Source organism: Lissotriton vulgaris, chromosome 3_1 (genome assembly GCF_964263255.1).
Source record: "Lissotriton vulgaris chromosome 3_1, aLisVul1.2, whole genome shotgun sequence".
NCBI lineage: Eukaryota > Metazoa > Chordata > Amphibia > Caudata > Salamandridae > Lissotriton > Lissotriton vulgaris.
Window position 1 is genome coordinate 1,588,052,350 of NC_141689.1, and position 144,179 is coordinate 1,588,196,528.

The following is a 144,179-nucleotide window of genomic DNA, read 5'->3' on the forward strand; positions in this document are numbered from 1 at the left end:
GGATTCACATCTGGCTCTAGAGGGGTCGGCATAATGATCAAATCCTCCCTGCCCCTTGAAATAAATGAAGTCACACTCGATGATAGGGGTCGGTACACCGCTGTCTCCGGGCGGTGGGAGGGGAAGGTGCTCACAATTGTTAGTGTTTACATTCCCCCGGGTCTTCAAGCTACCACCTACGCCGATCTGGGACAGACTCTCCTAGGGCTTCCAGATGGTCTCCTTGTTTTGGGTGGGGATTTTAACTCGGTGGTCTCTGGTGATTGTGACCGATTTCCCCCCAGAGTCCTGCCGGCGTCTCAGTAATGGCTTTCTGAGCTGCTGGAGACCTTTGGATTGGTAGACGTTTGACGGATGCTACACCCTACGCATATGCAATATACGTTCCACTCGGGAGCACACGGTAGTCTATCTAGGATTGACTATTTTCTAATGCTGTCCGCCAACACTCCTTCGGTGCGTGCGGTCCGCCATCTTCCCAGGGGCATTTCTGATCATTCACCCTTGTTGCTCGGGGTCTCGGTGGGTTGGTGTATCGAGAGCAGGGTTGCCCCTATTCATCCTTGGCACTTAAGGAATCCCAAGATGCGTTCTGAGCTTATCAAGGCTATTGATTGTTATTTCAATGAAAATCAGGGATCTGTTTCTTCGTCTGTATCCTTATGGGAGGCCTTTAAAACTGTAATACGGGGTTCTGCATTGTCATTGATTGCTGCCAACAAGAAGACCAAGCAGGAGGACTTAGTGCGCCTCGAAGATGAAATTACTTCGCTTGAAAGCGAATTGGGTGGTAATGATACTCCTGCTGTCCTACACTCCTTGGCACTAAAGCAGGCTGACTATAGAGCCTTGGTGACCGACGCTGCTAAAGTTATGCATAGGAACCAGTTGGGCAGACTCTATGATGTGGGTGATAAGGCGAGTAAGCTTCTGGCGTGGTTAGATAAATCTGAAAGTGAGCCGTGTGGTGCCGGTGATTGAACGGTTGACTGGTGAGTGTGTGTCTGACCCAGATGGGATTGTGGATTGCTTTGTGGATCACTTCCAGACGGTTTACCGATCGGTAAGTGATAGAGATGTATGTGATTCCCGTTTGCTCTTGCGTGATATCGCGCTACCCTGTATTTCGGATGAGGACAGGTCCATTATGGATGCGCCTATAACTGTGGATGAGGTCGCTACTGCTATACGATCCCTTCGATCGGGGAAGGCTATGGTGCCAAACGGTCTGCCCATCGAGCTCTACAAGTTGCGACCTGACAAGATGGCGGCATACTTGCGAAATATGTTCATGGAGGCCTTTGAGACTGGCCTCCTCCCCTTTGATCAGTGTTTGGCCACTATCGTGGTCATCCACAAGGACGGTAAACCTCGTGACCGATGTACCTCCTATTGCCCCATTTCTTTGCTTAACGCGGAGCCTAAGATACTGGCTAAAGTGCTTGCTACTCGTTTGCTAACGGTTATATGCGACCTGATTCATCCGGATCAGTCCGGTTTTATCCCCCATCAAAATACTGCACTCAATCTTCGGAGGCTTCATGGAGTTCTCGCAAGAGCTGCGATGCTGACCGAACCCGCCATCTTGGCTTCTCTTGATGCTACTATGGCTTTTGACACCATCGAGTGGTCTTATCTCTGGGCGGCTCTCTCAAAGTTTGGTTTCGGCCCTAATTTTATTGCCTGGGTAAAACTCCTTTACGCACAACCACTGGCCCAGGTGGTGGTAAATGTCAGGGTGTCTGGTTCGTTCCCGCTTGGGCGTGGCACCCAACAGGGTTGTCCGCTCTCCCCCTTGCTTTTTGCCCTAGCGCTGGAACCGTTGGCGGAGTGGCTTCGGTGGGAGCCCTCGATCAGGGGCATCCGGTGGGCCCCTGATCTTGAAGGTCGTGTCTCGCTATACGCCAATGACATTCCTCTTTACTTCACCTCACCCCAGAAGTCACTCAATGTGCTCTTTGATGTCCTCACCTCCTTCGGGAAGAATTTGGGTCTCATTATCAACTGGACTAAATCCTGTGTTTATGTTATAGCGGGGGAGCTTCCTCCACTGCCTCGTAAATTCCCGATCCAGGTGGTTGAGACTGGTTTCAAGTACCTGGAGATTCATGTCTCCTTGGACTCCTCTGTCCGTTATGATCGCAATTTGTATGCTCCTCTCCGGCGACTTAAATTGGACGTCCAGCGGTGGCGCCGCCTGCCCCTATCCCCATTGGGGCGGGCGGCTCTTTTTAAGATGATGTCGCTCCCTAGATTATTGTACGCACTACAAAACTTTTTCGATCCTATACCCTCCGAATATTTCCGTGAGGTTGAGAGCTTCCAGAGACAACTGATCTGGGATGGGCGGGCGCGTATCTCCTTACCCAAACTCACTTTGCCCTGGTACGATGGCGGCATAGCCCTCCCGGACATCAGGCGCTACTACTGGGCTTCCCAGTTGAGCGCGGTTAACCATGTAACGTATTCCCCAGGTCCTACTCCTGCTTTTGCGATGGACAAGCTCCTTCTGCCGGGCGGGAATTTCAACAGGGCACTGTATTCCAGGGAGCCATTCCGCGTTCTGACTGGACCCACGAAATGTGCTGTGCGTGTGTGGAGGGATGCGAATGTTGCTACGGGCTGGGGCGATAGGTTGACACTACTGACGCCGTTGTATGGCTCGGATAGATTGGGTAGCTTGTGGAAAACAAAAGGGTTTGATAAATGGGATACGATTGGTATCAGCCAGGTGGAGGATCTCTGGTCCAAGGGCACGGTTAAGTCCTTTGAAGCCCTTAAGGTGGAATATGAACTTGGTGGCAAGGAGTACTTTCGGTACCTTCAGGTGCGGCACGCCCTGATCTCGGTTTTCCCTCCGGGGACAGAGATTCCCCAGTCGTCGCCGCTCGAGGATCGGATTCTAGATGGCCATGTGCCTGACAGTACAATCTCTCTGATCTACAAAAAGCTTATTAATAACAGGGCTGACCTCCTTGTGCGGCTCAGGGCTTCGTGGACCGCAGACGGCCTGGAATTAGATGACGAGGATTGGCAGATGGCCGTCGCCTCCCCTAAGGAGGTGGCCATTCCAGCTCGCCTTCGTTTTGTACAACTGAAGATCCTCCACCGAGTATATATGACTGGTACGCGACTGGTGCGGATGGGTTACTCGATTGATGGGCTGTGTAAGCGTGGCTGTGGCATGAGTGGTACCTTTCTACATATAATTTGGGAATGTCCTGTGGTGTCCGCTTTTTGGTCTAGAGTGCATGCAATCATGGAAAGGGTCACCGGGGTCTCTCTCTTGCCTGAGGCCCGACGGTGCCTGCTCAACGTTTGGGAGCCCACGGACTGTACTGCTGCCCAGACTTTCTGGGTCACTCTTGGTAACATGGTTGCCAAGAGGGATATTGCTCAACTCTGGGGATCCCATAGACCACCTGGGATAACAGCATGGAAGGAAAACATGGACTGGTGCATGTTCAGGGAGAAGACGGTCTATGTAGCTCGGGCCGTCCTAAGAAATGGGGCAGGATTTGGTCCCAGTGGAACGCATATCGTGTGGATATTTGCACTCCTCCATTTGGTTACACTACTGATGTCCCATTGTCCCCGTAGTTGACGTTCCAGATGTTTGTCTAAGGTAATATTTTACATCGTTCTGTATACCACTCCCCCGTCCCTGGACATATGTCACAATATTCTTTATAGATTGGTTCCCTTGCCCTCTCCACTTGAGCCCCTGGAATCGCTCTCTGCCATGTGCTTGTGTGGTTTGTTTCGTTAGATGTTTTTCACCAAAATCTTAAAATTAAACCTATTTTATCCTTTTGCTTTTCCTGTTTCATGTGCCTGTGCACTGATTAGTTGCTATTCTCCGTACGGCCTGTACTGCCTCTACACCTACTATCCCGATGTTTATTGTCATAGCGGCCGGCCCGTTCGGGTTGTAGGCAGACACTGTGTACTGTGCATACCGACAAGAAAGGTTTAAAAAAAAAAAAATGGCTACAAAATACTGTGCAGTAGAAAAGAAGTTGACACTGAAGGCGGTGACGAGAATCATTGGTTCACAAGGTAAAGTGCAGTGCGGTCGCTCTGTTTTGGCTCATACCAGGCGTGCTTATGGTCCAGTGCCATATAGTGCATATTGTTCAGTTGTTAGAGCCTGTTCAAAATGTGAGCAATGAAAGTGCTAGTGCTCTGTCCTTGGTGTGGTCGAGAGAAGCCACTTTTGGTTTACGGGCCGACTTGCAACACCAGAAACTTCTTCCTTATCTGTCCGCAGTTGGACTATTACATTTTAAGCTTTTTTTGTTCGGCCAATATAAGATATTTTACCAATCTGCAGTTCAGTTGCGTATTCTCCGGATTTAAGCAGGACAACATGGCTTGCCTCCCGGTGCAGATGCCGTTCTGCTTAAAGGGTGCTTTTAGTAGTTATAACTGTTCTTGATGCAGTTCCTTGCATGTGGAGATTAGATGTAAAATGTCTCCTAACTTAGGGGCTCATTATGATCGCGGACGGACTTGAGTCCGTCCGCGACCATAGAGGAGGAGGGAACCTCCGCATGGCCTGCGGAGTTCCCTCCTGTCAAATTAGGATGTGACCGCCACCCTGGCGGTCACATCCTCTATTTTTACCATTGCTGCGGGTGCGGCTTCAAGCTGCACCCGCCGCAATGGTAAAAATGCATACATTGCATTTGTATGCAGAAAGTGGCAGGCACCGTGCGGTGCCTGCCGATTACTGCATACAAATGCAGGGGGGTACCATAGGTACCCCCCATGTGCACCTCCCACCCCCCCTTCACCCAGGGGGCCCGCAACGGGCCCCCGCAGTGAAGTTACACATGCTTTTCCTCGGCGGAAAAGCCGCCGTGGAAAGGCATCTCTTTTACACCATCCTAATGTGGCTGGCGGTGTCTGATAGACACTTCCAGCCACGTTACAGCTTTTCCGCCGCGGTTGTAAGTCAACCACGGCGGAAAAGCGGCGGACTGAAACTAGGACTCACCGGCCATTCTAATGTGGCGGCGGGTCTTTGGTGGGTCCGCAGAGGATTTTCTGCATCCTCCGGGCCGGCGGTGGCTTCCGCCGGCCCGGAGGATGCGGAAAATCCTCCATCATAATCAGCCCCTTAGTGTTGCACAGCCTGCACGTGCTTTGTGTTGTTGCCATCAGTCATGGTAGAAGGTGCTGAGCGCATGAGAGGAAATCCAATCTATGCCTTAAGAATTTCATTTTTATAACTTTGGAATAACCCTGATTAAAAAATGTTTGTGGTGCAAGTGTTTTAGGGGAATTTAAGGTCATCCAGACTGAGATCTATCTGAGAAAGTTGCCTTGTCCTCTACCAGGGAGATTTGTTGTATGCATTTTCAGACCAGTTTTTTAGAAGTTAGATGGCCGAGTTGTGTGTCCCAGAGTTCCAAGAGCCTGGTAATTTCCAAAGATGTCTGAAGATAGCTCCTCTCTTGGGAAGTTTCCCTGTGCTGGATTTCAAGCCACAACAGTTGATTTAATGTGTTTGTTGTGGCACGTCTGATCTCGTGCCAGCAGATGATGTAAGATCCATGCCTGGCCAGGTATTGTTGTAAGAGCCAGAACTCCAGCCTTATTTGAGCCTGTGAAGTGTAATGCGGGAGGCAAAACATGGTCCTATATGCTTTGACCAGTGTGCTATCTACTACCTTGGCATCTCTCCTCCGCATTGCTTCACTGCCCTAGGTTATCGGGTGGAGTAGTTTGGCCTGGGCTACCTTCAGAAGCTGGCTCAGTGTCGGCCCCATCACTTTGTTTAGGAGGTTTTTCAGAGATAGAGATATTACCAGCCCTTTCCTTCTTATTTCCTCTTTTTGACATGTAAATGACCCTTCCTTGTCAATTATGACTCCTAAATACTTGTAGTCCGGTGATAGTTCAAGTTTAGTTCCACCCAAAGATCAATTCCTCTGCCGGTTTCCTTTGTTATTTATTGTCATTGACCAAGTTTTACTGAGATTCATTTTTAAGTTGTTTTCTGTGGCATAGTTCTGCATTTCCGTTATTAGATGTTGAAGCTCCACGTAGGTGTGACTAAGCAGAACTATGTCATTTGCATACATGAGATTGGTAAATGTTTTGCCTCCTAGCTTTGGTGATTGTGAATTGCAGCTGTTGAGTGCCTTTGGGTGGTTGGCCATAAATAAATTAGACAGAGTGGGTGCGAGTATGCAGCCCTGTTTCAGAATGTTTGTTGATGTACCCGCCATTTTGCGAAAACCTGCCTAATTTAGCGGAATTATCTCGTTTGCCTCAGCCCAGGATGTAAGTTTCTTTAGAATGGTGCCCTCAAAGTATTTTGCTTCATTATCTATCAGGGCAACTAGCCGATAGTTGCTTCGGTCGGCCTCATCTCCTTTTTTGTGGATTGGCACAATTGTCAAGCCCTTCCATGATTGTGGTAATCTGTTTCAAAGCCTGATTTCCAGAAAAAGAGGTTGCAGGATGTCAGCCCAATCCTCCGCCTTGACTTTGAACAGTGAGGGCGTAATACCATTCGGTCCGGGTGCCCCTTCTTTCCTCCCTTTTGCGATCTGCTTTTTTATTTGAAGTGACAGAGGGCTGCTAGCTTTGCATAGTGGTGTGACGTCTGTGGCTGAGGTATTCAGCTCCATTGTCTCATTGTAGCGCACTCCAATTTGTCCTTCTGTTGGCCAGCTATAAGCATCTTGTGTTCCAGCGTCTCCCGTTTGGTTGTTAAAGTGCATGGTAAGAAATTCCACCCAGATTTCTTCTGAGATGTGTGATGAAATGCCCTTGTGATGAGGGTGGATAATCCATTCACGGTTTTCCAGAAACTGGCGCTATTATTGTGATTTATATCATGCAGAAGATTCTCTTGGTCTTTATTGTTGTTCCATTTAAATTTTTTGAATGATAACCTTTGATCCCTCAGGAGTGAGCGTGTGCTAACGTCACCCGGAAGTCTTCTCAACCTGCGCATGGTGTTGTGTATTGATTTTTTGAGAAGCTTGAGGCGATTTCTTTGGCCTTTCCATATTCTATTTTTTCAGCACATAGCCTGGTAGTGGTCTTTTTTGGAAGAAGTGGTGGCATGATGTTCTAACAGTTTGGTTGTGAACTGCCCCCACTGGACTATTATATCTTTTGCCCTTGTTGCTCAAGACTTAAAAAGTTTAATTGCAGCTTCTGTCTGAGGATCTGTGTTATATACCGAACATTTGGTCCTTCTTACGTAGGAGGTTTAGATGGACCCCATGTATGTGTGCCATGTGACACACATACATGCCCTAAGGGCACACAAGCCAGAAACAGGGGTGCTACAGGGTGTCAAAGTGACACCCTGTCCCCCTTGGCAATTTGGTATTTTTACCGATTCGGTAATTACCGAATCGGCATTTGCCATGGATTTCTATGGACATCAAGGCCCATAGGAATCAATGGCAAATACCGATTCGGTAATTACCGAATCGGTAAATACTGAATCCTACCGATTCGGTATTTGATACCGAATGATTACCTATATTAGATTTACCGATTCATGAATACCGAATCGGTAAAATTCGGTATTTATGAATTGGTAAATCTAATTTACCTACATCTAGCCCTTAGTTCCTTGTATGTTGATTTGCTCCGGGAGGCTGGTGCTATCTGGAGTCTTTCTCATGGGTCTGGCAATCCGCTGGCCCTCTGTTGTGGCAATCTTCCCAGAGCCCCTCTAAGTGTGAAGTTAGTGTGCATGTTGTATTTATGGTGCAAGGCTTGAGTTGCGTGGTAAGAAGGGAAAATGGATATCCTGTTTTTTTAAAGGGGGAGATGTCAATGCCCCAGTCTTGAAAAGTGCCCTGTTCTGCTAGGATTGTCTCTACAATTTTGTTGGATTTCCAGGTTGCCCTTGTGGCCTTTGGCCTTAGAGGGTTTGTAGTGCTTATGAACTCTATGGAGAGTAGGTAATTTGAGCTCAGACCAGCAAGATTTGGAACTGCCTTCATTATTCACATAATATTACCTCTATTTATAGTGTCCTGATGGCCTTTAGAAGTATACAGGGATTGGAAAATCAAAGCCTGTTTTTTCTTTCTGTGTGATTAGTTACTTATTTTGGCTGGATTTCCTCTTGTTTGCTAGGTGCTCCTAACATTGCGTTCCATGGGTCTGTTTTAGGTGTTATTAGCTCAGAGGGTGCCTGTTTTGTGTCTTTCGCACAGTTCTGGTCCCCTTTATCTGTGTTCCTACAGCTGGGGCAGTCGTTGGTCAATGGGAAGGCCTGTTTAGGCTCTGTGCACAGTGGGTCCAGAGTTGGCCTAGTTTTGTTTCCTATACATTCTCCACTGGGCCCTTAGCTTGAATTCATGTTGGTTGCTTTGACTTGGCTGTTGGAGATGTTCAGGGATGTTTGATGTTGCCAAGGGATCTCCTTTGAGAGTTTGGCGGTGCGGTGGCTGTTGGAAGCAGAATTTGCAGGGCTTTTTAGTTGGGGAGTTAGATGTGGTTCGTTGTCCTTTTTATTCCCTGTTTTCTGCCTGTGTCCTGACTATGTTTAGCAGGGGTGAGACTCCTCCTTGTTCCGGAGAATTGTTGGGGCTGTTAGGCAACTATTGTGCTTGATTTTGTAGGTTTGATTTGCCTGAGATGATGTCCCGTTTATTGGGATGACCTGAGAAGATGGAAAATAGGCTGTTGTGTTTATAGGGGGCTTCTGATGGCGCCTTTTCCTTTTCTGTTGGCTGCGTTGTTTGGCATTAAGCTTTGGAGCTTGTGCCCCTTCTAGTTGGACTATTGTTGGTTCGCTGTGTGCTCCTTCATTGCCAGGCCTGCCTGTCTTCTCAGTGTTCTCATGGGGATTGCCTTGGCGGGTCTTACTTATTGATGAATTTATTGATTGACCATTAATCATGCCCCATGGTGTTAAGATTATCCTCGTAGTTGCTTGTGGTTCCAGCGGTTGCTCATTTTATGTCCTTTACTTGCTGTTTAGCATTGAGGGTGGAAAGTTTGTCGACAATTGGGCTACAGCTGCAGCTAAGATAGATGTCAGATGGAGCTCTCTTTTCCAGGCCATTCAGATCTCCTAATTTCACATCGACACCTGCTGTGAAGAGTGCTGAGGGATTCAGTAATGAAAGCTAGATCTCCATCTTTTCAGATTGGTATTAAAGTGCTTTGATGGCCAGTTGTATTCTGTTTAATAGGGAGGCCCAAGTGCTGGCAGCTTGTTTCTTTGAGCTCGCACCCGCCTTTGACTCGGTTTTGGTCGGGTCCATTGGTGGTGGGTCCCGATGGGGCTCTTAGGAAGGGGGCTCCCTTTGTGACTGATCTGCTGAGTAAGTGGCAAGCATGTCTTCCCATTCTTGTGTATTCAGGTAGCAGATGATCGCCCTCCCCTCCTCTTGCTGAGTTAGTTTCTAGGCTCCTGCACATTATCCTCCTTGGTGAGTACGCAGATTTACTTGGGCAAAGAGTAATGAAGTGGTTGGTGATTTTACGTTTGCTAGGTGTGATGTTGGTGCGGGAGTGCTGTGGATGCTGATCATTGTTTTCTGTGTGGGGCTGAGATTAATGTCAATAATGTGTCCCCCTATTGCTCTCCCTATAGCTCCTATGGCATCACTCGTGCCTTTGGTCATAGTGACATTATCCCCTGACCCGAGCTTAGGTGGTAGCGCCTGAGTAATTCTTTTATGATCCCTATCTTCCTGTGAAGGGGCCCTCTGTAAGAGGCCCTGTTGGCTAGTTGTTATTAGGGGATGCCCAGAGTTCATGGGCACTCCATCAGGAGCCGGAGGGGGTGTTGCCGCTGCTGCTTGTTGTGAAACTGGACTGATTGAAGATTTAGGCTTGATTTGGACTTTTTGCTGGACTTGTTGGTGGTGTTGTTGCAGCTGATCCGGCTGTGTTGGGTGTCCTAGGGGACCCGATAGCAGTGTTGGGCTCAGGTTGTCTCTCGTGCTGGAGGTGCAGGACCCTTGGGCTGCCCGGTTGTTTAGGGCATGTGGAACTCTGGGTGCCACCCGCCTCTTGAGCTGAGTTTTGGGATGTTTTGGGATGTGTTGATTCGGCTATCCCGTTTGCCCTGGCATTGTCAGGGTTTGATGGGCTCTTTAGGTCCCTAGTGCCTAGACTGACCTCCTCTAATGACAATGGGATTGGGGAAGACACATGTAGGGGTTGCAGCGAGGTTTTCAGACCTTTGAGAGTGGCATTGCTTGAGCAGAGAACAGATCCTGCGCCCCTTTTAGAAATAGAATTTTTTATAGATTTGGTTGGTTTGAATATGTTGCATGAGTAGGTCCGGGTTGCTTGGGATTTGCAGTTGCTACACTTGCAAGCAGTTGGTGCTGCTGAGGTCCCGGAAGCCAGATTTTACTCCTCGAAGACTGGGTGAGGCTAGATGTGGCTGGTGCTTTTGTTGGTTTTATTGACTTTTGTGAGGGAGCCTGTGAGGGTGGTTGGTGGGCTGGTGGGTTAGTAAAGCCCTACTATGGGAGGGTCTGAAGGGGACCTTTGGGAAATTTTGTACAGTCCTGCCCCCTCCCCGCTACTCCCTGTTCCTCCACCACCTGGACACTGAGCTGAGCTGACTGACTGGTTCGACTCTTGAGCAGACGCTGGCTGTCGTTCTCTAAGAGTGAGAGTGCCTTCTGGAGGGGCAGAAGGAGGAGACCTGAGCGGGAGCACTCGGGGATGTCGCAAGCCAAGCCCAGCCTAGCTGGGCCGCTTCCGCGACAAGCCCCAGCTCACTCATCACAGAGAGGGAAGCTCCCCCCTGAGCTTGGGCCCTTGCAAAGTGCCTGTGCCTGCCTGTGCCCGGTCACCTGTGCCGAGTCGTTGTCTGCTGTCCACCATTGCCACTCAGGGATTATTGGGCCTTTGCCACCATGGAGAAGCTTAGCTCAATGGTTAGAGCGGCAGACCCTGATGCAGAGGTCTGGCTGGGACCAGGGTTCAATTCCTGCCTCGGCGGCACTTGGACTCAATCTCCCCGGACCTGATAATTCTCGCCTCGGTGCTTAGTCTAATCATGGGTCCCACTCTGTGAATCTGGGCAATTGCGTGCTTAATCTCCACAACGGCCCCAGCAGCACTTGGATGCCTGGCTTTACCTTGGAGGTGCCCAGGAGTGGACATCGCACAGGAAAGCCAGGAAGGGTTCCACAGCGGTATGAATACAGCGCTACGAGACCTCTGGGTAGAAGGCGCTATATAAATACAAACACATTTACATTGCATTTACCATTACCGCCGTTTACCACCACCGCCTTACAGCAACAAGGCAGCGGGATCCATGCACCCCCTCCCTCTCTGGCTCACCTCGCTGGCACACCGGCTCACTCACTCTGAACCCCTTGAGTGGTGATGGAGATGAGGGCCCCCTGCTGAGCGTGCTGAGTATCTGGGCCCGGTTGGATCGCATCATCATGCTGCAGGCGCCATGTGGCAGTGAGTACGGCCACTGCCCCATAGGCACTAAACTGAGCTAGGCTGGAGCCAGAGGTCCAATGAGCTGTAGAGTGGTGTAATGCAGTGTAATGCAGTGTGATGCAGTATAATGCTGTGCAATGCGGCGGGCAACAGGGTGGCAGCATCGGTGAGGTGAGGTATCTCGGGATCGGGGGAGCCGTTAAGCACCACCTTCGCCTCCGGATCACGGCATTTGGCATCTGACCTCATACAGCATAGAACGCAAGGAAAATAGATAGCATTAAAACACAATGAACACACACTAACATAGCTGCTAAAGAACAATGATTCCTGTGGGCCTGCATGGATTGCCCCTACATGCACATTGACAGAGTCCTTGTCAATTTAACATTATTCTATATACAAGTTTAGTTGTGTTTACATACTGAATTTGGTTGCAGGTGATTGACACATCCCCATGCACATCACAGTGTTACAACTATCATGTATCATGCTGAAAGCGTACAGAGCTACAACCATGTATTTATTATACTTACTGCTAACATTAGTATTCCGGAAGGTGTCAACTTCTTCCCTTGTGTATGGGACAGGCCCACCTACAAGACAATGACTTGAACATTGCATTGTAAATAGTGCAGCTCCTTACAGTCTAAATTCCATTAACAGTATTATGACATACCAGTGATTCAGTATATTTAACATGTTTGACACACATATGTGTACATTGTATGAATACGGGATGCAGCTTGTCACCTTGCATGGCAAAGCTGGTTGGATGTTGATGCTCAGATATAACCCTGGGCGCAGTACTACGCTACGCTCTTGGAGCGTGCATAGTTTGCGGTACTTTGCGGTACTACGCACTACGCGAATTGCACGTAGCACAGTGCTAAAATGCATAGCGGGCATTTTTTGCTTGCTTGCAGTCTTTAACGTCAAGTTGGCGACCGTTAGTGGGCAAAATCAACATACCGGCAAGACTTTTTCCTCGTTCGAAATCAGCAACATCATGTTGCCGATCGCGAGTGTGAAAAAATAAACCTCCCGGTGTGGTATCGGGTTCCCAAGGCCTACATGCTCCGTAGATAACCCACTTACACCAAAAGAACTGTTTGCACGGAAACTGAAAAGTACAAAGAACAAGTTTATTAAGACATTCCTACAGCACCCTTTGGCAATGCAAGAAGTATCACACCAAACGTTGGTGTGATTCGTTCTTTTATACAGTTTACAGGTAATAAAAAGATAGGCGGTACAAGGTTACAGGGTTTTTATGTACATATATGGTCATTTTCGGAACACAGCCAACTCATGGGAGGGGTTACAACTCCGTTGGTCAGTTTGGCGGAACATTCCTGAGAGGTGACTGGTCAGTTGGGACTGCGCATGTACAGGCTTGACCGTTACTAAAAATAGCCTGTTGCTGGGCAAACTAGAGTGGTCAGTGTTACGGACAACGGACTAAAGGGCATGCTGACCACGAGGCCGCTCATTCCCTAAAATGGCCGCTGTAACATACAAAATGGCGTTTTCTAATATGGCCACGTTAAGGGGAATAACGTGTAGCAAAGCTAAGCGCTAACCCAGCCATCGTCAAATTACGACAGAGGCGAGATTCTCAACCCGGAGAGGTCAGGTTTCTCATTGCGAGTGGTTGCGTATGCTCGTGACCTCTCGTGATGAGAAACTACCAGTCCGCGTTGAGAAAGTGGCAGCTCAAGTACAAATCTACTTGAGCGGCAGAAAGCGACCACTTACACTGTACAAGATGCTGTTTCCAATGATTGCACAGTGCGAACAAGCACCAGGCACTGTGCAATCAGTGCAAACAGCATGTCCCTACCGCACTACGCAATTCGCGTAGCTACGCGTAGTTAGTCTGTATTCTTGAGGCGATGTGTTGATTGTAAAAACATCTCCATTGTCTAACTTCTCTGGGTAATGGCACATCACATTGCAAGGTCATCTGTTCATAGGGTTGTGTTATAGTCCTTTGAGCCTCATTGCATTGCCGTACAAAGCATGAAAAATGTATATTGTCAACTGTCCAGATGTGGTACGTATTTCAATCTGCCCAGGAAATTAGTCACATGTGTAGCGTTTGAGGATCCCCACGCATGCATGTATGCCTTCATTACAAATGACATTTCAACACTCACTCCTGGCAATCGGCCTTTGCCCATGATATCTGCCACTCATGATCTGCGATGGTATGTGCAACAAAATATTCTCCTACAAAGTGCTGCCATTCTGCATGCTAGTGTATTGGTAAGACACACTACAATGAGGGGTTTGCCCCAGGTATAGAAACTTTGGGACATTTGTGTTCCACAAATCACTGAGTACCATTTGAAATACACGTTGCTGCCGCAGAACACAGCTAGACTGCTAGCTGTAATGCACTGCACTGCTTAAGTATGTGAGGGCAGGAATGGACCATTAATATGTGGATATGTAACAATCCTGCCCTGTTCCTTTCATGCAATACACTGCATCACACTGTCTGCGTTGAAAGTTTCTTTTGTTTTAGTTATGGCCCCACGTTGATCAACAGCTCACATGACATGGTTGTTCAATGTTGAGGCCTTCATCAAGTTGATAAGATGTGTGACTTCATATTTACATTGAGTCAACACAATGAATGTGTTTTGAAATGTATTTATATATTGATCATTTGACGTAATTTCTTCTATTTTATCCTCATTTTACAGTTTAGCTAAATAAATTAGCCACAATCTGGTCTCGGATATGCCGACTGGTCAATGTGTGATGGATCTCCTTCGCTGTCTTCATCCTCTTTTATTTCCTCTATATGTGTTGGCTCATAGTCCCAAGGGAGATTTGTTTTCACACAGATGTTGCGCAATATGACACAGACAAGGATTATTTTTCACACCAGAGGGGGTGAGTACAACAGTCTTCCCCCGGACATGTCTAGACATCTAAACCTGGACGTTTAGGACTCTAGAAATCCTCTCCACAACATTCCTCTTCTTGATATGTGCGGTGTTGTACCGTTTTTCTGCCTCCATGAGGGGATGGGCGAATGGGAACATGACCCATGGTTCCAACCCATATCCTTGGTAAACAGAAAGTCCAAAAATACAACAATAAATGATTATGCACATTGTTACAGAGACATAACGGTCCATGTGTGCTATGCTTGCTGGCAATATGTGTTAGATACTGTTGTCCATTGGATTACACATGCATCTACATGTTCAATGTGTAATTGCAAATGTTGATCATGTCCTGATACTTTTGATGCTTTTACGTACTGACTTTTATTTTTAAGCAGTAGATTGCTTTGCTAGATTTTTGGGAATATTCTTGACCTCTATATGTTATGTGCACTAACTATCTGTGCACAATTACAAACTTATAATCTGTTTATCTGGCATATTTTCACCACTAGGTAGTTTATGGCAGTGCCAAAATTTTTGACATTCACACATACAATTGTCATTTTGACACCTCTGATGTTGTTGCTTGCCTACATAACATTAGCACGTTCTTGGATTTCTTCAATTAATTTAGTGTGCCTATTTGATTAGTACATGTAGTGCATTTTCAACATGTGACATGGATCTTAATATATTTAGTGATCAACCAACAGATAAAGCTTTTTGGAGGGAAAGGTGTAATGGTGATATTAGATTGATACATAAATATGACAATGTGGGCAGTCTTTTATATTGGATGAACTGTTGTAGATACAAGTACCTTTCTTTGACAGACATAGAAACAACACTTCAGGATTTCACATCTGTATATGTGAGTTCGACTTGTAGGAGATTCAGTACTTAGATGCATTGATTATGACATCATTGATGAGGTAAGAGGTGTTGAGATTGGGATTCTGAGAACACTATGATAACTTACCTCAGTTGCAATTTATCCTATATTTGTTACTGGTAGTTGACGTGTTTGACCGCATATTAATTGACTTTGTGAGTGATACATTGATGGACTCAGATGCAGATAATATTGGCAACTTGTGACACAATACTGGTAATCTATCACATTGCTGAAGTAAGTCAATGTGGGCTGATGTGTATGTTTGGACCAAAACAGTAAGAATGGCTGAGCCATATGTGTACGTTATACTGTTGGTATCAAGTATGTACCAGGACTTGATATTTATACTTAATTTGGGGCTAACCTTACATTGCATGCCAGAAATGGTGTTTGCAACTATTCCTTTCCAGTATTGCTTCAGATACCTTGGTCAATATGCAAAAAAAGGAGGAATAGACTGGTCTAGATGACTGTCAGTGTGCCGTGCTGAGTCTAGAACCCGGAAACCATTAGTAGCACTGGAGCGATAGCACTGGGCAGGGAAAAATTCCCATCAGCCCACCCATCTGGTGGAGGATCGTCACTTGGGAGATATGTCATCAATCCAGATCTCAACCAATGCATCTTTTGATTGTGCAGAGATGGATTATGATGAAAACTCAGACCACAGTGCTTCACTGGTGATGCTAATGGGGTGCAGTGCATGTGAAAAATAAATATGTGAAAAAGGTGAGGATAAAATTGACTCTTAGGACCAAAAATAAGCAAGATGTTGGGTTATAGGGGATAAGGGTGGGGAGTGTTTTAAAAAAACTTTTTTATCATTGTTTAATTTTATGTATGAATATGTTTTTTAAATTTTAAATTAAAATTTAGGAACGGGATGTTGGGTTTATTGGGGATAAGGATGGGGAGTGTTTTAAAAACTTCACAAATATTTTGTTTAAATTGTAAAAACAAAAAAATAAAATAAATTTAAATTTCGAATTTTTAATTAAAACTTAGGAGCGGGATGTTGGGTTTATAGGGGATAAGGATGGGGAGAGTTTTTAAAAATGTTTAAATATTTTGTTAAAATTGTAAAATTATAAAAAATTATTTTATAATTAAATTTAAATTTTGAAATTAAATTTTTTAATTGGGATGTTGTGTTTATAGGTGATAAGGGTGGGGAGTGTTGTAAACAAACAAAAATAAATTTGAAAATGTAAAAATTATTAATTATGAATTATTACATTAATTTCGAATTTACAAACACATTTTTGGATTTGGATGTAGAATTTATTGGGTATAAGGGTGAGGAGTGTTTTGTAAAGTTAATATTTTAATTTGTATAAATTGTACACAAAAAAGTATTTAATTTCTAAGTAACATTTATGAGTATAATGTAGTATTCATAGGAGATAAGGGTGTTATAATTTGAAAAAATACCTATATAAATTTATTTTGCTACTAACATTTCATGATTAGTGAGGGAATGACACAATAAAACATAATTGTCTACATTTTAGTGTGAGTCTTTCCCACTATGTGCACATGACGGTGCACAGTCAAAATATCAATTTTTTTATATCGATGTACAGAAATATCGAGTTCACAATATTGACAGTGTGCAATATCGATGTTTTGTATATCGATGTATTAACTATCGATGTGAGGTGTTTAGGTAAATATCGATTTTAGTTATATCAATAGTGAAATTGTTGACATGTTAAAACATCGTTTTTGTATGTTTTAAAAAATATTTAATAGTGAATGTTAAGTAGTAAATTGTGTTTAAAATGAATATAATAAAGTTTATTTTAATATTTTTTTATGAGCAAGATGTTGGGTTATAGGGGATAAGGGTGGGGAGTGTTTTAAAAAAACTTTTTTATCATTGTTTAATTTTATGTATGAATATTTTTTAAAATTTTAAATTAAAATTTAGGAGCGGGATGTTGGGTTTATTGGGGATAAGGATGGGGAGTGTTTTAAAAACTTCACAAATATTTTGTTTAAATTGTAAAAATAAAAAAATAAAATAAATTTAAATTTCGAATTTTTAATTAAAACTTAGGAGCGGGATGTTGGGTTTATAGGGGATAAGGATGGAGAGAGTTTTTAAAAATGTTTAAATATTTTGTTAAAATTGTAAAATTATAAACAATTATTTTATAATTAAATTTAAATTTTGAAATTGAAATTTTTTATTGGGATGTTGTGTTTATAGGTGATAATGGTGGGGAGTGTTGTAAACAAACAAAAATAAATTTGAAAATGTAAAAATTAATAATTATGAATTATTACATTAATTTCAAATTTACAAACACATTTTTGCATTTGGATGTTGAATTTATTGGGTATAAGGGTGAGGAGTGTTTTGTGAAGTTAATATTTTAATTTGTATAAATTGTACACAAAAAACTATTTAATTTCTAAGTAACATTTATGAGTATAATGTAGTATTCATAGGAGATAAGGGTGTTATAATTTGAAAAAATACCTATATACATTTATTTTGCTACTAACATTTCATGATTAGTGAGGAAATGACACAATAAAACATAACTGTCTACATTTTAGTGTGAGTCTTTCCCACTATGTGCACATGACGGTGCACAGTCAAAATATCGATTTTTTTATATCGATGTACAGAAATATCGAGTTCACAATATCGACAGTGTGAAATATCGATGTTTTGTATATCGATGTATTAACTATCGATGTGAGGTGTTTAGGTAAATATCGATGTTAGTTATATCAATAGTGAAAATATTGACATGTTAAAACATCGTTTTTGTATGTTTTAAAAAATATTTAATAGTCAATGTTAAGTAGTAAATTGTGTTTAAAATGAATATAATAAAGTTTATTTTAATATTTTTTTAGGAGCAGGAGGTTGGGTTATAGGGTATAAGGATGGGGAGAGTTTTAAAAACACTTTTTTAATATTGTTTAATTTTATGTACGAATATTTTTTTTAAATTTTAAATTAAAATTTAGGAGCGGGATGTTGGGTTTATTGGGGTTAAGGGTGGGGATTGTTTTAAAAACTTCACAACATTTTTTTTGTTTAAATTGTAAAAATAAAAAAATAAAAGAAATTTAAATATCGAATTTTTAATTAAAACCTAGGAGCGGGATGTTGGGTTTATAGGGGATAAGGATGGGTAGTGTTTTTAAAAATGATTAAATATTTTGTTAAAATTGTGAAATTATAAAAAATTATTTTATAATTAAATTTAAATTTTGAAATTAAAATTTTGAATTGGGATGTTGTGTTTATAGGTGATAAGGGTGGGGAGTGTTGTAAACAAACAAAATACATTTGAAAATGTAAAAATTAATAATTATGAATTATTACATTAATTTCAAATTTACAAACACATTTCTGGATTTGGATGTTGAATTTATTGTGTATAAGGGTGAGCAGTGTTTTGTAAAATAAATATTTTAATTTGTTTAAATTGTACACAAAAAACTATTTAATTTCTAAGTAACATTTATGAGTACAATGTAGTATTCGTAGGAGATAAGGGTGTTATAATTTAAAAAAAACACCTATATAAATTTGAAAAAATTAAAGAAAAATGGTTTAATGTATACCATAAATATATAACAAAGAGTATCAGAGGGTCTAGGATTAACAAGAGCAAGAGCGTCGGATATGTACCTACAGAGGGCTCTAATACCATGCCATATGTGTACTTTAGAGATATAGGTCAGCCTTAAGTTGAACCCACTAAAGTGATCAGATAAGGATGCCCATCAGTCACCACACGGAACCGCCCTTCATCATTTGGGTTCCTCTTAAGACCACTCTTGGTGTTATCTAATATCTTTCACATGAAGGGCTATGGTTATTAAAAACCCTCACATGATCAGATAGATTTTCAGTGGTCTTACTTCTCCACTAGGAGGATGCTTTAGTGTTGAAAGAAGGGACTGATGTCGCAGTGCAAAAAATGGTGAAAAAACAAAGGAGAAAGTGTGTGAAATAAAATTGGATGAGGGGGTACTGGACATAAACTTTATTCTGTTGCTACCCTCTCTACCAATGTTAAAAAGTAGTCAGAGACAACCAAAATATTTTTGGATCGTCTAGATGTATTCGAGGGTCAACATGTTTCAGCAATTTATGACGCAGATTGTCATTGCTTTCATCAGGACCACAATAAACTGATTGCTACCATGAACAAGTGCTCTTAAAACAAAAAAATTTGGTGCTAAAAACTTTGAATACATTTCAAAACCGATACTTAGATCACCTGTATCCACTAGGTGTCCACATCGGTTACTTCACCTTTCCAAGTTATGGATTTCTGGGAATAGTGAAAAACATGGAAATATTTAGTAGAAGTCTTGTTAGTAAACACTGCGCTCTTATACTTGTATATATCTATACTAGGTTCAAACTTTTCAATCCTAGTAATAAATGACATTTATTCAAGCACACCCATCTTTTTCAGTACAGGTATCTCAACAATGGATCGAATTTTCAAAGTAGCCAAAGGAGAACACATCTTACCCCACTTGGAAGATGTATGGACCTCACCCCACCTGGCCACGGCTCAGGGTAAAGGGGAAGCACTGCTCTAGACAAGGGGCAGAAAACAGCAAAGCTGAAAATGCCACTTGTATCTCATATGTTTAGACAGACAGATATCAGCGCCACAAAGTGCCATATGTTATTTCACTCAAAAAAGGGGGGGTTTTAGCCCCAGCCCATTTGAATCAGAAAATCGTAGTGGAGTTGTTAACCACTACCTCACCCATTCGGTATGAAAGTTACAGTGCTCGCCCAGCTTTGGATAATTGTAAAGGTCAACCATAACCCGGCATGCACAGTTTATAATACTCGCTCTCACTCAGGATGTAAATATAAAGAAAGTAAACGCGAGTTAGACCCAAGTGCGTCTTAACCATCGTGAAAGCACGATCACGGAATGCCAGCATCGCTTTGCACAGCCCCTTAACTTTCCGTCGGTACTCCTTGTCGGCGTCTGAGCCGATCAGGGAGGTACCGGAACTGACTTCGGCTGCTGTTTATGACGCGTAGCGTCATTGGCCGAAAGTCAGTCACATGTGTATCTCGGTGGAGCTATGACCTCTGTGATTGGCCGCGTGCGCGGCCAATGAGAACGCTCAACGGGCGTTACTCAAAAAATGTAAACAAACCGGGGGGTTTGTTATGTTTAGCGAGTAGGCATATAGTGTAACTCTACGCGCCTGGATTAAACATAAACTTACCAAAAAGCCAAAAATTTCACCACCCTATTTCCAGTAGGTGGATGGAGGAGGGAAGGAAACAATGTTACTTCCTAGTGGAAGGGGAAACTACTATATGTTATGCTGTATAAACTAGCAGGGGTATTAGTAATGGCAAATGGTATGTATAGAATTTCATATATATATACAGTCAGGCAAATACCATTATAAGTTTCACCACAATGTTTTAAATGAAACTTTTATGCATCACGTTGTGAAACTTATCTGTAAGGAATTGCAGATGGTATGTATAGGATTTCATGCATACAGAATTTCATACATACAGAATCAGGCAAACACCATCTTGAGTTACACCGAGTTGTTTCAAATGAAAGTATTACGCATCATAATCTCTTGTGGGTGCCAAAGTAATGGAAGTCATAGACTGGCCCATGGTATATCATCATTGAGCCCCACCCGGTTGGTGCCCAATTTGAAAAACCCACTTCTGCTCTTTTAGTAAAAGAAATCTGACAATGTCAGTGATGTGTGCCGGGATATGAGGTTGTTCGATCACCGTCCACTGGAATGCAGTAGATGGATGGCGTGCCTCCAAAAAGTGGTTCGTTAATTTAGTGGCTTGCCTCTTGCACCTAATAGTGCTCTTATGCTCAGATATTCTTACTCGAATCTTGCGAGTGGTCATACCCACGTATTTGATGCCACACAGACAGGTGATCAGCTAGACCAAGTTATCGCTGTTGCAGTTTGTGAATTTGTTTTGAATCCACGGTCTTGTGGTACCTATATCTATTTCTGTAGACTTCTTGGTCTGTGGACAAGAGTGACATGATCCACATGGGTGGAGACCCCTCACCGGGGGAAGGTCCCAAAGAGACCCCAGAGCCCTGGGTTCTTTGATATGTGGTCTTGTATGGACCAAACGATCCCTGAGGTTGGGACCTCTTTTGAAAGAAAAAAATGGCGTTTGAATCATAGACTGATCCGAGTTCAAAATAGACCAATGGCGTTTAACTGCTTTCTGTATCTTATTAGATAGAGTCCCAAAAGTGGTGATGAAGGTTAGTCTCTCAAGGGGAGGCTTTTAAATTGGTGGTTCCAAGAGTGCCGAACAGTTATTATTCCTAGCCCTTTTGAGTGATCATTGTACCCATCTTCTTGGGTATTTCCTGGAGATCAATTGTTCTGTAAGAGCCGTTGAGTGATTTGAACAGTTCCTTTGGACTCTAAGAAACTGTCCATATGGCAGATTCTCCCGTAAGGATTTAGGGTGATAGCTGTCAAAGCATAACATAGAGTTCTTTGCCAGTGGTTTCCTATAAAGCTCGGATTGTAAACCCTCTGGAGTAGATGTGATAAGTAAATCCAGGAAAGCCAATCTGTCTCTTCCTATCTTGATTGTGAATCGGAGAAAATCATTCCTGCTGTTTAACCATTTCAGAAACTCTTGGCAGTTCTCATTCGTGCCACGCCATACCACTAGGACATCGTCGGTGTACCTTCTCCAAGTTCTGATACATCCAAGAAAAGGGTTGGTGCTCGCCAGCACATGCTCCTGTTCAAATGAGTGAACATGAAGATTTGCCAGGCTGGGAGCGTAAACGCTCCCCATGCTGGTGCCCGACGCTTGAAGGTATATCGTATCTTCAAATTTGAAGAAATTCTGCTTTAGGGCCAGAGTGATTCAGAAAAGGGGGTGGTGATGAACAGAGTGTCTGAATTAAGCAGACCACTCTTACCCAGTCCAAAGATCAGGGCTTGATCCATCACTGTTTTTTAGCTCACTGCACCATCCCAGCTCAGAACCTGGCTACATGCAAATTAGTCTGACCCTGGCCCAGTGCATCATGGGAACAGGGCAGACCAAACTACCAAGCCCTGATCTCTTGACTGGGTAAGAGTGGTCTGCTTAATTCAGACACTCTGTTCATCACCACCCCCTTTTCTGAATCGTTTTTGGCCACTACAGGTGTGGCAGGGTATACTCAGACATGAGTCCCTTGCTCACTGCACCACCAGGATTCAAGCAAGCCGGGCCGACGACGGCTGAAATGCCAGAAACCGGTCCCCGGAAGCTTGTCTCCTTTCCGGTGAAGAATTGGCTTGGTAGTTTGGTCTGCCCTGTTCCCATGAGGCACTGGGTCAGACTAATTTTCATATAGCCAGGTTCTGAATTGGGGTGATGCAGTGAGCTAAATAATGGTGATGGATTCAGCTCTGATCTCTTGACTGGGTAAGAGTGGTCTGCTTAATTCAGAAACTCTGTTCATCACCACACCCTTTTCTGAATCGTTTTTGGCCACTACAGGTGTGGCAGGGTATACTCAGACATGAGTCCCTTGCTCACTGCACAACCAGGATTCAAGCAAGCCGGGCCGACGACGGCCGAAATGCCAGAAACCGGTCCCCGGAAGCTTGTCTCCTTTCCGGTGAAGAATTGGCTTGGTAGTTTGGTCTGCCCTGTTCCCATGAGGCACTGGGTCAGACTAATTTGCATATAGCCAGGTTCTGAACTGGGGTGATGCAGTGAGCTAAATAACGGTGATGGATTCAGCCCTGATCTCTTGACTGGGTAAGAGTGGTCTGCTTAATTCAGACACTCTGTTCATCACCACCCCCTTTTCTGAATCGTTTTTGGCCACTACAGGTGTGGCAGGGTATACTCAGACATGAGTCCCTTGCTCACTGCACCACCAGGATTCAAGCAAGCCGGGCTGACGACGGCTGAAATGCCAGAAACCGGTCCCCGGAAACTTGTCTCCTTTCCGGTGAAGAATTGGCTTGGTAGTTTGGTCTACCCTGTTCCCATGAGGCACTGGCTCAGACTAATTTGCATATAGCCAGGTTCTGAACTGGGGTGATGCAGTGAGCTAAATAACGGTGATGGATTCAGCCCTGATCTCTTGACTGGGTAAGAGTAGTCTGCTTAATTCAGACACTCTGTTCATCACCACCCCCTTTTCTGAATCGTTTAGGGCGAGAGTGGCACAAGCCATAATGAAAATAACTGGGGTGATACTGTCCAGTGTCCTAGATTGCAAAAGGAGCTGGATAACTTCCAGGGTTTCATCTTGCGGTATTGATGTGTAGGGGGCCTCTACATTGAACAAAACAAGGAGGTCCATAGTCGTGTCGAACTCTATTTCTGGCAGAAGGCGTAGTACATCACCCGTGTCCTTTAAATAGGTTGGCATCTCTTGTACCGTGGGGCGCAAAAAGAAATCAACAAATGTTGATAACGGTTCAAGGATTGAACCGATGCCTGATATTTTGGGGCGGCCAGGTGGCGGTCTTCGTTCCTTGTGCACCTTTGGTAAGGTATAAAAATAAGGGATCACAGGGTGAGGATTGCACAAAAAAGAAGCTTCTTGGGATGTGATCCATTCTCCAGACAAGGCTTCCTCCGTCATGGTGGAGATAATGGTCTTGAGTTCCTCAGTTGGATCAACATCGAGGGGGCAATACGATTTTCCATCACTCAATTGGCGAAGGCATTCTGCACGGTAAGTGCTAGTGTCCAGAAGGACAATAGCACCACCTTTGTCCGCTGGTTTTATCGTTAATTCCTGGTCTGCAGACAGTGTTCTTAAAGCAAGTTGTTCTTCTTTGGGAAAGTTGTAGAAAACATTCTCTTGTTGGGTAAACAGATTCTCTATACTTTTCTCAAGCGCCTGTTCAAAGGCAAGTACCTTTGGAGGCATGGCATGTGAAGGGGGATTAAAGGTAGACCTTCTTTTTAATCTCTTGTTAGTTTCTCGTGTCTCTTCCACCTCAGATCCCTGTCTGCAAGTGAAGAAAAAGTGTAACCTGATTTTGCGTAGAAATGTGGCTACTTCAAGACGTGTTTCAAAGTGATCATTGGTGTGTGTTGGGACAAAGCCTAATCCCCTGTTTAGAGCTTTCTCTTCAGTTTGTGTCAACACATGTTGGCTGAGATTAATCACGAGCCCGGTTCTGAGTTGGTTGTCATCTGGTCCTTGTTCTTCGTTGTTGTACTCCTCAAATTCCTGGTTGACGTCTCTCGTGTGTTTGGTCGCCTTTGGTCAGTGCCTACTTGCCTTTACTTGTTTCCTCGAAGATGGCCGAGAATCAGGGCCTGTCCTTTGATGAGGATGATTTGCAACTTGCCCTGGCAAGTCATCCGGATCTATTAGAAACACTACCTGTAGCTATAACTAGCAATGAAGATGAATGGGGGAAAATCTTGACTTTAAAAAAATCACACACACGTACCACACTACATGGAACAGTGATGGCACAATATGTACGTAACACCTGTGCACCCACTGGACTTATTGTTACCAACAGTCCCAGATTATTTCTAAAGGATAAAGAGTTCCTCAAAAGCTGGTCCCTCATCGCCTGGCGATGTACCAGGGATTGTCTCATACTTATCATTCAAACCTCCAAGAGGATTGCAGACACCATATTAGTTGAGATCCAACTGTTAGAGTCTCACATTAAAACAACTCTTTCCAGCAAAGCATTCCAGAAAAACCAAGACGAAACTAATAAGAACAACAGAGAGTTCAAAGAGTTCACCTTGTCGGTCAAAATCGAAAAATTCAGAAAGGACCTAGATAAGTTTAAGTTCGAGAAGGTATACCCTTACACGAGCGATACGTATGTCCCTCCTGATTTCACTGCTAATGGACGTAAATCTGGGTCCAATTATGGAACCTCAAGCTCTGAAGACAATACCTCAGGAAGTGACACTGGGTCCTCCAATCAAGGTTCGAAACAAAGAGGTAGAGGAAGGAGAAACTTCCGTAGCAACTGGAGGGGAAACCAAAACAACCAAACACCCATGTGGTGGCCCCCCAACCCATGGCAATACGGTGGGCCTCAAATTCCTCCCTAGATGGGACCACAACAAATGGGTCCGTTCCAACCACATATGGGACCCTACCCACCTCAATTCCCGAATAACTTTTCTAGGCAGCCTTTTTTAGGCGTAGGCCAAGGACGGTCACGAGGAAGGAAGAGAGGTCAACAGCAACCACAGGTACACTACAGCCCTCCCACGACCTCAACCAGGAATTTGAGGAGTACAACAACGAAGAACAAGGACCAGACGACAACCAACTCAGAACCGGGCTCGTGATTAATCTCAGCCAACATGTGTTGACACAAACTGAAGAGAAAGCTCTAAACAGGGGATTAGGCTTTGTCCCAACACACACCAATGATCACTTTGAAACACGTCTTGAAGTAGCCAAATTTCTACGCAAAATCAGGTTACACTTTTTCTTCGCTGGCAGACAGGGATCTGAGGTGGAAGGGACACGAGAAACTAACACGGGATTAAAAAGAAGGTCTACCTTTAATCCCCCTTCACATGCCATGCCTCCAAAGGTATTTGCCTTTGAACAGGCGCTTGAGAAAAGTATAGAGAATCTGTTTACCCAACAAGAGAATGTTTTCTACAACTTTCCCAAAGAAGAACAACTTGCTTTGAGAACACTGTCTGCAGACCAGGAATTAACGATCAAACCAGCGGACAAAGGTGGTGCTATTTGTCCTTCTGGACACTAGCACTTACCGTGCGGAATGCCTTCGCCAATTGAGTGATGCAAAATCGTATCGCCCCCTCGATGTTGATCCAACTGAGGAACTCAAGACCATTATCTCCACCATGACGGAGGGAGCCTTGTCTGAAGGATGGATCACATCCCAAGAAGCTTCTTTTTTGTGCAATCCTCACCCTGTGATCCCTTATTTTTATGCCTTACCAAAGGTGCACAAGGAACTAAGACCGCCACCTGGCCGCCCCATATTATCAGGCATCGGTTCAATCCTTGAACCGTTATCTACATTTGTTGATTTCTTTTTGCGCCCCATGGTACAAGAGATGCCAACCTATTTAAAGGACACGGGTGATGTACTACGCCTTCTGCATGAAATAGAGTTCGACATGACTATGGTCCTCCTTGTTTCATTCGATGTAGAGGCCCTCTACACATCAATATCGCAAGATGAAACCCTGGAAGTTATCCAGCTCCTTTTGCAATCTAGGACACTGGACAGTATCACCCCAGTTAGTTTCATTATGGCTTGTGCCACTCTGGCCCTAAAGCAGAATTTCTTCAAATTTGAAGATACGATATACCTTCAAGTGTCGGGCACCAGAAGGGGAGCGTTTACACTCCCAGCCTGGAAAATCTTTATGTTCACTCATTTGAACAGGAGCATGTGCTGGCGAGCACCAACCCTTTTCTTGGATGTATCAGAACTTGGAGAAGGTACATCGATGATGTCCTAGTGGTATGGCGTGGCACGAGTGAGAACTGCCAAGAGTTTCTGAAATGGTTAAACAGCAGGAATGATTTCCTCCGATTCACAATCGAGATAGGAAGAGACAGATTGGCTTTCCTGGATTTACTTATCACATCTACTCCAGAGGGTTTACAATCCGAACTTTATAGGAAACCGCTGGCAAAGAACTCCCTGTTATACTTTGACAGCTATCACCCTAAATCCTTACGGGAGAATCTGCCATATGAACAGTTTTTTAGAGTGCAAAGGAACTGTTCAAATGCCGAGGCCTTTAAAATTCACTCAACGGCTCTTACAGAACAATTGATCTCCAGGAAATACCCAAGAAGAATGGTACAACGATCCCTCAAAAGGGCTAGGTATAATAACCGTTCGGCACTCTTGGAACCACCAATTCAAAAGCCTCCCCTTGAGAGGCTAACTTTCGTCACAACTTTTGGGACTCTATCTAATAAGATACAGAAAGCAGTTAAACGCCATTGGTCTATTTTGCACTCTGATCAGTCTATGATTCAGACGCCACTCTTTTCTTTCAAAAGAGGTCCCAACCTCAGGGATCGTTTGGTCCATACAAGACCACGTATCAAAGAACCCAGGGCTCTGGGGTCTCTTTGGGACCTTCCCCCGGTGAGGAGTCACCACCCATGTGGATCATGTCACTCTTGTCCACAGACCAAGAAGTCTACAGAAATAGATATAGGTACCACAAGACCGTGGATTCAAAACAAATTCGCAAACTACAACAGCGATAACTTGGTCTACCTGATCACCTGTCCGTGTGGCCTCAAATACGTTGGTATGACCACTCGCAAGATTCGAGTAAGAATATCTGAGCATAAGAGCACTATTAGGTGCAAGAGGCAAGCCACTAAATTAACGAACCACTTTTTGGCGGCACGCCATCCATCTACTGCATTCCAGTGGACGAACAACCTCATATCCCGGCACACATCACTGACATTGGCAAATTTCTATTACTAAAAGAACAGAAGTGGGTTTTTAAATTGGGCACCAACCGGGTGGGGCTCAATGATGATATACCGTGGGCCAATCTATGACTTCCATTACTTTGGCACCCACGAGAGATTATGATGCGTAATACTTTCATTTGAAACAACTCGGTGTAACTCAAGATGGTGTTTGCCTGATTCTGTATGCATGAAATTCTGTATGCATGAAATCCTATACATACCATCTGCAATTCCTTACAGATAAGTTTCACAACGTGATGCATAAAAGTTTCATTTAAAACATCGTGGTGAAACTTATAATGGTATTTGCCTGACTGTATATATATATGAAATTCTATACATACCATTTGCCATTACTAATACCCCTGCTAGTTTATACAGCATAACATATAGTAGTTTCCCCTTCCACTAGGAAGTAGCATTGTTTCCTTCCCTCCTCCACCCACCTACTGGAAATAGGGTGGTGAAACACTCAGCATAATTTTTGGCTTTTTGGTAAGTTTATGTTTAATCCAGGCGCGTAGGGTTAAACTTTATGCCTACTCGCTAAACATAACAAACCCCCCGGTTTGTTTACATTTTTTGAGTAACGCCCGTTGAGCGTTCTCATTGGCCGCGCACGCGGCCAATCACAGAGGACGTAGCTCCACCGAGATACCCATGTGACTGACTTTCGGCCAATGACGCTACGCGTCATAAACAGCAGCCGAAGTCAGTTCCGGTACCTCCCCGATCGGCTCAGACGCCGACAAGGAGTACCGACGGAAAGGTAAGGGGCTGTGCAAAGCGATGCTGGCATTCCGTGATCGTGCTTTCACGATGGTTAAGACGCATTTGGGTCTAACTCGCTTTTACTTTCTTTATAACTTACATCCTGAGTGAGGGCGAGTATTATAAACTGTGCATGCCGGGTTATGGTTGACCTTTACAATTATCCAAAGCTGGGCGAACACTGTAACTTTCATATCGAATGGGTGAGGTAGTGGTTAACAACTCCACTACGATTTTCTGATTCAAACGGGCTGGGGTTTAAACCCCCCCTTTTTTGAGTGAAATAACACATGGCACTGTGTGGCGCTGATATCTGTCTGTCTAAACATATGAGATACAAGTGGCATTTTCAGCTTTGCTGTTTTCTGCCCCTTGTCTAGAGCGGTGCTTCCCCTTTACCCTGAGCCGTGGCCAGGTGGGGTGAGGTCCATACATCTTCCAAGTGGGGTAAGATGTGTTCTCCTTTGGCTACTTTGAAAATTCGATCCATTGTTGAGATACCTGCACTGAAAAAGATGGGTGTGCTTGAATAAATGTCATTTATTACTAGGATTGAAAAGTTTGAACCTAGTATAGATATATACAAGTATAAGAGCGCAGTGTTTACTAACAAGACTTCTACTAAATATTTCCATGTTTTTCACTATTCCCAGAAATCCATAACTTGGAAAGGTGAAGTAACCGATGTGGACACCTAGTGGATACAGGTGATCTAAGTATCAGTTTTGAAATGTATTCAAAGTTTTGAGCACCACATTTTTTTGTTCTAAGAGCACTTGTTCGTAGTAGCAATCAGTTTATTGTGGTCCTGACGAAAGCAATGACAATCTGCGTCATAAATTGCTGAAACATGTTGACCCTGGAATACATCTAGATGATCCAAAAATATTTTGGTTGTCTCTGACTACTTTTGAACATTGGTAGAGAGGGTAGCAACAGAATAAAGTTTATGTCCAGTACCCCCTCATCCAATTTTATTTCACACGCTTTCTCCTTTGTTTTTTCAGCATTTTTTGCACGGCGACATCAGTCCCTTCTTTCAACACTCAAGCATCCTCCTAGTGGAGAAGTAAGACCACAGAAAATCTATCTGATCATGTGAGGGTTTTTAACAACCATAGCCCTCCATGTGAAAGATATTAGATAACAGCAAGAGTGGTCTTAAGAGGAACCCAAATGATGAAGGGCGGTTCCGTGTGGTGACTGATGGGCATCCTTATCTGATCACTTGGTGGGTTCAACTTAAGGCTGACCTATATATCTAAAGTACACATATGGCATGGTATTAGAGCCCTCTGTAGGTACATATCCGGCGCTCTTGCTCTTGTTAATCCTAGACCCCCTGATACTCTTTGTCTTTTAAGTACATGTAGGGGCCGCATCAGAGCTTGGTCTTTAAAATCCCCTTTGACCCTCTTTAAATGTTTGTTGTTCTTACCATAAATATATTACAATTTAATTAAATGTACTTTAATGTTAATACATTTTTTTAAAGTTTCTTACATAGTAAGTATTATCAAATATGTTATAAACAAAAATATATTTTTTTAACAAAATGTCTGTACTAGTGTGAACATTTGTTAATTAAATAGTTATTATAGTGGGAATAATAACTTATTGTAGTTTAGTGTCCAGCACTTACCCCAATTAAATATAAACTGGAGTGGTAATAGTAAATTAATTAAGGTTATTGTCCAGCACCTACCCCATTTAAATACAGACTGGAGTGGGAATAGTAAATTAATTAAGGTTAGTGTCCAGCATGTACCACAATTAAATACAGACAGGAGTGGGAATAGTAAATTAATTAAGGTTAGTGTACAGCACCTACCCTAATTAAATAGTTATTGGAGTGAGAATGGTTAATTAGTTTAGTTCAGTGTCCAGCACGTACCCTAATTAAATACAGACTGGAATGGGAATAGCACCTACCCTAATTAAATAGTTATTTGAGTGGGAATAGTAAATTAATTAATTAATTAATTAAGTAAGTAATTAAGTGTCCAGCACCTTCCACAATTAAATACAGACTGGAGTGGGGATAGTAAATTAATTAAGGTCAGTGTCCAGCACCTACCCCAATTAAATACAGACTGGAGTGGGAATAGTAAATTAATTAGGTTCAGTGTCCAGCACTTACCCCAATTAAATACAGACTGGGGTGGGAATAGTAAATAATTAGGGTCAGTGTCCAGCACCTACCATAATTAAATATAGACTGTAGTGGCAATAGTATTTTATTTAAGGTCAGTGTCCAGCACCTACACCAATAAAATACCGAATGGAGTGGGAATAGTAAATTAATTAGGGTCAGTGTCCAGCACCTACCATAATTAAATATAGACTGTAGTGGTAATAGTGTTTTAATTAAGGTCAGAGTCCAACACCTACCCCAATAAAATTCCGACTGGAGTGGGAATAGTAAATTGATCAAGTTTAGTGCCCAGTACCTACCCCAATTACATACAGACTGGAGTGGGAATAGTAAATTAATTAAGGTTAGCATGCAGCATCTACACTAATGTGTATACAGACTGGAGTGGGAATAGTAAATACATTAAGCCTAGTGTCAAGCAACTGCCTTAATTAAATAGTTATTTGAGTGGGAATAGTAAATTAATTAAGTTCAGTGTCCAGCACCTACTTCAATTAAATACTGACTGGAATGGGAATAATAAATTGATTAAGGTCAGTGTCAAGCACCTACCCCAATTAATTAGAGGATGGAGTGGAAATAGTAAATTAATTAAGGTTAGTGTCCAGCGCCTACCCCATTTAAATACAGACTGGAGTGGGAATAGTAAATTAATTAAAGTCAGTGTTCAGCATCTATCCCAATTAAATACAGACTGGAGTGGGAATAGTAAATTAATTAAGTACAGTGTCCAGCACCTACCCCAATTAAATACAAACTGGAGTGGGAATAGTAAATTAATTAGGGTCAGTGTCCAGCACCTACTTCAATTAAATACTGATTGGAATGGGAATAATAAATTAATTAAGGTCAGTGTCAAGCACCTACCCCATTTAAATACAGACTGGAGTGGGAATAGTAAATTAATTATGGTCAGTGTCCAGCATCTATCCCAATTAAATACAGACTGGAGTGGGAATAGTAAATTAATTAAGTACAGTGTCCAGCAAATACCCCAATTAAATACAAACTGGAGTGGGAATAGTAAATTAATTAGGGTCAGTGTCCAGCACCTACAACAATTAAATATAGACTGGAGTGAGAATAGTAACATAAGTTAATTAAATAAAAAATAGTATTGGGTGTTTCTGTTGATTAGAGTTGTAAGCATAATTTAGGTGAGTATTTTTTAAATATATTATAATAATATTATGTAAGGTAAAATTATTTAAAACATGTTTAGTTATATTATTATTAAGGGGGGTGCATATGGGGGGTACCTGCCACTTTGTGCATGCAAATGCACAACAGGCATTTTTTTTTTTTTGGGGAAAACCTTTATTTCGATAGAAGAAATACATTTGCAGGCTAACAACCACATGGGCCGGACTTCGCTAAAACAAAACGGAAACTCAAAATTGCACTATGACAGAGCTCTTCAGCCGACAGCCCGGGGGACCGACAGCGATTCAGCATATTATTCTTAAGAGTACTCTGTGGTGGTAAGCAGGATGAATTCAAGGTTTCACATTTTAAACATATTATAAATAAATGATGAAAAATGAAACTGAAAAAACAAGCGAGGCAAAAAGAGACTATACGGTGAGTGTCCATCCCAGGGGGGGGGGGAGCCGTATCAGAAAATGATATATGCAATGTAGATAGATGAGATCTTGGGAGGGGGTGGGGGGTGAGTGATCACAGCATCAGCAAGAATATACACTAAACAAGGAATGTTCGGCTATGGGGACAGTGGTATTTCCGGGATATCTACAAGAGGAGGAGTACAGACCTCTCCGTGGTATAGGTTCCATTGATTCCATATTCTCCCCCACTTCTTAGGTCTACCACGTGCAACATATACGGTTTTCTCCCTAAACATGCACCAATCCATGTTTTCTTTCCAAGCTGAAATCGTAGGCGCTCTTTGGGACCCCCATAGTTGTGCAATGTGCTTTTAGCTACCATGTTCCCAAGGGTAGCCCATTGCATCTGTGCCACATTATAATCGTTTGGTTCCCACACATTCAGTAAACAGCATCAGGCCTCTGGCAACAACTAAACTCCTGTAACCTCTTCCATGACAGCATGCACACGATTTCAAAACACCACCACATCAGGGCACTCCCACATGATATGGAGGAAGGTAGCAATCAAACCACACCCACGCTTGCACAACCCATTCACAGAATAACCCATACGCAGCAGCCGGGGGCCTGTTATATAGATATGATGTAGGATTTTTAATTGCACCAGCCGGAGACGGGCTGGAATCGCGACCTCTGTAGGAGAAGATATCGCAGCCTGTCAATCTTCATCATCCAACTCCAGTCCATAGCCGGTCCAAGCACCCCGAAGCTGCAAAAGCAAATCCGATCGATCGTTAATACGTTTTTTGTATATTAGGGAAATAGTGCTATCCGGGACGTGTCCGTCAAGCACTCTATCCTCGAGAGGAGAAGATTCCGGGATAATGGTCCCGGCTGGGAAAACCGAACCAAGCGTGTGGCGGATCTGCATATAACGGAAATGCTCCTTATCACTGAGCGCATATTCCGATTTAAGCTCATCAAAAGTCCTGACCCTGTTCTTGACCCAGAGATCCCCAAACCTACTAATACCAATGAGGACCCACTTCTTGAAGCCCTTCGTAGTCCAAAGACTATCCAATCTTTCCGCAGCGTAAAGCGGGGTCGCTCTAGTCAATCTGTCCAACCACCCCATAGCTGTGTTTGCACTACACCACACCCGCACCGCGACCCCGGTGGGGCCAGTAAGTTTCCTTCCAGTCGATTTGGAGTATAACACCCTGTTATAGTTCCCTCCCGGCAGCTGCCATTTGTCCATTTCGAATGCAGGATTTGGAACAGGGCCGTACATGGCATGATTAATTGCACTCAATTGGGATGCCCAGTAATAACGTTTAATGTCCGGCAGCGCTATGACCCCATCGTACCAGGGCAAAGTCAACTTCGCTAGGGCAATGCAGGGACGCCTGTCCCATATCAACTTCCTCTGTAGGCTCTCTATCTCGCGGAAGTAACTGGCCGGTACAAGATCAAGCGTATTCTGGAGGGCATATAGAAATCGGGGTAAGGACATCATCTTGAAAAGAGCTGCCCTCCCGACCGGGGACAGCGGCGGGCCGCACCAAGCCGTCACGTCGGATTTAAGCCGAATAAGCAGAGGAAGCAGGTTCCGTTTGTACCGAACCGCGGGGTCTAGTGATATAAAGATCCCCAGATATTTAAAACCGGCCTGTGATATCGGTATCGGGCAGATGCGTGGCAAGGGGGGTACTTCCCCGGTGAGTGAATAAGCACTAGATTTAGCCCAATTGATGACTAGACCAGAGTTCTTCCTGAACGAACTAAGTACATCAAACAGTACCCCCAGTGACTTCCGAGGGGAAGTGACATATAACAGAATGTCGTCTGCGTATAGCGACATGCGGTCTTCAAAGTCAGGGGACCATCTAATGCATTTAAGCGACGGTTCCCACCGCAGTCAAGCAGCAAGGGGTTCTAAAGTAAGCGCAAAGAGCAATGGAGATAAAGGGCACCCCTGTCCCATACCCCTCCCAAGAACAAAGGATTCCGAGACCCTGCCGTTAACCACCATCTGGGCCAACGGTTCCTCATACAGGAGTTTAACCCAACCAATAAACCCGGGGCCAAAACCGAATTTCACGAGGGCCGCCCACAAATATGGCCATTCCACAGTATCGAAGGCCATCGTGGCATCCAAGGAGACCAAGATGGCCGGTCTCACCAGGATGCCATGGAGACGACGCAGGTTAAGTGCAGTGTTGTGGTGGGGAATAAATCCAGACTGATCCGGGTGTATCAGATCGCCAATCACCTTTATCAGCCGGTTTACCAGAAGTTTTGCCAAGATCTTAGGTTCGGCATTCAAGAGTGATATCGGTTTGTAAGATGCACATAGGTCCCGGGGTTTCCCCTCTTTATGAATAACAACAATGGACGCTAGTCTCTGGTCTCGGGGAAGGGACCCGACATCTCGCGATTCTAGAAACATCTCACAGAGGTACAGCGCCATTTTCTCAGGACACAACTTATACAATTCGATGGGGATGCCATTTGGGCCCGTAGCTTTCCCCGAGCGGATGGAGCTCATAGCGAGTGCTATTTCATCGTTAGAAAATTCCGCCTCCATAAGCTCTTTGTCAGAATTTGACAAGCAAGGCAATGCACTATCTCTGAGCAACAAGTGCGAGTCCTCCTCCGGTCTGTCTGAGACTGGCGCATACACCTTTTGGAAATGGTGTGCGAAACCCTCAACTATCTCAACAGGATCCACAACTCGCACTCCATCCGCTCTCTCTATAACAGGCACAACACGATTCAGTCTTTCCTTTTTATCCAACCAGGCAATCAGCTTCCCCGCTTTATCTCCAACATCATACAGTCGCCCCTGTTGCTCACGACTCATAGCCTTGGCCACATCAGTCACCAGAGCTCTGTAATCAAACTGTTTGAGGAATAAAGCGTGCAGTTCATCCTGTGTGGCACCAGACTGCAGCTCTTCTTCCAAGTCAGTAATTTCAGTCTCCAGTCGTACAACCTCCTCATTCTTACTTTTCTTTGCACAAGCAATCAACGACAAAGTTTGGCCATGGATTACCGTCTTGAAGGCCTCCCACAGTGAAATGGAGGAAGACACCGACCCCACATTTTCAGTGAAATAATGATCAATAGACTTAACCACACCCGCCCTGGTGCTAGGATTAATCGGAGCCACCCGACCCTCCGCTCCCAGCTGTATATCAATAGAGAGCCACAGTGGGGAGTGGTCCGAAATGCCCCTGGCTAGGTGTCTAACCTCTCTCACTGAGACGGCCTGCACCACCGGCACAAGGACGTAATCAAGCCTAGCAAGGCTCCCGTGTGCGCCCGAGTGAAAGGTGTATTGTGCCTGTCCGGGATGCATCAGCCTCCAACAATCCACCAGACCCAGTGTCTCCAGGAAGTTACCCAGCCAAGATTGTGATCTCGCAAGATCCCTGGGGGGGCTGCGGTCCTCTCTACCACAGACAACAAAATTGAAGTCTCCACCCACAACCAGGATACCTTCGGGGAACCCCAACACCACTTTTCCCAAATCAGAAAACGTCGTAGTTTGTAAACCTGGCGGGACATACTCAGAGAGTATGGAGATCGTCTTCCCTTCCCACCTACCCATGATAGCAGCATATCATCCCCTATCATCTAGTATAGTATCAACTATTTCCAGGGGGAGGGAGTTCCTGACAAGAATGCCAGCCCCCCTCGACCCAGTAGTGAATCCCGAGTGCGCCACCAGACGATAACCTCGCCTATTCATTGCATGGCATGCGTTCCCTATCAAATGTGTTTCCTGTAGCAACACTACATCAGGGGAAAGACGTTTCAAAAACAGCAATACTATCCCCCGTTTTATCCTGTCCCCCAGACCGTTAACATTCCAACTTAGTACCCTCAGCCCCCTACCCCCCATCCCAGAGATGAAGACAGATTCCCTCCCACAACGAAATGGACACCAAAGTCAAAATATGCAGTAATACGTTGCCTCGAAACAAACCAATATAAAACAAAGTTCCCCCCACCACCCCCAAAGAAATTCTCTGAACACCCCCCCCACCCTGCACCCCTGCGTTAGACCAAAAAGCCACCCCAACTTGCAGTGTGCCTGTCGGCCTAACATGAAACTAGTCTACAAAAAGAGAAAAAACCCTAAAGGAGGAAGAGTCCCGGTTCCCCTACCGCCTCAGGGTATTTACGAATATATGTACAAACTCAAAAAGTCATCAAGCCACTGCTGCAAAGTCCATATACCGCGCGTGCCGGTCTTCACTCACTCCTCCTGTTCCAATGGACCACCGTCAGCGCCCCCCGATTGCTCCGGGCGGTCTCGATGCATTGGAAGAGTATCAAGCCAGTCGCTAACAACCTTGGGCCGATCAAAAAAGAGCGCCCGTTCATTGTATTCGATACGTAGTCGAGCAGGGAAGAGCATAGCGTATTTCAAGCCCATGTCTCTGTCTCCGTTTCACCCCCATGAATCCCATCATCTGCTTTTGTACAGACTGTGTGAAGTCTGGGTAGAAACCAATAGTCACATTCTCAAATTCCGTGGGGCCATTGGCCCGCGACGCCTGCAGGATAGCGTCCCTGTCCCTGAAGTTGAAAATCCTGGCTATTATGGGCCGTGGAGGGGCGCCCGGTTTATGTTTCCCACCCGGGACTCTGTGGGCATGCTCAACCGCAAAAAAGTTACTGAGGCCCTTAGGGGCCACATGGTTCAATATCAGGTCCTCTACAAGGAGATCCGTCATTAATTCAGAGGACTTCTCAGGAATCCCGATGATACCCACATTGTTGTGCCTAGCTCGACTTTCGAAGTCATCCAGCCGACGGGCAAACAGATCATTAGAGGACTGCAGATTACGAACTTCTGTTTGGAGACCAAGATTGGACATGTCGGTCGTGAGACTGGCGGTCTTGATATCCAAAGACTTGACCCGTTCATTGGTCTTCGCCAGATCAGTCCTGATCAAGTTGACATCGATAGCCACTGTGTCAAGCTTTAAAGCCAATGTTTCGTATTGCTGGCCCACGGATGTCTTCATGCTTGCAATGGCGCCCATGACGTCTCGGAGGGTCAATTCTTCCTTCGCTGAGGAGCCATCTCCGGTCTCGTCCAAAGCTTTACCAACACCACTGGGGGATCCTTTTGGACGAGTGTAGCGTTCCATGATATTGGATTGAATAGAACCCCCTCGGTGCGTGACTTTGGTGGTCCGCTTCTCGCTTTCTGGCTTGCTCGCCATATTGAGCGGCGCGCCCCTGAGGGGCCTTTGTGACCTGGTTTGAATGGCTCCTCACAAATCAGACTTGTAAAGTCTAGAGACGAGGCGCAGCGGGCAAACACTCACCCAAAGAGTCAGATGGCGTCTGGTTGCAATAGACGAACCCTTGCGCCGTAGGGAGAAGGAGTCCCGCGTCTTCTGTCATCAAGGACTCCATTTAAACTTAGACCTTCGGGTCGCTTCAGGCCCCCCTTCCTCCGGGTCTGAAGTATTTCAATATCGCGATGTCCCCCGTTTCCATCTCACCGCAAAGAAAGTACTTCTCATTACTTTTGAATTGAGGTCGTTTTTAATTTCACTCCTGGCTCCTGGGCTACTACATGTATTCTATCAGCTTCTGTTATTCTTTTTGAGACACCTGGATGGGTTCCGCTGATCTGCTTTAGCACCTTTGCTCCCTTTGTATGCCTGGATCCCCTGCGGGCATATCTAAAATTGCGAGATCTTGACCTGTGGAACCCTGAGAGTACTTTCCGCATTTTCATGAACTTTGACAACCTGCTGACCTATTGACATATTTAAAGGGGCTCCGTTATTGTAGGGTGTTTAGAATACCCACCCTCAGCCCTGCTGTTACTAGGACCGCTTCTCAGGACCATGTCTCAGACATTATTCACTTTTGTCTGCCTGTGCAATATCCCAAGTGCGCCCTGATGAAGGAAGCCTCTATTGGCACTTGTCCGAAACGCGCATCGGCGCTTTTCTTGTCCTTGTGTGTAGTGATATGGATGTGAATGCCTGTGTATGAATTTGACTGTATAAAAGGGATGTTTGGATGTATGAGTGGATGTATTTGATGCCTTTTTTGAATTGTCATTGCGTGTCCTAGATTTTAGACTGTTTTTGTATGTTTATGATTATGTAAATTCTTCCTAATGTTTTTTACTGTCCAAATGGAATTATTTATCTAAGAAAATCATGTTGATAACTATATATATAAAAAATGAAAATTGAAAACTTTTTTGAATACATTTATTCTCGTTGTGGTGTGTGGGTTAGCTGCTGATGTGAGTTGAATTTTGAGCTCTGTAATTTAAGGGAACACCCCCTTTCCATGTGAACACAGATATCACAGGAAGTACATCGAGTGTAGTTCGGGGAGACTGCTTCAAATTGGTTCTGTGAATCGCTCCTTTTATACAGTTTTTACCCATAAGACAACATGGCACACAAAAGTTTACAACCCGGTTCCCACCATCATCCCCCAGAGGGGTCGCTTTGGTCACTTTGAAACACACAAGGTCCGGATCATAAGTGCGGAAACATTTGGCGGTTCCCAACTGTAAAAACCCATCTTCCCAACATTAGTGCATTCCAATCGATAATAAACAAATCGAAGTAGGAACAAGAACAGGTGTAGAGGAAGACGGAGACAGTGGGGAGATCGGAAAGGGTGTAAAAGGGGAGGTATCGGGGAAACACGAGATACAGGCATCAAAGGGACGTGCCTAATGAGATGCACGGCTGAGACAATAAGTCCGTGCGGCAAGATGAGCCTCGAGCGGCGCCATCTGCCTTACAGTAACATCCCCCTCGTCATAAAGACACTTACAAAGGACATGTGTCTTCCGCAAATATCTTGGGAGTCCCAGGGTCGCGAAGCGGACAGCGTCCGTTCGCTGGCTACTTGAGGGCAAGAGACAAAATGGATGCCGTATCTAAGATGGAACCCGTGGGTACAGATGAAAAACCCACATAACAAACGAACGGTTTAAGTTAGCACAGCGAAACTGCGCACACTTACTAAACTCGTCATTTGCGGTTCATAGATACCAGACTCGACCATATTCGTGCGAGTCGAAAACACCACTTACAATTGTCGCGGAACCTCAGACGCTCCTTTTGCCCTCATGTAGGCAAGCACTAGTCGGAATCATATTCGATATTCATCAGACCATCGAGATGTTGCTGTAGCATAGCTCTGTCCAATCGAGTCCCCTTGGTAACAGGTGGCTGTCTCATACACGTTGTAGCACAGAGGCCACATAAGGCAGGACCGCACTGCACACAAAGGCAACACGTGAACAGGAACACCACAACGACCCCGATGATCATCAGAATCTTCCAACCCCACGTCGACATCAGGCCCCAAAACCATCCAAGTAACGTCCAATCCCCTACATCCACGTGTATGGATTCGGAGATTTTATGTAACCTCGAGATGGCTTGATAGACAGTCGGAGCGTTATCCGGAATGAAAATGCAGCAGCTCGAATGGATCACCTTACATACCCCACCTCGATCTGCTAAGATGACATCTAAAACCATACGGTTTTGTAACGTCATAAGTCTCTCCGCCTGAAGTTCAGTAGTGATATTACCAAGGGCACTGGCAGTAATATTAGCTGTCGATTCTACCACTCGAGTCAACTGTCTCAGGTTCCTACTATTAACCATAGGTCCCCAAAACGGGAGGAAACCCTTGAAAAAGTCTCCTGCCTCTTGACCGGCAGTATCCTCTTGGCTAATTATGCCTCGCACAACTCTAGTCTTGTGATAATCGGCATCTACAGTGAACGTCGGAGGCAACAGATTTGCAATGAAGCATGAGCCCATGAAGTCAGCGGGCAACCATGCATATGCACGATCATAGCAGATAAAGTATGTACCCTTGGCAGCCAGAAACACAGGGGACGAGACCATCGGCAGTATGTAATTTTCAATGCAAGCACTTGCTCCAAGTCGGGCTTGCGATCTTCGGCCACGACCCATGAGACAAAAATTACCAGTGTGGGGTACGACCCATATTGGAGGAGAGCTTTTAAGCTGCTTTTCGCTAGTGAACGCACTATACTCGCCTCTACTCAGGACCCTGTAAGCTTGTACCTCTTCTTCGGGAATAAGCGAGGGATCATAGATATCGCTATCTAAATCCTCTATTGCTATTGACAAAGGTTTCTGATACGAAGTAGGACCAGAGTAGGGGGAACGTGGTTCTCGAATGGGGTGGAAACCCAGTGCGCTTCGAAACATTGTTTGAAATGCTCGAGCTGACCCTTGGGAACTATATGGTAACACCAGATATGGAATTCCCTTATCCGTAGTGTGGGGCATCAACCCACACACCCAACAATTAGTAGTGTTAACCACTAACTGGTGCTGATGAAGGAGCTGAATAAAGGAATTGTTGCGGAAATCTACACGTCTAGCCTGCTCGTGTTCCGGTAACATATGAAAGGAATGAGGAGAAACAGTAGAGATAAGGTTAGGGTCAGAAGTAGGAGTAGGTGTAACAGAAGGTAAGAAGTAAGACATCATGTAATACACCCCACCCGCCAAAAGTGCAGAAGCAGTCAAAAACAATACGAACAATTGGAATATAAAACATTTGGTACGACTGAGTTGCTGCAGCTTGAATCTATGAGCTTGTGCTCCTTCCAAATCATTCAGCTTCGAGAATGCCATTCCCTATGACCGTCCGCAACGTTTCTTGACGCACTTCGTTCTGTGTAGCAATAGTCAATCCCTAGGAGTTCCCAGGAACCGACGGCCTTTAACATAACGTCAAGACCTGCTATCCAGAAGGAAGTACGCGCGCGGCCCTACGGCCTTCAATGCACAATATGTATATATGCAAAAACAAAGTCTCTCAGCTGTGAAAGCAAAAAGTATATGGAATGAAGCTCAATATATATATATACAGGAATAATTACAGTAATATAAATGTTCAAAACTGATCACGGAAAACGGGATAATGCAGTTGTCAATACAACAAAGCAGGATCTTTTATTAGTTCTTAGTACGAGATCGCAGAAAGTATCGGGTTTTCCCAGGACGTGTCTGCTCGTCGAACAAAGGATCCGTTGAAGAGACAACGTCCTGCTGATCAGTTGGGTGTTCTGGTCTTGAGTCCTTTGATGACAATTGTTCAACAGAGTCTTTCTGCTGCGCTGAGGATTCTCCAACAGGCTGCGCGTCGCTGAAAGGTACAAACGCTGGCAATGCTTCGGTTTCAGTTGATGCAATGCCTTTCCTTACCCACGGGTCTGCCGGCAAAGGGATAGGGACCTTTTTGGTGTGGGTGGCATGCACCCAATTCTTGCGCCCCTCGAGACGAACAGCAGTCCTCGTGGCCAGGAGCACCTGGTAGGGTCCAGTAAACCTCGGGTCCAGGTTATTCTTGCGTGAGAAATTTCTCGTCACCACCCAATCTCCGGGCTGGAGCTGGTGGCCTGGACCCTCCGTCTGCGTCGGCAATGCTTCGTAAACCTGTTGGTGAATTAACCTCAGTTTAGCAGTCAAGTCATGTAGGTAATCGATCAACATTGGGTACTCAAGATCAGAGAACATTCCTGGCCTAGGAACCCCCCACACATTCGCCGGACGGCCGAACACTATCTCATAGGGGCTAAGCCCTACTCGGGAGTGTACAGTCGCCCTAGTTGACAGTAATGCTAAAGGTAAAGCGTCAGGCCACGAAAGACCAGTCGTAGCCTGAATCTTCGCTAGCTTTAGTTTAAGGGTGCCGTTGTACCCTTCAACCAAACCAGCTGACTGGGGATGATTGGCGCTGTGGAATTTCTGATTAATTCGAAGGCCCTTACACACACTCTTCATCACACTACCCACAAACTCACTTCCGTTATCTGACCACACGACTCTAGGCATTCCGTACCGAGGAAAATATTCCTTCAGTAGGATTTTCGCAGTAGACAAAGCAGTATTGTCTTTGAGAGGATAGGCCTCGATCCATCGGGAGAATGCGCAAACCACAACTAAAACATATTCCAGGTTATTGCATCGCTCCATATGGATGAAGTCCAATTGGATCACCTCAAAGGGACATGAAGGGGGAGCAAAACTGCCAGGAGGAGTTGGGGTTCCTTTGCCAGGATTGTACATCATACACACCATACAATTCTTCACCAGACGTTCAGCACATTTCGTGATACCATCATTCTTCCATACAGGAGACAGCAACTTACAAATACCTTTCGCGCTAATATGTGCTAACCCATGCGCCATTGTCACAACGGCCAGCACATACGCATCGGGCAACAACCATCTTTTCTGATCCGACAAATCAATCCAACAACCACTCGCATCCAACTTTCCCGTACTTTCTTTCCACTTCATCTTTTCAGTCTCGGTGGCCTCATTCTGAATTTCTTTCACACTTTCGATAGTGTCCTCACACATGCTCGATTCTGTAGGCCACCTAACCGAACTCGTCACATACATCCGAGTGCTAAGGTTCCGGGCAGTCTCCTTAGCAATCTCATCTGCAAACGTATTACCACGACCAACATCATCCGTCACCTTACGATGCGCACTACATTTAACAATCGCTACTTGCGTAGGCAACGTCAGGGCATCCAAGAGATCATTCACAAGCTGTCCATGCTGAATCTTCGTACCATGCGACGTCAAGAAACCTCTCTCTCTCCACAATCGTCCAAAACTGTGTGCGACGCCAAATGCGTATTGGCTGTCGGTAAACACATTCACACGTTTCCCTTTCGCTAACACACACGCTCTAGTAAGAGCAATCACCTCTGCAGCTTGGGCAGAATTCTGATTTAATCTTGCAGTCTCAACAACAGTATTCAACGTTACAACAGCATAAGCAGTAGTCACATCGCCATTCGGCAACTTAAAACATGACCCATCCACATACAATGTACCATCCGGATCTTCCAATGGGGTGTTTTTAAGGTCCACTCGACCTTTTGTTTCTTCTTCGGTCCTCAAGTAGCAATCATGTTCTGCTACTTCATCTGACTCTGTGCTAATTGGTAACAAAGTTGCCGGGTTCAGAACATTACAACGTTTTATCTGAATATGACTTGCCAGCAACGTCAACTCGTACCCAGACAACCTCGCACTCGTCAAGTGCTGAGTTTTCGTACGATTCAAAAGAGTATCGACTGCATGCGGAACCATCACCGTAAGCATATTATCCATGACCAATCCTGCTGATTGTCGGATGGAGACCGCAGCTGCCGCAGTTGCTCTCAAACAACTCGGCAATGCTCTAGCTACTGGGTCCAAGGTCGAGGAAAAATATGCACATGGACGCTGTCTACCACCAAAAGGTTGCGTTAAGACACTCAAAGCACAACCTTCCCTCTCGTGAACATATAATGTAAACGGCTTACTATAATCGGGAGTACCCAACACAGGAGCCGAACACAATGAATCACGCAATTCAGAAAAACATTTCTGACATTCTTCCGTCCATGGTAAAGGAGTTGAGACATCCTTGCACGTAAGGGCCACCAATGGTTTCGCTAGCAATGAAAAATTTGGAATCCATTGCCTGCAGTACGACGTGATACCTAGAAAGGCACGCACATCTCTTTGGGTTTTTGGCACAGCCATTCGCGCAATCGCTGCAATCCTCTCTGGGGTCAACCTCCTTCCCTCCTTTGACAATAAGTGACCTAGATAGGTTACTTCTTGACAACAATATTGGAGTTTAGTAGGTGACACCTTGTGATTCAACTCACAGAGATGTTGCAGCAACGACACCGTAGCAATTTTGCAAATGTCCTGAGTATCGGCAGCCACCAATAAGTCGTCGACGTATTGGATTAAGGCCGCACCGACCGGCAACTTAAACGCATCCAGTTGACCCTTCAAGGCTTGACTGTAAATCGATGGACTTTCACAGTAGCCCTGAGGAGCGCGTTTGAACCGGAAGCTGCGTCCACCGAGAGAGAAACCAAAAAGGTCTCTGCTCTCTTCGGCAATCGGGATGCTGAAAAACGCATTTTTCAAGTCAATCACCGAAAACCACGATGCAGAAGCTGGAATCAGAGTCAGTAGCGCCGTGATGTCAGGCACAACAGGGAATTGAGGAACCACAATTTTATTCACCTCCCGTAAATCGATAACAAAGCGATAAACAGGCGGTTTGGAAGGATCCGTACGTTTAAGAATGGGCAGCACAGGGCTGTTGCACACGTTTCCCCGAGTCTCTTCAATAACATCTTTCTTGATCAGATCATAAATGATCGCTAACAATGCTCGTTCACCATCAAGGGAGATACGATATTGGGGAATACGTGGCAATCGCACATTAGATTTCAACTGAACAACATAGGGGGAGATATCAAGTAGGCCCACATCGTTTGGACCTGTTGCCCACAAAGACGCAGGAAGAGAACTCAATTCCGGTGGGAGCTTGTCGAGAGACAAGTACATGGGAGAGACAACCCTCTCTCCAAACGTAAGCTGTACTCCCGCAGGAGAACAATACAAAGTCGCATACAAACGTTTAAGCAAATCCAGGCCCAAAAGGTTTTCGCCACACCCTGTGGTTAGAATCAACGGAGCTTCTAGCTCACGTGGCCCAATTTTAAGGGGCAAAGGGCGTGAAACTGGATTGCTAACGGGGGCGCCAGAGAATCCAACGGAAACATTTGTTAAGCCAGACAAAGGTGCGCCAGGGAGTTTCGAATGCTTGATGGAACTTTTCGCTGCACCAGTGTCCAACAGAAAAGGCTCAACGACGCCCGATGTAGCAACTGCGACGTAAGGCCCTCTCTGATCAACCGGAACTGATACCACTCCCTCTCCTTGTCTTTGGCTGTCCTAGTAATTACTGCCGTCAGTTCCCTGATCGACGTAATAATCATCTACATTGTACTGCGCAGATCGTCCTTGCGACGATCCACGTTGATCGAAACAATTATCGGAATTTGATGAGTTATCTGAGCGATCGTTCTGAGCACCACGACCTCTACCACGTGATGCCTGCTGCGAACCACCACGACCACCTTTCGATGAGTTACCACTGTTACGCTCATTTAGGACAGGACAATTGAATTTAATATGACCCTCTTGTCTGCAATAAGCACATTGATTGTACCCCAACGAAGATCTTTGGGAAGAGGAGTCATTACGATTTTGAGATCTATTCGATTGCGACTGCGATCTATTCTGTTGCGAATTACTCTGATTCGAACGCGGAGGATACGCTTGCTGGAGCAACACTTTAGTCTTAAGCTCTTTCGTCTTTTTATCAGCGCGGTCGTTCTCTTCTTTCTCTCTGTTCTCATAATATTGTGCTGTAGCCAATATCTGAGCTGAGGTAGAGACGGCCCATGCACTTTCCGAATTCTTTAATTTAGTGCTCAAATCGGGCAATAAGTTTGAAACAAATTTATCCACAAACAATCGTTGACCACCCTCATTACTCATATCCTGACCACTATGATCGATGAATGCCTCCTCGAACCTCGTAAAGAAGTCAGAAACACTCTCGTCCTTCTTTTGCTTACAAGCTGACAATTTGTCCCAATTTACCCTCATAGCTGGCATAAGAGTTTTCATTAGCGTTATAATTCTTTGAGGAAGGGCAGTAATCAACTGCTCGGGTTTAGCACCACCAACTTGTCGCGCATCTGCCGCTACAATGGCAGCCCAAGCACCACCTAATTCGTTTGCGTGATTTTCCTGACGAATCTTAGCCCATACCGGTTGCGGTACGACATTGCCGAACAACATATCGATATCGGCGAGATTCATTACCGTAGCATCCACGAGCTGCGATAATTCCTTGTAATACCCTGCAGGATTCTTGCGAGGGTCAGGCAAAGATTGCTTCACCTGTAACACTTCCGATCTTTTCCATGGGAGATGTATCCATACTCTCTGGAAAAACGGCGGGACCGGAGGGTTACCTCCAGGGTTACCTGGCATCCAAACTGGCGGAACTTCGCGCATAGGAAATTGACCAGACTCACCTGTCTGCCTTTCGACATCCTCAACAAACAAAGCTTGAGGTATTGGAGTGGGACGAAAAGATAGCAACCGTTCAACAGCACGTCGAACATTGGTGTCCACTATCAGTCCAGTTGAGAACTGAAGCTGTAGATCAGACAACGCGGTCAGCACCTCGTCAGGCGCATCGGCCGATATCTGATCACGAAGAACCTTACACATTTCCTCGAACACGAATCTTTGGGTTGGTATATTGAACTGACAAAATGTGTCGAGTACAACACGCGGTGGGTTTCTAAGGGGGAGCGTCATCCAACCCATCGCCATATTATATAGCGAAGCACGTTCCCTATTACCAGGAAGCTGACTACGTCTCTGAGGACCATCTGAACCAGCGGACCCAAGAACAGGTCCGAGCGAATGAAAGAAGCTAGCCGCAAGAGGAGAATTACGACTGCGAGTAGAGGGAGAAGCATAGGACACAGGACTGACAAGTGAAGGAGTAGAAACAGTAGCAACAGCAGGAGTTAGTAAAACAGGAGCAGTAGCGTGAGCAGGAGTATGTGGAAGCGGAGGAGCAGTAGGAATAGAAACAGGCGAAGGAGCAGGAATAGTCGGAAGAACGGGTACAGGTTGAGGAACAGGCAAAGGAAGAATAGGTGCAGGAACAGGTACAGGGGGAATCACAGGGGCTGTGGTACCCTGTACGTATGGAGGTGGCGACTTCATAAGATAGGACATTAAAGGATCCTCAACTGACTCATCCTTCGTTTCCGACTCCGTAGGCAAAGTAGGATAACATTTATCTATCGTCATACGCTGTAATCTGTCAAACACTTCCTTCTCCCTAACTTCCTTATCATGCTGGAACTGCTCTGCTTTCTTTACAATGGTACCAGCGCTATCTCGCTGATTTCGTTTAGTCTGTCTGATTTCTTTCTGTCGGGCTTCTTTGCGCCACAACCGAAAGGCATCAAACATGGCCGGCCTTGACTTTTTCGCGAACAATTTAACCTCTAAATTATCTAAGATCGGGGCCTCGAACCTACCATGTGGTGGCCAGCGAAGGTCACCATCCTTCTTTGTATATTTGATCCAGTATTCATTAAAAGTAATCGGGCCTAGCCCATGTTTACTATACAGTTCATAAGTGGGAGTTCCAACCGGAGGTATCGGACACGAGTCCTCCAGTCGGGATTCCGTACCACAAGGCCTAAAACAACTAAATAAAGAACTGCGACCAGGCATCTTGCACACTAGCCGAGTTTCACAAACTTCAAGGGTTACGGGATTTACCAAGTCCCAGCAAAAAACAAAACCCTCGGTTTTTGGCGGCTGCAGTCGTCAAACAACACAACAACAAAACGCTAGAAAAATGTCATCGACAAAAACACTCACACAGCGTTAACAACAAAAAACACTCGCTAAAGTGTCAACAACCAAGAATTCTGGGAGCGACCCACAAATACTTAACTCAAAGATCAATGGCGTCACCAGGAAGGCCCGTCAATCGTCTCGCTCTACCAAGGTCTACGCCAGGCGCCAAAACAGGTCTACAGTCAGGGCAGCAGTCCGTCGCAGCCGTCGGGAGGCGGGAATCTTCGCGGGAAAAGTCTTCGGGCCACTTATTTCGACAACAGGATCGATGAAGCGGAGTGCACCTTCCCTCGGAGATTTCACACGAAGTTCCTCACGATCGTCGGGCTTGGACCGGTACCACTGATGCAGCCCCACGTTGGGCGCCAACTGAAGGACTGGGTTCTTTAAGACCCAGCGGTGCCAGGGCACAACACCTGAAACCTTCGTGGGTAACCTGCTCCGGCGTACGAATGACAGAGACACGGGACACTTCCTTCGGCGTCAAAGATTCAAGGTTTATTTGCTGCAGGGAACACAGATATCACAGGAAGTACATCGAGTGTAGTTCGGGGAGACTGCTTCAAATTGGTTCTGTGAATCGCTCCTTTTATACAGTTTTTACCCATAAGACAACATGGCACACAAAAGTTTACAACCCGGTTCCCACCATCATCCCCCAGAGGGGTCGCTTTGGTCACTTTGAAACACACAAGGTCCGGATCATAAGTGCGGAAACATTTGGCGGTTCCCAACTGTAAAAACCCATCTTCCCAACATTAGTGCATTCCAATCGATAATAAACAAATCGAAGTAGGAACAAGAACAGGTGTAGAGGAAGACGGAGACAGTGGGGAGATCGGAAAGGGTGTAAAAGGGGAGGTATCGGGGAAACACGAGATACAGGCATCAAAGGGACGTGCCTAATGAGATGCACGGCTGAGACAATAAGTCCGTGCGGCAAGATGAGCCTCGAGCGGCGCCATCTGCCTTACAGTAACATCCCCCTCGTCATAAAGACACTTACAAAGGACATGTGTCTTCCGCAAATATCTTGGGAGTCCCAGGGTCGCGAAGCGGACAGCGTCCGTTCGCTGGCTACTTGAGGGCAAGAGACAAAATGGATGCCGTATCTAAGATGGAACCCGAGGGTACAGATGAAAAACCCACATAACAAACGAACGGTTTAAGTTAGCACAGCGAAACTGCGCACACTTACTAAACTCGTCATTTGCGGTTCATAGATACCAGACTCGACCATATTCGTGCGAGTCGAAAACACCACTTACAATTGTCGCGGAACCTCAAAAGTCTGCCCGCCATCCTAATGATGCCCAATTGTTATTTAGCTGTAGTTAAATGGAGATGTTCTTTGTTCAATAAATGCTGTTTGGTTAAAGTGCTTTTCATTTCATGTTTTACAAATTTACATGGGGTGGTATTGGTGTTTAGGATAGAGTATAGTTTTATTAACGTTTTTGTTCAATTTTACAAAGGCTTTTGAAAAAGTTTAAAAGTCCAAATCGGGTGGTTTTGGCGTTTAGGGTATATTAGGTTATTAGTTGCTTTTTAGTGAGATGTTACAAATGTTTTTTAAAGTATACATACTTTGTTACCTGTTTTTGCAAGGTGACATCTTTTTTCTCGTTTTTTGGAGTAATATCTGTAGTGCCAATATAAAGAGATAAAATATGTATGTTAGTAATTTTAGTTAGCAATTGAAATCTGTGATACATTTCAATTTAACAGTTTATTTAGAAATGATAATTTACTTTTTCCTAGGTGTAGTAGGCTTGATTTTAAAGCTCTGTTTGATAGTGGTGAAAATCCAGCAGAGTTACCCCTTCCTTAATTATTTTGGTTTAAGGTCTAAAAGAAGACTGATTTTTTTTATATAGTGTGTTTTTAATTGTTTGTTAAAATTCCTTCAATTTCGATCTTCTGTATTTCTATTGGTTAATTTGTATTTTTTTCTTTGTTTGGTATTTGTTTTCCTTATATGGAAAACGCTAATAAAGAGAAATGGGTTTGTTTGGATGAGGAAGTAGATGTTGAAGTAATTATTTTAAAAATAAATATGTATAATATGCATTAAAAAGTTTGAATATGTTGCCAGTATATGTTTAGAAATATTAATATTTGTGTAGTTGTTACGTTATTATTTATTAAAATTATTATTATGATAGATATGTTCTTTGTTTAATTTAATGTGATAGGTATGTTTATGTAATTTATTGTATTTATGGTGTTAAAAGTACAAATTTTTATGTATATTTGAGTTGTCGATATATTGTAAAAAACTATAATATTGCTGTCTATATTTTTGTACTCAATATTTTGGACATGTCCGATACTTATTTATAAACGTTTTCAATTATTATTCGATATTTAGTGTGCGATATTTGTGTAGTCGATATAGTTGCATTACGATATTGTGGTATCGATATTAGTGTATATTTATATGTGAAGCACAGCAATATGTTTCATATGTAGGGGAATAATATTGTGCCTTGCAATTGATGGCTGGAGACCTGGCCCAATGTTATGGAGCAATTGAATGATGGACTCCCGCCTGAGTATGTAGAATTTTATTACATCATCCTCCCTGAGGTTAATGAGGGATAAGCGCTGCCGGAACACACACTCCCTCCTCCTTCGCTGCCTATGTGGTGGTGGTCGTTTCCTAGCAACTCCTAGTTGTCGGATGATGACCTCCATGGCATAGTTGAGGTTGTCAAAATGTTTTGTGGCATTGCTCTTTTTGTACCACAGCCAATAGGCGATTTCCTAAGTCTATGTTGCAAATGCACAGCAATTCTGTCACTTTTCAGGCCTTGAGATGCACTTCACAATGATGTGTGATGCATTGGCAAGCCCATACATATGACTTCTTTACATTTATGATGAATTTGTCGATGGAACACTACATTACATATATATAAAACAAGTCGGGCAGCCTAAGGAAAGGGTGACAGATTTGATGTTCGGCCATGGTATTTTGTGACCATAGGCGCACCCAAGGCAATCCTAGATCAGATCCCTGTTGAATTCCTTCTGCTTGCCACACCACACTGAAAGGATTTACAATGGCATGCAAAGATCGATTTGCAATGCTTTGTAAAAAAAGAAGAATGCAGCGTATAGCGCTGCCTTGTGTTACCTTAGGTTAGGTAGGCATTCCATGGGTGCCTTCTGCTGCACACATTCAAAGAGGAAATAGCCTCAAAGAGTTGTTTCTGTACAGCTGGGTATTCCTTTCTGTACAAAATCTATCCTGACCACAAAGCAGACATCCATGCGGCATGTTGGCAGTAGGCATGCGAAGGTGCGCCTTCGCTAGGAGAGAGCAGAACTGCGCCATATCTTTGGAAATATGCAGCAGTTCTGCTTTACCCTTTCATGAAACACAGTGTATCGACTGCCCTTGCTGCACTGCATTGTTTTTCTATTTGTTTTTATTTAATTTCAATCGATAACATGTTCATCAAAAAGACATTTCATTAGCCATATGGATCCAAAAATGCACAAAAAATATTCCATATTGCATCTTAATCATGGGGTACACAAGTAGAAACAGTAGTTAAAAAAACAATCTGATGGGTGTAAAAAAAGATGAATAGGGTTAGGTTACACACGTAAAAACTTTACTCTTTCATATGGTCCATCATTGGGCCCCAGATGTTTAATCCCAATGTCAGTCTGCGTATCCCCTTGAGAGAGTACAGACTGTATTCAAGATTGTAAAAAGCATAACATCTAGCACTCCACATCTCAAAGGAGGGGGGGTCTTTTTGCAGCCAAGAGGAGGCTATACACAAACGAGCCACTGCCGTAGCCATGAAAATCAAATAACGGAATTTATGAGCAGCTTGTCCAGTTAATATCCCCTCCCCTATAACCAACAATATTGTTTTTATCTTAGTTTGAATTTCCCCCCCAGTCACCTGGGAATGATGGGTTTCAATTTGTCCCAATAACTGACTTAAATAAACACATGAGCAAAAAATATGCAAGATATCAGCCTGCTCGGACGGCTGCAAAAACATTTCCTATCATTCGCCACTCTCCTCGTTTATACATTCTAGCGCGAGTATAGCACATTTTTCGAAAATCGTTTTAAAATGCTGTCCTTTTAAACTAGCAGAGATCAGTATGTCCTCCGCAGTCGCAATAGATTCCTCCAGCACTGTCCCCTGCATTCCCAACTGATTTTTCGAAATGCGATATTGGGCCTCTAAATCCTCCTGCTGCGAATCCAATAGACAGTTATATGGAAAACCTATCCAATCTTTGGATCGGATAACCTCTACCAAGGGGTTTTGTTCTACCACCCTATCCTTCTGTCTACTACATAAAAAGTCACAAATCTGTAAAAACTTAAAAAATTCAGTTTTTGGAAGAAGATACTTTCCAGCCAATGTTGCATATGTGAAAATACCATCATCATTATAAAAATAGCCTATAACCTTTATCCTCTGTCTCCATCTGGCCATTATTGTATCACCAAAAATATGCGGCAGCACTGTTGAGGTGGCTGTGGGTGTATAATAACAAACAATCTCAATCTGAAAGCATCTCCGAACCACTTTCTTAACTTTAAAAGCCACTATCATAACCTCAAAGTGAGTTTTTTTATAGTAGCTTGACTCAAGCATCCTAAAAAAACAGTTCTCGACCTGAGAGCCAAATAGCATCTGATAAATGGAAGGGGCTTCTGCAAAATTTCCAACATCATCTCCGGAGTATAAAATTAGGCACTGCCCACCCCCCACAAGGTATTGTGATAAATTTCATTGCCCTGAGTGGTTTCCTCCAGCCCCACACGAACCTACCACAAAATTAATGTAAATTTTGGAGCTGTGCTCGTGTGAGTTCTAGTGGTACTGACCTAAAATAATAGAGCAGTTTAGGTAGAATATTCATTTTGAGCATGTTCCACCTTTGTACCAACAATAAATGGAGACATTCAATCCTGTCTAATTGCTTTTTAATTCCCATCAGACAGAACCCCAATTAGCCTTTACCAGTTCTATCAGAAATACGCTAATTTTGATATCAAGATATGAAACTTCATTCATAAATCTAGGATCACCATAATCTGTTTGATTTGTACAAATGACCTGCCTTTTGGATAAATTGAGTTTATAGCCAGATGCCAGCCCAAACAAGTGGGCTAACCTTTCTATCTCATGGATGGCAGTAGCAGGGTCGGAAGCTACAACAGTGATGACATCTGCGTAAGCAAACTCCCAATAACTTTCCTGTCCACAAAACTCGGATTTAATAACTGGACTTTCCTCCAGCATGGTTTTAAACAGATTGATATATAAAGCAAATAAAGGCAGGGCACAAGGACATCCCTGCCTTGTACCCCTGGAGATAGTGACCAGCTCTGACTCCAGACCCATCATATATATCATGGCTGTAGGTGTCCAATACATATCTTTAGTAGAGTTGATAAAGTCTGTCACAAACCAGAGGCATCGCAGGATCGCCCATAAGAACTCCCAGGAGACACAGTCAAATGCCTTTTTGGCATCCAATAATACCAGGCCTTTGGTGGCTCGATGCATGCTGAACGAATCCAGCAAAGTCACCAACCTGTTGCTGTGGTTGCCGTAGCCTCTTCCGGGAATCAACCCATGCTGTTGGACATACACCAATGGGGTAATGACCCTGGCCAGAGGCATACCCAATATCTTGGCAGAAATTCTCCCATCGGAATTCATCAAAGAAATAGCCTATAAGAGCCCGGTAGGGTGGGGGGGGGCTTGTCTTTTTTTTTAAACAATGATATTTGCCTGATCCCAAGAAGGTGGCACGTATCCATATTGTTCCTCTTGGAATGTGACCAGCATGTCGGTTTTTAGCTCCGGAAAAAAGGCTTTGCAAACTTTAAGTGGAGGTTTGTCTGAGCCGGGTGCCTTGCCCATGGCCAGCAAATGTTTTGCTTCCTCTAATTCTTTCATTGTGATTGGTGTATCTAACAGCCCCAAGTCTTCATAGCCCAACCTTTACCTACATGCATTGTGCAATAAAACCTCCCCAGTCTGACCACCGGGGTTGCTCTCCATATAAAGTACCCCAATGTGCAAAAAACTTTTATAATCTCTGCAGGTGTCTCCACTATCCTTCCTGTTGAATCTGTAATAAGTGCAATCCCTTGCACTGCGTCATTAGACAGAAGCCTTTGCGCAAGGCACCTTCCAGTGGCCTCCCCAAATTAGTAACTACCTTCAGTGAATACTTTATATTTACATGCATTTTCTTTGATTCAGTTTAGGCTAATCTTAGCCTTGCAGCGGGCTACCTCGGTTTGCAACGACGTGATAGCCATACTATCATGCACACCTTGTATAAGGATCCGTTTTGCCCTTATAAAATCATCAAAGAAGCCCTGCATCTGAAGTTTGAGTTATTCTGTTTGTAAAGCCGAAAACAAAAAACCTTCCCCCTGAGCCGTGCCTTAAAGGCATCCCATACCAACGAGCACAAGGTTGAATTGCGGTTAATATTGAAAAATTTCGCGATTCACGTGTCTAATATGGCTAATAAACAAGGTATCCTGCAAGAATTTCTTATCAAATAAAAACGTTTTTAGAGGTGGCAAGGTGCTTATAGCCGGGATGTCTAAAAGCAACGGGCCATAATTGGAAGTTATCCTGGGGCACACTTCAATTTTCAACCCTGAAATAAGCATCCCAGAAATGAAAAAATAATCTAACCAAACAAACGTATTATGTGGTTGACAAAAAAAAAATGAAACCGGGTCAGGATATCTCAGTGTAGACCAAACATCAGCAAGTCAATGATCAGCTACCAAGTGCTGGAATGCCTTGAAGACTTTCAGCTTCCTACCCCTTTAGTTGGCGAAATCTGGCTGTACTTATGGCAGTCTATATAAATGTTAAAATCGCTACACAATACCAGGGGTATAGGCCATGCTAGTTCTACATTGAGGCCTTCAAGTACCTGTGCCTTGTCCAAGTAATTACCATACACTGAGCCTACAACAAACTTGGCATCACCTGCTAGACGTTCTTCTATAACCCACCCAACATATTTATGTACCAACGTCCTATCCGCACATCGTATGCTTTGTGCTGCCTGGATAGCCACCCCAAGAAATGTTGTACCTTGTTGTGTAGACACAATTGACATATGGCCAAGCTTGGCTAAAGCCCGGCATTTATCCCAAAGAATGTGGGTTTCCTGTATACAGATCCAATCAGGTTTCATCGCCCTAAGCTCTGCCGCCACTCGCTGCCTTTTCCCATTAACACCTTCAGCGCAGGGTGAATTTTCGCACTGTGCTGAAGGTTCTAATGAGCCAACGGGCTCATGACGGAACGGTTCCGTCATGAGCACAGCTCAACCGATGCTCATGACGGAACGTTCCGCCATGAGCATCGAAGGGGTTAATGTCCAAACAACATACATTGAAAGAGCAACTGCGTACCCCTAGAGAAATCGCCCTATCCCTCTTTTCTAACCGACTTTTTCGGCCCTCCTTTGAGGGAAGATGATTTATTTATTTTATTTATTTGGCAATTTTTAAAGCGCGCAAATACCCTTGGGTGTCTCGGCGCTGTAGATGCAGAACTCTCATGGGGGGGGGGGGTAGGGAGGTTTAGGCAGGGAACAACCAGGTCTTTAGTTTCTTTCTGAAATTCAGAAGGGTCGGAGCACACTTGATGTGTAGAGGGAGTGTGTTCCACAAAATGGCTGTTGCCACTGAGAAGCGTTTGTCGCCCCAGTTGGCCCTTCTTGTACGGGGGACCATGAGTAAATGTGCTGAGGATGACCGCAAGGTTCTTGTGTGTTCAAGCGGTCGGAAGGCTCTTCTTAAGAATAGGGGTCCGTGATCATGGATAGCCTTATATGCTATGCATAATGCTTTAAATTTGATACGGCTCCTCACCGGTAGCCAGTGCAGCTGTCGGATGTAGGGGGAGACCGATGCAAACTTAGGGATGGATAGCAGTGTCCTGGCTGCTGCATTCTGCACTGTTTGCAGTTTATTGAGGACCTTTTGTTGTGCATTGAGAAACAGTGCGTTGCAGTAGTCAGTTTTGGAGAATACCAAAGTACTGACCAGGGTTTTGCCTGCATAAGGAGGAAGGTATGGGATTAATTTTTTTAGCCTTTTTAGTGTGTGGAAGGAAGAAGAAACCACTGCATTAGCATGTTGCTGAAATGACAGCTTGTTATCGAAGATAACGCCCAGGTTGCGTACCTTTGTTACAGGTTCTGGGGGTTGTCCCATCTGGTGGGGCCACCATTGTGGGGACCAGGTAGGTTGAAGCCTCCCGAATGTCATCACTTCTGTCTTATCAGAATTGAGTTTAAGACAGTTGGATGACATCCAGGAGCTTATTGCCATCATTCCCATTTGGAAGTTGGCTGCCACCGAGATTCCATCGTTGTGTATTGACAGCACCAATTGGGTGTCGTCGGCATAAGTAGTCAGGGAGATTCCGCAGGATTTTATGACCCTCGCCAGGTCCGACACATAGATGTTGAATAGTGTCGGACTTAGCGAGGATCCCTGCGGTACTCCACATGGCAGGGAGAAGGTCTGGGATGTAAAATTGCCTAGCTTTACAGTTTGCGGACGGTTTGCCAGAAATGAGGCCAGGAGGTTTTTGGCTTTGTCTGTGATTCCTATGGCCTCGACACGGTCGATCAAGGTGGCATGGTCGACCGTGTCAAAGGCCGCGGATAGATCGAGGAGTATCAGTACTGCGGCTCCTCCGTTATCCATCGTAGCCCTAATCTCATCTGCAGCTTTTAGTAAAGCCGTCTCCGTTCCGTGGCCTTGTCGAAACCCAAATTGGGTGTCATCTAGTAGATTGTTATGGTGAATATAGTGTGACAGCTGGGTGTTCATAATCTTTTCAAAGATTTTTGCAGGGAATGGGAGGCAGGCAATGGGCCTGTAGCTGGCAGGCAGGAGAGGGTCTAGGCTGGGTTTTTTGAGTAGGGGTTTGATTATTGCTTTTTTCCATACTGAGGGGTAGACACCTGATGCAAACATTGCATTGCATATGATGGTTAGAGGTGGGGCAATGACTTCCGGGATGAAGTTAAGGATACTTGGAGGGCAAGGGTCCAAAGGTGAACCAGATTTGGTTCGAGCGATCAGGGGAAGGGTGATTTCGCAGGTGGTAGGTTCAAAAGCTGCGAATATGGGGCCAGTATCGGCGATCGATTGAGGGGGAGAGCGCACTACGTCAGGTGTAAACGTATTAAAAATGGCTCTGACCTTGTCCTCAAAGAATTTTGCCAATGAATCAGAGAGGGCTTGGGATCCCTCTGACTGGGGGGCAGGTGGGCTAGACAGGTAAGTTACTACTTGGAATAGTTTCCCTGAGGAGTTTTTAGCCTGATTAATTTGGTTTGTGTAATACGTGGTTTTCTCTGTTTTAATGATTTTTTTATAGTTAGAGAGAGCGCTTTTGTAAGTGATCTTATCAGCTGTATTAAAGTTACGGCGCCACTGCCGTTCGAGGTTTCTGCAGTGCTGGCGCTGGAGTCTGAGTGATTCAGAGAACCAAGGGGCTGAAGGAAGTTTTCTACTCCGATGGGATGATTTGAAAGGTGCTAATTTATCGCAGGCTTCAATCAGATTGTCCATGTAAGTATCTGATGCTGCTATGGGATCATGCTCATTAGGTAGTGGGCTGTCCTGTATCATCTGAGTGAGACGTTCAAGATTTAAGTTTTTCCAGTCTCTGAATTTGGTGGGAGGGGGAAGAGGCAAGCACGGGGAAGTGGGTTTAGTGGGAATAGAGAAGCATATTGCTGAGTGGTCTGTCCAGATTAAAGGGAAGACCTCGGTGATGGAGATTTCAGGGTGGTTAGTGAATAATCCATCCAACGTATGTCCTGCTTTGTGCGTGGGTTTTTTAACAATTTGTGTGAGTCCGGCTGTCTCTAAGTCTCCCAGGAGCGTTATGGTGTCTGGGTCATCTAAAACTTCGAGATGAAAGTTTAGATCTCCTAAGATGGTAAACTGTGGTGATCCAATTGATGTCTCGATTATATGATCCAAGCGTGCTAGGAATTTGGCTCTGGATCCTGGGGGGCGGTAGATCAACATACCTTTGAAAGTGGCTTTACTGGATAAGCCTATTGAGAAGAGAAGGGCCTCGCATTCAGGGTATGTTGTGTCTGCTGTAGTTATCGTAAGGTGATTTTTGTAAATGATCGCGACTCCTCCACCCTTCCTTATCGGTCTATCTAACTTACACACGCAGTAATTGTTAGGCGTGGCGTCTCTGAAGTCCGGGCCAGAGGCTTCGTCTCCCCACGTCTCGGTGATGAATAAAATATCTAAATGTTGCGATTCTATGAAATCTGCGATTTCAAATTTGTGTTTCGGCAGTGATCTTACATTTATAAGTGCTGCTGACACTAGTGGCGGAGGTGTAGGGTGAGGGGTAGATGGCGTCTCAGTACAGGTAGGACACTTAAGAGGTCCGATCCTGGGATTGTTGTAGTAGAATTTAGGTATGGAATGGGACAACCTACTTGTTTGCTTGATGCTCAGCAGTTGGTCCGAATTATACGTTATTGGTGAAGAACTGTTGCCGGGGTGGGAGAGTGATGGATCAGGGGGGGTGGCCCTGTGCCCGGTCTCGGCGCGGACGAGCGCAGACGAGCTTGCCTTATGCGCGCCTTCGGCGCGCAATCGTCGCGCCCGCTGCGCTCGTCCGCTGCGCTTCCTGGGGAAGCACATGATATATACACGTGTAAGTCAGGGCGGGGGGGGCGGGGCCTCCAAGGGGGCGTGGCCTGCGGGCCGAGCGCGGCGCCGATCAGGAGCTGATAGCGAGAAAGCAACTGGCGTTACCCCGCTTTTTGCAGTTTCTTAAGGTAGGTGTGCATTAAAAACACAGTATCAACAGGTGAAGGTGACTTCAGTCTACTATCATTCTAATGCGAGGATTAGAAGCGTAGACAGGGCCTATTCACAAGGCATATTGATACAGTTGCGTACCCTTTTCCTTAGATCAGGGCTTATAACCTTATGTTAGGGGATAGACTCATTAGTATTAGTGATTATCTGTCCTTTTGTAAGAGTCTTAGTATACTTTCTATGGAGTTATGCTCATTTCGGGCCTTGTAGGCCTCAAACGGGAGAGAGCGAGGTGTTGTTCGCTTGGAGAGAACCGGCTCAGGCTGGCCCTTATCGAAAGACTGTATTTTTCTCCACGCCGAAGGCACAACATCAGGCCGGCCGGCTGGGAACGTGTCCTTGGTACGGGGAGGTACAAGAATTTGGTGGGCGGCAGGTTACTGGCCGTAACTTTCCATGAAGGGACAAGCTTCCATATTAGTGAAAGCATGAGGCAGTGAAATATTCAGTCTGTAGGCGGCAGCTAGCCGTTAGCATCAATGCCATTAATTATTTCAAGACTGACAGTCGCCTTTTGAAGTCCGAGAAAGACCGAGAAGCTGATACTCTCTTAGAAAGATTGAAGTTATTTTAGCTGGAGCAGCTGGCGAGCTTTGACCTTTAAGATCGGAGCATTCCGAGTGAAGCAGTTAGTCAAGAGAACGAATACCAGAGTGGCTGAAACTGAGTTATAAGATCGAAGCAGAAAAGTAGATGTAGATGTAGATGTAGAGTCCATTTATAACGCGCTAGCAATCGCTCCAAGGAGCATCTCGGCGCCAATATGAGGACAACCAGATGAAAAGGTTGCCTTACTGCTAAGGAGACCATAACCGGGATCACACTAGCGCTCTGGCCATTGAGTCTGGAAGATTGTAAATCCAGGTTTTCAATTGCTTGCGGAACTCAGACTCCTTGTCCAGTGCTCTTAATAGAGGGGGTAGGGCGTTCCATGCTTTGGCACCCAACACCGCTAGGGATTTGCCCCCGCGGGTTTTGAGTCTGAATCTAGGGATGGTCAAAAGATTGGCATTGGAGGATCTTAGTGCGCGGTTTGGACAGTATTTTACAAATTTATTTCTTAGGTAAGTGGGGCCTGAATTATGCACAGCGCGAAAAGTGATAGTTAAAACTTTGTGGAGGACCCTTTTAGTTATAGGCAGCCAGTGCAGTGCATTGAGGGCTTTGGTTGCTGAGGATCTTCTTGGCCATTTCAGAACCAGCCTTGCAGCTGCATGCTGCACCATCTGGAGTTTATGGGTAACCATCTTATTGGTGCCAGCGTACAGGCTATTGCAGTAGTCAATACAGGAGGTGACTAATGCAATCGTAACAGTTTTCCTTGCTTCGAGGGGCAGCAGGTCGAAGAACTTTCTAAGCATTTTTATTACCCCGAAACAGGTGCCTGCCACTTTTGACGCTTGATGTTTGAAGGATAGATCGGCGTCAAACTGTACCCCAAGGTTGCGAGCCGAGGAGGTAGTGTGAGGTGGAATTTCTGCCTTCTCAGGCCACCACAGTCTGGGGATGAAATCATTATTTGAGCCTATGGACATGATCTCGGTCTTTCCTGTGTTGCATTTTAGGTGGTTTTTCCGCATCCACTCAAAGGTGGCCGTTAGGCAGCACTTAAGCTTTTCCTCCCAGGCCTGGTTGTCTTTGTCCATGACCAGGATCAGTTGGGTATCGTCGGCATATGCTATTACATCTATGCCGTAGGACGATATCAGCTGAATCAGGGGTGCGGTGTAAACATTAAACAATGTCGGACTCAGACTGGAGCCCTGAGGTACTCCCGTTGACAGTGGCTTCTCGCTGGAACGGAATTCTCCCAGAGTCACCACTTGTCTCCTGTCACTAAGGAAGTTTTTTTATCCACTCTAAGGCAATACCTTTAATGCCAGATGTTATTAGCCGGTCTATTAAGATGGCATGTGAGACCGTGTCGAAGGCCGTCGACAGGTCTAATAGTATCAGGACGGCCTTCTTGCCTTGGTCTAGAGCTGAGCGGATAGTTTCCGTAGTGAACAGGAGAGCCGATTCGGTGGAATGCTGGGTTCTAAAGCCAGCCTGGTTGGGGTGCCATACTTCATTATTTTCCAAGAAAAGTGTCAGCTGTTTGTTCACTGTAGACTCAGTGATTTTACACAAAGCTGGAAGTAATGAAATCGGACGTAGATTGGATAGTGTGGAGGGGTCGGGAAGTTGTTTTTTTTGTAAGGGTTTTACAGCTGCCAGTTTCCACTCGGGGGGGACATAGGCGGTGGACAGAGAGTTGTTGACGATAACATTTATGTCCGGGTTGACAATATCCGCAATAAGATGTAAGAGTCCTATAGGACATGGATCAAATGGTGATCCTGATTTGGTTGCCAGGATGGCCTTTTTTGTCTCTTCCAGGCTGATTGTGCGGAAAGCTGTAAGCTGGGTGACTTCCTGCCTAGTAGTTTCGTCCTCACATATTTGATCAAAGCTGGGAGCCTCAAAGTCTTTCGTTAGACCCTTAACCTTTTCCTCAAAAAAGTCTGCGATGGAGTTGCAAAGCATTTGAGAGGGGGGGATGTCCTGTGTTAGACATTTGGGTTTACTAAAATCTTTTACAATATTAAAAATCGCCTTCTGTTTACAATTGGCTGTTGCTATGGCTGACGTGAAATACTTTGTTTTAGCCTGTTTGATTAAGGCATGATACGCTTTCTTGGTCTTTTTATATTTGCTGCGTTCTGCGCTGAGGTAGTTCTTACGCCATCTACGTTCAGCCCGTCTTAGTTCCCCCTGTTTATTTTTGAGCTCTAGGTCAAACCAAGGGGCAGATCTCTTCTTATTCCCGGGTTTGAGCTTGCGTCTTCCCTGTCCGGTCATATTTTTTAGTTCTGTCATCCATTCCCTAAAGGTGTTTAGGTTTGGGGGTCCGGGTAGCTTAGTTCTACACTCTCTGGCTATTGGTATTAATTCTGGATGTTTCATGGTGGCCTTCCAATCCTTATGTCTGGCCTGGTTGCTTTTGCAAGTATTGTTTTTGTTTGCATTAGTCTCTGGTGTAATCGAAAAAGGCATTAATACATGATCAGTCCATATTTGGGGTTTCAGCTGGTCTATTGTTAAGGTGTCTAAGTTGGTAGCAATACAATCAATCGTGTGTCCCGCCTCGTGAGTGGCTGGAGTATCACGTATTTTAAGACCCAATACTTCCATGGTTTCTCTGAAGGAGGCAGTAGGTGCCTCAATTATAGACTCAAGATGAATATTTACATCCCCCAACAAGGTGAAGTTTGAATATCTGAGTATCAGTGGGCTTAGCGCTTCTCCCACACTTCCTAAAAAGTCAGTGCTAGTACCGGGAGGGCGGTAAATTAATGCCCCAGAGAAAGAGAAGTTGTCATGAATTTTAATACTAAAAGCCATCCCTTCCGCCCCTTTTAAATCATGGAGTTCCATCATGACACACCCAAAGATATCTCTGTGTATGATAGCCGCTCCCCCTCCCCGTTGCTCGTTGCCTCTGTCAACCCTCTGGATACCATACCCTAAAGGTAGGGCATGTACCAGATCAGGAGTGCACCAGGGTTTGAGCCAAGTCTCTGTAATAAAGAGACAATCTAGGTTGTCGTCTATGAGGAGGTCATATGTGTGCTGGGCGTGTCTTGGTAAAGATCTAGCATTTATTAAGCCCGCTTTTAAGGTATGGGTGGGGGGGGTATGTATTGTAAGGGCGGATACCTGAGACCATGATAATGCGACATGGCATTTATGGCAGCTCATCGGACCTATCCAGTCCGAAGGGTCTAGGTTGTGGTAGTCACAATCGTGGACTGGTTGTAGGGCTAATAGTTGTTGCCTGCTGTAAGTGTCTTTACTGATCCCAGCAGAGTCCTTAGCCCTATGCCCGGCCCGTGCGCGGACGGGCGCAGACGGGCAGGACTCTGGCTTGACTCCGGCGCGAGTCCGGCGCGTCCGCTGATCGCGTCCGCTGCGCGAAGTCATGGCTGTCTATTTTTATAGCGGTGACTCTCGCCCCTAAGGAAGGCTCGCCCTACCTAAGATGGCCGCCGCAATAGTTCTACCCTTGCCAGCCGGTAAAACAGCCCTGAAATCGGCTGTACTGTCTGTGCAGAACAGCCAGAGAGAAAGCAGCAGATGAGAGGAAGGTTCCAGTGACTTGGAGGGAGGAGAAGGAGACGTGTGTCCGTGACTGCAGAGGTGTGACCCTAAAGACGAGCCAAGGCACAGACGAGAAGGGAACCTAGATGACTGCTGAATCCAGACTTCACATTAATCAGGTGATGTCAACCCTTTCCTTGTAGTGTGCACATTCTAACCTTTCATTTTCCTTTGCAGGCTATATGTTATAGTATAATGTTATATTGATATTATTATATGATTAATAAAGTACCCCAGTTCTTAGTGAACCGGCATGTGCCTCTTATTCTTATATGAACAAGGTAACCTGTTCTTCTAGTCAGTTACTATTACACGAACGGATGCAACTCCCGATCAGGTAAGAGGTGACCAAATAATGAGGGAGAGAGGAGCCCTTGAAGTAAAGGATAAGTCGCATATCATCTAATTTGGCTATCGTGGTGACTCATAATATCGTAGTATTCCATCTTTAGTAAGTAACAAGAGATTCCCCAATAGAGAAAGCTAATGGTATTCATAGGAAAGTGATCGTCGTTGGGATGCGGCGTTATACCCACCGGATTGTGGCTTGTATAGAGAGAGCACCAGGGAGGATACTGGTGTTTATACCCACTGGATTGTGGCTTGTTTAGCGAGCACCAGGGAGGCTACTGGTGTTTATACCCACCGGATTGTGGCTTGAGAGAGCACTGGTTGTGGCCAGTGTGTAATGGTATATATTCAGGACTACCCCAGGGTACAATAGTCTGGACCTAAGTTGCCGCGAGACTAATTGGTATGAGTGTGATATTGTAGAAAACTTAGGCATGTACATTGCTAATTCCCCATCCTTGGGTATGAGACATAGATACCTTTTGTAAATGGGTCCTAAGGAGGGAGGTGATTACGTTCCGGCTGGGTTGGTGGTGCTCTGATGAGCCGATTCTATCTGGTCCGAGAATCCGGTCGTTACACCCTCATTAATCAAATCAAAGGCATTCTGCAGGCTGACCCACCTAGTCTTCAAGATCTGAACACACCCATCAAGCTTCCACATGTTATGAATTAATTTTCGAAAGAACCCCCAAACCGAATCCCCCAAGTGTTCTCCACCCCACACACCGAAACCCCTACCCCACATCCCCCCAAAGAACCTCCACCGTCGCCTTCTCCAGAACCTCACCCCATCCCCTTCCAAAAACAAGGCAATAGGACTCAAGGTCCAGTGAGATGCAAAGCTCCCTAGCTACCCTGAACACCAGGCTTCCTCTTCGTTATCTATATTATCATAATGCCCCCATACTTAAACTCCAGAGCAGAAGAAAAGAGAGAAAGAATATAAACCCAGGGGCCCCAACTAAAGTGACTGAAAAAATTCTTTGGCTTGCACCTCTGAGGAAAACAACCGACTTTGTCCATTATGAATTATCGTAAACATTGCCGGATTCAGAAGAAAAGCCTGTGCGCCCTTGCCCTGAAATAGTGGAATTAGTTGCTGGACCTGCCAGCATACTTCCACCGTCTGGTGGCAAAAATCGGGTCTGACGAAAAACGAATTCCCCTTTCCTCTCCTCTTCTTATCCGGTTGTGCCAATTCATACACTGCCTAGCGCACTAAAAATGATTTAAACAAATCAAAAGGGTAGTATGTCCCGGTCTCAGATGTTGTTTTGAGGGGAATCAATGTGCCCTCTGTATTTCTTGACTCCAGTTCCAGTGTGATAGTTTGTGAAAGGCTTTGTCAAAGAGGTCAACAAAACATTTTTGGATGTCAGGTCCTTCAGTGCCCTCCGGTATCTCCAAGAGTCTAAAATTATTCATTCGTAGGCAATTCTACAAATCTGTTAGTTTCCATTGTGTGTCTTCTTTTTCAGAGAATATCATCTCAGTTATAGATCTCTGAGCAGCAAATTCATCTTCCAAAGTTGAAATCTGAGCCTCTGCTTCATCAATCATGTCCAAAAACTCCAAGCAGGTTTCAGCAATATGCCTTATGGAGTTCTGTAGTTTTCAACATGCGCCCTGTGTCCTTTGGCACTCAGTGCGACTCTCCTCTCTGTGTGCAATAATACTTTGGTAAATCACAGCCAGGGATATCTCCTCAGGTATTTCCAGCAGCGTCTCTTCGGGATGTTTAAAACCGGGCCCTCCGATGGCTCCAAGCCCTGTTGTAAATGAGTAACCCGATAGCAGTGCACCTGTATCTCCTGCTTGTACAACTCCCACAAGCATCTTGTGCCACTTTCAAACTTTTACTAAGCCATTTTGGAGATATCAGCAGTTTCATTCTCAAGGTCTATGCTACTAGCTTCACTCCAGTAGTTGCCGGGCGATTCTCCTCCAGGGCATGGTCTAAGAATAGAAGGAGTCTCATATTCTGAGGAGTTAGATGGATCCGACATGGAAAAGAAATTGTCACCAGATTCTAACTCTGGATCTGAATTTGAAAATTAATTGTCACCAGATTCTATCTCTTTTACAGTGTTTCGGTTGCCGACGTTGCCCTTTGCCCCTTGCTCATCATAGATCGATGCTTTGGCCATCTTTAATTTCCTCGTAGATGATCTTCGCAGAGTAGTACTACTTGGCCTGCTGGGCTCAGTGCGATCACTGGGGATGCTGGCCCCCATTAAAGCATGGATAGATACTTGTCCTAATCCAAAGTTCCCTCCAGACCCCCCATTAAAAGTGAAGGACCCAAAACCAATTACCAGTTTGTCCTGTTTGCCTGGAATCTTATTCTCCAAAAGAGCAGCATCAACTCCCTGCCCGAGCTGACCAGCCTCCACAGGGAGGTTCTGCTGAGTACCAGCATCGCCATCCAGACAGGGTAGCATGCTATCCAGATCAATTCTTTTTTGGAGTGGCTGGAACTTTCAACTCTTAGCAGATGAAAACAGTAAAGGAGTGCCTTTCTTCCCCCCAGACTCACCTCTGTGGTTTTTGTCCAGGAATTTCCAAAGTGCTGATACCTGCTGCAAAGCGAGCCAACACCTCTCTTCACTATCCAAGCAGGCTCAGCCAATACGTGTGGGTTCCCACTTCTTGTGACTTTCGGAGACATCGCGGGCATGAGTGCTGCCAGGGCTGCAGCACCGCGGGTAGCATTGATGCGGCGAGAGCATGAATCCTCCCACGTACACAAGGCAAAGCATGGGCTCAGAAAAAATTGCAGTTGGTGGATAGCGCAAACAATCCAATTCATTCCAAGGTGTGGCGCTGTTAGGATGTAGCAACAGGGTAGGGCATTCAGTATATTGAGTAATTGAGTTACATCCTCGAGGGATAGGAGGGGTCGAGGAGCAGCAGCTTACCCGTCCGACACAGCAGGCACCATCTTGCCTCAGCCCTGACTTCTGCTGCCCTGCATTGAGTTAAATGTCAATATAAATGCCCCATAACACTTTTCTCCACTAAGGGCCTCATTACGAGTCACATGGTAATTCGGGTAGTTACGGGTTCCCCAAGGATTAAAAGATCTGCAGAAATTCCTCCTGAAACTACTCATAAATGTTCTATCACTTATTCCATGTGTGGAGTTAGAAATAGAAGACTGTTTTCTGCCACCTCAGCGTAGGGCCCCTAAGACAAAATATCGTGCTCCTCCTTCAGTGGGATCCCTGGCTTAAATTAGTTTTTAACTGTAAACATTTTTGATATGATTTTTAAGTATGGGGAGAAACCAACTGAATGACTGAATGTCTAGATTTTAAACTGACAACAGAAATGGTAGATAAAGTATGGCTCTCTCATTCCCTTTTAAACTGCAGTATTTAGCATTGGTGGGTAAAACCTCAGCTAAAATTATCAAAACCATTGATGAGTTAGCAAAAAATGCTGGAACCTGACTTTTTATTCCTTGTTTGGATTATTCTTTTCAAGTCATATCGTCAGATTCCTTGTCCTGCCACTACCATGAACAACTAATGACAGGTATTAGTGTTTCTTATCGTAGTTATTGACTGACACTGTGTCATTAGGGTATGTGTCAATCTGTCCTGGCTTTTCTGCCGGGAGCACAAATCTTGCTGTGAATTGTAATGGAACACCTTTTATTATGAAAATGCCCACAATGTGCTTTGTGATGATGCCTGAAAAACCTTGTGAGACTGTGCAGAGGTGTAGCTATTGCTCATACAGCAGGTGCAATGGCACCTGGGCATATGAAATGAAATGAACTTTTATTTTGTAAATTTGAGCATTTTATATATTTTTCGCAAATTACCATGTTTTAAAAGTTGTCAAACACTGACCACTTCAGAACATCTTGTTGTCTATTGGAATCTGGATGTGTCACATTAGCCCGAAGATAAATGACATGTGAATGCAGATTTTTCTTCCAATGTATGCCTCTTCATATTACATCATCAATTTAGGCAATAGACTTTGGACTGTGTTAGCAATTGTGGGATCAACATGAAGACCAGTTTTACCATGCAAAGAATAACTCAGTCACTGGCTCATCTTTCTTATATCTGTATTTCCTGAAATGAATAATTATTGTACTTAATATCCCTTCTAAAGTACACATCCTGAATGCAAGAAGCCATTGCAAGTGTATTCCTTCAATGCAGTGTATCCTGACTTTTCTTAAAACTTTCCAAATAGAACCCCCATTTCAACAATTTAGCTACAAGTGGATCGAATTCAAGATCACATGTCCTTGTTTATAAAGTCCCAACAGAAGGCAGAACTTTTTTTGTTCCTGGCACTGATCCGGTAAGATCACCAGAGCCCATTAAGTTTCAGGAAGTAATGGTGTTACCCATTTTATTGTTTGTGTTTAGAGCTCTTTGGTATTTCACCTCAGAAATGTTTTCTACAAGGACAATAATCCTTCAAGTTCAATAGAGTACTCTACATAAAAAATATATAATACAAAATGTTAACTACCAAAAAATGATTATTCAAATATTTAATGCAGACTTTGAGGATAGCTTTAGAGGTATTGAGTCCTGATAACATTGGCCTGCTGCTCTCATTTGTACAACTCCAATCGCAAACATGCAGACTGTTGGGGCGTAGGGAGATTTCCAGCAAATGCTGATTGGTTTGTTAGCACTTACCAGAGCTAGTTCAGCAAAACTTCAAGCAGTTTTTACTGCTTTGGGTCCTAGCAGGAGGCCCTGTAAATTAGCCTGCTGCACAGGCAAGCATTCCCTTCATGTCCACTCTAGGACCAGTTCTTTCATCGGCCTCCAGGTGACCTTTGACTGTGGGCATGACCATGCTATATAATATAAAGCAATATAAATCACTGGGAATGACTGAAAACATGTTGTGCAGTTTCAGTGGTGTAAGATATTGCTGTTTTACATAGTTAAACTGAATATCTTTCAGTCGGGCATTTAAGAAAATAAATTTTCAAAACCTTGTGTAATTGTCAGCCATTTTATTTAAATTCAGACCGTTTCCCTGTGCATATGAATTGATGATGACAAACAGTGGACTCTCCTCCAGTATCCTACTACTATAGTGTAGGAAATGTCAATGGAGGATTCAGCAAATCTTCCGGAAATTGAACCTTTTTCAATTAACTTTTTACCTCAAAGTAGATTATATGCACCTAATTTGCAAAGCTGTCCTCTGGTGAAAATATGGACACACCCAGAGCTCCTTCAATTTGCTTCAAATAGGTTAAACTAGTGTTATATAAAGGCAAACAATTTAATTAATACACACCCTAAATATTCCATTGACAAATATTTCCACTAGAGTAAATCTAAGAATAATTGGCTGTTTTTTTCTGAGCCGGTGCAAACTAATTTCATTGTAACCACTCACTTTTAGCAGATAAAGGAAGGAAGGTAGAAGATCAATTGATTTTCACTGGATCAAACAATTCTGGGCACATTTTGAAGTCTACATCTCTTTCACTAGACTATGAATGTTTTATGGTGGATATTTATGGGACACCTGAAGGTTGCATGCAGGTCAAATCTTGGTTAATTCTGCTTGCATATCAGCATCTCAAAAATTCTGCCATTTCTCAATGTGCTTTAGCTCCAACTTTGTTAAGCTGCTAGTACAAATCTGAGATGACCAAACATTTATGAGTCTGGCACTAGCAATTCTTACTGAGAAGTATTTTTTTTATTTTACACTTGAAGTCTTCGTTTCTTGCAAGAATGTGTGACAAAATAGGTCCAGTACCTTCAGAAATGTACTTGCTATTGTAAAGAAATCACTCCAATGTGTTTTCCAAAAAACAAACATATGTTTCTAGAAAGACGTTTTAATTGTGGGCAGACTGCTTAGGTTTAGTAGACTGGCCTGATGCCACAATATAATATCATAACTGCCCCCCAACAGAATTCATCATTAAAAATTGGATATTCAAGAAATTGCTAGACAGGTGAGAAGCTCTGGTATTCTAATTGAGTATTTATGTTGTCAACAGACTTCAGCTGCTCGCCAAAATGCAAGCGCGGGTGGAAAATAAAGTTGTTTTACAAAGAAAAGCTGTGCCTCCCGTGTGCTTGTTGGTTCTATTAATTATATGTACACACAACCATATTTTATGCAATCTAATTGACTTGTCTATGCGAACAGCAACAGAAAGAGATTATAAAGAGAGTACTTACTGCAAGAACATTTTCAAAATTACTGAGTAGTATAACAAGCTGGCACCCCATTAGTTCATGAATGTGCATTTCTATTTTGTCTGGAACTGTTTCTAAAGATTACGAATTAACCATAAGACACTATACAGTCTTAACGAAGTTGAAGGTGAAACAAACCGCCTGGGAATTAACATTAGTAAAGTGTTTTTACTCAGCTATTTATGTCGCACTTGTGCAATTTGCATTTAAAGTTAATTGTTTGAGTGTTACCCAATTTTGGGCCTCCCATTTGGAGATGATATAATTATGACAATACATTACTATAATGTCACTTTAACCTTTGTTTTTTCCCAGTGAAGTTCTTGTGTTTTTTTACTATCACACCTACCTATAATGTCACTTTAATTCAGTGAGTTTGTTTTTTGTTAACATAAAATAGTATCTTATTACCACACCCAATGTCCACAGGTGTACAACCCCTGTGACTGGCCAACCGCTCCTGGACCCCATGCCACATTCTTCCCTTTAAAAAAAAAAATGTTTTCAGTCTCAAAGGATTCACACTGGACTACATGGCTGGGCCATGCTGGGCGGTGCGGGACTGTGCTGGGTCCTAAGGGAGCTGCCAAAATCTCCTACAAGCCTACCTCGGGACCAGAGGCCCAAAACTACTTCCTTATTTTTAAGTTTCAGGACATGAGGACTGAATCCTTGTGTCCTGTTATGGAAGCCACTACATTTTCTTTCATGACGTGACAAACCAATGAGATCGCTCGGTCCGGTGGGGCTGATCAGGCCGACGGGGAGAAAAAAGCCATTGTGATCAAAGTACTGTACTTTTGCTAATTTGCAGTATTGCAGGACTCTCACACAAGTCCCACAGGATCAGGCATCCAGATATTTATTTTTTTATTAACGTTAATTTCACCCAAATGGCTCAACAGATTTACACCAAGTCACAAAAAACACTCTTTCTGCTAATGATCTTGCTTTATGCCAAATTTGGTGTAATTCTGTCCCTAACATTGTATTAGGACACCCCCCATCTTTCTCGATCCTTTGAAACTGCTTGACATACCCTCATGAAACATTCCAGAAAGAAGCTGAGGTGGATAAACATTTTTGGGGGGACATTTTGTGAAGATACGTCATTTGGCTCTAAAGTTACTAGCAAAAAAAAAAAGATCTTTCTATGGAAAGCCTGAGATATCTATAACTACACAGAGGCGACTGCCACTGTGCAATGAGTAGAAATCGGAATGTAATATTAACTCCATTAGCACCCACGTATAAATTTATAGAAGAGGTACATTAACAATATTGTTGTGATCTGGGATGGCAGTGAAAAAAAATTGAAGACCTTTCACGTGTAGATAAACGTAATGCTCAGAGACATGCGACTGGTACTTAACTGAAGGCCAGGTTTAATCAGCTACTTACCGTCTGGATACAATATTGTGGTAGGATGATATTTATTCACTCGATATTGTGACAATCAACTGTCAGACACATCATTGAAAAGGACACACTGAAAAATACTTCAAAGTTACAGTGGGTAGAAACAAGAGGAGTGACATGAGCAGATTGTGCCCTTATAAAGAAGAAAATATTCCTAAAATAATAAATATTGAAAATGGGTTCAAAAAGTAACAGAACTCCACAATATCAGTTGAACTGTCCAAAATTATATTTGTCCAAAAACAAATTTAAATTGTAAACAAATAAATATGGTTGGAGGGATATTAAGATTGTAGCCCTAAGTGCTTAATTTGAGCTGGTGGTTGCCGGTGGGTCCCACTGGCACTCTTTTTTGGAGATTGCCCATTTTTTTCTCATCGGACAATAAACGAAAACAAACAAATGGGAAACACAGAGGAAGTAAAAGACACAAATTCTACTGACCAAGCATTGCTCGACAATTGCTGTTACCACTCTAAATAGTGTGAGCATTTATGTCTGTTGTACTTTGAGGTTGTCAAAATATGTGTGAAAAGAAACTGATAGTCAACAATTTCGACAAGTGGTTTTCGTGCTTTGTGCATTTTAATTTCACTTTTTTGGGATAGCGCGCTTAATTCTTTCCAAAGAAATAAGCGAAAAATAAAAAAGAAATTAAAATAAAATGCCCACATTTAAAGAAATGAACTGGCAGGCACACAAAATAATTCCCCTGCAATTGGCACCTAAGAAAGAACAGTACATGAACAATTGTGGAGGCATGCATTATGTAGAGAATATATATAAGGATATTGCTTTCTTACTACTTAAGGATGTGAATCAGACTTCGCTTAGCTACGCACATGGATCATTAACTGAAGGGCATAAACCAGTGCTCTGTTCAGTCAGACTCTTTTGTTTCCTATGAAAAGTGGGATTTGTACAGCATAAGATATATATATATATATATATATATATATATATATATATATATATATATATATATATATATATATATATATATATATATATATATATATATATATATATATATATATATATATATATATATACATATATTTCTGTTAATTAAAACCATTACTCTATACAGCACAAAATAGTGAATTAAAAACAACCATAAAATTGATGGTAAAATTAATGGACTACATTACCCAGGTACTTATGATCAACTTAAACTTTAGCACAAAAGGTGAAAACCGGTGAGGGGTTAATCCATATTTCATATACCAGTTAAATTATACTGTGGAACCATCCACCTCAAAACTTCTGGTTCCCTACAGCCTAGAGAATATTGGTGCAAATCTGCCCATATAAAGTGCTCATACAGAATAAATAATCATGAAGGGCTGACGCTGTTACCCATAAAACTGCGTGATATTGTGTTATGATTGACTTGTGTCTTTCATTTCCCTGGCTGGGACTTCCCTGTTGCTCAGCTAGTGTGAGTGGAACCAAGCTCAAATAAACATATCCTGCTTTGTACACCTGGCTCAAGGATATTCTGTTTACCACATATTCTTATTACCCAAAGGTCTCTGTTTGTACAAACATGCGCAGTACAGTGTGAAGAGAAGATCGTGCTCTGCTGTGGATGAAATTCCCAACCGCTTTTCCTTACATGCAGTATCACATCAAATACCCTTTTATCCTAACGTGGGTATTCATTTCTAACCAAGCGTTAAATTACCCCTTCCATACTATCAGATGCAAAGTGTAGATGTGACAGATGAAAATTCACTAGATAGTGCGAAGATGAATTTATTCAATCACAACAAGGGTACTGTAGCTCAACAAGGAGAAAAATAGACTGTTTCCCACATTTTGAGGATACAAGTCAAAATCCAAAATATGAACATCACAGAATCCCTGTAAGAAAATGAAGAAAATGAAGGAAGACCAATCTTATAGAAGAGGAAGCCTCACAGACATATTTGTGTCATGCTTCATAGGCAACTACTGGACAAAGATGGTGTCCAGATTAACAGAAAATAGCTTGAGGTTCCCCGGTATATCACCTTTAATAATGGGGATCCCTGGTATACCTAAAAAACAAATTCAGACGGTATGTTTGAGGACAGTGGCTCAAACTATCTCTTGTAAGCCAACATGTTTCTGTCCTAATGTGTAGCCTTAACATGTCTGGGTCATTCTTCAGGGCTGACAATCCCTAACTTTATCCTGTGGGCCAATCGCTGAGAGACATAAACTAACAGACAAATAAACCTGGAGAGTTCTGCATGGGTGCTGTAAGGAATATAAACATATAAAAGTAAAAAATACAAGAAAGGACATACATTTTAGGACTTCCCTCCAGTAGCACAGATTAAATTTGTAATCACGTTGTGGGCATTCAGGTGACACTACACAGCATCCTACTATAAATTAACACTCTTGATAGGTAACGCAGGCACATGCAGATACAATGCACATGCACCATGGACAACACAACTTAGCTCATTCTTCTTTAACAATATAGGTAATTCCTATAGACATAAAACTATACCTTACCCTAGATTTTAGGGGGTACTGGCATCCTGATGTGAGAGGGGAGGGATTTCCTTTATAGTCGTAAACTAATGCAGAACATAGGAGGGTATACAGATATTCTCATGTGCAATAGACACATAGCTACCACTTTTTTGAGGGTTTTGTTTTTTTGTTACTAATTATTTACCCTATCATTTTTTTTGAGGAAAAACAAAGAGAAATCATTTTATTAAAGATAGCAGGATACATGAAGGAGAGTGAACAAACCCTTCTATTGTATAATCTCGCTTCAATAACTCACCTAATGGTGAGAAAAAATATACACACGAGTTACGGACTAGCTTGGGCTCAAAATCGCCTACTTTTTTATAAAGTCTCTGCCATACTTCAATGTACTTTTTAAGGCATTCATGCAGTGGGTTTCTGAAACTAACTGTTTTCCTTGCTTATGGAAGAAATTGCCTATTCATGCCTAAATCTCTATTAATTTGGATTGGGGATTTTTTTTCTTGAACACGCTTGCTATATTTTCTCGCTTTTATTTTTTAATTCTTACTAATGCAGTATTTCTTCTTGTTTCGAAATACGCACTAATGGATTATTTGAATCTCTAATGATGCGGACTAAATATTAATATCTACTGACAAAATAAATCGATTTAAAATATTTTGTTAATAAAGCCCTTTAACTCACACCAACTTTATTTATTGATCATTGTGGAGCCCCACATAGACTTCACTGTTGTTTGCTCCTTCTCAGTTTTTGCTGATGAACAAAGGTCAATACGACCAATGGCAGGGGTTATTAAATCATTACACTCAAAGGCTTGGATTCAAGAATCCCTGCTCAGGAAACATGATTCACACAGAATCAGCACATGGAATCAATCTCAGAATCAGTGATAATTTTCTATGCTAATGCCTCACTACCAGCTACTGTTGAAATTTCACCGGTAAGTGTTTGCCCTGAAGCCCGAGCTCCTCACAAGGTAGGTGTTCGAAGCCCTCCTCCACCCGCAGACTCCTGCCTGTACCTCATCCCTGGTGGTCTAGTGGAAGAACACCTTGTTCTTCTGCTATTCCGCTCTGTTCTGTGTCCTCTGTCTTCTTTTTTGCCTTTGTCTCTTCTGCCTCTCTTTTGCTATTTTGCCACTTTCTCTCTATTACCTCTTTGACTTCTCTTTCTCTATTGCCTCTTTTGGCGCTTTTGCCACCTTTCCATTTTCTCTTTTTTGCTTTTTGCCACTTTGCTACTTTGCCACTTTTTTTGCATTTTCTCTCTGCCTCTTTACCCTGGGTTCGAACCCTCTCCCTGTGCTCCCTGCCGCCCCTGCTGCCCCCACAGCCCAACCCCCAGCATGACGCTTCTGCATCTCAGCTGATCGCCCTACCCCTGACCCCTGCTTAATGGCGGCTGCTAACCGATCACGAGCCCTGGTCCCCCAATTCCCTGTCAGTATGACCCCAGCACCCTCCACACTTTCAACCCAGGACGCAACAACAACTGCCAACTCTTGAGGCTGAGGAACACCGATACCTGATATCCTGCCGCCACTGCTACCACACCTTCACCCACCTCTGGACCCCAGCAGTCGCCCCCAGCCCACTGGACACCAGTACACACAAACCACTGAACTTCATCCTCATCAATGTATGCTCCCTGCACAGACACACCATAGAAATCTGGGACCTCCTCAACACTCACACGCCCAATATCATCTTCCTCACAGAGACCTTAGCCATCGCCAGCTCTGCACCAGACATCGCAACTGCCATCCCCGATGGCTACAAGATACTGAGGAAGGTCTGCCACTCCCGGCCATGAGGGGGCCTCACCATCATCCACAAAAGCTCCCCCCACATGACGACCACGACTCGGACGACACCTCACCCCCCCATGAAACACATTCACTTCTAAATCTAGACCAACACCAGAACGACGTGCCGCAGAGCCAACTTCTACAGACCACCTGGCCCCCGTGCTCTGTTCTCCAATGTAATCACCCACCTCATCATACCCCACTCCCTCGCAGACTACACACTATTCGGAGATCAAAACTTCCACCTGGACAACCACAAGGACCCCAACGCCACCTCCCTCCTAAAAAGACCCCTCCAAACATTGACTTAAGCAGTTTGTCTCCGCTCCCATTCACACAGCAGGACAAACAGCATCTTCCTCGGCCACACCATGGAACTCTTCCGGACTAGAATAAAAGTGTCTCCTTTATCTAGGGAACGACCCTCTGGGCACAGCTTAAAGGATCATCAGATCTTCTAATATTTCCACGTATCGTTTAAATCATGAGTTTTCAAACTGTGTTTGTGAAGTTCATCCAGTTTACATTTTAATGCTTCTTTAACATGAATCTTGATGTTTTATATCACATCCAAGATATTTCTGCATTCACACATGTTTTATATCCTTACACACTTGAAGTAGCATGTTCCCAATGCATTTCGTGCCCATGACAGGCACTTCGTCAGGGGAATCTGTTAATGTACAAAGGAATCACAATGAGGGTCCATTAAATCACCTAACTGTTATGCAACATTACCGTCTTAAACGAGTGGTTACATATCATTATCGGCATGATAGTGAAAATGAAAATGGTTGAATCCATAAAGTAAAAAACACCACGTGTAACTCTTCGTTTTCAATGCCAGAAACTAAAGTAAAGCATAACAAGTTTTACTGCATGTTTTACTGCATGTTATTCTTCTAATTAAAAATTCATGAGATGTTCCATGCAATGTGGCGTGCCGTGATTATTGAAGTGCATAGTTCCTACAATGGTGATACAACTAACGTAAACGACGTGACCAAGTGACCCGCTGTGCTCGATAAGAGATTGAGCCCATATATATGTGTCAATTACCCTTTCAAACGGAACAAAGTTAAATGCTCACTACCCCGCTATGATGTGCGTTTCTTACCGCTCAACAAGTTGTTTAGTCTCCCGAGCCTCTTCAGGACAGGTTAGCGTGTGCAATGTGTCGAACCTAGGGATATACCGGGTGCATACCAGGTGACCGCGTATAATGGAAAGTGTTGACGGACTAATGGAAAAACGGCATGAAAAGGTTCAGCCATTTTGTAATGGGTTGAAACTGCTTCCCAAAGTGTCGATTGTTATAAAAAGTGCTCCAAGGTTGTCCGAAATCAAGTGATGGCATTGCGAGGTGATCGGATCGATGAAATACAATATGTTTATATACAAAATGATAAAGAAATGTTAAACTGATAACAAAACTATAACAATGTGCAATATCTCAGTGTAATACTATTATTTGTGAGATTTCACAGGTAAAATGAGAATTCCAAACGGTCATTTAGCCCATGGGGCCTCAAAGAATCAAGTCTATAAATCCATTGAATCTCTTTTTGCAGTAGTCTTCTATTTACATCCTGGTTATCAGTGTTATGTATGGTTTCAAGTACCATAAACTTCAGTTGTGAAATATTGTGTCTCTGGTCATTGAAATGTGCAGCAATGGTTGATTTTTCGTTCCTCGTCCTTATATTACTCTTATGTTCAGTTATTCGTGTTTTTCTCTGTCTTGTGGTTTTTCCCACGTAGACCAATCCACATGGGCATTTGAGCAAATAGATTAGATTCATAGAATCACAAGTCGCTGTTACTTTCAGTCGTATAGGAGTTCCAAGTCTAGGATGGTTGATCGTGGTCCCTTTGATGATAGCATGGCAATTGTTACAATTGTGGCATGGTATTGTGCCCTTGAAAATGTCTTGATTCATTGTCCTAGTACGTTTCTTTATCAGATCTTGGATGTTTCTGCTGCGGGTATATGCAAATCTCGGATTGTTTTGAAAAATGCCCTTGAAATCAGGTTCTCCTGATAGAATCAACCAATGTCTTAGAATAGACAATAGAATAGAACTCTCATGTTACCTGTGAACTCTCCCAAATAATAGCAAAACACTGAGATATTGCACATTGATATAGTTTCGTTATCAGTTTAACATTTCTTTATCATTTTGTATATAAACATAATGTATTTCATCGATCCGATCACCTCACAATGCCATCTGTTTATATACATGACTTTTGGTGGAAAATGTCGATACTACAACTGAACGTTTTTCTGTGGATTTGGGTGAAGTTGTGAGTAACTCGAAACGTGTTTTCATCCTGCATTTCTTTTCTGCAATCTTCAAGAACTTGGGAGGATATCCTCTTCTTTGAATCGTTGAATCATGTTATGTATTTGTAGTTGAGATTCCTCAGGTTCCGATACAATCCTTTTTACTCTATACAGTTGAGATGTGGGTAGATTATTCTTGAGAGAGTTCTGATGCTACCATAATGTAACAGATTATTTCGATCTGTGGATTTCTTGTACAAGGTTGTCCTGATTTCGTTCTGATCAATTTGGATTAATACATCAAGAAAGGCAATAGACTTTTGGTCTATCTGGTATGTGAATTGAATCCGGTCATTGATTCTATTCAAATCCTCTAGTTGTTGTAGTAAAATTTGTTTGGGACCCTGCCACAGAACAAAGATATCGTCTATGTATCTGTAGAATGCTCTAGCATGTTTCTTCCATTGTTCTCGGTTAAGAATATGATTTGTTTCAAAGTTTATCATGAAGATATTCGCGTAGCATGGTGCTGCACAACTTCCCATGCTAGTTCCTGTGAGTTGCAAATAGTGGTGTTCTTGCCATTTGAAGCAACTTTGGTACAATATGAAATTCAGCAATTCCATTATAAAGACTTGGAATTTTTGGTCCAACGACGATTGGAGTAGTATCGTTTCTGCTGCTTCTATTCCGAGATGTGGGGAATAGACGTGTATAACGCCTGAACGTCAATGGTACAAATAATAGTAATACACTGAGATATTGCACATTGATATAGTTTCGTTATCAGTTTAACATTTCTTTATCATTTTGAACATAAACATAATGTATTTCATCGATCCGATCACCTCACAATGCCATCGCTTGATTTCGGACAACCTTGGAGCACTTTTTATAACAATCGACACTTTGGGAAGCAGTTTCAACCCATTACAAAATGGCTGAACCTTTTCATGCCGTTTTTCCATTAGTCCGTCAACACTTTCCATTATACGCGGTCACCTGGTATGCACCCGGTATAACCCTAGGTTCGACACATTGCACACGCTAACCTGTCCTGAAGAGTCTTGGGAGACTAAACAACTTGTTGAGCGGTAAGAAACGCACATCATAGCGGGGTAGAGAGCATTTAACTTCGTTCCGTTTGAAAGGGTAATTGACACGCAAGCACGTTCACACGCTTTAGATCGCGTTAACACGTAATATGGGCTCAATCTCTTATCGAGCACAGCGGGTCACTTGGTCACGTCGTTTACCTTAGTTGTATCACCATTGTAGGAACTATGCACTTCAATATTCACGGCACGCCACATTGCATGGAACGTCTCATTAATTTTTAATTAGAAGAATAACACGCGGTAAAACTTGTTATGCTTTACTTTAGTTTCTGGCATTGAAAACGAAGAGTTACACATGGTGTTTTTTACTTTATGGATTCAACTATTTTCATTTTCACTATCATGACGACAATGATATGTAACCACTCATTTAAGACGGTAATGTTGCATAACAGTTAGGTGATTTAATGGACCCTCATTGTGATTCCTTTGTACATTAACAGATTCCCCTGACGAAGTGCCTGTCATGGGCACGAAATGCATTGGGAACATGCTACTTCAAGTGTCTAAGGATGCAAAACATTTGTGAATGCAGAAATATCTTGGATGTGATATAAAACATCAAGATTCATGTTAAAGAAGCATTAAAATTTAAACTGGATGAACTTCACAAACACAGTTTGAAAACTCACGATCTAAACGATGGGTTGAAATATTAGAAGATCTGATGATCCTTTAAGCTGTGCCCAGAGGGTCGTTCCCTAGATAAAGGGGACGCTTTTATTCTACTTGTGAATCACACCTAATGTTCGACCAGGTGATACCTCCGTGGCACACAACAACTTTCACCTTTGATACAATTTAGCTTGTGCCCAGTCTACCCAGATTGTGAACTCCTCTGGACTAACCACCACTGCATCCACTTCTCCTTCAGAAAACCCACAGTACACAAGAACACATGCCACCTCCCACACAGAAATTAGAACAAAGTCTCCAAAGGACACTGCAACTCTGCCCTCACCAGCAGTCCACCCCCAACTATGACAGAGCGCAAACACCACAGCAAGCAACCTCCACCAATGGATCGCTAACTGTGTCAATATACTCACCCCCTTCAGAAGATGACAGGACGACACAACAAGAAAGCAAACTGGTTCACCATGGCACTCTTAGAATCCAAGCGCTCCTGCAGGCAACTGGAGAAGATGTGGAGAAACAGCAAAACCCAAGAAATCTTGCACTACCCACAAAACAGCCAACACAGCTCACCACCAACTGATCAAATCCATTAAGAAGAATTTCCTCCAAGACAGAATCCTCTCCAACACCCACAACTCCAAGGAACTCTTCTCGATCATACAGGAATAAGCCATACTCAACAGCGAGACAACAGACTTCCCCCCTCCCAAGACCTCTGCAACAGACTCAGCTCCTTCTTCCACTTCAAGATCAAGACGCTCTATGATAACTTTGAGGAGCAAGACCTCTGCACCGCCTCAACCCCCACCCACAGCGACGCCACCCAACAGACCCTACACACTTGGACCCCACCTACAACAGAAGACACCCTAAAGACCATGAGGAGCATCCACTCCGGAGCACCTTCAGACCCCTGCCTGCCACACATCTTTCACAGGACCGCCACAGCCATCGCATCCAAGCTACGTCGAACCATCAACGGCTCCCTCAAGACCTCCACATTCCCCGATAACTGGAAGTGTCAACCCCCCCTGAAGAAATCCTCCGCAGATTCGACGGACCTCAAGAACCTCAGGCCCATCTCGAGTCTTCCTTTTGCAGCCAAGGTTATCAAAATGGCTGGCAACACCCAGCTAACACACTTCATTGAAGCCATCCTAGACAACTCCCAATTCGGATTCCGCTGCAACCACAGTACCGAGTACCCCCTCCTCGCCGCCACAGATGACATCCATGTCCTTCTCAACCAAGGTCAAACAGCTGCCCTCATCCTCCTGGACCTTCGACACTGTCTCCCACCACACATTAATAGGCAGAATCCACGACACCGTCATCCTTGGAAAACCCCCAGACTGGATCTGCTCATTCCTCACTGGCAGAACACAGAGAATAAGACTCCAGCCCTTCCTCGCAGAACTCAACAGAGACCGGGTGCGGATTTCCACAAGGATCCTCCCTCAGCCTCACCCTCTTCAATGTCTACATTGCCCCCCTCACAACTATCATCAAAAATCATGGGCTCAAAATCGCCTCCTACTCCGATGACACCCAAATCATTCTCTCCCTCACCAAGGAACCTGACATCACCAGGCACAACTTCCAAGAAAGGATGACAGCCATTGCAACCTGGATGAAGAACAGCTGCCTGAAACTCAACTCAGAAAAAACCGAGGTCCTCATCCTCGGTTCCACCCCTTCTGAATGGGACGACACCTAGTGGCCCTACACCTTCAGAAACGTACCCACCCTACAGACCATGCACGCAACCTTTGCATCATACTGGACTCATCGCTCACTATGAATCGCCAGATCAAAGCTGAAATATACATGGGATACTATAGGGAATAATGAGGAACTGGTAATTCCAAGTCTGATTCCCCTGGAAATTCCTCATTATTCAGGGTATTACCTCTGGAGTAAGTGCCCCACGGTATAATAAGCTCTGAGAGTGTAGAATTAACATTGTGCACTGGGGCACTTCTGAAGAGGTCCTAAAGGGGATGTAGGAGGTGAAACAGCGCCCTAAGCAGAGTGCTGTGACCTCATCATATCTGCCCATCTTGATTTGATTTGATGGATTTGATTTTAGGGTTTATATAGCGGTCAAATGCTCGGGCGTCTTGGCGCTGAAGCAGACAGAAAGATGCGAGGCTTTGACGGAGGTAATTCCTAATTATAGGTGTGACAACAGCCAGGTTTTAACTTGCTTCCGAAACCTCAGGAAGTCATAACATCGTTTGATAAGTAAAGGTGGTGAATTCCAAAGTGTGGCTGCCTTTAGCAAAATATCCCGCCCACCATAGGCCATGAGCTTTAATCTATAGATAGATAGTAGCCTTGCATCCGAGGATCTGAGATTTCTGCTTGGCACGTACCAGGCTAATTTACTATGAAAATAGCTAGGTCCAGAGTTTTGCAGTGCCTTAAAAGTAATGCATAGTATTTTAAATTCTAGACGTTTTGCTATAGGTAGCCAGTGTAGGTTAATCACAGTTTGCCCAGCTGACTTATGTTTGAAAATTCCAGTCAGAGGTTTGGCTGCCGCATTTTGTATTGTTTGTAGTTTCTGTGGAGACTTCTTACAGATACCAATAAATAGCTCCTTTCCATAATCCAGCTTGGTCAAGAAAAGAGAGGTGACAACCAATCTTTGAAGTTCATTTGGGATAAAAGGTCTGATTTTCTTTATCAGTTTCAGTGTAGAAAATACTGACGAGGATAGAGCTTTACTTGATTATCAAAATGTAGCTCACCATCAATGATGACTCCCAAGTTTCTTCCTTTTTGAGCTGGAGTAGGTAAGGGTCCCATATCTGGGGCCACCAGCTGGGAGACCCGACAGATCGATCGTTACCGAAAAGTAGCACCTTTTTTGTTGCCAGAGATTATCTTTAGGCAATCAGTTTTCATCCTATGGTCGACTTGCATCATACAAGAGCTAAACCTATGGTCCGCTTCTTTTGAATCTTTGGGGATAGACACCAGTTTGTGTGTCATCGGCAAAAGACACTACCGAAAAACCCAGGGACTTTATCAGTTTCACCAGGGGAGCAACGCACAGGTTGAAAAGGGTGGGACTTAGTGAAGAACCCTGTGGCACCCCACAAGGCAGACTAAATTGCTTGGATGTTCAGTTGCTCAATGAACCATGGTTTCTCCTGTTTGTTAAGAAATCTTGTAGACGGGTCAAGGCAATTCCTCTAATTCCTATGTCTCTTAGCCAGTTAATCAATATGGTACGGTTAACCATATCAAATGCCGCTGAGAGATCAAGTAATATCAAGACGGCTTGATCACCTTTATCCAAGGCCTATCTGATCTCTTTGGAGGCTGCAAGCAAAGCGGTTTCTGTGCTATGAGCCATCCTGAAACTGTACTGGGAAGAATCCAGCCGATTATTATTATTAATTCAGATCATCAACTCAGTATTTAGTGCCTTTTAAAGTTTTTTGGCTGGTAAGGGAAGCCTGAAGGTGGGTCTATAACTAGTGGGTTCCATGGGATCCAGGTTACTTTTTTTTCAATATGGGGAGAATGGACGGCATCTTCCAATCAGTAGGAATGCGTCCTGTGTTGACCACTTTATTTAGAATTTGTGTGAGTTGTTCCTCGAACATTATAGGATCTAGATGTATGATTTTAGGGGGACAGGTGTCTAAGGGGATCCTGATTTGCAAGTTGTAATGAGTTTCATAACCTGCTCTCTATCGGTCGGTGAGAACCTATTGAGATTTGTAGGAGAGTTATTCACAGGGGCAATGTATGTTTCCTTATGCTTTTGATTAAAGGAATCCAAGACCTTTGTCTTGAAAGAAGCTAGCGAGGGTGTCACGGAGAGTTTTATTTGACGTACTGGATTTATTTGGTTCCATTTTTGATGATTTTGTTATTGTTTTAAAAAGTTCTTTGCCCGACTTTTCAGCCACCAGAATCTTTTCGGTGAAGTATTTAGTTTCCTCCCTGTGTATCAGAGATTTGTACTCCGCAATGGCTCTTTTATAGGTCAGTCTGTCTCCTGAGTCGATCTTCAAATTCGCACCAGTCTCCTACAGGTTTGTTTCTGCGACCTTGAGGTCTCTGAGAACCAGGGTTTAGACAGGGTTCCATGCTGGAGTTTCTGCTTTCTTTCTGGTGCTAGAAGGTCCATGGCCTCCTTTATCCAGATAGTGTATTTACTGGCAGCTATCTCTGCATCATCGTCCACTGTATTTATTGTGGGACGTGTGTCTGACAAGATAGTATTGAGGTCCTGTGAATTTATCTCACTCCTGCGCGTCTGGCTTGTCATTGAATTAAGTAGTTCCCCCCCGGAAGTAGAGCATGATCCCTCGGAAGTGAAGCGCTTTCTGTGACAATCTGCGATGAAACGCCCAATATCTCCGCTCAGACCAGGGCCCCCACATCAGACTGGAGATTGGAAAAATCACTGTAATCACTGCTCTCACTGCAAGTAAGTAAGTCAAATCTGACCATGCAAACCGTTCTAGTAAAAACCTAAAACCATGAAAGTTTTCAAAAGTTAAAATCAGCTAAAAGATTAAAATAATGTCAGGCAAAAATGAAGGAAATCAGCCCAATAAGTAAAGCGATTCAGCACCTCACTCTTGCGCCTCTCTTCTACCCATGCTGACAAAATTTGAAGGTCAGGACTCCACGTTGTCTTTATTGTCCCTCTGCTAGACTATTAAACACTGTGCTTTCATTGAAGAGGGAGCAAGAAGAGGCTTTGTGCTTCACCCTGCTCACACCAATACACTTTGTGCATATGAACTGAAAGTCCTGTGCCTTTCAGGCCTGGTAGACCTCATAGGAGTGCAGACTGATGCTTTCAGAATGTATTGTATTATGTAGGAATTCTTACCATGTAATGTGGTGCTGAGGTACATTGTGGGATAGGTAGCTGTTAGAACTGGGGGTCTCTAGTTGGCAGAGGTAGGTACCACTGTCCAAATAGGGACCCTTGCTTCTAGTCAGGATAAGGAGGAAACACTCTTAGATAACCTCTGCTCACCCCTCTGGTAGCTTGGCACGAGCAGTCAAGGCTTATCGAAGGCAATGTGTAAAGTATTTGTACCAACACTCACAGTAACACAGTGGAAACACCACAAACTGACTCCACAACAGTTTAGAAAATTAAAGATATTTGATCTGACCTACACAAGACCAAAACGACAAAAATCCAACATACACAGTTCAAGAATATGTATTCAAAAGTGTTCTTAAGGTTGTGTTAAAATAATCCACAGTTGCGTCACGTTTTAGCCAACTGTACCTTTAGATGCAACAAAAGTTCCAAGTGAAAGCTGTAGCGTTCAAAATCAAGCAATGTGTCACTCCTGAGACCCTGGGGAAGCGATGCGACAACCCCGCTGAACGTAGCGGGTGTGTTGGGGTGACTCAGGTCTGTATGGGGAGGGATGCAATACCTTGCCTGGATTCCGGTGCACAGGTTTCGTGGAAGCGGTTCTCAAAAGGGTCGATGCGACGATCTTCAGGGCAGCGACGATCTCCCGTGCGGCGACGATGCGCGGTCCAGCGACGATCTTCTACTCTCGCGGCTCCTCGATGTGATGGCTCTGCGACGATGTTCGCAGCGACGTGATGCGGTCCGCAAGCAAGCGGTGGGATGATTTCACCCAGTGACGATACTCGCAGCGATGGTTATCTTCCTGCACCGGACTGGTGCGTCCCGCAAACGAGGGATGCAATGACTCTGGCAATGGCAACAGGCGCTGCGACAATCTCGGCCTTCGTAGCGGCGGGAATTTCCTCACACTGACGGGGATGCGCTCCGCAAACGAGCGATGCGATAAAACTTGCCGAAAGTCTTTAAAATCTTGGTTTCCAGCTTCCCAACACAGGTACAACTTCCAGAGGTACCACAACTGGCCCAAGCACTCTAGGAAGGACAGAACTCTCTCAGAAGAGTTCAGGGAAGCTGGGGGTGAAGTCCTTTTGTTCCTAGGACTTTTTAACAGGGAGTCAGCTCTTCTCTGGCCCTTGGAGATTCCTTCGAGCAAGAGGACACAGCACAAAGCAAAGTCCTTCCCCTCTCCTTGGCAGCAAGGCAACAGCAGGTCAGTCCAGCAGAGCAACAGCAGGACAGTCTTCCTTCTTCAGTCTCAACTTTCTCCTTGGCAGAGGTTCCTTCTTGATTCCAGGATGATCTAATTTTCTGTAGCCAGGGGTCCTGTACTTATACCCCTAAAAGTCTATGTTCCCTTTGTGCAGGAGGGCTCTGAGCCTGGTCTGAACCAGTTCTGGGTGTTCCTTGAGCACTTGGTTTTCCTGGCCTTTGCTTTCCTTTCAGAGAGAGGGGCAGGCTCGTCAGTCGCCCAGCAGGAGGTGGAGCTTGCATTGTGGAAGGCAGGCACAGCCCTATTCAGGCCCAGGTGCTACCCCCTCCCACCACTCTAGATGCAAATGGAGCTATTCAGCCCAGGGATGGCCCACTAAGCCTCTGGGAGCCACCCAGCCCCTGTCGCTCACAAACCAGACAGTCAATTCACAAACAGGCCAAGGCACACAGAAAGGTCAGACAAGAGAACAGCAACTTTCTAAAAGTGCTGTTCTCAAACACAGCGGTACAAAAGGGGGTGGTGATGGACGGAGCATCTGAATCAATCAAACACTCACACCCAGTCAAAAGATCTGAGTTAATCCATCACCGTTCATTAGCCCACTCTGCCACCCCAGTTCAGACATGGCTATTTGCAAATCAGTCTGACCCTGTGCCTCATGGGAACAGTCCAGCCCGAACTGCCAAGCCATGTCTTCCCTGGACCGGAAACAAGCTTTCGAGGACCGGTTTCTGGCATTCCAGCCGTCTTCAGCCCGGCTTGCTTGAATCCAGTGGCAAAGTGAGCAAGGGACTCACGTCTGAGCATACCCTGCCACACTTATGGTGGCCAAAAGCGGTACAAAAGGGGGTGGTGATGGACGGAGCATCTGAATCAATCAAACACTCACACCCAGTCAAAAGATCTGGGTTTAATCCATCACCGTTCTTTAGCCAACTCTGCCACCCCAGTTCAGACATGGCTATATGCAAATCAGTCTGACCCTGTGCCTCATGGGAACAGTGTAGCCCGAAGTGCCAAGCCATGTCTTCCCTGGACCGGAAACAAGCTTCCGAGGACCGGTTTCTGGCATTCCAGCCGTCTTCAGCCCGGCGTGCTTGAATCCAGTAGCAAAGTGAGCAAGGGACTCACGTCTGAACAGACCCTGCCACACTTATGGTGGCCAAAAGCGGTACAAAAGGGGGTGGTGATGGACGGAGCATCTGAATCAATCAAACACTCACACCCAGTCAAAAGATCTGGGTTTAATCCATCACCGTTCTTTAGGCCACTCTGCCACCCCAGTTCAGACATGGCTATATGCAAATCAGTGAAGTGGCCTTCAAAGGACCAAATTTTACCTATTAGGCTACTATGTAAAAGGAAGCCAAACTTGCAAGAAGGATTAAGCTCCCTAAACCCTTCTCATGTTACTGCTAGGCTCCCAAACGAGGATGACCACTAGTTTGCCAACCACTAGTAGGGTAATGGCTCAAACCCTAGGCACTGTGGCACTATGCATATGCGAGGGTGGGAGACACTTGACAGGCAGCTGACGTTACATGCCAACATCAAAGCGGCCTGCCTCATGTTACTCTTCTGTCATCACCCCTACATGCATGCCCAGTACTTTTCCTTAAATCTGAGAAACCCTTGTACTTTCTAATTTACCCGAGGACCCAACCCCAGGAGAGGCCCATGCAGGTAAGAGCGGTGGTGGGGGGGACATTTCGACAGACGATTAGGAGGGAAAATTATTTCACCACTCTTATCAGTACGAGCCGCCTCACCACTCTTACCTGCACGGGCTGCTGCTGGAGGAGCCATTCTCTTGTCCTTTTAGAATTTCCTAGTTCAACTTCCACTCTCATTATTAGAAAGGACTGTCGCGGCTCGTAGTGGGAGTGCTGCGGGCGGTGGGGCGGGGCGGGGGAGGGGCAGGGTGGGGGTAGTAGACTCCTACATACGGCCGACCGGAGGAGCAAATGGCGTTGCAGCACATGCAATGTAATTTGTTTTATTTATTTATTTAGGTACTTACCTCCGGTTGACCGTATGCCAGATTTTACTACCCCCCAACCTCCCCTGCCCCACCGCCTTCAGCTCTTCCACTATGAGCTGCGACTGAGAAGGGAATGATATTTTAGGATTAAGGAAAGGAAACTGTGATGAAAATAGACTTAACCTGCCTCCCTTCCTCATCTAGGAGAGCAGCTTGGAAAAGATTAGGTAGTTCTACTTTTGTTTAATATCAGCCCAGCTCTTCTCTGATCGTGTGCAGACCTGTACATAGAGAGACATCTCGTGGGTAATTAAAAAGCCTAACGTAATGGTAAGCCCAACTGTCATTGGGTATGGATTTACAATGAGGTAAAAGATGAAAAATAAATAAAAAGTTTGATCGGCATTGAGTAATATTCTCAGCTGACAAATCCCCATAAAAAATCCCAGCAAGACAGCTCTTTGAAAAAACACACGATCAGACCACCAAACAAGAGCGCAATCATGAGTTACAATATCATGTAATATTGGAAACAAGCTCAAGTTTCAACATAAAGTGATTTTATAATCGTAAAAATGATTAAAGTGGAGCTAGTAAAAGAAATGAAAGAGTGCCAGAGTATTACTCTGAGAGATTGCATTTCATTATTTGTAATTCGTTTAATAGCCTGATACATTCCTCTGCTGAAATAACTTTTCTTGGCCCATTACATAAAAATCTTTGCTATTATGCCGGAGAGAAAGAAATAGTTTTAATCTTCCATCCTGAAAGCAAATGTTCTAGCTTCCAAAACATATTTATCTTTGCTACTGCTTCTGAAGGAGCTTCCTACAATACCATTATTTGCACCACAGCAAATTAAACGCGTTAACTCTGATTGCTTTTAAAAGGAATTGTGTCCCTTTTAGGGTATGTTACGAAGTGAATTCTAATTTGCTTTGGGAAATTGAATTCTGCCTAACCCTCCGCACCTTGATGAAAGCTCTGTCAATTTTTCCGACCAATTGAGGATTGTCTGTTGAGACACTTGAAAAAATATGACGAACTTAAGCCAGCTCTTACCATTGATTTGCACACACAAAGCAGCACTAAGCGATACTATGGAATTTCAGTTGATGCCACAAATGGCTTTACCCTTATGCCTTTACTACTTTACTCCCTACTACCTCGTACCTAAATATCCCTAATAACACTATCACCCTTATAACCCTTACTACCCTTATTATCTCTTATAACCCTTTCTACCCCAAACAATTACCTACCCCTGAACCCTAAAAATCATTACTCCTGTATACCCTTACCTATTCCTGAGACCTAAAACCCCTTCAACCCCATTACTACCCCGTAAAATTAGGCAACCCTGAACCCTATAGAACTCCTTACTACCCCATAATCTTATTCAAGCCTGAGTCTTAAAAAAACCCTAAAACCCATTACTATTTCATGACTAACCCTGAACCCTAGCAATCATTACTACCCACATGCTTATCCATCCCTGAACGCTAAATCCTCTTAAAACAGAGGACTTCTCTGTACCCTTACTCATCCTGAACCCTAAAAAACATTACTAACCAGAACCTTCATTTATCACTGAACGTCAAAAAACCCTTCAAACCCTTACTACCCCATCGCTGAAACCGAAAAGCACGATACTAGTATGTATGTGTGTTCTTATATAGCGCTCGACTTACCCTAGGGCATCTTGGCGCTTGCATTGGGAACCCGTCCTGGCTTATCCCTGTGAGATACTGGGCATCCCCAAGGTGAAAGCCAGGCATCACGCTGCAGGGGTGGGCCGGTGTGGAGATTAAGCAAGCTTAATGCCCAGAGTTGCAGAGTGTGAACCCGTGATTAGAGTGGGCACCGAACCGAGAATTATCAAGTCCGTGGACAATTGGGCTTAAGACCCTGCCGCATCGGGAATTGAACCCTGGTCCCGGATCCGACCTCTGCTTCAGGGTATGCCTCCTCTAACCAGTGAGCCACACTTCTCCACAGTTCATACCCTAACTCTCCTCTTAACCCTAATAACTGATTACCACCCTGGACCCTTACCCAACAAATAACAATTTACATTTTGTTTTTGGGACATATGCTTTTCTTCATAAAAAAAAACTAACCTGTGTGGTAAAGTATCACCTGGTAAAATCCCATTTCAATAGCCTTTGCTGTATTTACCTGCATTGCAAAGCTCTGCGGGGTAAAAACTATGCAGTAGAGGCTGTTTACCATGCAATTCGGTGCTTTGCTAAGTGGTGCAATGCATGCAGAATTGAGCAACATTCCAGCATTCCAGCATAGAATGCGTTTTGTGCAGAGAAGTTATTGTGACTGAAATGCCACATGGCTTTGTGTCATATAGCACCAAACTCTGATAATGCAATGAGTGCAAAACAATACAGTTACGCTGCAGAATCATATCTATTTAACTAAGGTGACATGACTTTGCTTGTTATTTTAGCACCAAATAAACCAGGCAGAAATAATGGGCAAGTGGAATAACGAGTATTAATCTCATGTGTAACATGTAATTTCTGCAATGCTAAACATTTTATGTGCCTTTCACTTGCTCGGTTGCAGTAGCATACACATTTGTACTGAAGGTATCTTTTCAGTACTAATTAGATGTTGGACACTACTTGCTTGCCTTTATACTTGCAACACTAAGCATATCTCTAAGTCAGCATATTTTGAGCCTTGTTGACTACATAATCGGTGCACAACTCCATTTAAATACTGTGCTTTCAATGTCCACCCAATGTAGGAATTACATTTTTCTTGCTGCACCATTTTGAATAAATCTGAGACTCAATTGAGATATAATTTCACAAATGCCCTTCAGCAGTATTCCTATTGTTTTTCATTCTAACATAATGGTGTAAGAAATTGGACTGCTGTTTGAGGGGGAGCAACCACAATCGTTTTCGGGGTGAAGTCACAAGCAATGCTCAAATTAACCTGTGCTCAACCCTCTGGTAGGTTTGCACAGAGCAGTCAGGGTTAACTTAGAGGCAATGTGCAAAGTATTTGGACAATACTTCGAAAAAATAAATAAAATGAAAACACTACACAAAAAGGATGCCAAAACAAATTAGAAAAATAAAATAGATTTTCATACAAAAAACAAGACAAAAATTCAATCAGTATATCCAGAGATATGCAATTTTAAAGATTTCTTTGAGAATAGGGCATAGAAGCACAAAGTGACCATTGTGGTTGTTTGGTCACATAGACCAGTGCAAAGTCTCAAGTTCAGGCTGACTGCAATGGACCTTGAGCCCGCTACATGGACTCACTTTGTGCGGACACAGGAAACAGCCTATTCCATTGTAAATAGGGCTGCACCCTCTCACCCTGCCAGTGATGGTCCATCAAGGCACACCTAAGCTCTTTATTTTGTGTGGCTGTCTAGGAGGAATGCACAAATCACAAATGTAAGCTACACTCAGGCATGGGACCCAGAGACATACTGCAGGCACTGAATGGCTAAGGCAGGAAAATGCCAATTTTCAAAAAGTTGCATTTTCAAAATTTTAATTTACAATCCAACTTCACCGTAAAAGAGGATTTTTTATTACAATACCAAACGCCAATCATGAACCGGTTACCTGCTTCCGTTTGGAAATTACATCTTATTAAAAGTAATAAGGTAATTCCAATGTTATCCTGAGGCAGAGGCAGGCCTTACAGTAGTGGAAAACAAATTTATGAGTGTTCACTACCAGAGCATGTAAAACTTAAAATTGCTTATCCTACTCTTCAAATACATTGCACCCTTCTTCTTGGCTGGCCAGGGCCTTCCCTAGCATGACATATGTATTAAAAAGGAAAGGTTAAAGCTTGGCAAAAGGTTTATTTTAGCCAGGTCAAAATGGCACTTTAAAACTGCACACAGATATTGCAATGGCAGTTCTTAGACATGTTTAAAGGACTAATGAAGTGGGTGGAGCAATCAGTGCTGCACGTCCACTAGTAGCATTTATTCTACAGGTCCTGTGCACATGTAGTGCCCCTTTAATAGGGACTTATAAATAAATTAATATATGCCAAATGGGGACAAGCCAATGTTACCTTGTTTTAAGGAGTGAGCACATCCACTTTAGCACCACTTAGCAGTTGTGAAGTGCACAGAATCTCAAAGCCAGCAAAAACTAGATAAGCAAAAATGAGGAGGGAGGCAAAAGTTTTTGGGCGTGACCTCCTAAGGCTGCGAGGTCTAACAATATGTGTCTCAGCTGAGGAAGACCTCTTAGTGTACTAGTCCCATTGACTTGACATTTTCGTGCTCCCACACACATAGCAAGAGATGCTATGGCAAGATTGTTTAGGCAGAATTGGTGTATAACATGTCTGCAAATGAATGTAGGGAGAAGGACACTATTTACCATGAGTCCCATAGGCATATCAGGAGCTGTTGGCCTTAATTGAGAGGCCAGATTTTAACCGGCTGAGGTATGCTCTGGTTATAGAGTGCCTTTTCTCTCAATAGATGGAAGCCTTCCCAACATGGAGGAGTGACAGTATATCTATAGCCAGACTGCTTTTACGAGAGCTCATACAAAGGTTTGGGTTTCCAGTTTCTCTAGAGTCGGACTGAGGGACCCATTTAATAATGAGATCCTTAGAATGTTGTGTGTGGCAGTACAATTGGCAGAGTGATAATATTGTAGCTATACAGCAGAACCTTCGGGTCTTGTCGAAAATATCAATGGGACACTGAAGACTTGTTTAGCCAAAGTGTGTGCATCCACTTCTTTAAAATGGCCAGATGCCTTGCCTCTGGTCTCTGAAGTACTCCTGACAGAAGAGCAGGGTTGTTGCCACATGAAATACTTATGGGATGTGCTATGAGACTGGCTGCTATGCTTGCACATGTGCTTGTACATATCTAAGATTGAATGATTCTCGACTATTGCAAAGGATTGGCTCATATAGTACGTGCTGTCTCTCACCAGGATGGAGTTGCTATTACCATTTTACATCAAGACTAATGCCATGAACTTAGTCCTGGTGAGTGGGTCCTAATGAAGAAACACGTTTCGAAGTTGTGTTTGGAACTGAGATGGAAAAGATCCCACCAGGTGATTCTGATCAAAAACACTGCCATAAAGTGTGGCACACATATTAACTTATCTAACTTAAAATTTATGCGAACAATTGAGGGTATATTTAGATTTTCATAAAAAATAGGAAATAAACCAATAAGGGAAATGTTTACAATATATAGAAGTAAATCAATTACAACTGCATGTTATGGCGCAGCTTTGTGGGAAGGTCTAATATTGCAACCCTCCAACTACAAGAGAATATGTTTTTAAAATGTTTGATAGCAGTTCCAAGTTCCACACCAAATTGTCTAGTTAATAGTGAGCAGTGTGTCCCTTATATTAGTGACTTTATAAGAACAGCTGGACTTACTCCATGGCATGGAATATGGACGAAAGAGGAAACAAGGTTTACTAAGAATATAATACTGGACTGTTTGGCTCTAGACAATAGTAGAAAAATACCTTGGCTCGAATATATTCATTCCCTATTAAAAAGCTGTAAATTAACCTTAGAGCGTAATGAGCCTATGTCTATACAAGGATATAGTAAAAAAGAGTTGTAAATAAGGTTTTATGCCTCAATGGATTTGGTAAGAGATGCTGAATCAAGCTGGAAACAAACTATCATTTCCTACCATGAGCGTCCACTTTTTATTGGCATACAACTTTATCTGATTAAAGTAAGAAATACCCAACATAGATTCTTTTTAACAAGACTAAGGCTTGGTACCCTACATTATTTAGTCACATTTCCCAAGTCCAGAAAAAGGTACCATATATTACCAAACTGCCCATGCGACGGAAAGTCCCTCAGTCGACTCTGCATTTCCTATTATTCTGTAACTTTTACAGGGACATTGGCAAACTTGTTTTGAAACCTCTTTTTTAGCTAATACATATTATCATTATAAGCAAGTTTTTAATTTTATCTGTAGTTTGGAAAATGACAAAATTATGATTGCTGCTAGAAATTGTATACAAATGTCCATTAAGAGAAGAAAGGTCTACTCCTATCTAGAGGCATTAACTTATGAACACTATGATGACTGAAGTTGGAGTTATAATGCCCCCTATCCTAAATGTATTTGGCTATCTCAAATTGAATGTACTGTATGCACTCTTGAGAAGTTTTATTAATTAATTACCTTTTTTTAACCAATTTTAATGTACTTACTAAAGGCTGAAATCTGTGGATTATTAATAAAAAAAGGACTGTATCTATGCACACAATTTTGAAGATGTACAAACAAGAATTAATGGCTTTTTTATTAATCATAACATGTCTTTTTTATGTGCATTATTAGAATGCTTTTATGGTCATGTGTAATGTACCGAATAAAGCTTTTTGAATTTGAACATTTTGACTGCCTAACTGATCACATGCCTCTCACACCAAGAGTGTGAGGTGATTGCTCGAAGAGGTGGTGACACCTGAAGCAAGTCTCCAACTTCTTGTGCCTGCCTGTCGGAAGGACCTGAGGGGGATGTCATGCTCCAGAGCTACCCAGCCATCCAAGTCCCAGTAATCTTGCAAAGTGAGGTAGTGGTGTCAGAGGAGGAAACGGAGGAGACGAGATCAGAGTGGGAAAGTGCCACAGAGCAACCGCAGGTGCAGGTGAGTGACCCAGGGAAGGAACGAGTGAGATAAGTGGGAGAGACAAACAGGAAGAAGAGTGGCCAAGGAACAGAGAGAGTCAGAGATCGAGTGTGCCAGTCGAACGTATACCACAAACCATTATCAAAGAAACAAAGTCAAGTGGAGTGAGTGAGGCTGAAAGGGACCAACAAGCACCAAGAAGAGAAAGAGAAAGAGCACCTAGTCACAGATGTTCAGCGACTGTGTGGACTTATTACACAGACAGTGGGGCCGATTCACAGAACTAATCTGAGACAAAATCCTAAACTTTCTACTTTTGGTATTCACAGAAGGCATTTAGCAGTAGTCAAGTTAGTATTTTGTCTTAATTTAGGATTTTGTGTTCGATCAGGGTTTTGTCTTAAATTAGGATTTTGTCTTAAGTTAGGATTTTGTTTTAAGGTAGGATTTTGTCTTAAGTTAAACTTAAGTTTAACTTAAGTTAAGCTAAAATGTGTCTTAAATGTTGGTCTTAAGACAAAACAGTGTTCAAAAAATTCTTCAATGTCCTTATGTATTTCCTCTCTAAATGGCGGTCGAGTAAGGCATTTGGGGCCTGTCTCCAACTATACATTTGAGGTGGGTGTTTGGAATTATCACTTGCAGTAGGCAAGGGGTATGATCAGATAGCGTCCTGGGGTAGTGTGCGCTATCAGAGGTCCGGGTTGTGATGTCGCCGGACAGCAGCCAGAAGTCTAATTGCGACCAAGCCCTATGATATGCTGACACAAGTACCTTCCAGTAGCACAGGATGTCTAATCCTCCAAATGTTTGTCAGTCCACCCTCATGCATCAGTGTTTTAGGGCCTCACTAGCGTTGGGATGCAAACTGCGAGATGTGCCTTTCCTATCTAGTGTGCCATTCAGTACAGCAATCAAATCCCTACCCTATATTATTGTGTCACAGCCCGTATGCTGAATTTTGGCGCATACATGCAGAAGGAACTCAGGACAGTCTATATTAGGACCATAGATGGCCGCTAGCATCATTTTAACTTCCCCCAATAGCCCACAAAGTATCACAAATCTGCCATCAGTGTCTATTTATGATTCCATCATTGTCAACTTCAGTCCTTGTCATATCAGTATTGCTACGCCTATAGCATAAATTGAATATATAGAGGAGAAGGTGTGTCCCCAGTAAGGATGGGCGGAAAATCCGTTACGCTCGCGGATTTTGCGGATTTTCGGTAAATTCGCAATCCGCGAACGCTCGCGAATTTACCGAAAATCCGCAAATTCACACGCAGCGGATTTTTTTTTTCTTGGTGATACAATTTTGCGGCGCGCGGTGTTTACTTACCGTCATTCAGCGTTTGCCGAGTTGTTTTTCTTGATATTTTACGAGTGCTGCGCCATTTTGGATCTTGCTGCGGGATCCCGCGGGAATTTGGCGAGCGCGATTACGTAATCGCGGCTTGCCAACTTGCACAGCCAGAGTTTGTCAATGCGAGTACGCCGTGATCACGTATCGCGGTACTTCGCAATTGCGAGCTTGGAGATGCGGCGAGCAGCAACAATCTCGCACTCGCGAAAATACAAAATTTGCAATTCTGCACAAGAAATCCACCAGCAAGCAGCATAAACCTTCTGGAAATTATGATTTTTATCTGAATAACTCCTCAGGCTGATATTTGCCTGCACTTTTTTTGCAAGGAGTCCATTTTGGGGAGGGGAGGGGGTGGGAGGAAGGAAGTGCCCCACAGTCTTCAACTTCCTGTTCCTGTCCAGCAGGCTCCTCCCAGTGCTTTGTCCATCTCCTGGTCACTTTTCATTTGGATCTGGAGCTGGAAGGATTACTTTTTGTGGATGCTGCTGGACATTTGGATTTGAGGCCTTTTTGACTTTCTTTGGATCACTTTTGGATTAGAAATTTCACAAGTAAGTTTGTTTGGGGCATTTTAGTTGCTGCCACTACCATTTTGGAATTTTCGATTTTTGGGCTGTTTTGGGGCCTTCTGCCCAGGGGTACTCAGTGGTGGGTGCACTGAGTCTTTCTGTGGGGTGTTTTGAATTTAAACATCATGGAGGGGCTGGATGGCTTGGGATTGTGCTGATTTTTCTGTGATTTTCGTTTTTTTGGCCTGTTGTGGCCGTTTCACCAGGGGTAGTGAGTGTTGCATGGGCCTAGTCTTTCTGTGAGTTTTCTTGAATTTAAACATCACGGAGGGGCTGGATGGCTTGGGATTGTGCAGATTTTTCTGTGATTTTCGTTTTTTGGCCTGTTGTGAACAGGCCATGTGGTTGGGGGCCAATTTGAGTGCTGCTACAGGCCCTGGCCATGTGCTGGAAGGGAGGGGCCATTTTGAATGCAGGCAGTGTTCTCAGGCCTGCACCCATTTTGCCTAGCTTTCATCCATTATGCCCAGGGGTAGTGAGTGGTGCATGGGCCTAGTCTTTCTGTGTGTTGTCTTGAATTTAAACATCATGGAGGGGCTGGATGGCTTGGGATTGTGCTGATTTTTCTGTGATTTTCGTTTTTTTGGCCTGTTGTGGCCTTTTCACCAGGGGTAGTGAGTGGTGCATGTGCCTAGTCTTTCTGTGGGTTGTCTTGAATTTAAACATCATGGAGGGGCTGGATGGCTTGGGATTGTGCTGATTTTTCTGTGATTGTCGTTTTTTTGGCCTGTTGTTGACAGGCCATGTGGTTGGGGGCCATTTTGAGTGCTGCTACAGGCCCTGGCCATGTGCTGGGAGGGAGGGGCCACTTTGAATGCAGGCAGTGTTCTCACGCCTGCACCCATTTTGCCTAGCTTTCATCCATTATGCCCAGGGGTAGTGAGTAGTGCATGTGCCCAGTCTTTCTGTGGGTTGTCTTGAATGTAAACATCATGGAGGGGCTGGATGGCTTGGGATTGTGCTGATTTTTCTGTGATTTTCGATTTTTTGGGGTGTTCATGGGGACAGGCCATGTGTGTGGGGGCCATTTTGAATGCTGCTACAGGCCCTGGCCATGTGCTGGGAGGGAGGGGCCATTTTGAATGCAGGCAGTGTTCTCAGGCCTGCACCCATTTTGCCTACCTTTCATCCATTATGCCCAGGGGTAGTGAGTAGTGCGTGTGCCTAGTCTTTCTGTGGGTTGTCTTGAATGTAAACATCATGGAGGGGCTGGATGGCTTGGGATTGTGCTGATTTTTCTGTGATTTTCGTTTTTTTGGCCTGTTGTGGACAGGCCATGTGGTTGGGGGCCATTTTGAGTGCTGCTACAGGCCCTGGCCATGTGCTGAGAGGGAGGGGGCCATTTTGAATGCAGGCAGTGTTCTCAGGCCCGCACCCATTTTGCCTAGCTTTCATCCATTATGCCCAGGGGTAGTGAGTGGTGCATGGGCCTAGTCTTTCTGTGGGTTGTCTTGAATTTAAACATCATGGAGGGGCTGGATGGCTTGGGATTGTGCTGATTTTTCTGTGATTTTCGTTTTTTGGGGTGTTCATGGGGACAGGCCATGTGTGTGGGGGCCATTTTGAATGCTGCTACAGGCCCTGGCCATGTGCTGGGAGGGAGGGGCCATTTTGAATGCAGGCAGTGTTCTCAGGCCTGCACCCATTTTGCCTAGCTTTCATCCATTATGCCCAGGGGTAGTGAGTAGTGCATGTGCCTAGTCTTTCTGTGGGTTGTCTTGAATGTAAACATCATGGAGGGGCTGGATGGCTTGGGATTGTGCTGATTTTTCTGTGATTTTCGTTTTTTTGGCCTGTTGTGGACAGGCCATGTGGTTGGGGGCCATTTTGAGTGCTGCTACAGGCCCTGGCCATGTGCTGGGAGGGAGGGGGCCATTTTGAATGCAGGCAGTGTTCTCAGGCCTGCACCCATTTTGCCTAGCTTTCATCCATTATGCCCAGGGGTAGTGAGTGGTGCATGGGCCTAGTCTTTCTGTAGGTTGTCTTGAATTTAAACATCATGGAGGGGCTGGATGGCTTGGGATTGTGCTGATTTTTCTGTGATTTTCGTTTTTTTGGCCTGTTGTGGCCTTTTCACCAGGGGTAGTGAGTGGTGCATGTGCCTAGTCTTTCTGTGGGTTGCCTTGAATTTAAACATCATGGAGGGGCTGGATGGCTTGGGATTGTGATGATTTTCGATTTTTTGGGGTGTTCATGGGGACAGGCCATGTGGGTGAGGGCCATTTTGAATGCTCCTACAGGCCCAGGGGTAGTGAGTAGTGCATGTGCCTAGTCTTTCTGTGGGTTGTCTTGAATTTAAACATCATGGAGGGGCTGGATGGCTTGGGATTGTGCTGATTTTTCTGTGATTTTCGATTTTTTGGGGTGTTCATGGGGACAGGCCATGTGGGTGAGGGCCATTTTGAATGCTCCTACAGGCCCTGGCAATGTGCTGGGAGGGAGGGGCCATTTTGAATGCAGGCAGTGTTCTCAGGCCTGCACCCATTTTGCCTAGCTTTCATCCATTATGCCCAGGGGTAGTGAGTAGTACATGTGCCTAGTCTTTCTGTGGGTTGTCTTGAATTTAAACATCATGGAGGGGCTGGATGGCTTAGGATTGTGCTGATTTTTCTGTGATTTTCGTTTTTTTGGCCTGTTGTGGCCTTTTCACCAAGGGTACTGAGTGGTGCATGTGCCTAGTCTTTCTGTGGGTTGTCTTGAATTTAAACATCATGGAGGGGCTGGATGGCTTGGGATTGTGCTGATTTTTCTGTGATTTTCGTTTGTTTTGGCCTGTTGTTGGGGCCTTTTCACCATGGGTTGTTGACTAGTGAGTGTTGCATGGGCCTAGTCTTTCTGTGGGGTGTCTTGAATTTAAACATCATGGAGGGCATGAGATTGTGCTGATTTTTCTGTTTTTTTTAGATTTTTTGGGGGTGTATAACTGAACTGATGTTCCTCTGTCTTCCATTGCTTTTAGGTGCACAAGACTCAAGAGAACCACCAGTGCCAGGAAGAAGTCCTGCAGCAGTGTGTGTGTGCAGCATAACGTCACGCGACATCACGTCTGGCCACAGACAACTCTGCAACTCGTGCAACTGCGGCCTGCTGTTCTGACCTGCTCTGAAGAAGATGGACCCAAAAGAATTTCTCTGTAGCTCCTCTAGCAAGAAAGTTGCCAGTAAGGAGCAGAAGAAGCAAGTTACCAAGGAGGCTGGTGTGCCGGCCGCCGTGTTTTTTGGGAGTAAAAAAAAAAGTACGCCTGCAGCAGCAGCGGGATCTGCTGGGGACCAAGCTGGGAGCAGCACCCCCGCTTCATTGGGCTCAGTGCCTCCACCACCACGCCAACTTAAGTAAAAGCCCTTGAGTGCTGCACAGGCAGTCAGTGTACTTCTTCAATCACCATCGACCAGTGATGTTGGCTCATCGCAAGAAAGTAGCAGCAATGTCCCTGAATCAACACAGGTTGTTGTAACTCATCTGATAAGTGTTGAACAACCACAGCCGCAACAACAACCACATGTGCAAGTACAAGCCCAAGTACATGTGGAAGGAGAGGCAGCGCAAGGAGATGCGCAAGCAGAGGTGCATGGAGGGTGACAAGTGCCCACAATAGTTGTTCCTCCCGAAGTAGGGGCACATCAGGAAATCGACAATCAAACCGAGGTATCATTTGAGGAAGCCACTCCTCCTGATGATCATTCATTGTCTTCCACATCCCTAGCAAGGAAAAGATCAAGGGGGTGTCTACATCTTCTTCAAGCCCACCTACTTCTGATGATATGGATCAAACTTGGGAACCACAACTGCGGTCTGAGAGTGAGGCACACCATGATCTGACAAAGGTACCTAAGCGTAAAAGGAAGGTCGTCGAAAAACTCATAGCTATGGAGTGTGATGAGGCTCAACAAGAAGTGACGGATACTGCTGCTGATGAAGCCTCTCACGACGACGAGCCAGTCATCATAAAGGTCACTGCAGTCCCAGCGGGCATGCAGCAAAAAGACATATTGACCCTAGCCCGAGAAGCTGCTGCGCATGATGATGTTGTCGACGAGGAGGCAATGGAAGAAACACCACAATCATTGGAGTTAACTAGTACACCAACACCTACCGCTTCCATATTTCTTAGTCGCCAGAAGGGACCTCCATCCACCTCGACCTCAATTAGTGGTGGTGAAAGTGCAAAACGTACTGAAGTTCGGCAATCCACATCCTCCACTTCATCTGGCATTAGCAGCAGGACCACCACCACCAGTATCGCCGCCTCCTCCGGCCCCCAAAGACATTTCAAGTCCGCAGTTTGGGACTTCTTTAGTGTTTCCACAAAAAAGGAAAACCTCGCCATTTGTAGCATTTGTAAGTTGGCAGTTAGTCGTGGTAAGTTTGGTTCCAACTATGGTACCGGAGGCCAGAGAGGTCATCTTGAAAGAAAGCACACTGTCCAATGGTTTGCGCACCTACAGGCGATCAAGGAAGCCCAAATTGCACGTAATGCTGTTTCATCTGATGATGACGAGGAGAAAGAAGACGTGTCAAACACTTCACTTACACCCAGTACCGCTGTCAGCAGCACACCCCATGTGAGCCACACTAAGAGTGTGGGAGAGAGTGAGACACCAATGCGCAAAAGTTCATCAGCGAGCGTAACTGGGTCGAAGATATCATCATCATCCCGTAAATGCTTGGTCCAGGGCAACATTAAAAAGATGTTGTTTACAGAAGCGCAATATGAACGCAACCACCCACTGACGCGTCTGTATAACACTAAGCTGGCTAAAATGCTAGCTCTGGACCTTCTCCCTTTTTCTTTTGTAGGAGGGGTTGGTTTTCTAGAATTAGTGGCAGCGCTCTGCCCTAAATGGAAGGTTCCTAGCCGGTTCTATTTTGCCAGAGTTGCGGTTCCAGCACTACATGAAGATGTGCTGGAGGTGATTGGGGCAGCTTTGCAGAAGAGTGCTGTTCACACTATACATCTGACAACAGACATGTGGACCAGTGGCGCAGGCGCTGATTACATGTGCATCACTGCACACTGGGTCTCTTTTTCAGGGGTTAAAGCAAAGCTAAACGCAGGTGTTGACCCGGACCAAGTTTTCAAAGCTGCTCGGAAACATGCAACACTAGCCATGTTTGGTTTGGAGAAACGTCACACATCACAAAACATTTTGGATGAGTTTAACACAAAGGTCCTTGACTGGCTGTCCCCAAAAAAACGCCAGATTGGTTATGTTTCCACGGATAATGGCGCCAATGTAGTTAAGGCCATGGAGCTGGGTCACTATTTCAGAGTGCCGTGTTTGGCGCACTGTATAAACCTGGTTGTCAAAAAATTCTTGAGTGATAAAGAGAGTCCAGCGTACGAGGTAGTGGAGACCTGCCGAAAAATGTGCAACCATTTCAGCCATTCTTTTAAGGCCCGGAAGCATCTGAGGAGCCTGCTACATGACCGTCGAATGCCAGTGAAAGCACTCATCCAGGAGGTGGTAACACGTTGGAACTCAACCTTCTACATGCTTGAGCGTCTGTATGAGCAGTATACGGTACTCGATCAATATTTCTTAACACAGGGTACAGCTCAGAAGGACCTGAGGATGGGTGCGGAGCAATGGCACATAGTTAAAAGCCTGACACGCATGCTTCGTCCTTTTGAGGTCTTCACGCGTGCAGTCAGCAAGGAGGACTGTAATTTTGGAAAAGCTATCCCATTGTTGTACATGCTGGAGCACCAACTAAAGGAGGTGTGTTCTGTGTTTCAAAAAGATGAAAAAAACAAAGACCCTTTTGTTTTGGCGGAGAAATTATTAGAGCGCCTACGTGGTGATGAATGTCTTAAAATGATCTACTCAGAACAGCATTACATTTGTGCTACTATTCTGGATCCACGCTACAAAAAGGCGCTGGCAGGCCAAGAATTCTTTCCTTTCGATGATGAACATGTTCCAAAGTACAAACGTTGGCTAGCCTTGTCAGCCAAGAGGTTTGAAAGAGAACGGCAGAAAATTGAAGGAAAAGGCAGTACATTAGCATCAGCAGGCCATCCCCAGTCAAAACAATCCACTTCTGCACCTGTGGATGTGGCACAAGTGACCTCTCAGCCGTTAAAGACACCGGCAACCGGATCATCTGCACCAGACACAACAGAAACATTGGAGGCTGAAGAGGATTGGCTAGCTCGGCTTGAGTTTGGTACTCAAAAGGTCACAGGCACAGCAACAGCTAAGCAAAGTGGAGGAACCTTGTATGAGGACCTTGAGTCGATGGTGAAGGACTATCTGAATGACTCAACAGAGGTCTATGTTAATGCTGACCCATTGGCGTATTGGCATGGGAAAAAAGAATTGTGGCCACAGCTCTCCAATCTGGCTTTAAACTACTTGTCTTGCCCACTCGCAAGCGTGTCTTCTGAACGTGTTTTCAGTGCTGCTGGTGCCATTGTAACTCCCAAACGGAGCCGCCTCTCGTCCAAAAATGTGGAGAGGTTAACAATGATCAAGATGAATCAGCACATCATACCACCAGATTACAGAGTACGAGAAAGCGCGCCGGATGAAGACGAGGTGAACAGCAACGTAGATGAGGGAATTTCTACTCTGTCAGGTGACACTGAGCTCACCCTGCCTGAATTCGCAGAGTATGAAAACGAAGCCTTATTCTTATTCCTGGACCTTAACACCGAGCCCTGAAAATGAGACAATGAATCAATAACTTTCTTTTTCATCCTTATTCACTTTCATTCCTGTGTGTCTGTCTTTCTTTGTTGTGCAAAGTTAATATAATTCAAACTTTAATCACCTAATCACAAAAACAAGCCCATCAGCAGAACTGTCTTCACTTGTTTGCTTATTGATTTGAAGGTGCCACAGTCTGCATTCCTCAGGTTCACAAGTTCAGAAGAACATGCTCCTGTATCCTCCTCCTCCAGACTCCTATTTCCATCAAAGCAGAGGGCTGGATTACGCCCAATGAAGAAAGACTCAGCACTTGTGGGGGTGTTCTACTTCTTTGCGGGTGAGTTGACGGCTCTGGGGCCATTGCAGGGAAGCTCCAATACCGGATAAAAGTGGTTTGGACCAAATCGGAGGCGGAATTTTCTTTTGTGTTTTTGCTGACTTGCTTGCCTTTGAGGTGCTCTTTGGGGGGTTCTGGCTGTTTGTGGGTGAGTTTCGGGGCCTGGGAGCACTGCTGGGACAGTCTAATCTTGATTGCATTTGCTTTTCAGGAAATCCGTTGTGGTAAACCGGAGTTATGGCCTAGCTACACAGCGCGTTTGGACCGAAGGCCGAGAAATATTGTAAGTATGAGATTTTGCTTTTGGGCTGTTTGGGGGTGTTGTGCTTTTTGGCGGGTGGGTTGGCGGGTCTTGGGGCATTCCTGGGAAGGTCTAATACCGGATAGAAGTGGTTGGGACAAAATCCATAAGGAAAACCCTTTTGGCACTTTTTGTAACTTAGGGTTCGTTAAGGTTAGCCCTAGCAGCAGGATTGCATGTGTTTTGGGGTGTTCTAGATTTTTGCAACTGAGTTCTGGGGTCTTAGAGCACTCGTGAGAATGTGTAATTTTGGTTGCAAGTCATTTGAAGAAAATCCATGGTAGGAAAGGGGGGATTTGGCATAGTTAAAGAAAGCCTCTGCCACTATTCTTAACTTAGGGCTTGTTAGGGTTAGCACTAGCAGTATTTCTATTGCATGTGTTTGGGTGGTGGGTTTTCGAGTCTTGGAGCGATGCTGGCTATGGATACTTTTGCTTGCTTGCAAGTGGTTTGAATACAATCCACGGTGGGTAAGGGGGTATTTGGGCCTACTTTTACTTTTGGAGTACGTTTTGTCACCAGTTTTCTGCTAGGCCTCGTTTTTTGAGATCTGATTGGGGGTCTTCTACATTGTTGCAACTAGCTTTAGTAAGGGTCTGGGTGGAAGCACTGCTGGGAAGGCCTAATTTTGCTCTAAAACACAGTTTACAGCACACCTAGCTTGAGGGGAAAGATCCGCTAAATTAATTCGCCCATACTTATTTATCCTTGAAAAGGTGACTCAGACAGAGTACGCACTTTCAAAAATGTTGTACTGTCTATTAGGAAAATCAAAGTGTGACTTTTTGCACTACACAGCGTACATACCTTATATTTATTTATCAGTGCTGTTTTACGTTCAATAATTACAGGCCGGGTTTCAGTCTGCAATGGGGAAAAAAGGATGGAGTGAGGCTTCACATTAGCGAGCCGCAATTCAGCATCCGCCAGGCAGGCAGTGTACAGGGTGTCTTCTGGTCACCAACATTGATGGACGAAGCGTCAGCTGGAATGGAGGAGTGCCGCTAATAAGAGGAATTGTTTGCTGCATGCAACTTACTTACCAAATTCAACAGGACTACTACAACAATACAGATACAGTATCCATTATTTTATTCAATGAGTGTGTGTGACTGCATTTCTTGGATCTCTCTCTGCTTCTAAATTGATCCCTACAGCCAGTCTATATGTTTTACTTCGGCTATTTTTTTAACCTAATTTAATGTAGCCCTGTACTGTCGCATTCTGGCATTCACGGTTGTCGAAAGTACTACTTACTTTTCTGTAACAATGCATTCAGTAGTGCATGCACTTCCTTTATGTCACGTAAAAGATTTATGGTTAGCTTTGTAATTAAAAATTTCTTTATGTTCAATTATTGTTTGTCCATGCTGTGCTTTTTGTTTTTTTCTCTCAACAAAACCTACCCAAAAAGAAACCCCCATTCCTATCCATTTTAAAAACCCTAACCCTCTTCCCCCGGGTTGTGTGGTTTTGCTTGATGTGTGACTAAATGACATCAATAATTCCACACACTTGCTGGGGAGGATAAGGTCATAGCAACAGGCTGGTGAAGGAATCCGAGGATATATTCTAGACTTACTCAGCTTCAGTACTATTTCTTGTAGTATTAGCCAATGTCAAAGAAATCCTACGCAAGTACAAGTTATACTATAAATACTTTACCATTTGTTAGGCTACATTGTGGCACTGTTGTAGTGTAGTGTACTGTCACCTGCTATATTCTCTATCGTACCGTTGTAATGCTACAGTAAGGACAAACCAGGTTTCATTTTCTTTTTTTCCATAGCCATGCAACTGCCACTGTGTCACACCACTAGTACCACCACAAGGAGGAGGAAATTTCAGCCGCCCTGGATTGCAACCTTAATCGCCATTTCCTGCGGAGCCAGCCCTGGGCCTAGCCCTACTTTCAAACAGAAATTACAGGTACGATAAGCGTTTGGTTGGAGGTAGTATAATGGAGTATTAGGAGAGACGAGAGATTGACGGTAGTACTACTAAAGTCCTAGGACTATTGAGGAAAACAAACTTACTGTTAAACCCCCACCCACCAGACTCAAAAGCAGTTAAAAACAGGTATGGTCAGATAAAGTTTCAAAAAGTATATCTTTATAGCCCTAACAAAATAATCTCCCGCAAGACCCTCCCTAACCCCAACGATTGTCCTTCAAAAGTCCCCAAAAACCCAACTCCCAATTCCCACCCCCCAAAAGTCTCTAAAAAAGGGGCAAGGGACACTATGGCAGGGTGCTGTTGACTTTGGCAGCCAGAGCATCATGCTCCTTGCGGAGGGTGGCAAGTTCGAAGTTGAGGCCCTCCACCAAGTTCTTATAGTTCAGGACCTCCTGCTCCAGGTAGGACAGTCTGAGGGATAAGCGGCGCCGGCGTGCCTTGCAAATCCTGTGGGGGCAGCTGCTGTCTTTGCTGCTCCGCGGTGGCATTTGGCTTTGGTAGCCCGGCTCCGTACCTCTGGAGCACTGCGCTGGCTGGCAGCCCGCATGGAGGAGGATGCAGCTGTCCCAGTAGACGTTGTTGTATTACCAGACTGCGTCTCCTCCTCCTCCAGTGCCACCAGCCGCCGATATTCAGCGACAGTGGCATCCAGCCTCCATTGCCGGGCCATTCGAGCCAGCTCCTTCCTCCTTGATGGGCTCTTGGATTTGGAAGGAGCAACTACATGAAGAAAGAAAGACATAGTCTGTAACCAATGCTCCTTAAGATTAACACAAAATGATTGAGCAGAAAGTTGTCACAGTACAAGTAGCAAATTGAAAGCACAGTACATAACTATTGAGGACAGTATCTATGTAACCTCCGACTTCTTCATCCTTGCTCTAACATTAGTGGGAGTTTAAGGAACAAATTCTACGAGCACTATGGACTTCCATAACAGTCGACTATGACAGTACACCAGTCTTATTCTTCTTCTTCTCTCTTGTTTAGGAAAATTGGTACGTTATCTTATGCAAGCCGGCATAATGCCAGCGCAGTGAACTTCCACCCGAGAAAAACAGACGCACACCATGGTGAGTGAGACAGACTTGCGTTACTGTACCGGTCCAGTACATGCAGGTGGTGAAGCTCTTACTTTTCTATTACGGGTGGCACTGAGAATACTCTGTTAAAAGGGCTACTGCTTAATTAATTTAGCTTTCACCCTACAGTGCAAATGAGTATTAGAAAAGGAAAATGAAGAAGCTAAATAATCTGATTATCTATCACTTCACATGGGATGTATTTGATGGCATATGGGATGACTTTAGGTGCTTTGCTTATTATTGAGTGAACAGTGATACACCCACACATGAATGACGTACTACTACTAAACGAAAGTTATTAAGAGAGGTAGGGAGTGTCCACCGTAATAACCGGATATATGCTGTGCTTGCAGTTGCAATACAAACTACTGCTACTATTCATGGTAGTATTTGGACAAAATTACAACTTCTTTTCCTTGCCTTTCCTACACTGGAACGGACATGCAGGTGCGGTGTTACATGCTCTTCAAAGTAACACTTAGTTCATCCACTGACCGTCTACTCTCTCTAGATACACATATGCTATCTAAGAGTCAGATAGTACCGTGAATGATCCAGGCATCTATCCATTCAGAGTATATGCACACATAAAGTTTCTGTTTCACCCACCCAGGCTGTTCTCCTTCCACCCATCCTTGCTTCATCATTCACCCAGCCATGCACCATACCATATTCTTTCCTTCCCAGCCACCTCAGGGACCAAGCAAACACATATCATTCTTCTTTGCCAGTCATCATTACATTTCTCGTCCTTCCACACTTACTTACACCCTTCTTTCGCTTTTCGTGCATCCCATCCATCAAGTTCATCTCAGATCTGATTAGGATTCTTCTCTCCAAAAACTTCACAGCTAAGTCGAAGTACATTTAGAGGAGGTTACTACCTGGTTGATTTATAATACACCAGTGCAGAAAGCACACTCTGCAGTCTTCAATCTCAATGAGTAAGGAATATATAGCTTACCTCTGCCCGCCACCACCGTGTCATCCCCCACAGAATTGTCCGGCACTTCCACCGCCTCCTCCCCAGAGTTGTCCTCCTCGTCCAATGCCACCACCACCTCCGCGCTGGCCCCGCCTCCAGATGTTCCACCTACAACGTACATTTAATAATGTTAGAATACACTACTATATAATATTTGGTCTAGGAGGAACAAAGAAATGTGAAAAAAACAGTACATAATTTAATAATTTGTGACTGTCTACTATAAAGTAAAAATGTCCCTTTTTCCAAGGAAGGCTGTTGTCTTGCTGCACTTTTTGGCACAACTGATGAATGCTTGCTTTTTATTTTTAACACAAACCACTTTTTCTCCTAACAGACAGAAGCTTGACTTCTAAGAACACGAGCAGGATCAAGTTCAAACTAGGTGAGAGCTCGGCTCGACCACAAGAAATGTGTCCAATTAATCGTCAGCACTAAGCACTTTTCCATTTTCAGTTAAACGTTTACTTTTATGACAAACTTGATTTTAATAAATGTGTTTACTTTTATTAAAGCTTTTAAACTTAAATAGACTCTGTGGTTTTTGGTCCTCCAGACTAGAGTGGATGAGCTAAAGGTTTTGCAATTTTTGCAAGCATGAGTCCGTGCCTCTGACATCATTGGGGAATAATCATAATCATCGGTGACTTTGGGAGCTAAATGACTCTGCCACACTATCTAGTCAGAAAGGAGATTGGGGGTTCAACTACAAAGTCTGTTATCACTGAGGTATGTGGAAAGTCTAACAGCACCTATTATAATTGATAAGCTAAGCAATGCATTATTTAGTGTCCATAGTTCTGTTTGTGAAGATTTGTCCCTGCAACAGTAGTAGAATGGATTGTCCTCCTATCCAAACCAAAAGTAAAGTAGTATCCTATTCTTTCTTGGTGGTCATTCACCTTTTTATTGTTGGCAATTGTCAAAGCATAAACATTTAGAAGACTTGAAAAGACATTATGGACAATCCCAGAGGACTGCACTCTGTGCATAGAGCTATTGCTGACTAGAATGGGAGTCCAATGGAATTGCCAAATGTGCAATCTTAGTTAGCTACACAGACAGACTAATAAGAATAATCTAGTAATACCACACGGAGTCATAGTCGAGGCAGGATAAGAATTTAGATCCAGTCTACAAGAATATCAAAGACGATTTAGAAAAAATCGAATGAGGAACGCAGGGAAAAAATAAGTACTCTATATTAAAATTAAAACTTACTGGGTACAGCAAAGGAGCCCTCGCCTGCCCGATCCTGGCCTGCATCCTCAACAGCACCCTCCTCCTCCTCCTCCTGTGTCCTCCTCTTGCCCCTGGGGGAAGCTGATGTACAACATGAAAGAAAGAAAAACAGAAAACATGGATGATATTTGTCAACCAAATCAAACATTTCAAAACTAACAAAATATTTTGGCGAAATAGCAAATAGACAACTATTCAACGGGATATATTATTGACCAATCTCATGTGGTCTACTACATTATTAGTATTGCTTGATTTGCGGACCGTCGAATTGTAAACTTCTTATGTAACTCACTACACAAAGTACTAAGAAGGTTTGCCTAGGATTGGCAGGCAGCAGTCCGCAGCACGCGAAGTGACAGCCAAAGTCCACCGTGATTGCAGATCAGCGACAACACTAAAGTTTCCTACTACATTAACCAGTCATTAAAATACTCAAACTATCAATCCACCACCACTATTTCTTCTTATCGCCATGTGTACAAAGGAAGGACTGGACTTGAGTCTGTAGGGGCTGATTTAGAAGCCCCTTGCGGCTCTTTTGCTCCATTGTTGCGTGACTTTTGTGACGCAGCGGCAGCACAAAAGAGGCGCAATGGTGTGGCTTATAATAACAACGTGACGCATATGGGAGATGCATCACGTTGTAAAGCCCTGCGCCATCAGGGGGCGTTCCGGCGCAAGGGAGGGCGTTCCTGCTCAGGAACGCATCCTAAAAGTGGCTGAGGGAAATCTACAAGATTTCAATCACTAACTTTAACGACAATTATGCGTGACTCAAACGCTGCGCCTGCTTGAAGCAGACATACGGCTTGACGCAGCTTTGGGGAGATAGGGCACCCCAGAGCATTGATGGAGCTGCGCCATCGTTGCGACGCAACTCCAGCAATGCGCCGCCCTTACGGCACAGATGCGTAACGCTTTGGTGACGTTTTGGGCCCATGGTGCGCCGCATTGTGAATACGGCGCACCATGGGTGATAGTGGTGTGGCGCACAATTACTGGCGCATCCCTGCTACTTTGCAGGGATGCGCCGGTAATTAAACATCTGAACCTTAGTGTGTAGCATTACGCAGTTCTTTAAACTACACTCATACATAATGTCACAGGCCAATGAAATGAACAGAAAATCGGAAACAAATAAGCAGAGTAGCAACACTACTGAGAAGGAGAGAAGTGCACCTGAAATGCACAGAAGATTTTGAAATATAATATACCTACAATGTAATGAGCAGCATTATTGCTCTTGGTAAAAAAAAAATTGCAATATAATAACACAGAAGGAGAAAACAGAGTAGTAAAGAAATAGCTACTACTACTACTCACCAAGCCTGGGGATCTCGAGGCCAAGCAGGTCGAGCCGATCTCGTTCACGGGTCAGGACATCCCTCCAGTGGTGGGTGGCCTGGTTGTAGGTGCGCCGGACCCGAGAGTGGTGGTACATGGCCCGGCACACCTTATCCCACCGCTTCCGGTGCTCCCGCATCCCATACCTGCCTCCGATCTTGCCGCCTGCCATTATGGTCCTGGGGAGGTGGCGCTGTACATAGAATAGTAGTGCACCCACCTCCTCCGGGCTAAAAATCTCCCGGGGTGCGACTGTCTCCCCCCTCAAACGCCCGCACGGGAGCCGGGCACGGGGTGCGGGACCCTTCCCCTTCTCGGGATGCTTCCCGGCTCCCTTCACCATGGTCTGGGCGGAGAGGAATAAAGAAAATAGAATAGGGAAGAGAAGAAAAGAAAAGAGTAATTTACATCCTGTCAGAGTGATTATATGATGCAAAAATGAAGCTTATGTACCGGAATGTTATGCTCTGATTACTATACCTTCGTTTATCCTGCCAATAAAGAAATTTTCAAAAAAAAAAAAAAAAAGTAGTTTAAAATTAACAAAAAGTAGCAGTAAACACAAAAATATAGGGCTAGAAAAATAGAGGGGTAGATAATAAGTAAAATAGATTAAAAAAACTTCAAACAAGCAAAGGATGGCACAGATTTAGGGAGGATACAAGAAGCATGCCCAGAACCATAGCAATGAATGAGAAACAAGATGGCCGCGCCCGCTCACGACCGCGCGGGTAAGTTCGCGCGAGATGTTCCTCGCGAACACTCGCAAAATTGTACTTGCGAGCCGCACACTTTGCGAGATTACACTTCGCGCCCAGAAACGGAAATACGTCATGCAAACAAGATGGCCGCGCCCTTGAACGACCGCGAGGGTAACTTCGCGCCTTGCACTACAAGCGGCTCGCGAAAACGCACAAAACCTTGCGAACTAACATGCCGCAAAAAAAGAAATCGCATATTCGCACAAATTCGCGGCTTCCGAATCCGATCTCGCGCGTGTTCGCGCTCCGCGAATCCCGCGAAATTGCAGAAAAACGAGTTTTGCAAAACTGAAAGCAATCGGCAAGTGCAAGAGTTCAAACTCATCATTAGTAACAATTCACTGTAGTGCTTCCTGACTGGAGCCCCTCCAGAGTTCAGTTGCTAGTTGCAACAATTGTATGACCCTGCTCTGACCCTCACAGCAGGCTCATAGAATAGCTGTAAGTAGGCCACAAAGGTCCTGGAAAAAAAAATTCCACTGCAACAGAAAGCAAATTACTGATAAGGAAGCAGGTGCCAGACCTGGAATTCTAAAACAGTGACACATTAATAAACTAACCCCAAATTAATTCATGTCAGTTGAAGCAGGGCAGGTGTGCTTGCTTTTACCCCCCATCATCTACAGTGATGATGAACCAGAGGGTGGCATTGATGTAACAGAGGGTGGCATGGGTCAAAGAGAGGGTAGCAGTGGTGAAACAGAGGGTGCTGGGAGGCTGTGATGATGAACCAGACGTAGAAACAACATAGTCGCGACCGTTGCGAGCCGACAAGTAAGTTCGCAATTGCGAACTAGTACCAAATCCTCGCAAACTGGCAGAAACCCTTGCGAACACAAAAAAAAAAATTCGCGGATTTTGCGGATTGCGAGTTCGCAAATTCGCAAAATTTGCGAATGCCAGATTCGCAAAATTCGCCCATGCTTAGTCCCCAGTGCCTATGTAGTAATTTTTCATGTGACATACTGTTTAAATGAGTTTCCTGTATCATACATACATCCATATGATGATGATTTAAATAGGCATGGACTAGTCTAGTCTTCCTGCAGTCATTCAGTCCACAGACGTTCCAAGTTAAAAATCTAACATTAGTCATGGCTTCCCAGTATCCAAATTACTGTTACAGAGTCCTGCCTGCCATTGCTGGGTTTGCGCAAGCTGCCTTCCAGTTGCTTCCGTTTGGAGGACCGGCCTGCTCAACCATTCTGAGCCATGGACACCCTGTGTGTGTTATATAATAGCGTTGTGTATAGAGATGTAAATTGCGCTCCAGTCTATCTTTCCAACTGTAACAAACCCATCCCACACCCCACCCACACCAACCCCTCAATAAGGTTGGGCATTAAACCCACCCTCACAAAACAGAAACATCAATGTGTCCAAGGACGACACCTGATGGTAGAACATGGGAGCTCTCCCCTGGGCCGAGGAGTTAGCAGTGTACAACCCTGCTCGATGGCGGAGTGGCGAAGAGATATACAGCGCACCTGTGGTGTACGTTCAGCATCTATGGACTGTGACCCTGACGTATTTTGTCTATACAGAGCTATTCCTGTCAATAACTGGGTGAACCGTGTCACAGAGCCTATTTGTTTGCAATATTAGAAAAGTTGGCAAAGGGACATAAAACATAAAAAAATAAGCATCAATCAAACATTGGCACTAAGAGTCTTCTCTGTGCTCAGCTGTCCTTTGGCACCAGTGGTGTTTCTATTCCCCCGCCACGTGTTTTGCGAATTTCATCACTGACTTAGCACCTGGACCGTAGGGGTGAAGTCCAGAAAGAATGAGATTGTCTTGCCCTTGTATTGAATAGACTCCTTCTCCCTGGCCAGGCAGAGCACCACATCACGGTCCCAGTAGTTCAACAGACGGGCCAGGATTCGACACGGAGTGGCGCCCACAGGTGGTCTAAGGCCCAAGTTGCAGTGAACGCATTCCACAATAAAAACTGGTGAGAGGTCAGCCCCAAAAAGGTCACGCTGTAACTCAACATATGTCTCCATTTTAGTAATGGCCGTCATTTCAGGAATTCCGAGTATGCGGACATTGTTACGCCTGGACCTGGCTTCTAAATCGTCATTTTTGGCTCTGATCGGGGTCACATCCTTGTCCATTTGCAACAACTGTTCTTTGGTCTCCACTTGACAATCGTGCATGTCTGATGAGCGGTTCTTCAATTTATCCAGCCTAGTTTTGTGAGTGCTAACGCACTTCTTGATCCAATCTAGTTGTGAGCTAAGTACATTGAGTTTGGTATCGATTGTCTTAAGGCTGGAAATCATTTCGAGCAGTAAAGCATGCAGATCTTCATCGCGTATCTACCTAGATGCGTCACTTTGTAAATATGGCGCAACAAGGCGCATTTTTTACGCCACTGGTGCGTCACAAAAAGTGACGCACTGGCGGCATAAAAGTGACGCACAGCCTCATAAATGAGGCCCCAGTACTTTCCCCCTGCACTAGCGCACAATTTGCTCCCTCCGTTGCAGGCAGGATTGTTTTTGTGCAGGAAGGGCCATCTTCCTGCACAAAAACAATCCTGAGAGGCTTGTTCCTCTTTCCATGTGTACCGCAGAGGGCAGCACACATGGAAAGAGGAAAAATGGAGGCTAAAAAATATATATTTCTCCTTGTTACGCCTGCTCTGGAGAGGCAGAAGCTTTAGCGCTGCCCCAGGTTTACGTGATTAGGTAAATGTGGGGCAGCATCAAAATCCATGGGTGCTACATGGGAAAACCCACCGCAACGCCCATGGAATGTCCCCTTGGTGTAGAGTAAGGCAAGGCAGCTCTGCTTTGTCTTACTCCATATCTAAGAGGCCATGCAAAGCCAGGCAGAGTGGCCTTGCAACGCCTCATAGATATGATTAAGAGGCTTACACTGCCAGAGTGTCAAAAAAAGTGATGTTACGGCGGTGCAAGCCTCTCATACATATGCCCCTCAGTCTTCCTGGAGAGGTCTAAGGACCCTTGTCTGACTGAAATGGGTGCTACATATTGCTGACAGGTTGAGGAGTGAGGCATATACGTTTGAAAAACTGACCGCCAATTTGCACATTCACCCCTGGATTCCAAAGAAAGCCAGGTTGCGTTTCAGGTCTGTATTAGCACCACAGCTGTCTTCAAAAACATTTAGTCCCAAATATGCAATCGTTTGTGTCAGCGGTCTTCAGGAACTGGCTGATATGTGAGTGCCCCCTTCATCCAGTGCAATGAGTCTTTGTCAACCACATTGTAGATTAGCCCAAATAGGTAGTCATCACTCACCTATGCTATTGTTCCTTTGTATTGCATGAGGATTTTGTTTGCATCTGACATTCTATCATCACAAAGTCAATGAATTCACATATTTTATACAGAAAGCAACCATATTTATTGGACTTGAGTGAAAACCTGGCACTAACATGGCCATCACACTATGGATTTCTCTTTCAGGTTGGATGGCTAGCGTTAGGTTACATATCCCAATGTAGAAACAAACCCTTCCACCTCCAGCCATTCCAAGGTGTTTAAGGGGACTTTCTAGGTAACCGAGGCTGGTAATACCTATAAATATTAGGCTTTCTTCATCTGACCGTTTCTGCCAAAAAAGGAGCTCAATCAATCGATCAGTCACCTGTACAGTGCTGCTAATCACCCACGGGGGAATTCAGGTGCTGTTGAGCTGAGTCGGTTGAAGAGCCAGGTCTTGAGCTCATTCCTGAAGGTGGTCAGAGACGGGGCGAAGCGATGGTGTAAAGGGAGAGGGTTTGAGGATCTGGTAGTGAGGTAGGAGAATGAGTGTCCTCTGATGCAGGTGAGGCGGATTTGCGGTGTGTGTGCAGATGCAAGGTGAGAGGAGCAGAGGTTTCTCATGGGTTGGTGGATGGTGAACAAGGAAAACAACATGCGGTTTCATCAACTGTGAAGGCACTGTGTTAACGCTCACAAAAAGGTATGTAAAGGAGTGTCCGCTAGGTTGACCTGTAATAAAACATGCCACCCTCCACGCATCTTTTCATAAAGACAGCCACAGTGTAACATCAGAAGAAAGACATTTGGAGTTTTCATAAAATTCATCAAGCAACATGAATGGTTTGTGACATAAATCAGAGAACAATGTTGGGCACAGATAAAATGGGCTTTGTAATCCATTTTTTTAAACTAAGAAAACGTTTTCTTTTTACCACTGTGTGAACTGGCACCCACATATATATATTTTTATTTCATATGTAGTGCTCTAATAAAATATACACTCAGCCCAGAGCAAGACCTTCAAGACAAACAGCAGGCCCAATGTGAAGGTCGAAACGCATCAGGGTACTACAAAGTGGCCATGGAGTGCATATCCATGCAAAAAGATTGAGTCTCACACAGGAGAACCAGAGAAAATATTAATATCCTCTAAGATTATTGTGCTAGAACATTCTTTACTTCAACCCCGACCACATAGGGCCGCATGATATCTATGGGATCAGTTGTTTAAGGGAGCACAATGTATCCACAAAGTTATTTTGGGCACATGTTTCAGTTGGCCACATATGTTTAAGTGTTATGTCTGCACAGGCACTATATATATGGATTTGATATGTTGACATTTTTGTATGTTTAAACTGTACCTGAAAAGGGGTGGGGGGACAAGGAGCTGGATTTCGGTCCAGTGACTTGTGCTCCCGAATAGTAGATAAGTCACTAAGGAGAGTCACTGTTCCTGAGATAAGAGTTGGGAAAAAGAGTTGTTTTAGAGAAATGTAAAGGAGTCTGTGAGACTTTCACTTGATGCCCTCACTCACCCTGAAGGATGTCATGCTTCATCATGGGATGGTGCTTCTCATCGGGCTAGTGCTGCAAAGACCTATGGGTCTCCCAAAGGGTCACTTTGTCTGAGATCTTTTTTGTGATCTAGCCGTAGGATGTGTCCAGGTTTGTGTGCAATGTTATGTGAGAGATGACAACTAAAAATGACTAGAGGGTATCTAAGGTAGACTCATTTAATAAGGAGGATCCCCCTATCATAGTTTAAAAGACCAAAAAGGTTGTGTGCTGCTCGAGGTTAGTTATAACCCTCAGTAGCTAGACAAGTACAGTGTTTATTTAAAAAGGGGATGGAGTCAACATGTTTTGCGCTGTAGTGTGGTCTCAGGAGGAGATCCTTTGCTCTTCTTCAGGACCATAGGGGAGTGATTGAGGTGATGGGAAAGAGAGGTTATGCGGTGACCTTATTGAATCAAGCTGGCGAGAGGTCGGGTAGGTGCAATAATCTGTGCCCTCCGATTAAACTATTGTGAAAGCAAGCACCGTTGCTCAGAGTTACGGAGCACTCTGCCTATAATGAATTCATGGGACCACTATTGGGGTCCACCAGTTGGCACTACGTGATTCAATAAAGCCACTGCATAACCTCTCTTTCCCATCACCTCACTGGAGACAAGTTACTTACATATCAGGGCATTGTGGCCTTTGAAGGTCACAATACCTGATGTGTTCTTTACTTTTCTTTCCAGGGGGGAAGAGGTGTGGCTTCCTTCCAGACCCAGCCATTTGTCCCCGTCCTCTGAGAGTGATAGCACACTTCTGTCTTGGTGGCAACCAGCTAGGAAAGCCCGTCAAAGTATAGGGAGACTGAGGCAACTTTGGGGCAACTTCTAAAGATGCCACCCAGGTACAAACCAGCTCACCCTCGACATGAGAATCATGTCAGGGGTGAAAATGTACGGTGTTTGATAGAAAACACGACTGAATTTAGTGGTGCCATAAGGAGCTGGCTAACTTGGGGGATTAATGGAAAGATCGTTGTAGGAATGTGTATACTTGCACATACATGTCCACATCATTAATATAATGCACCCTGCCTCCTGGGCTGTAGGGGGCCTAGCTTAGGGGTGGCTTACTTTATTGCAGGAATTCTGTTTGGAAATGTGCTTACCTGCCCTCCTAACCTTTCCAGAGTAACAGGTAAATAGTCAGACTCTCAAGTCCCCTGGGGAACTGTGGAAACAGATCATCACCTTTCATGGTCTCACTCATAAATATCCATGATAAAATAAGAAAGACAAAAGGAAAGTTAGCAATATTTATTGAAACTATTGTGCTCTATTATGAAGCAACTATGCTGCAATTTGAAAATATATATAGCTAAGCAAAGTAATCAGCATTATGAGCAAACTATATACAATGGAAAGCCTTACCATGGCAAATTATATATCTGCCTAAGCCTATCCTCACTTCATGAGCACAGTAATATATCAGAGATCTCTAGGATTAGAACTGGCCCACATACCTAGCATTTTTAGTTAGGTGGTCTGCATCTCAGGTTGCACAAAGCTAGCAAGTCCATCCCAGGAAAGGTTCCCCCTTGCAAGAGTCCACCACTCTGTTTTTCAAAGTGCACATCTTAGTTTATATGATAAGAAGTGCTGTTTTGGAAAAGAGCAGCTGCACTTTCGTTGTGTCTGTATGCTCGAAGATATTGCTTTACCAAGCACAAAAAACATGGCAAAATGTTGTTTGACCTTGTACGAAATGTTCAGACGGAATCCCAGCAGGAGAGCTGAATGAACAATAAAACATGTGCTGCCTAGTACTAAAATAATAGAGTGGCACAAAAATAAATGTGTTCTGTGTGGCTGTGCAAAGCAAATGTGGCCTACAACATGCAGATAGTGTGTACAGTTTGAAACTGCCATCTCGACCTGGCAAAATATACTTTTTGCTAGGCCCAAACCGTCCTTTCTAATGCATATAAGTCTCTCCTAAGGTAGGCCCTAGACAGCTCAGATGGCAGGGTCCACTATATTTAAAAGTTAGATATGTAGTTTTAATTGTTACATGTTCTGGTAGGACACACTCTTAAATGTGTTTTCTTCAAGGCCTACCTCTCCCATAGGATACTGTTGGAGTTACCCTATTACATGTAATGATGCAATTTCCAAATGGGAACAGATACTCAGTTCATGTTTGGTCTTTGGAATTGTAACTAAAAGTCTGCTCCTCTGGTAAAGTCAGATTTTAGATTACAGTTTTGAAAATGTCAATTTTATAAAGTTGGCATTTGCCTGCCTTAGCCATTTATTGCCTGCAGCCTGTCTCTGAGTCTCATGACTGGATGAAGCTGAAAATTGAGCTTTGTGTATTCCTCCAAGACTGCCACACACAATAGGAAGATTAGGTCTGCCTGGATGTGCCATCACTGGCCAGATGGGTGGATAGAGCTGGTCACAGCCCTACTTACAAAGTAAATAGGCTGTGTCCTACCATCACACAAAGGGCTGCATACCGCTGTAGTAAATCTGTAGCCATGGAAGGAGAGGCAGAAAGGTTGTGCACTTCAAAAAGAAACCTCTAGAATCTTCCACTTCAAAGGAGGCAGCTGGTATAAATATTGGACCGCAGTCACCAACTCTTCTGTATACTTTCGATCTGTGTAAAACTTTGTCAGGAAGAAGGACTGCTGTGCTGCTGGAAGGACAGTCACTCTGCTGAACAGCTGGCATGAAGGACTGCTGCATGCTGTGCTGACCTGCTGCCCGCTTGCCTGGGTGAGAAGGACTGGACCTGCAACCTGTACCCAGTACTAGCAGAGTGATTCAAAAGGCTAGTCTCTTGTAACCCTCCCCTGGGCTCTACAGCTCTGACTCCTACCTTGCGAAGTGATGTCACCCAAGCCCTAGACACTTGGAAATGGGCCTGAAGGTGCTCTGCTAGCACATCTGTGGATCTAGCAGAACTGATGCATCACCTCTGCTGCATGGATTTTCCCAGTGCCAGGACTCAGCAGTTCAGTCCGGCAGCTCCTCGAAACCAATGCATTGCATGTGCTGCACAATGTATCCTCGGCACCAGACTTCACATTGCAAACCTCTTGCTTAGAGCAGCCTCTACGATGACGTAGAATCTCAATCTACAGCCTCGCAGCACCTCAGAACCAATGCATACCCTCACCTGCATAATTCATCTTCAAGGCTGGGTCTTGCATTGCAAGCATCTCTTGTCCATGGGATCCTCAACAATGACACAAGAACTGGCATAGGAGCCTTGCAGTTCCTTGGAACCAACGCACCAACTCGGCTGTGCAACACATCCTCAATGCTGGACCTTGCAATGCTCCGCAACCAGGATTTAAAGGACCCAGTTAGGCCTGTTCAACAGGCCTAACTGGGTCCTTTTAGTTGGCCCATGGTCCATCATGGTTGGCCTGAACTTGTGACTTCATCCAGGTCCGGCGCAACCAGATATCCACAGTTGAAGCTTCTTGGATTTTGGAGCTATTTTCACTGAAATCTTAAAACCTGCATATCTCCGGTTCTACTGCTTGGATTTATGTTCTTTTGGTAGTGTTTCATTTGTTGAACATTGCCCTATTTTTCTAATCTGGTGTGGGATCCTCTTTGTGGTGTATTTTTCACTGTGTTACTGTTCGAAGTGCTGCCCAAATTCTTTACACGCTACCTCTGAGATAAGCTTGATTGCTCTGTATCAAGGTACCCAAGGGTTGAGCACAGTTTAATTATAGGTTTGCATGCATGCCTCTTTAAATACTTAAGACAATTGTAGCTTTTATTGCTTCCAATTTATTTTAACACTGCCTATTCAACTGTGTGGCCTAAATGGCCCGAGAGAGAATACAGATTCGACAAATAGTCACCCACAAAGGACTTCATCCAACTTTTGTTTTTTCTCTGTTTCACTTAGAATGCAATGGGATCATTGAGAGCTTCAAGAAAGTGTTGAAAGAGACTATACAGTCCTCAAGAATGACCATTAAATCATGGTTGGGGGAAATTCATGATAAAGTAAGGGTGTATAGGCTAACACCTCATTCTACTACGGGTATGACACCATTTGAGGTATTCAGGGGTAGGAAGCCAAATAGTTGGGTAAATAAGAGAAGAGGTGGTTAGAGCGGCAACCTCAATGAGGCAGAGTGGAAGAGTCGAGTGGAAGAAAAATTGGTTCCCCTAATCCCTAGGTCGCTGCAGGGGGTTGCTGGGGGTGGTTTAGGATTGTGGAAAGTGAGCCCATATTACTATCGAAGCCCGGGCGGCTGGCGCAAGACGCCTCTTAGTTCCCATTCTGAATAGTTACCAAATAAAGAGACGGGCGCTGGAAACAGTATTCACAAGAACAGGATTTATTACTCATGAGGAGAGCCTGTCATTTCGGACACGAAACACAGTGTCTTTCGGGAGGTGCTCTAACAAGTTCTCTGAGACATCGCCTTTTATACCTTACAAAACATTCCTTATTACAATAACAACATTGTGAAACAAGGAAAAGACATCCCCGTAATCCTCGTGTCAATCCCACCCCACATATATCCACAATAGAGGCCCTTGACCTGCCGATAAGAGGAGGGGGCAATCACGCAGCTGAGTGTTCCACCGATTCTTAGGATGTGTGCGCCTGATCGTACCCCAGGGGGTGGGGAGGCCAGGATCAATAGTGGGTCCTTTGAAGAGGGGTGACTCCATACAATAAGGGGCAGTAAACAGTATCTCCCGGCTTAGGCTATGGCCTCGGACCTGTGTGGACAGTCAATCGCGGAGGGAGGGTTTACCAAAAGAGGGGTTATTCATGAAAGGAAAGGAGGTGTTGGTCAGGCGCGGCCGTGACTCCCAAGGACAGGGTCATGCCGACCTGTGCATGTGAGGAAGGGGGCAGCCAGGGTGCGCGGAGGGAGAGGGTCATTTGAGAGTGGGGGGGGGGTGTTCAAATGCGCGCAGGAGGGAAGCCGGGGATTTCAATGAGCGGGCAAAAGAGGCCATGGTGTCTAAAATGGCTGTCAGGTTCATGCGGGGGCCTTTACTGGCGGAGTGATGCGGTCAACGTCTCACGACATTCGTGGTGCGTACAGGGAGGGGAATGGAGAAAGACAAATGAACGCCGCTTATGTACATCAATTTTGTGAATTTCCACAGTCGCCGCTTTTTACATAACAAAGTTCATTTCCTAATTGATGGGCGTACATATAAACATGTGTGGTTGATGAAATAGCATTTGTCAATACTAACATATTGCATATAACAGTCGATGCGATTGGCAGAACGCAGCACATAGGAAATTGCATTTGTTGGATTCCTAACGTTCAAACGTACTACATAGCATAAATGCTTCTGACTTTCTCAAAAAATGTGACCAATGAACATTTTGACCAAGTAGTTGAGGGAGGAATTCAGTCCAATACATAAGATCTCTTCGTCACAGTGTCTTTTTAACAGTGAGCCATCACTGGTAGGCTCTAGTCCGTGTCCTTTTGTTGGCGCTGTTGAGCACCGGCGGTGGAGCTATAGATCCAGCTCGGATTTAACCTTTCGCGTTGCAAGGTGCGGTCTGTCCTCTGCTGTTAGACCACAGTCCTGTTCCCTAACCAATCCTTTTAGTGGCGACTTATGCTCGGCACCTATATTTCCGTGGCATACCCCATTTCCACCTAAATGCTGTTCTTCCTTTCGGCAAAAAGTCACGTGGAAAAGAGGGTGTATGGTTCAATAGTCGATGGGAGAGAGAGGGCGGAGTGGGGTCAGATTTCCTGGGACACACCAAAGGGACCAAGGGAGCAAAGGATAACAAGCAAGCAGGCCCATCAATCGGGCTTGAAAAGGGGGACGTAGGCTTCAGGCACACGTGGGTCAGTGGACAGAGTGCTTCAGGGCAGCCATTCATCCTTTCGTTTACCGCGTTTGAGAGTGCTGCCTCGTCCCGTATCTTGTTGCGCTGCGGCTCCACCTTTGGTCGAGGTTGCATGTGTCTCATGATCTGCAGCCAGGCTGTGCGTCACGTCCGACCCTTCTCCTCCGGTGATCGTATATCTTTGAATGGGTAAAAACAAGTTTTAGAGAACTGACAGGAGAAGAGATTTTTACATTTGAATTCCACTCGCAATCCTAGCACCTGGGGGTTATGCTCATTGGTCATAGTCAGAAGTCTATTACCATGAAGTAAGTAGGTGGGTATTTCTACTGTGTTCGCACCAAGTCTAATCGGCGTTCATTCATGACACATATGGACAGAGGTCAGACTCCTATCACTTGCGTATTTCATCAAAAACTCCAAAATTGGCAACATTCAGGGGAGACTCGTCCTTCTAACCCGAGCCTTAACAGTCTTACATTTCCCTTTAGAGCTGGCTAACTCTTTCAAACAGAGCGGGGGTGCAATCATCGAAAGACAGGGTTAAACAGGTTTTTCTCGAGGGGCGACAGTTACTCATGGTCATCAGTTACACATCGGGGACAACAGCTGGGGTCAATCAAGTGGGGCGGGGACGCTTCGGGCCTTCGCGCTTGAGTGCAAAGGGGTGGGGCAATCTGGGCATTGGGGGTCAATCTGGACATTGGCGCTTGCCTTTAACGAACTGAAAAATAGGGTGCCATTGACATATAGTTCCCTTATATGAGGCCAGATTAGGGGACCTTAGTCGTCTTACCTGTCCTTTCTTCCTTATCCAATTCGAGTTCATTCATTTTGCAGAAAGGAGAGGTAGTAATATGGCAAATTACAATCGTTTTAGTTTCTGTCAATTTCGTTGAACACCTTCGTGTTCAATAAGTATCCAATCAGACTGGTGCCAGCGGGGCACAATTTTACCACAAAAAGGAAGATGGAACAGGGGGACTCTCGTAGAGGGTGAGAGTCGTCCGCAACCTAAACGATCCATTCGGTACACGTATGACATGTAGAGACAGAGAGAGAGACAGATAGATAGAGGGGGAGAGAGAGAGAAAGAGAAAGAGAGACGTGTACGAAAATAGGTCATTTAGCGCGCTCACAACACAGAACAGCAGGGGTCAGGTAACAAAGAGACGCGAACAGAGGGGAGACATAAACCCATACAGTACATACGCACAAACTCAGACGAAGGAAGACAGTACATGTATTACATACAAAGATATTCACAACAAAACATAGAACAGTTATTGGCCAAAAAAGATCTCTTTTTGCATGCTGCGTATCTTTAATATCCTATTTATCCATGGTCTGAGCTCTTTTTACCTTATTCCTCCTTTTTCCTCTCGCTTGCTATCTTTGCGAGCGTTCTCTGTTGCTAATACTTACACCTCGGTCAGCCGGTCAGAAATTAACCTGGTCGGGCTATTGCCCACGGTTGGATCCTGAATCACTTTTGAGTTTCTTCTTTTGGTGAGAAGTTCTCCAGGCTGAGGCAACAGAGGGTATTGATCGGGAGAACAGTCGGACAGCTTGGTTATATCTATAAGAGTGCGAGAAGGAGGTGGTACATTTTGAACATCAACAACATTCCTACTTTCCCAGACGGGTGGTGCCTAGGTAACCCTTACCCCGGGACTTTTCCTTGTCCTTTCCCTATCTAGTTAAACGTCATAGTTGCACTATCTGGCGTGCTGCTTTGAGTCAAATTCCGTCATACAGTCATACAGTACTAACCCGTCAAGTTTCTATGTCAGTCCATCCTCCCAGTCGCTATGTTCTAAGGAGGAACAGTCATATCTAAGTCTACGTCTTTCAAAACTCGTTAGCATAAGTACTATGCTCAGATCCCCTCCTTCCCCTTTCGTTGGTCGTTCGATCATCGCTCTTCCATACTTCAGCCGATGCTCCGGCGCGACCTGCAGAAGGGAGGAGAAAGAAGGGGGTGGGGGCAGCATTCAAAACACATCAACGCGCATAAATCCGAAAATGTTTTTACCTACCATATACTTGACCTATCTTCCACGGGGTGCATTCTCTACCATCTCGGCGTTTAAGCCCAGAGGGACCAGTGGTGTTAGATAGATAATCATCGATGGTCTGCGTGTCTACATGAATCACTTGATCGTGGCTTTTTAGGTCATGTATAAGGGTGGTGGTCAGGTGGCATTTCCTCGGTATTGCTTAAGGGCATCTAAAACACTTTTCCAGCTGCCTGTGACACATAATGTAGCCGTTAAGTATCGGGCCCTTTTAACCTTCAACTTTAATCATGCTTATTTTTCGCTCATATTGGAGACAGTAGTAACACACTCGAAACTCATTAATGCAACCGCTACAATTATTCTTTCTTTTTCAAAATACCTTTAATTAAAAATGTTGGTGCACAAATACGGGCCTACAACCCAGTGGGCCGGCTGCGGAGCAGACTGGAACTGTGCATAAGAGGAACGAAGTCGGTGGCCATTCATTTCATAAAGTGCAGTAGTGAAATAAAATCGTACCGAGCTTTCTTACGGGGTGAGTATAATGCGTGTCAAAAATTCAAGCTTTCAATAATATCAATTCATTGTCCAAATGCTCAATCAGTGCTTATTTTATACCAATTCATTGCTTCCAAACATAATTAGTACCCACCCTAAATCAGTTCACTGTCCCAACACATAATCAATATCCATCTTATATCGCTTTCTTTTCCAAGCACATAATCAATATCCATCGTATCTACTTTCATTGTCCAAAAACTGCATCATTTTGTATCGGCGCCATTTTGGGCGAGGTCAAGCAGGTCCCAGTATAGTCGGAATGCCTCCACTGACTCGTGGTTGGACCAGAACCTCTTTTGGCAGTTCAAAAAGGTTTTTGCAATGGGGCAACAGACTAGCAATATGGACCATCAGTCAAAAGTGAGGAGGGAGGCAACAATCTTTTCCTACCGGGTCATTCTGGTGTTCCACCGGAACTGAACAAATCTGTATCTTTGCAGGATTTTAGTAATTTCCAAACTGAGGCTGGCGCCGGCAGGAGTGCGCCAACGTCTCGTGGCTCCATCGGAGGACGGTGGCGGGGGGCGCCTCGTGGAGAGGTCGGCCCCCCCGGCTCTTTTAGAATCTTCAAGGTTGAGGAGCACAGGGCGTGCACCCGTCCCGGGCAAGAAAACCCGCTTTTTGATATGGACCCTCTTCAAGCAGGAGCGTTGGGGTGTCGCTGGAAGCCTCCACCTGGAGGGAGGTGGGGGAGGCTCGTTCGCGCCGTCTCCCCCTTACAGCGACCCCGCGCCGTTCTTCGGCTCCAGCTCTTTGGTACGGCCGTGCCAGGCAATGAAGATGGGGGGGGGTCGGAGGCAGCAAGACATCCCCCCCCGTCATGTGGCGGGACTACCTGCAACTCAAGTGCTGCCGCTGAAGGGGACTACCTGCAACTATCTTGTGTTATCGCCGCAGGGCGCTGCCAACCTCGGCTCCTGTTTCGTTTTTCTGACGGCCGGAGCAGGCGATAGAGAAGGGGGGGGGGTCGGAGGCTGAGGCCAGACATCCCCCCCCGTGGCCCGCAGGGCAGAAGGAAAGAAGGGAATGGGGAGACCATAACAACCTTCGGGCCGTCCGCCCCAGGTCTCCCCTTCCGATGGCGGCCAGCCGAGCCCTGATCTGCACGCATCGAGGCCTCGCCTTCCGGATGGGCGTAACCGCGGACCTGTTGCACTTCGGGAGCTTCCGGAAAGGGGTAGGTATCTATTGATTTGTATCTATTTCATATTACCGCTATTTGATCTAGCCGTAGGATGTGTCCGGGTTTGTGTGCAATGTTATGTGAGAGATGACAACTAAAAATGACCAGAGGGTATCTAAGGTAGACTCATTTAATAAGGAGGATCCCCCTATCATAGTTTAAAAGACCTGCTCGAGGTTAGTTATAACCCTCAGTAGCTAGACAAGTACAGTGTTTATTTAAAAAGGGGATGGAGTCAACATGTTTTGCGCTGTAGTGTGGTCTCAGGAGGAGATCCTTTGCTCTTCTTCAGGACCATAGGGGAGTGATTGAGGTGATGGGAAAGAGAGGTTATGCGGTGACCTTATTGAATCAAGATGGCGAGAGGTCGGGTAGGTGCAATAATCTGTGCCCTCCGATTAAACTATTGTGAAAGCAAGCACCGTTGCTAAGAGTTACGGAGCACTCTGCCTATAATGAATTCATGGGACCACTATTGGGGTCCACCAGTTGGCACTACGTGATTCAATAAAGCCACTGCATAACCTCTCTTTCCCATCACCTCACTGGAGACAAGTTAATTACATATCAGGGCATTGTGGCCTTTGAAGGTCACAATACCTGATGTGTTCTTTACTTTTCTTTCCAGGGGGGAAGAGGTGTGGCTTCCTTCCAGACCCAGCCATTTGTCCCCGTCCTCTGAGAGTGATAGCACACTTCTGTCTTGGTGGCAACCAGCTAGGAAAGCCCGTCAAAGTATAGGGAGACTGAGGCAACTTTGGGGCAACTTCTAAAGATGCCACCCAGGTACAAACCAGCTCACCCTCGACATGAGAATCATGTCAGGGGTGAAAATGTACGGTGTTTGATAGAAAACACGACTGAATTTAGTGGTGCCATAAGGAGCTGGCTAACTTGGGGGATTAATGGAAAGATCGTTGTAGGAATGTGTATACTTGCACATACATGTCCACATCATTAATATAATGCACCCTGCCTCCTGGGCTGTAGGGGGCCTAGCTTAGGGGTGGCTTACGTTATTGTAGGAATTCTGTTTGGAAATGTGCTTACCTGCCCTCCTAACCTTTCCAGAGTAACAGGTAAATAGTCAGACTCTCAAGTCCCCTGGGGAACTGTGGAAACAGATCATCACCTTTCATGGTCTCACTCATAAATATCCATGATAAAATAAGAAAGACAAAAGGAAAGTTAGCAATATTTATTGAAACTATTGTGCTCTATTATGAAGCAACTATGCTGCAATTTGAAAATATATATAGCTAAGCAAAGTAATCAGCATTATGAGCAAACTATATACAATGGAAAGCCTTACCATGGCAAATTATATATCTGCCTAAGCCTATCCTCACTTCATGAGCACAGTAATATATCAGAGATCTCTAGGATTAGAACTGGCCCACATACCTAGCATTTTTAGTTAGGTGGTCTGCATCTCAGGTTGCACAAAGCTAGCAAGTCCATCCCAGGAAAGGTTCCCCCTTGCAAGAGTCCACCACTCTGTTTTTCAAAGTGCACATCTTAGTTTATATGATAAGAATTGCTGTTTTGGAAAAGAGCAGCTGCACTTTCGTTGTGTCTGTATGCTCGAAGATATTGCTTTACCAAGCACAAAAAACATGGCAAAATGTTGTTTGACCTTGTACGAAATGTTCAGACGGAATCCCAGCAGGAGAGCTGAATGAACAATAATAACATGTGCTGCCTAGTACTAAAATAATAGAGTGGCACAAAAATAAATGTGTTCTGTGTGGCTGTGCAAAGCACATGTGGCCTACAACATGCAGATAGTGTGTACAGTTTTAAACTGCCATCTCGACCTGGCAAAATATACTTTTTGCTAGGCCCAAATCTACCTTTCTAATGCATATAAGTCTCCGCTAAGGTAGGCCCTAGACAGCTCAGATGGCAGGGTCCACTATATTTAAAAGTTAGATATGTAGTTTTAATTTTTACATGTTCTGGTAGGACACACTCTTAAATTTGTTTTCTTCAAGGCCTACCTCTCCCATAGGATACTGTTGGAGTTACCCTATTACATGTAATAAGATGCAATTTCCAAATGGGAACAGATACTCAGTTCATGTTTGGTCTTTGGAATTGTAACTAAAAGTCTGCTCCTCTGGTAAAGTCAGATTTTAGATTACAGTTTTGAAAATGTCAATTTTATAAAGTTGGCATTTGCCTGCCTTAGCCATTTATTGCCTGCAGCCTGTCTCTGGGTCACATGACTGGATGAAGCTGACAATTGAGCTTTGTGTATTCCTCCAAAACTGCCACACACAATAGGAAGATTAGGTGTGTCTGGATATGCCATCACTGGCCAGATGGGTGGATAGAGCTGGTGACAGCCCTACTTACAAAGTGAATAGGCTGTGTCCTACCATCACAAAAAGGGCTGCATACCTCTGTAGTAAATCTGTAGCCATGGCAGGAGAAGCAGAAAGGTTTTGCACTTCAAAAAGAAACCTCTAGAATATTCCACTTCAAAGGAGGCAACTGGTATAAATATTGGACCGCAATCACCAACTCTTCTGTAGACTTTCGACCTGTGAAAGACTTTGTCAGGAAGAAGGACTGCTGTGCTGCTGGAAGGACAGTCACTCTGCTGAACAGCTGGCAAAAAGGACTGCTGCATGCTGTGCTGACCTGCTGCCCGCTTGCCTGGGTGAGAAGGACTGGACCTGCAACCTGTATCCAGTACTAGCAGAGTGATTCAAAAGCTAGTCTCTTGTAACCCTCCCCTGGGCTCTACAACTGTGACTCCTACCTTGCGAAGTGATGCCACCCAAGTCCTAGACACTTAGAAGTGGGCCTGAAGGTGCTCTGCTAGCCCATCTGTGGATCTAGCAGAACTGATGCATCATCTCTGCTGCATTGATTTTCCCAGTGCCAGGACTCAGCAGTTCAGTCCCACAGCTCCTCGAAACCAATGCATTGCATGCGCTGCACAATGTATCCTCGGCACCAGACTTCACATTGTAAACCTCTTGCTGACGGCAGCCTCTGCAATGACGCAGGATCTCAATCTACAGCCTCGCAGCACCTCAGAACCATTACATCCCCTCAGCTGCATAATTCATCTTCGAGGCTGAGTCTTGCATTGCAAGCATCTCTTGTCCACGGGATCCTCAACAATGACACAAGAACTGGCATAGGAGCCTTGCATTTCCTTGGAACCAACACACCAACTCGGCTGTGCAACACATCCTCAATGCTGGACCGTGCAATGCTCCGCAACCAGGATTTAAGATACTCCTGTTCAACAGGCCTAACAGGGTCCTTTTAGCTGGCCCATGGTCAATCATGGTTGGCCTGAACTTGTGACTTCATCCAGGTCCGGCGCAACCAGATATCCGCAGTTGAAGATTTTTGGATTTTGGAGCTATTTTCACTGAAATCCTAAAACCTGCATATCTCCTGTTCTACTGCTTGGATTTATGTTCTTTTTGTCGTGTTTCATTTGTTGAAAATTACCATATATTTCTAATCTGGTGTGGGATCCTCTTTGTGGTGTGTTTTTCACTGTGTTACTGTTCGAAGTGCTGCGCAAATTCTTTACACGCTACCTCTGAGATAAGCTTGATGGCTCTGTATCAAGGTGCCCGAGGGTTGAGCACAGTTTAATTATAGGTTTGCTTGCATGCCTCTTTAAATACTTAAGACAATTGTAGCTGTTATTGCTTCCAATTTATTTTAACACTGCCTATTCAACTGTGTGGCCTAAATGGCCTGAGAGAGAATACAGATTGGACAAATAGTCACCCACAAAGGACTTCATCCAACTTTTGTTTTTTATCTGTTTCACTTAGAATGCAATGGGATCATTGAGAGCTTCAAAAAAGTGTTGAAAGTGACTATACGGTCCTCAAGGATGACCATTAAATCATGGTTGGGGGAAATCCATGATAAAGTAAGGGTGTATAGGCTAACACCTCATTCTATTACTGTTATGACACCATTTGAGGTATTCAGGGGTAGGAAGCCAAATAGTTGGGTAAATAAGAGAAGAGGTGGTTAGAGCGGCTACCTCAATGAGGCAGAGTGGAAGAATAGAGTGAGAGAAAAAATTGGGAAAATGAAGGAAGAGTTTGACAACTGAAAGAAAGTGAAGGTGACATGTGTTAAGGTTGGAGACTGGGTTGAGTTAGACTTCCAGGTTCTGGTTCTGGAGTTTCAAAATTTAGCCAGCTAATAAAGGTAATCAAATTGTTTAGTAATGTGGTCAAGAGAGATGCCCATAAATATGGAATTTGAACAAAGTTGCAAAAATCAAAATAGGGGCGTTGGAAGCAAAGAAGTAAGTGAGCTTGGAATGCATGGTAGAGGACACCATGAGGGTCCGAGATGAAGCGCCAGAACGATCCTTGAACCATCTCACTTAACTTACTTAACTTGTTTACTTCATTTTGTCAAATCATATAAATATGTATATTTTGAATATTGTTTTAAAATGAAGAAATTAATGTTATATTTTGATAATAGGGGAAGGTGGGTGGTATCTAGTGATGTAGTAAAGAACCTTGGGGCATATTATCAAGGGGGTTTATCTCCGCTTTTTTGGCTTTAAAAGCCAAGAAAGCGGAGATAAAATTATCTCCCTATTACCTAGCTGCCGCTAACACCAGTTAGCGACAGCTAGTAGGAGATAGCGACTATCTTGGGCCCCACTTTGCATGTCAGTGATATTTATCACTTATGAGATGCAAAGTGGGCGTGCCAAGATGTTAGAGACTGAAAACAGTCGCTAACATTGCTATCTCCTATTACCAACTTTTGGAGATATTCCCGCTAAGCGGGAATATCTCCAAAAGCTAACACCTGCCCTGAGCTGTTCTTAGCCATGTTATCCAATGGGAGGTGGATAACATGGCTAAGAGCATTAGCTCGCTAATGCATGAATATCGCTGACTTCTCAGCGATATTCATGCTTTGCGGCGATTTTTACCGCATTTGCGTTAAACCTTGGTAATACCAAGGTTTATTTGCGGCAAAAATCGCTGCAGCGCTGCGGTAAATTTTTGTCTCTAACCAAGCAATAGCGATAATTATCGCTATTGCTTGGTAATATGCCCCCTTATGCATTCCTGGCCTGTTGCTGGGTGAACTAGGGGTTCCAAGAATGTTTTCAATAAAAGAGTGGGAGTTGGTGTTCTGGTTCAGCGAAGACAAGGCGCTGAGCTGTTGGGGTGATTGTGAAGAACTTGAAATAAAACGAAGGATTAAGAAGGTGCCTAGTTTTATGGTGTCACACTGTTACAGGTCGGTTGAAGGTTTAGGCTAAAATTTAGGACAATTTACATGGGATTTCTCACAGTACAAGTCTTTGAATCTAATTGCATGACAGAAACTTATTATTTTAGGTAAAAATGCCCCTAATGAGCAGGCGGCTACATCTTCTTCCCCAGAAAGGGCAAGCTGTCCTTGAGGAGAAGAGATAACTCATAAATTCAATGCTGAGCTATTCTCCTAAAAACCTGCTTTCCAGGTGGCAGGTTTAAAAGCGAGGTTACGAAAAGAATGCTTCAAACCAATCTGTAACAGCATTCATATCTGCGAATACAATATCAATGCACACTTTGTCATATATGTGTAAAAGAACAATATAGTAGTTCATAAGAATACATTAATATAATGCACAGGAGTGCATGCTTTAGTTTTACACAATTGTCTGGAGCTTCAAGTTTAAGTGCAAGTAAGAGCAAAGATGTGTTTGAATCTTGCCAGGTGTATGGGTGATTCTACAGACTAGTAAGACTTTTCCTGGCTCTTTTTCCACTACTATTATTCTTCAATCTTCAAGCGAATCACTGACAGATTATCGATTTCTAAAAAATCGACCTACTATAACATAATATCGATAGCACTAATATCGACACCCTATACTTAACATGAAAACTACAATAATATCGAGCAAACTATATCGATGCACAAAAATATCGTCTACATAAATATCGTTAGCATTATTTTCGAATACCATAATATCGACATTCAATACTACATATAACACACTACAATAATATCGAATACAAAAATTTCGATAGCACTATTTTCGTCTATATCAAAATATCGATAGCTAAATTATACTCCATTTTTTATATATAACACCAATAAATCTATTCTCTAAGTAATACACACATTTCTAATGACTTCACTAAAGTATTTTCAAATTATTAAGTAACATTTAGTGTACTAAATTGTGTTTTCGCAAACTGACGAAATTTGTATATAAACTCTTTGTAAACATACTTATTTAATACTTAGTACTCATTTTACATAATCTTTATTTATTACAAGAGTTTTTTTTTACATAAATATATCATTTCAATTCCTCAACATAAACTATATAAGAAAATATATCTTAAATGTTTTACTTAAAAAAAATTCAAACTAACCAATAGTAACTCGTCTTTACATATCTGACCAATCAGATGGCAAACTTAATTACACATAGACTATATAAACCAATCACAAACAGCCATACAAGTTGCAGGAAATATTATTCGTGACCACATACTGCCAATTTTGGGAGCACCATCTATATTCTTCTCTTCAAGAAAATTCGTCCTGAAACTACAAGTAAGTAATCATATAGCTCTGTTAATAAATTCAAATGTTTTTTGTCTATTAATTATAGACCAAGATTTGTAACCTAATTTGTTATTTCTTTACGTACTTTACCTTTAAACAGACTCTACAAACAAATCAAGTTATACTTCAACTTCAAGATACAGGACACTTTAAATTTAAAAAAGGTATCTACATATGTTTAACATTTACTTAACGTTCTTTGCCAATTATTGCCCTAATTTAAAACTCTATACTTTGTTTCTTAGCCTCTAAATCTAAATACATAGTGTGAAGCCAGAATTTTTTGAGGAAAAAACTTTACAAAGCTGTGTAAAAAATGTTTTCTTCCTGTTCTTAAATATGTTTTTATGTGCTTATACTCATAATACATGTATCATCCTCGATTCTTTTTAGCAATTAAGTAACAATGCTTTATAACAAATGTGTATTATTTATATAACATATAAACGCATTAGTAATTTTCATCAACTTTCTCTCTAAACAGAACTGAAAGGTACAGAAAATAGATAATTCACATCAAAGAACAAACATTCTGCTACTACTATCATTCTCTTGGTAAGATCATAAATAAAACATAACTAGTCTTTATAAACTCTATGGAATGTACTAGAAATAAAATGCCTCTTTTTATGCATCTGTTAGTATAATCTTCCTGTTCTTAAATATGTTTTTTTGTGCTTTTACTCATAATACATGTATCACCCACGGTTCTTTTTAGCAATTAAGTAACAATGCTTTATAACAAATGTGTATTATTTATATCACATATAAAGGCATTAGTAATTTTCATCAACTTTCTCTCTAAACAGAACTCAAAGGTACAGAAAACAGATAATTCACATCAAAGAACAAACATTCTGCTACTACTATAATTCTCTTGGTAAGTTCATAAATAAAACATAACTACTCTTTATAAACTCTTTAGAATGTACTAGAAATAAAAATGACTCTTTTTATGCATCTGATAGTATAATCTTGGAAATTTCTCTTTTTAAATTCAAATAAACAAAACTATTTTTAGAGACGTTATAACGTAAAACAAAAGTTACCAAAAAACAAATTGTAACTTTTCCTATAACATACTTAATTATTTCTCAACAGACCGTGGCAATAGAAGAACAACATCTAACTGAACAAGCATCTACTTTCGAAAAATAGAACATTACTGGTGGTAAGTACATTACTAGAAGAATACTAGCTTTATTTAAAATCTTTTATACATTTCAGATTGTATTAATATTTGTATATTAACTTTTCTAGATACCAGAAGTCAAGAATGACTGATGATGCAAGATTTATTACATCTCAGAAAGGCAAATTTTTGTTATGCTATATGGGCTACATTTATACTCAGGAGAAACAAAAAGACCTTAAAGTGAATTGGAAGTGTACAAAATATTACTCCAATAAATGCTATGGCCGTGCTACAACAAGGGAAACTAGTGTTATAAATAGCAGTGAACATAATCACCCACCAAACATGTCGGAAATAGAAGTGAGATCCACTCTAGAAAATATCAAGGAATTAAGTACCAGATCAGAACTACCTACCAACGTAATTCTGAAAGAAATACTACCTAAAGTTCCCAAAGAAGCAAGAGGTCAGCTACCATCTATTGCTACCATTAAAAGAACAATAGCAAGAACAAAAAAAGCAAGTAGACCCAATATACCAACTCCTAAAACTTTTGAAGAAGTCATAATTCCGCCAGAGCTTGTAATTACTCATAATGACGAGCCATTTATATTTTATGATAATCATAGCAAGGACAAAAGAATAATCATGTTTGCAACTAATAACAATATAAATAAAATTAACTGAAAGTACTACTTGGATGATGGATGGTACTTTTTCTATATGCCCAAAACCTTTCTACCAGTTATACACAATTCATGGGCAATATCATAATACCTGTATCCCCTTCATATATTGTTTATTACCAAACAAACAAGCCACAACTTACTCAGAAATCTTACAAAAAATAAAGGAACAAAGTTCTGACTACTTCCCAATGAAAATCATCATAGACTTCGAGCAAGCTATGATTAATTCTATTTTGAAAACTTACCCACACACATCCATTCAAGGATGTTATTTTCATTTCAATCAATGTCTCTGGAGACATTTACAAAAATCTGCCCTTAGTGTTGAGTATGCAACAAATATAACTTTTGCATGCCAAATCAAACATCTCATTGCTCTGGCATATGTACCAGTAACTGACGTGGCCGAACATTACAATTTGTTAATTGAAAGTCCTTTCTACACCCAAAATGAGCAAAGACTCACCCCACTTTTAGATTACTTTGAGGACAACTGGGTAGGAAGACTACATAGGTCAGGCCACAGACGCCAGCCAAAATTTGCAATTCCCTGGTGGAATGTCTATCTACCAACACTCAACCAAGAGGCAAAAACGAACAATGCTGTTGAAGGTTGGCACAATGCCTTCCTCTCTTCTACTGGACGTACAACACCCACATTACACAAGCTAGTCACAGCTATACAAAAAGAGCAAAGCTTTCAGGAACTACGTATGCAGCAATCAGTCATACAACTGAAACCAAAACTCTCTAGACAAACTGCTCAAATGTATTTATATCTTCAACAGCAAGTCCAACTATATCCTACAACAAGAGGACTGGAATATTTAAAAATGATAGCCAAAACATTGAACTAATTGCTATAACTAAATTAATTGATAGAGATCAAACAATATCCTTAATCTAAAAAAACACATATTTTAATATAATAAAAAAATATTTATTTAGTCTAATTTATTTTTTAACACTATTCTAAAAAGACTAAATAAATATATTATTATATCACAATATTTGTTTTTAAAAACTGCTTCCATCCAAATAAAATAACATAAATTTATAACTTACCTTTAAATAGAACATCATAAAGATAATCCTTTACCGACAATACAATGTGTAAATATCAAAGACTTAATCCAACAAATCATTAATTCTGTTTTCTTTAACTCTGCAAAAACTATCCATCATCCAAATTAAACGACTATTAAAATGCCATTTAAAATAACGACTGTTATCTTAAAGTGTGAAAAATATTTCACAGAACTCAAAATATAAAGGAAGAATGTAAATCATCTCCGTTCTAACAACTGAAACACACTTCCTTTCCCAAAAAAAAAAATTATCGGAAACGGAAATAGCTGTTTCAAAATACGAGAAAAAAAAACAGCTAAACAATCCCACCGACATAATACTAACGAGTATCCCAGAATATATAAACATAACATTCCTATGTATTTTTAATTTAATTAAATTATACCACATACTCATTAACTCCAACTATTTTAAATGGCTCAAAAAGTTGTGAACGAAAATACGTATTGATTCCACTCCATTATATATAAATAGTCATACTTTAATTACCAACCCCAAAATAACAAAATATAACCTTTAATTTTAATTTACAATACTTAAAAAATATAAAAGTAGATTCGTACCTACTCAAAAGTGAACCTGCTTCCAACCGCGACTTTCCCTTTATCAAAATAACGCAAAAAGACAAAGAGTGGTTACAAAATAAACGATCCAAATTATATGTAACTGTGAAAAGTACTACTATAAATGTCCATTATTGTTATATATATAGCTTGAAATTATGTGTAATGTTAAAAGAATTGTATAGTATATTGTGAATAGAAAATGTTTTTGCCTGTATAATAATTATATATTACATACTTTTAATATTTATTACATTAAGTATGAAAAAATAAAAATATTTAATGTAATATTTATTAAAATTATTATATAACTAAATGTGTAATATTGTATTTGTTTATCAGATTTAATTGTTTACAATATGACTAATATGTGAAAATTGTTATTATTAAAACGTATTTATTAATAATAAGAATCATACATAAGAATATTGTAATGTTTACAGAATCATTGATGATGATGTACATGTTCAAATTAGGATATTTATATTATATTATAAATTTAAAAGTGTTCATATGTTAATATCATCATCAGTATATCACTATATGTATTAAAAATGTGTGACTTATGTTTTTCATTACACATGTTTGATGTTTTATTAAGAAACAATAATAGTATTATGTATGTATAATATCATACATTGCATTATGTGAACTAACCATTTTTTCTCTACAAATTAAAAGTACTTATCAAGAAAATTACTGTAAAATGTGATTATTAAAAGAACATTGTCCTCCATTTTTGTTTATATGTATACCAAAGATAGCTTAATAAAATGTATATATGTTCGTATATTTCCAGTGTTGAATAAAAAAATTTCCAGGAAAGAAAACTGGTGTCATTATTTTGTATTACCTATGACAAAATCATTTTTATGTATTTTTGCAAATGTATTATAACTGTAATGTTCTATCTATTTCTATATACCACATGTAAATAAATAACATACTATACACTGAAGTTATAACAATTATTATTCATACACCCATATACATATAATATCAATATTTGAAAGACTCATAATTAAATTTTTAAATATTCCGACTCCAATAACCATTTACTTTAGTTAATTGCTTCTCAAAAACCGTGATTAATTTACAAATCGAAATGCAATCACCATTTAATTAGAGTAAGTGCAGGACACAGAACATATTAAATTTACTCTTCCAACTCCAATTAACAATTAATTTAATTAACTGCAGGACATTAAATAATAATTAATTACTATAAAAAGGCAAATGTTAAAACAAGAATAATGTAATATCATTAAATTTAATTTAATATAATAAATTTAATTTAAATAGAATGTTAATTTATGTTTTCCCTGTACCCCTATAACTAAAAACTGACCCTGAAACCTAAAAATACCCCTTCACCCACAAACTAAAAACTGACCCTGAAACCTGACAAAACCCCTTCACCAACAAACTAAAAACTGACCCAGAAACCTAAAAATACCCCTTTACCCACAAACTGAAAACTGACTCTGAAACCTCACAAAACTCCTTTACCCACAAACTAAAAACTGACCCAGAAACCTAAAAATACCCCTTTACCCACAAACTGAAAACTGACTCTGAAACCTTACAAAACCCCTTTACCCACAAACTAAAAACTGACCCTGAAACCTTACAAAACACCTTTACCCACAAACTAAAAACTGACCCTGAAACCTAAAAATACCCCTTTACCCACAAACTAAAAACTGACCCTGAAACCTTACAAAACCCTTCACCCACAAACTAAAAACTGACCCTGAAACCTAAAAATACCCCTTTACCCACAAACTAAAAACTGACCCAGAAACCAAAAAATACCGCTTAACCCACAAACTAAAAACTGACTCTAAAACCTCACAAAATCCCTTTACCCACAAACTAAAAACTGACCTTGAAACCTTACAAAACACTTCACCCACAAACTAAAAACTGACCCTGAAACCTAAAAATACCCCTTTACCCACAAACTAAAAACTGACCCAGAAACCAAAAAATACCCCTTTACCCACAAACTAAAAACTGACTCTGAAACCTCACAAAATCCCTTTACCCACAAACTAAAAACTGACCTTGAAACCTTACAAAACACCTTTACCCACAAACTAAAAACTGACCCAGAAACCTTACAAACCTCCTTCCCCCACAAACTAACTAAAAACTAACACTGAAACATTACAAAACTCCTTCACCCACAAACTAAAAACTGACCCTGAAACCTAAAAATACCCCTTTACCCACAAACTAAAAACTGACCCTGAAACCTTACAAAACTCCTTCACCCACAAACTAAAAACTAACACTGAAACATTACAAAACTCCTTCACCCACAAACTAAAAACTGACCCTGAAACCTAAAAATAGCCCTTTACCCACAAACTAAAAACTGACCCTGAAACCTTACAAAACTCCTTTACCCACAAACTAAAAACTGACCCTGAAACCTTACAAAACACCTTCACCCACAAACTAAAAACTGACCCTGAAACCTAAAAATACCCCTTTACCCACAAACTAAAAACTGAACCTTAAACCTTACAAAACCCCTTCACCCACAAACCAAAAACTGACCCTGAACACTTAAAATACCCCTTCGCACATACACAAAAAATAGACCCTAAACGCACAAAATGTACCTTTGATAAAACTACCCACCCTGATCCACTATAAAGTCTACATCCCACTCCTAAAAATATGATACATTTATTTATTTCATATCTACTACATTATATTTTTTTGATTCTTTTTACTACATACACAAAATACCTCAATTTAGAACAACAACATAATAGTGTTCATAATTTCGCATTTACATAATATTTATATAAAATTTTGAATCGAAACTAAAATTAAATACAAGACGAAATTTTTACTTCTATGATTAGAATATACTTTGTTTATACACTACCCACCCTTATCCCCTTGAAAGTATACATCCCACTCATAAAATAATTAGACAAATATTTTTTGCACATATATAAAAATATTATAATTACAAATCTATTTTAGTACATACACAACAGCAAACTTTAAAAATAAGTACTATAATCGAATAAAATCGATATCATTTCGCATAAATCGAAAATTTTAATTTAAAATTTAGAAATTTCGCAAAATTAAATGAATTTGCGAAATTTTAATTTATATACTTACCCTATATATTTTTAAAACAATACCCACCCTTATCCCCTATAAACTCTACATCCCGCTCCTAAATTTATAGTACAAATATTATAAAAATATAATGTAATATTGTAATATTTATAATTATTTTTTGTACATACACCAAAATTTATCATAATGTTTAATGTACTCCCTAAATTTCGATCAAATTTGAACTACTACAAAAAAAAATTTAAATATCGAAATTTAGAAATCTAAAGGAAATGCGAAATTTAAAATTTTACTATTTCACTATACTTTTTTAAAACACTACCCACCCTTATCCCCTATAAACTCTACATCCCGCTCCTAACATTAATATACAATTATTTAGTAAAAAATGAAATATTTAGATATATTTACACAATTTAATAATATATATCCAAAAGCAAAGAACAAATAATTTAACAATACTCAATAAATTTATATAAAATTTCGCTTTTTTAAAAAATTTGAATAAAATTTCGCAAATTTAAATTTTTCATTATTATTCCATATTTACACTATACTTTTTTAATACACTACCCACCCTTATCCCCTATAAACTCTACATCCCGCTCCTAGACTTCTAACTAAAAATAATACAATTAAATGTAAAAATTACCTTATATATAAACAACATTTAACTAGATCATTACTTAACATACTTTAAAACATCACTTTTACATATCGATATTTTTGACAATCGATATTTTCAGCATCGATATTACTGATTTCGAAATTCATGTCTTCGATATTTTTGACACAAACATAAATCGATATTTTCTACGACGATATTTTTGTTTTCGAAATTTCTTACCATCGATATTTTGGACTCGATATTATGGTACATCGACATTAACAACTCGATATTTTGACTGTCTACCTCTTCAAGCACCCCCTGCTTGCATACATCGAAGAGCACAAGGAACGTGTAACCCATTGACACATTTATGTCAATTTATGGTTATTGTTCCTTGCTTGAGGGTTACCAAGTGACTGTCTGACAGTACAATTATTATTTTTTATTATTTCTGAATTTGTATAGCGCCTGGTTACACTGTCAGTGTGTCCCCGCGCTGTCAGAAGAGTCAGTTGCTCCGTCAGTCAGAACGAGACGGGCTAATCTTTAGGAAAGAGGAATGTTTTAAGTTTCCTGCGGAAGATGAGCTCCGATGTTTCCACTCTTAAGCTCAGGGGAAGAGAGTTCCATTTGTGTGCCGCCAAAGTACGAAAGGATCTACCTCCCATTCTGGCTTTCTTGTGTCTGGGGACAGCGAGAAGGCCTGCTCCTAATGAGCGGAGTTGACGGGTGGGCGTATAGGGGCAGAGCAGGTTCCGAAGGAAGGCCGGGCCCTTGCCATGTACGATCCTGTGACCAATACATAGGACCTTGAAGTCGATCCTTTCATTGATCGGAAGCCAATGTAATGTTTGTAGGGATTTTTTTGAGGCGGCTCTTCTGGGCAGCCGGAGGACCAGGCGAGCGGCAGCATTCTGGATTGTCTGCAGTCGCCGCCGACTAGTGGCGTTGGCGCCTAGATACAGGGCATTGCCGTAGTCCAATCTTGACGTGACAAGAGCGTGGACCAGGGTCTTCCTTGAGGATTCTGGGAGCAGGTCGATGGTTTTGCGGAGTTTCCGTAGAATCGAAAAGCACGTACCAGCTACCCGTCTGGTGTGGTAGTCGTAGTCAAGCTTTGAGTCCACCCATACTCCAAGATTCTTGACCTGATCACTGGGGGTAGGGAGGGGCCCCAATGTCTGCGGCCACCAGGCAGATGACCAGACTGAGGGGGGTTTTCCTACAATCAGCACCTCAGTCTTGTCACCGTTAAGACGGAGACAGTTCTTCGCCATCCATCCAGCCATCTCCTGGAGGCATGCTGAGAAGTTCGCAGCGGCTTGTTCAGCAGGTTGGGTCAGAGCGACCACCAGCTGGGTGTCGTCTGCGTATGTCACTACTTCCACCCCATAGCGTTCCGCAGTAGTGGCCACGGGGGTGACATATAAATTGAAAAGTGTTGGACTGAGGCTTGATCCCTGCGGCACTCCTTGACCGAGGTCAAAGGTGTCGGATCGAGCTCCTCCTTGCTGCACCGAGAAGCTACGGTTGGTAAGGAAAGATTCCAGCTATAACCAGGCCATGCCTGTCACTCCTCCTTTCTTCAGACACTGTAGCAACGTATGATGTGCCACAGTGTCGAAGGCTGCGCTGAGGTCCAGGAGCACTAGTGCCGCCACATGCCCGGCGTCCACGTGCTTCCTCAGTGCCTCAGTCGAAAAAAGGAGGGCTGATTCTGTGGAATGGCGGACCCGGAAGCCCGATTGGTTAGTATGCAAGAGGCCTCTGGACTCTATGTGTGCTGAGAGTTGTTGGTTGACCAGCTTTTCCGCCAGTTTAGAGAAGAAGGGTAAAAGCGAAATGGGGCGCAAGTTGCTAAGCTGAGACGCACTGATGTGGGGTTTTTTCTTAAGAGGTAGTACGACTGCCTGTTTCCACCCGTAAGGGACCTTGCCAGTGTTAAAAGAGGTAGACAATATATGGCCAACATAAGGTGCCAGAAGACTCATGGCACTGGCCAGGAATTTGGCAGGGGCAGGATCGTGAGGGGAACCTGATTTGATTCCTTTAGCCGTGGCTATCAGGAGGTCCTCCGTCGGAACCTGGAATACTGTGAGGCAGTCTTCGATCTTTGCCTCCCAAGTCGCTTCTTCCTGAGGAGGAAGAAGGTTGGAGCCAGTTCTGGCATCATCAGGGAAACTGGTGTAAATGTCGTGTACTTTTTTGTAAAAAAATTCCGCGATGGCGTTACAAGATTGTGCTGAGGTGTCAGCCTGCTCTGAAGAGGGGGGAGGTGTGGTGATCTCTTTATAGATCCTAAAGAGTTCCTTGGATGAGCAGTTAGCACTATCTATTCGATCAGCGTAGAAGGTCGCTTTGGTTTTCCTGATTTGGAGGTGGTATTCTTTTAAGCTAGCTTTGTACACATCTCTTGCCTCTGGTGAATAGTTCTTTCTCCAGGCGCGTTCGAGCCTCTTACAGGCTGCCTTGGTTTCTCTAAGAGCTGTGCTGAACCAAGGTGCAGTTTTAGTTTGTCGCTCCGGGCCCTTATTGGCCCAAGGGGCAGTGATGTCCAGGGCTTTAGTGATGTTTCCGTCCAGGGCCGTGCAAGCCCTGTCAACATCTACTCCTAGGTCTATGGGGGAACCGTTTAATAGGAAGTGATGTTCAAAAGAGTCCATGGAGAAACGGGCCCATTTCCTCTGTTGTTTATTGGCGCTATGGTGTTTTTTTTTATGATGAGTCTGGACTAGGAAGTGAAAGGGGACAAGGAAGTGGTCGGTCCACAGCAAAGGAATGGGAAGGTCCTGCTTCAGATCCTCCAAATTGTTAAAAATGGGGTCAAATAGGTGCCCCTGACGATGGGTCGGGAGGAGGGAGGCTGTTCCTAATTGTAAGGTTTGCAGCTCTTGGCGCAATTCTTGAGCAGCTGAATTATTGAGGTCTTCGAAGTGGAGATTAAGATCCCCTAATACTAGGAACTTCCTGTATCTCATAGCCAATGGGGTAACGTTCTGGATGAGACTTTCCGCGAAGTTTCTGCTACCTCCCGGGGGTCTATAGATTAGTAGGCCTTTAATGACCGTATTTTTGTCGATATCGATGGAGAATGCTCCAGTTTCGCTATCTGATATATTTGCAGGTTCGAGGGAGCATGTCATATTCACTCTATAGATTATGGCGATGCCACCTCCCCTTCCCTTAGGTCTATCCTGCCTGCAAATTGCATATCCAGGGGGGAGGGCCTCCCTGACTTCAGGGTCTGAGTCTTCGTCCAGCCAAGTTTCCGTGAGGCATAGTATGTCCCATTTGTTGTCTGTTATAAGGTCGTATACTTCTAGTTTGTGCTTTTTGAGGGAGCGACAGTTAAGCAGTGCACCACTGATTTTCCTATTGTGCTCTGGTTGAGCTTTGTCGTTGGGCGTACTTGTTTTAGGATGCTTATTAAGGACGAAGCCACAGTGTTCGCAGGGATTAGTAGGACTACGTATACAAGATTCAAGGTGTGAAGTAAGGGGTACAAAGAAGGGAAGGGTCGGAATGTCTGAATGTCCTCAGCATGGAGAAGATATAAGAACTCTAAGGAGCAGAAGATGTCACGAGGGAGGCTGAGTGTTGGGGGATTACTGGCAAGAGAATGAATGGGACGTGCTTTTGGCACCAGTAAGCATTACCATAGCTTTTTAATAGGTAGGAATTAAACCAATCTAAACAGGTGCTTATGATGCCAAAGGTGGTATACAGAGTGTGGTGGTCAATTGTATTGTACGTGGAGGGGTTCAGGAGAATAAAGATAGGGAATAGGATTGCGGTGTACAGATATTATTCAGCTTTATGTGTAAAAATGATTTCTATTAACTGTAGAGCCCTTAAAATCCCAACGAGGTTGGGAGGTTAGGAGTGTATACACCAAATAGATGTAGTGAGTTTGAGGGCAGTGTTGAATATGACTTGAGGTGAAGCTGCCTGCTAGCCATGGGAGAACACATTCCACCATGGGGTGCCCCTTTTGTAAATGAGCGAGAGGAAGCAAAATGGGATGAAGACACTTCTGAAAAATGATGGTAGGTAAATGCCAAAGAGTGGGAAGTGGTATAGCATGTGGAAAAAATACAGGAGACTTTGAAATTAGGTTGACGTGTGTGGAGGTTGTACACATTTCTTTTAGAAAAGTTATTGATTTTACCTACTAGTGAGTAGGACTATAGCACAAATGTGACTATGAGACTGTAACATTATTCCTGCTTACTCACAAGCAAACTGGTATTGCTGATTGTGGCTACCTCAAAAGGAAGAATGGGAATTTTGTGATAATTATTACTTGTGGCTAGCTGAATGTTGGACAGAGCAACTCATACCTCTCCCACATGGATGTATGATGTAACAACGCGTGTTATTACAATGCGTGCTGTTACATCGCAGTTGTTACAACGACTGCATGTTACCACGCTATGCCTTTACAACGTAAGTCTTTACATCAACTTGCGCAATATGGCGTGCTAACATTAAAAAAGTGTAATTTACTATTCCAACTCCAGTCCACTTATCAGTAGGGAAGGTGTTGGGATAGTAAACTACACCATTTTTAATGTTAGCACGCCATCTAGCGCGAGTCGATTTAAAGACTTGCGTTGTAATGGCATAGCGTTGTTACATGCGGTCGTTGTAACGACCGCGATGTAGCAGCATTGGGGTGTACTAACCGCGTTGTTAAGGATGTTTCCCTCCCACACATGCCGTTTACTCAGCTGTCTTTACAACTGATGCGTTTTTACCATGCATTCCTTTACCACGCATATCAGAACAACAACATGCCTTTGGGAAAGCACTGAACTTTGGAGCCGTATGATTTGCTATTCCAACTCCAGTCTGCGCAACAGTAGCTAAAGCGTTGGACTTTAAAGTCCAATGCCTCTTTCCCTAAGGCATGTTGTTTTATTGACGTGAGTGATAAAGGAATGCATGGTAAAGATGCATTCGTTGTGGCAGCCGCAGCAACTGCAGCACGTGGTATAGGCTGTTTCCATTTGAGGCCTAACAGATTTAGAAACTAACGTTTTAAGCTGCAAATAGAGTTAAATAACAATTAAGAGTGCATTGACACAGAAGGGGATGAGAGGGCCAGACTAGTAAGAGGCAGGGTGGCAACAGCAAGGAAAGAAATGTGAGTTGGTGAGCTCCATTTTTGATGCATTCAACATGACCTGTCAAATGCCAGTTTGCTATCAGGTATTCTTAGCTGCAATTTAGGAGGTGGGATGACAAAGAAGGAAACTATAGAATATTGAATGGGGTCTGCTTAGTCATAATATAAGAAATAAAAAAAATAGATCATTTTACTGTAGGTAGTAGACTTTAGAAGACATGAAAGCACCTCAGTAAGCCCTGGGTGACCCCCTACTAGCCTGAGTATGGACAAGTAATGTGATAAGAAACAGGAGAAAGGAAAATAATTGCTTGAGACATAAAATGGTTCACAGTGAACCTGTAGTGCCAAAAGCTATTAACAGGACTATATGGCTCTTTGTGTCAAAGGCTGTAGAAAGGCATAAGCTGATTGGCGTGACCAGAAGTGATCAGGTTTCATGTATTTTTAAATGTTGATTTACTTAGTGGAAGGTTTAAATTGCTGATTAGAAGGATCTGGGTGGATTGCAGACAAAGAAATAGTGAGTTAAATGGTTCAATACGAATTTTTTTAGCATTGTGAAAAATAAGGAGGAAGTGAGAGAAGAAAGAGTGATGTTAGAGGTAGAGGAGAAGTCAGCTGATTATTGTCAAGAAAAGGTACCAAAACAACTGGTTCTAAGCATTTAGATAATGACAGGAGATGAGAAAGTGATTGAATAAGAAATCAATGAAAGATAAGGCCCTGGAG